Genomic DNA, 141,221 nt, shown 5'->3' on the forward strand with positions numbered 1-141,221 from the left:
AGCAGAAGACAAATGGGGCCAAATCACTTAAATTCCTCTCTTGTTCTGGTTTTCCCCTTACTAATGGCAGCTTCTTCAAGCCCCTCCTGCCCTCATTTTCAAGTTCTGGGACAGTGCAGACTGTAGTTCCAATTATGTATCTCTTAAAAGTGTTGGTTTTAGTTTGAAATTAGGAAGATTTTCTGGCCATTACAGCTAACTCTAACTGAAAATGGGCTGCTTTGAGGGGTAGTGAGTTCCCCATCTATGGAGATTTTTTTAGTCAAGGCTGATTGATCACATATCTAAAATAGGGTAGAGTGGATTTCTCATTCAGGTAAGGGATAACCTGCAGCCTCAAGATGCAGTGATCACATTATTATGTGAAGTGGAATGAAAAGTGGTATCTCTTGGGAAATACATTTCAAGCAATAGTAAATAAGTGGGAAAATTTTTTAAAAATTTATCCAGAAAATGCACTAACTCAGGTTTTGCAGGTTAAGTCTCACTCAGTCTTTCCAAGGTCTGATGAGGCAGAATATCTGAGTGAAGTGCTTCACTTTCCCTATTCTTCGAATTTCTTTCATCCTAATTCACAAATTCTAAGATTTAGGCCATTTAGGTCTTAGAGATCACTCATTATAACTCCAGGAAACTGAGGGATAGGGTAACTGCTTTGCTGAGGAACACACACAGAAGTTTCTGAGATGACATTTGAACCCAGAGGCTTCCTGACTCCTTGTCCACTACCCTATCCATCAAGCCTGGCTGCCTCTTAAATTATCTCATATTATCTCATAACTTCAGTAGGAAATATTCCAGACTTGTCCATTTTTCTGAAGTAGGATGGGAGATATTGAGAGGGGGTAGCTTCCACTATTCAGTGTTTTCAGAGCAACAACAAACAATTTTGCATGTTTGGGTCACTCTCCAAGACCTCTTTGGTACTGAATCAGCAAAGGGGAAGGAAAGGAGGAAGAGGATGTAATTGGCTTTCATTATTTTTCCTTGCCACTTGGGTGGCAAGGCAGAAGGAGAGAAGCTTCTAAAGAGCTCAAGAGATTTGATTTGGCAAATGCAGAATGGAACCAATTAGTAAAGTTGGGAAGTTCTTCATCCTAACCCTGGCTCCCAACAGGTTAAAATGTATTTATTATTCTGACTCCCATTCCTTTGGCAATTCCAGTGCTCTCAGGAGCTGTTCTCCTGTCCCATATCCTCAAAACAGCAATTGAGTAGCTTTAAGGAAATCACCATGGAAATCCATTTCTAGTTATTTCTTCAGAGAAGACAATGATTTGAGGTCTGCCTGGGATTTAAGTAATGTAAAATGAGATCAGTTTATTTCAGAAATATGTTTACTACAAAAACTTGGTCATGTGAATATATCTGAAGCAGATAAAGTTAAAACACCTTTTTATTTCCAGAAATATTGCTTCTAGACTTTCCTGAAGCCAGAATTGTTCTATAAAAGTATCACATAATATTATACAAGTTTTAAAAACACAGTAGGTTTCCTAATAACGGGAGATCTATTTACAAATAGCATCATTCATGACCATAAATACGTTTGTTCTGTCATTCAGCCAATGACACATACATCAGATATGCAACAGCTAGTTAGTTTTGGACATATTTACAAAGTCTATGATAACAACAGCTTCTTAAAATTAAAGATTTGACTAAAAGAAACTGAATCTTTAAAAGGGGAACCTTAAAAACAAAGCAGATTTTTTTGCTTTAATTCTTGAGTTGTGTAAAACAAAACAGGAGACCGTTATACTAAACAAAATAACAGATAGGAAACTTTTCAAAAGGTTAGGTATGGTGGTGAAGAAAATGAATGAGGTAATTCTTTTGTTGGCAAGTGAAAAATCTACAATGGGAGAATAATAGGAATTGAAGAGCATAGAGTTTCAAAGGCAATTAAATGAGTATTGTACTTTTAGAAAATTCTGTTATTTGGTGAAGTCCAGAAAAATGAAAATATAACACAATGCGATAAAATTAAACTCATGGAGTATGTGTGCATGTCATTGCAAGTGTATGTGTGTGTGTGTGTATTTTCAAGTTAGGAAATACTTTTTTTTATAGACCAGATTTTCTGTTATATGATCCAGCTCTTACATCCTTTATTTACATCAATAAAAAAAAACCCTTCCAAATGAAGAAAAGTCTTTTTTTAAGATGTTTTCAAGAATTTATCTAAATTTAGACATTTCAAAGATATAAGTACTTTGACACCTTCCCTTATATGGAGGGAATGGTAAGTTTTCCATTATTTCTTTGTTTTGTCAAATCTCTGATCATTATTAGCCACTATATCCTTTTGCTAATCAGTTTTAGTGAGTCAAAGTAAAAATATGCAATATTTTTCTAGCAAAAGGGCATTAAAATAATATGCTTTTCATTTGAGATCCATCCAACATCTCTTTCATGTAACCCTACAGTGTGACATCACAATGTATGAACAAAGAGGCAAGGACAAAGCATATAAAATAATGAACAAATGACAAAGAAATAAGGATCTCAAAGTGCAATATGATTTTACTCTAACCTGTGACATTATGAAATTCCAGTGGTTAAAGATCATTGATCAGAAACACATTATGTAGGCAGTGCAAGTATGCAAAGACATTCATTGATGGTGACAATTTTTGGAAGCTATGCAACTCAAATTCTTGGCATCTTGATTGAATAACTTTTCATGGTGTGTTTTCATGACCTTCAAAAGGTAATACTGTTAACACTAGATATGCCTCTTTCCCTACTTGTGAGAAGTTAATTAAAAAATGTATATGCTTTAGTAGGCCTGTGACACAAACATACATACATGTACTAATTACAACCACAAACATGTGGCTCAAATAAACTTGGAATGTGTGTTGGCATGATAGCCTTTATTAGTTTGCTAATAAAAAAATGTAAAAATACTGTGTATAAGGTTTATAATTTCAACTAATTAGAGGTCAGTGGGGAGGAACCACTGCCTTCTATGTTTTGAAAATTCTCCCTTGTATGATTATCTTTTGTGGTGTTCAAAATTGTCTCCATTTTGCTGGATCTGACAGTCTGATCTGCATTGGATATATTTGCCACCTGATGGATTGATGATCCATCAGAGCTCACGGGAAGATACATCTGATCTTCAAATATATTCTCTCCCTGGTCACTGCCTTGGTATGGTTCTTTCTGATGACTGCTAATGGGCTGTAGAATGAAGCTATTAGTTGACTGCAGCTCTGTTAAACCATTGCCACTGAAATCCATTTCAAAATGATTTAATTCTTTATCCCCCATCCATTTTTCAGTATGATGATATTTCCAGTGTTCGGGATTCAAATGATTCATCTCGGGAATATCATTATTCCATTCAAGTTTCCTCTCTTGATTAAATGGTGTTGGATTCAAATCTAGGGTTCCCATGTCTGGTGGTGCAATCGGCAGCCACTCTTCTGCCTCCATGCTGCTTATGTCTTCCTCTGACTCAGTGGAGGTCATTTCCTCTAGCACAGATGATGTGGATGACGTGTTCAAGAACCCATGTTTTAGAACAGTTTTAGTGTCATTTGTGTTATTTTGCTCATAGTGACTGTTCAGCAGTGCAAACACTCTATCTACATCCTTCAAGTAATTAGTCCAGTCAACCAGACTCAGTTTATAGTTGTATCTGTATTCATAGGAACTTTCATTTATATTGTATAAATCTTCCAGTCCTTGCCAGTTGATGTCTTCGGTGAATTGTGGCAGTTTAACCTTCCCATCCATCCCATAACTGTCCTCTGTGGAAATACAAGCAAGCTAGTGAAGATTCACAATGAAGACAACAGTTTCACCTCATTAGTACCTGCAATTTATTCTATTTCCAATTACACTGGAAAAGCATTACATTAAAAATAGATCATTAGCAAGTCTCTCCCCAACAAATATGGGAAGGAAGCAACAGTTTAGTCTTTAAAAGTGATTGGGCAAAAGACCTAACCTGGAAAATGAAGGGGTAGGGAGAAATCTCTGTTATTTGGAAGCACTGTTTAATGAATGGAAAGAACACTAGATTAGAAATGAGAATACACAGAATGAGAATAAAGCTCTTCCACTAACTCTATTGTGAACTTGGGCAAGTCACTGAAATGTTTAATGGTATGGTTCCCTAACCTTTCAAATGCACAAAATAATACCTTTCCTACCTAATAAACAGGGTTATTGGTAAGATCAAATGAGATGACTTTGAAAAATGATAAAAGTAGTCAATACAGGTTATTATAATTATACCTTGAAGCTTTATGAGAACCAAAACCAAACCAGAATTCAAGTGAACAGTTTTTGAACCACCTATTTGAATAAACATATCACATTTTAACCCCCCAAATCCATCCCTTTTTGAATGGTTATAATGGTTTATTTTTTCAAAAAATTGTATCAATATTTTTCTCCTAATCATTTGTTATCTCCCTTCTCCTTGCTATTGGTGTGTCACCACAGAAGATTATTTTAGTCCTGTAGATAAGAACAAATAGAAAAGAAAAAACCTTCCACAAAAGCCACTTAGAAAAACAGCATCAAGGTTCTTTCTGCTTAGTCATCCAGAGAGTCTATTCACTGAGTGATGTTCATCTCATTACACCGGTCAGGTTAGCAAGAGAGGAAAAATAAAGCTGGGGAGTCTTCTCAATTTCCCAGGTGTCATGGGTCAATTATGGCCCAGCCGCAAACACAAGTGTTATCTATTCTCTTGTCATTAATCTCCAATGTCAACTTAGCTGAGAAAACAAGGGAAAGGCAGCTGGGGCTCCTTGCAAGAATGTAAGAATGACAATAAATGATGATATAATTAAGTACTGATTGATTTTTAACCATGATGCTGTTTATTTGGTCTTTGCTTCTTCCTTTTTTCTTTCTTCCTTTGTTTAAGAGTCTGATGAATATAAGAAACTGAGAAGCCAATGGGTGCTTTTTGGTTTGGGTCAGTTTATGCTGACTGACCAACATTGGTCAGCATGATGCTCTTTCTGCTAGAGCAGGTTGTCTTTCTTACTCAGGAAAAATACCATTAGGGTTGGGGGACTGTTGTTTCTCTTCCTGTGGCCAATGTCAACTAAAAGAAACATTAGGTTGTGATACATGAAACAAATAAATTGTGGTTCTGAAAAGTGAAATTTATAGGATGAAGACTTTTTTTTTTGCAAGGAATTAAAAAAAAACCCAAGGTAAGTCCCATAATATTATACATTTCTAAGGAAGGTTTTTTTCCCTTTGCTGGAAATTTTGCATTATCAGGCCATATTTATTTAGCCTCTACTTCTTTTCAATTTCTCTTCCTACTTTTGAACTTCCTGTATTTTTGTTTTCTTTGATTTTTCCCTCCCTTTCTGTCCTTTTCTCTGTCTTTCTGTCTGATCCTTTCTCCCATTATTCTAAATCTTATTGGCAAGTAGCTTGTCACAATAAAACCTTGTTGAGTCTTGAGAATTTAACCATGTTTACTCAAGCTTCTGAAGCTACTTCCCCTCTCAGATTATAATTCACAATAGCCAAGAGCTCCACAAGAGACTCTAATTACAGCTTCTTCAAGAAGGTTTATACCTTGCACTGAACAGAATTGATATGGTTATGTTGTAGTTATCTGTCACAACTGAGGAATGAAGTTTTGCACAAATGAATTTTTCTAAATCAAAGCTCGTCTTTTTTTAACTGTTTGAGATGACAATCTTCCCAAGTGCTGCTTATATATGTCTGTGCACTCTTGCACATATGTCGCTGCAAATCAATTTCTTTGTTATAAGCTCCAGGAATTTCATTCTTCTGCACTGAGTACAGAGAGGCCCATAGGTGCTCCTAATATGCCTCCAGGGCCATTGGCCCTGTCTTTATAGAGCTGACCTATGGTTGCTATGCCTTTGTGGAGCTATGATTCGTCATACTACAGAACTCATCTAGCCATCTCATCATTGGATCGCCTGTTCTCCACTATCAAGAGCTGCCAATTTATCATCTCCCCTGGAGTTTCTAGCAGCTATTCACTCCTCGAAATAGCTCTTACTAGTGTTAATCTTTGCCACCCTTCTCTCCATTTTTTCTTTTTCTTCTTTCTCATCTTGTCAGTCTCATTATCCTGCTTTTTTTCCCTTTCATGTTTCTGGAGTTTTGTGATATGTGGCTTGACTTTTATAGCCATTGCTGGCCAACAAGAACTTTCCTTCTGTTTGACAAATCAAGCAATCATATTGGGCTGAATTTCTGGATCTTTTTCAGAGATTTTTGTCATTGCTAACTGCTTAAAAGAGTTGCTTCTTTATTGTCTGACCTGCCTCAAATGAAAAACAACAACATTTCTTTGGAATTTAGTGCTGGCTGGCTGGCTGGTTGGTACTGTGCCACCCTTGCCCTGCCCAAGAATGACTTCCAAATACCTGACACATTGCCATATTAGAACGTTCTCACATCTCAAAGTTCTTAACATGTAGAAATTTAACTTTTATGGAGGGGCTGTCATATTTAAAAGACTCTCTCTCTCTCTCCATATGATGACTTTTAACTTTGATTAGAGGTGTAGACAGTAGGCAATAGGCCAACAGGGAATCAGTAAAGTCTTGTAACAGGTTCTATTTCCTTTATCTAGTTCTAATTCAAATGATACCATTAGATTTAAAATAGGAATGTGCAATAGTTTACAGATTAAAAGTAATGAAGTGCAAATGCAACCAAAAATGAGCAAACAACTAAATGTTAAAAATAAGACATCTCCATATGATCAGTAAACATGGAGAATAAAACCTTACGCAGGACTTGCCCACTACGCTTAATGACCAGTTAACAAACTATTTACTTAAAAAAAGAACAAAAAAAACCAAAAAACCTTACTTTCTCTCAAAATAGATAATATCAGTTGCAAGGCAGAAGAGCAGTAAGGGTTAGGCAATTGGGGTTAAGTGACTTGCCCAGGGTCACACAGCTAGCATCCATAGCATAAAAAGACAAAAAAATGTCTGGACATTCTGTGACATTGGTGACCATGAAATAAATACAGGGAATGAATTGGCTCCATAATTTAGACATGAAATGTGGTTGTATCACATCATATTTAGAGATTTGATGACATTAAGAAAGTGCAAAGAATATTAACAAATTGCAAAAAAAAAAAAAAAAAAAGACCAAGAATAAAACACTGAGCAGTCAGTGAGGTATTGAGGAAAAGAAAAGGGCCTAGAGAAAACCAAAACAATATAACCACAATGTTCAATAGATTCCATCCTTAAAAAACTACTTTTCCTGTCTCAGGAAGAATATAAACACAATTCAGAAAATGAATTTAATAACTTATGATAGATAGCGATCAAATGGAAATTTTCTTTAATGCATGGTCAGATGGTGGTACAATTATCTGGGGTTAGATGATCAGTTAAAATTTGACCTTACCTTTTAAGGACAATGTTAGTTAAAATTTATTATTCATCTATAGCAGTGGTTCTTAAACTGGGGTCCATGAATTTGTCTTAAAATATATGTTGATAACTATATTTTAATATAATTGGTTTCCTTTGTAATTCCATGTATTTCGTTTTATGCCTTTAAAAACATTATTTTTAGAAGGGGGTCCAGAGGTTTCATTGGACTGCCAAAGGGGTCCATGACATCAAAAATGTTAAAATACCCTGATCTAAGGCTTTGAAATGCATCTTACCACCAGAAATTTAAAAAATAGCAATATGGCAATTTGATTTTGAATATTTAATAACACTTTAAGGTTTGCAATACATTTTAAATAAAGGGGGCAAATATAAGCAAAGGCATAAAAGCATAGTTTCTGAGGCTGTGACTTGCTGAGAAACACCATCCTAGAAGATAGCATGACATGTTTTGCTGCAAATTAGGAGTTGAAGAGGTGACAGAAAGCTCAAGAGGGTGGCCCTGGCTATAAGACAAAGGGCAATGTAGAAATAAAATACTGGTAATTTCAGAGATACTCATCAACATGACCATCTCTGATGGAAGCTCTGACTTTAAAGATGGAGGATATCATTGTTAATATTCTTATATAACATGGAAAAGGACAAAACAGAAATAAAACAAAACCAACTAACTGAATACATGTCAATTTCCCCTTAACACAGGGTGGTGGGAAAGCTACCAATTTTAGTCAAATTTATTTGCTAAAGCACCATCTGATCTGAATCAATTTTTCTGATTTTTCTCCTAATCTAAGAATTCCCAGCTTGAGCTCATCTGTCTTTTATCTGGATGGATCCAAATAGATACAAGAACCAAAGTGACTTTGTGGAACTAAAGGACCATTTTGCTTTGCTTGGGGCTTCTGGGTCATTTTTGAGGATTAAAAAAAAAAAACAAAAAAGATTCCCCCAAATAAGGAAGTCATACTTAGAAGGCTATGGGCCTAGCAGGCATACATAGGCCAATTATGTTTTTTTTTCCCCTCAAGGACTTAAAATATCCTCTCCTTGGTTCCTGTCACTTCTCTGAAAGTCTTTCATAATTTAATAATTTTCATTATAAGAAATATACTCTGAGATGTTTTAAAGATTAAAGTCTGAAAGAATCACAGTTACTTAATATCTTTTGTCCCATATTTACCTATCCAATGGGAAGACCATTTACTTCCATAGTGATGGAGGAAGAGAGAAATTAAGTCATGGGAGTGCTTTTGAGTATTTTAAAACACAAAATAATTCTTAAATCTGTTTGGTTTCATTTCAAATGCAGACAAGTTATTAAACATCAAATATCTTTTGGTGTCTAACAAATTATCCTAGGCAATTAGTCAGATGTTCTACCTGTCTCCTTAATGACTCCATACCTCCTAGAAACCAGTCATTTGGTATCCTTATCAAGGAAACTTTGTTAACCTTAACAAGAGACTTGGGCTCTGGGCCAAAGGAGGCAGTATGGCATAATGGAAAGCCTTGGACTTGGAGGCCAGAAACCTGGGCCATTTCAATTCTGCCATTTTTTCTACAAATCCTGAGTCTCCTCATCTGTGTTAATTAAATGGTTATCATAAAGATAGCATAAGGAACAGCAAACTCTTGAAATGTGAGCGATTATTATGATTCCTTTGAATTCCAAAAAAACCATGTGATCCTATAGTTTGTACAATGCCCTTGAGGTGTAGCATTAAGGCCATTTTTGCTTGGACACTGAACCCACTGCATATACTTCACCTTGTGTCATCCTTGTATACTATCCTCACGTGCCAATGAATGAAAATTTTGATGAAAAATCATAGATGTTATATAGGATGGATCATTTTGGAGTTCTGATATAGCTGTTTTCTTTTTTGGCTTCTCTATGGATAAGTATGTTGAAAACCCAATGGCTAGTGTGATTTCAGACACTAATGTCATAATGAAATCATTGAAGCTACCACAGTATATATGAGATTATTTCATTTAGCACATCATCACTGAAAGGCAGTATCTATGTGCAACCCCATAAAATGATTAATTGGATCAATTCAGTAAAAAAAATGTAGTTAAGCATTAAAAATGTATCAGCTGAAGGGGGCAGCTGGGTAGCTCAGTGGAGTGAGAGTCAGGCCTAGAGACAGGAGGTCCTAGGTTCAAACCTGGCCTCAGACACTTCCCAGCTGTGTGACCCTGGGCAAGTCACTTGACCCCCATTGCCCACCCTTACCAATCTTCCACCTATGAGACAATACACCGAAGTACAAGGGTTAAAAAAAATGTGTCAGCTGATTTAAAGCTTGGTATTTGAAGAAGCTACAACTTTGTGTCTGCTAATATGTCAAATAACTATTTCTCATTCCTTCCACAACAGAAGAATCACAAGTAATGAAAAAGAATGCAGAATAAAAATTCTAGAACTACTATTAATAAAGTCTGTTAGAAAATAACTATAGTGTAGAGAATAGAGGGCTAACTTGGAGTCAGGAAAACCTGGGTCTAAATCCCACCTCAAACATTTCCTAGTTATATATGATCATGGAAGAGTTGTAACTTCTCTGGGCATCACTTCCTCCATTTTTAAAATGAGAGAATGGACTAGATGGCTCAAACTATAGCCAGTCACCTGGTGGACTCAATAGAAGTGAAAGTTTAGTGTTAATGATGATGTAAAACATTATGTCTTATTGAGAAAAACTTTGTAAATGGTGGGGGACAGAATTTTTATAGGGGATTTTTCATGGTCTTTACTTTCACATCCTAAAAGGCAACATGCTATACAAGACAAGTTCAAAAGGAGTTCTGTTTTGTCTTTTGTGCAACCAAAGAGATGCAAGTGGGAAATAGAAGGAAAGGACTGAGAAATGGAGAGGTAGGAGATGGCAAAGAGGGAGAAACTATCCATCTATGTATCTATATATCTCTCTATCTCTATAATTCCATCTTTCTATTCCTATCTTTATCTATTCCTATATCTGTCACCTAGCACCTATCTATATCTATTTCTACATTTATCACCAATTATTGATCTATGTTTCTATTTCTATATCAGGCTATCATCTAACTCTATCTACCTCTGTAGGACCCATCTATTTTCTCTATTTATCATCTCTGTCCCTACCACATATTAACTATCTTTCTATCTCTAGCTATCATCTGTCCCTATATTTATTACCTAGTATTTATCTCTCTATTTTTATATCAGCTATCAACCTTTATATATAATCTCTGTATCTAGGGAATGCTTACAAAAGCACACTAAGAAATGGCTTCCTCTTAATTTTCTTTCTCTTAACCTCGTCCAGTTGCTATTTACCTTTTCCATTTGGAATCTTGGTCCTCTGATTTCGGTATCATAAAAGATAGATAATTTTTATCAGGTGACTCCTCTAACAACACAGTTTGCAACCTCTCCATGCAATAATAGACAGTCTTCATGATGCATTATGGCCAAAGGAAAAAAAAAATCTCCCCCACTATCCAGTTTTACAGAGTTGAGCATCTGATAACTCACATAGTCTGTCACTAGGCCTCCCTTTGAAGTTCTTTAGTCTTAGTAGGCTTGATTCAGCTGAGCTTGTTCACTGAAGACATAGCCAAGGTCACTGACATGCCACAACATGGCAGTGGTCTTTGATTCTAGTGGAAGGACTGGTTCTTAAGAGGCCAAAATAGCAAGAAGGAGCTGAAAAGCAAAGCTAAAGGGAATATGGCAAGTCATGGGAAGAAAAGAAAGAAAAGAAGTAGAAGAAACTTATTTTTCTTTAAAGGCATCGCCATGTAGGGCACTCATTAAGTCTGTGACACCAGATTTCCCTGCATGTCAATGTGCTATGATGGGATTCTCATGTCATTTGGTCCTATTTTTCCCTAGAATGGTTATATCATACAGTTCTCATTAGCTAACATAGGTGTCATGGGGGGTGACCGTCTGTGATGAATTGAGGCTGTAAAGTGGAAAATTAGGCAAGACCAATTTCCTGGGTGGCATGTGACATTATGAGTATTTTCTGGTTGCTTTCTATAGGTACAATGTAAAAATAATATCGTATAGTGGAAACAATAATAGATTTGGACATCAGACTTGCATACTGAATTCTAGCTCTGCTACTTACAAGCCAGGAGACTTTGGGCAAGTCACCTAACCTTGATAGATTTTATTTTTCTCATTTGTCAAAATGAGGTTTGACTAGACAGATGATCTTTAAAGTATTTTTTCGTTTTTAGATGCTATCAGTCTATGTAAATTAATTTTATCTGACTATGCTAATACTCACTTTGCCTTCTTTGGCCATCTTTGTCTTTTTTTGTTACTGTTCAGTCATATCTGACTCCTTGTGACTGCATTTGGAGTTTTCTTGGCAAAGATACTAGAATGATTTGCCATTTACTTTTCCATCTCATTTTTACAGATGAGGAAACTGAGGCAAACAGGGTTTATGTAATTTGCTCAGGGTCTTGTAGCCAGTAAATGTCTGAGGACAGATTTGAATTCAGGTCTTCCTGACTCCATGACTATTCACAGGGCCACCTCAGGAGTAGGCACCAATATTTCTCATCAGCAGCCTTCTGAGCTCTTTACTTTCTAGCATTTACTGCTAAGTGCTAACATCTAGGATCTTCTTGTTTTAGTCCTCAGGCTTCTCTTCAAAATTCTCTTAAAATTCTAGTTACTCCCTATGCCTAGAGATATCTTTTAACTTATATTCACTGAAATCTTCCCAGAAAACTAGTTGCTATGAAACCTCCAACTAGAGATGCCCCCCCAAAGAAACTCATTTTTCAGTTCCCTCTAAGAGTATTGTCCTCCATAACAATGCATATTTTAAGTAATTCAAAGTTTTAAAAAAAGTTCCCAAAAATCAACATGGAATAAATGTTAAGTGTGTTGGTTGATGCTTTACTGTGAGTGAAGGGAGTTAAATGCATAATGACTTATCTGAAACCAGTGACAAAATGCAGTGTAGGATGCGGTTAGAACTTGCATGCACCACAAGCTAGCGCTTCTCTGTATAACATGGCAAGGAATAGTCATTAGTTGAAATGGACTGGATCATGCAATTATTGGGAAAGCAGCTGCTAGGGAGAATAAAAAAGTCTGAATACCTGTGTGGGTCATAGCTTCCGCCATCTTTATTTCCTGATATAGGAAAATACAAGAGTAACTTATGTTAGTGTTTAAAATCTGTAAAAACCATTTGCAATGTAGTTTTCCATGCATATCATCTAACTCCTAGAAAGAAATATAATGGGTTAAATACAGATAGGCCTGAGGTCCAAGAGAAGTTTCCAATAGGCTGGGTTTAAACCAGGGACTGAAAACAATACTTAAAAAAGTTTCAAGTTAGAAAACACAGAGAATTTCCAAGAAAGCAGAAAAGTGAAAAGGTAAGGAAACTACATTCAAACACAAGAAGAAAATTCCTTCACAAGTCCACATTACTTCTCTTGTGGAGTTCTTTGATGGGTTGTTGAGGGGAGTTGGAAGAGTCCAGAGGAAGTACAGAGATCACCAGTTCCTCCAAGATGGATGCCTCCAATTCCCCTCAGGACCCAGAGAGAAACTATTCCTTTCTCTCTCTTTATCCCTCTTTTATCATTCAACCAATGATTTAGCCAAAGGTTTGATTAAAGGACAACAGGGTTTATTGAGTTTCAGGGTTGACTGTAAAGGACAGAGAGATACAAGGTATCTCTAACAACCTCCTAGGGAGAAGCTTCAGGAGGGGGGAGGGACACAGGAATGTGAAACTGAGACAGGACCTGCCTTACTCAGTCTCGGAGGTTTTGTTGCCTTTAAGGTTAGGAAAGTTGCATACAATGATTCAGGAGATAATTTGTATCAGGGGTAAGCCCTACTTGACTAAGGGGAAACTAAGTCTACAAAGTTTGAATGCTACCACCCAGATCCACCCTTCTTCCAAAACCCACAGGAAATTCAGGAAGGGAAATGATGATTGGGATAGGGAAGGTCAGGGAGATCCAGAGGAATTAGCTAAGCTACAAATCTTAAGAGAAAAGCTGCAGAATCAAGGCCAGGTTTTTCTGCCCAAAGACTGAGCTCAGTTGACCCTCCTACTCTGACTGAGACTCCACGATCAACTGCCTCTAGTCAGGGTTATAAACCCTTTTCAACTGTCAGAAATTCTGCAGTAAGGCTTTCCAGGGTTGATTTGCACCTTTTGCACCACATGGTTCAATTTCTTTTTCTGAGATGGGATTATTTAAGTATTCTATTTCTTCTGCTGTTGATCTAGGCAATTTATATTTTTGTAAATGTTCATCCATTTCATGTATATTGCTATATTTATTGTCATATAATTGATTGAAATAGCTCTTAATAATTGCCTTAATTTCCTCTTCATTAGAGGTGAGATCACCCTTTTCCTTCATGATATTATTATTCACATTACTTCTGACCAAAGTTAGACCTCGGCTGTTAGCACTCAGCATATTTGCAACAGACTCATCAATAATGCTTTCCCTTAGAACTGGTATAGTCAGCAGATGGCATCATTTGGAGCTATCTGATAATAAACTTTCAAAATTCTCTCCATGCTGCCTCATCACTGAGAAAACTATGAAGATCACTAGATTTTATGTTTATGCTATCCTTGTGTTCTTAAGGGAGATGAATACCTGAAGGTAGAGGACCTGGAATTAGGTCCTGTTTATGCCAATAAGTTTATTAAGTTACCTTGGGCAAGCCATTTGCCTTCCTAAGCCACTTGTTTTTTTTTAGTCTATAAAATGGGGTTAATAAGACCTATAGTACTTACCTCCCAGAGTCATGAGGATCAAATGAAATAACATAAAGTAAAATACTTTGTAAATCTTAATATCCTCTACAAACGTCAGCTATTATTATTAGCTATATTCAGAGTTTAGCTGGAGGGGCAGTATCTTTCTAATGGAAGCTCTAAACAGGTATAGAAAGGAAAGACATTAGTTTTACTATATCCCTTTTTTTTACAAAGGCTGAGGCAAAAAGGTGACCCTACACAAAAATTTTCAAGGTCACCACACTCTTAAAAAGAATATAGAAAACCAAATGGTCAATTCCAATTTCCTTGCAGTGGTTCATCAATTAATCTCATTCAAGTATTGTTATTGTTATTCAGTTGTTTTCAGTCATGTCCAACTCTTTGTGATCCCATTTGGGGTTTTCTTGGCAAAGATGTTGGAGTGGTTTGCCATTTTCTTCTCCAGTTAATTTTAGAGATGAGGAAACTGAGGCAAAGGGGCTTAAGTGATTTGTCTAGTATCACACAGCTAGTAAGTGTCTGAAGCCAGATCTGAACATGCAAAGATGAGTCTTCCTGACTTCAGGCCTGGCACTTTATCCACAACATCACCCAGCTGCTCTCATTCAAGTATTAGCTGATAATTAAGGCATGACTCTTCCTGTGAGGCTTTTGCATTTTAGTGGGGGCTCCAGATAAGACCTTTGGGACCTGAATAAAGTTATAATGGTGAAATGATTTTGAGAGGAGTGACCAGCCATGTAGTAGTTAGTATACCTTTATGTCCTACATAGGAATTGATCAGTGGACAACTCAGAAGCAAAAGTAATCTTGCTGAGAACAGGTTACCCCCAAATGGTTCCACTATCTGCAAAAATGGCTCTATCTGTATCCCTGGCATCCTTGACAGCACTCTTCATTGGTAGTTTTCTTGGTCTTTACCCATACAGTTGGTAAGACTGATTACTTTCTTTAGCTTTCTACTCTTCCGTCTTTCCTTAACAGCTATCAAAACATTCGGAAGTGGAATCTCTATATTAAAATTTCTGGGTAATAGAGGAAGAGAAACCAGGCATGCTCATTAGCCATGAAGGATGGGGGTAGAGAGAGAGAGAGAAGGGGGCAACTTGTTAGTTGTACCCTGGGAGAAAATGAGTTGATTAGCACAGTACTACACCCTAGGGAGGAAATAATCTGACTGATTCTACACAGACCCATTTACCCTGTCTAGATCCCAAGTTAATGAGCTGCTCAAGAAGCTCTAATTTCAGATACTATTCCAACTGATTGTTTGAAATTTTCATTAAGGGGCATGGGAGACACTTGCAAATGAGTCTAATTCACTTTGTCAGATGAACTGGAACTCTGCTGGGGCAATTCCAACTGCAAATAGGCAGACACTGGCTATTGTCTGAGCCAGCCCAGTGCCCTTAAGGAAAGAGGATACCCTCATTTACTTAAAGTGGTGCTCATGTCTGTTGACAAGAATAACAAACAAACCCCCAAAGCTTTCATCCCCTTCATCCTATCCTCCCGAAGATACCTCTGTTGGGAATCAGAGTTTGTTAACAAAATTGGACCTGTTGGAAAGAGCAGAGTGAAACTCTTACTGACTCTGAAAGGTCAACTGCGTTACATTTCATTAATGCCTTCCTCCCGACTGGGATATTGAATCTGACTGTGAACTCCCTCAAGAACTTTCCAAAATTTTTTCCATAAATATTAAAGTTTCAGATGAAGAAAACTTGGTAATCAAAGAACCAAAATAACATCTTCAAAATATAGAAAAACCGAGTATATAAATATATATTTAATTAAATTTATACATATATCTATACATATACGTTGTGTATATACATGGCATATAGATATATATCTACTTATAATACACATCTAGATATTAATAGATTTCCCACAGTAAGCACTTAATAAATCTCATTATATGATATCTGTTTGTCTATCTATCTGTCTATCTGTCTGTCTATCCATCTATCTGTCTGTCTGATAGAAATGGGAAAGGCAGTGTCACATACTAGATAACAACCTGGCCTCAAAACCAAGAAGAGCTGAGTTCATGTCCTGCTTCTTCCACATACTAATTGTGCATAAAAACACACAGCTAATCCTTGGGCAAATATTGCCCTGGACAACTCACTTAAGCACTCTTCATGCTCTTGCTCTGTGGTGTCAAACTCAATAGAAATTTGTACAGAAGGTTTTCTGCAGGCCACATATTGCCTTAGTTCTAAAATGTAATATTATCTTTGTTTTATTGTATTCTTATTTTAAATTTTTTTCTTTTTTTTTTTGAACCCTTACCTTCTGTCTAAGAATCAATACATTGTGTTGGTTCCAAGGCAAAAGAATGATAAGGGCTAGGCAATGGGGGTTAATTGACTTGCCCAGGGTCACACAGTTAGAAAGTATCTGAGGTCAGGTTATTTGAACCCAGGACCTCCCATCTCTAGTCCTGGCTTTTAATCCACTGAGCCACCCAGCTGCCCCTGCTTTATTGTATTTTTTTCAAAAACTATTTCTTAATTATATTTTAATCTTCAGGCAACATTGGGAAGTACTGCTCATAGGCCCCATGTTTAACATTTCTGCTCTAGGGGATTCTCTAAGAATAAGTTGCTGAACCTGTAGTACTCAGCATAGGAAGGAACAAGTTTCCTAACTCAGGAATTTAGGAATTCCTTATACCAGTGAATTGGCACAGGCCCTTAGGTGCTCAATGGATAGAACCAGGCCTGGAGGCCAGAGGTCCTGGGTTCAAATCTGACCTCAGATACATCCTCACTGTGTGACCCTGGGCAAGTCACTTAACCACTTTGCCTAGTTCTTAGGGCTTTTCTGCCTTGGAAACAATAGTTGGTATTAATTCTAAGATAGAAGGAAAGAATTAAAAAAAATAAAATGAAATGATACAGGCCCCATCCTTTACACACACACACACACACACATACACACACACACACAAATCTTCCCCCTTACCTGCTTCAAGTCCTTTAGGCCTCGGATTGCACTGTTTATAACCCTGACAGCTTCTCAATTCCATTAGCTGTACATGCAACTGATTCAAGATGCCTCTTTCTACTGTGTGGACGGTATTTGTAAGCTGGAGGTGCAGAAAGGGAAGGGTCAGGCAGAGGAACTGACTCAAATTTTCTCTTTAATATTCAGTTGCTTATAATCTCCAGAAAAAGGAAAGGGCTTTGTTTACCTGATAGGGATCTGTATTCATATCAAAGAATTCCAAGAAGCCCGTAGCAAACTCACAGAAAAGAAAGTTGTGCGTCTCATTGACTGTTCGCAAACACCAGTAGGTATTGTTGTTAGAGCTTGTGCAGGCACAGAAAGATCCCACTGTTGGGCAGAGAAAAAATAAAATGGATGAAGCTTAGGTGGAGCATTATCTCAGAATTACCTTAAAGCCAGTGTGTTATCAGGTTTAAAGCCATGCTGTTTATTTCCTTTCTTGCAGAGCTGGTGTTATAACTTTTGACTACATCTTGGTAGTTAAACATGGAGATTAGAAGCATGCTAATTAATTAACCAGTCTACAAAAATTTATGAAGTACCTGATGTGTGCCAAGGCACTATGCTAGGTGCTAGAGATACAAATATAATATAATCTGCTCTCAAGTTGCTGACATTGTTCCAGTGGGACACCGCACATTTTATGAAGCATTTCCTGGGTATGTGACCTGGGCAAGTTACATAACCTCTGTTTGCCTCAGTTTCCTCAACTTTTAAACTGGGGACAATAATAGCACCTATCTTGTGGTTGTTGTGGTGATCAAAAGGTATGATTTTTGTAAAAAAACACAACAGCAAATAAATATATCTTCCTTTCTCCTTCTGAAGGAAGAAAATTTGCAGTAAAAAAATAGCAAAAAGGTCCTTTGACTATGAAAGATGAAATAAAAATGGTGAACTGAAATATCACCTATGCACTAATCTAAGGTGATGGGTCACACATAATCCAAAACTCCCAACCTAAAAAGCTTTTCATTAAAGAGCCTGTAAGAAGTGGCCTTGATTCTCTTGGGTCTCTTGGGTAAAAAATTTAGAACTGAAAGGCACCTTCAAGGTTCTCTAGTTCTTATTGTACACAAACATGAATCAAGTACCTTCTCCATATGAGGGTACTGAGCTAGGGCTACAAATAAGCATAAGAAATGGATCCCATCCACAAAGAGATCACCTAATGATCTTCCCAACCTGGCTTCTTCCCCTGCTTCTTTGGCTGCTGCTTCTCAGTTTGGGAATTCACCACCTGGGGTTGTGCTGTCCTTACTGGTGAGTGTGGAGAAACAAGACCATAGAGATGGCCCAAGAATCCTCATGATGCTTTGTCATTCCTGTGCCTCCTTAGACCAAAGCATGCTCCCCTATACACCTAGACCTCTAGATATACAGTCTCTCTTTAGAGGTTCTTTCTTCCTTGAGGGCAGGGACTATATATTGTAGCTGTATTCCCTAGCACATAGGACAGTGCTTGGCACATAGTAAAAACCTGATGAACAATTTCTCATTGATTGATGTATAAAGGGCAAATCTGGTCTTCCTGGGCTGGACCACGAGCTTTCTCTTGGACATTTCTTATTTTTCTGGTGCTAATGAATGTGAATGTAGTGCCACCTGGGAAAAAGCTGGCCTCTACATGAAAGTATAACCTGTTACACTTGTATCACAGTGATCACTGGCTACAAAAGCTTATGGCATTCAAATTAAAAAACTTATAGCAGAGCTTCTTAATTTTTTCCTGTGAGTCATGAACTACTTTGCCAGTCTGGTAAAGCCCATCAACCAATTCTCAGAATGTTTTTAAATGCATGAAATTAAATATACAGGATTTTGAAGGAAATCAGTTATATTGAAATTGTTATCAAAATACTTATAACAACAACAAAACAAGTTCACAGACTCCAGGATATGAAACCCTAACCCAGAGGAACACAGACCTGGTGAATGTGTCATGGAGAAGTGCCAGGAAAGCTTCCTCTTTTAGCTGTACCCAATGCATGCTCTAGCTAGTGATATACTAGCAGGGCAGCAATAGGGACAGTATCAGTAAGAAACACAAGGAGGGATTATAATAACATCCATGTCTCCTCTGAGAGCCGGCTGTGTAAGGATATAAGGGAAAGGAAAATTTGCTAAAATCTAGAGTTAGTTTTGAGAAATTTGCTCTCAATCTGTTCTAATGATTAAAGTATCTATTTGTTATATTCCCTGTTCATTGGTTTGCTTATCATTCTTTAGCGTCTACAAAAATCGATACAGACAATAAATGCATTTATAGAATCATAAGATCATTGAACTCAGTTAGAGGAAATCTCACAGAGCATCTAATCTGACTGGCACGTTAATAGAAATCCTCTGTAACATCCCTGATAAATAGCCATCCAGTTTCTGCTCAAAGACCACTAGTAAAGAAGAATGTACTATTTGTCACTGTGGTCCAATTACTCTTTTAGACATACTTTTAAGTGTTAGGAAATTTTTCCCTGAATGGAAAAAAATTTTCATGCAAGCTAATGAAAATATAAGCATTCACTTAAGAAGTGCACATTTTGTGTTACATCTTATCTGCATCAAATATTTTCTATTTGGCATGTGATTTAAATTAAATGGAAACATTTGTGGGGAAAGAATACATACTATTGTGAGAAAGGAATCTGGGAGAACATTGACCTTGTCACATATATGAAACAAGGGCTACTTAAGAAAAATTAAAACCTTCTAAGCTGCCTTTGTAAAAAACAATTAAATATATCTTTTTTTTTTAATATACACCAATTCTTATGTCATGTTATACATGAAGAAGAGAGATTCTCACAATTCCAAAATGGTGCTGTTTGCCAGTGGTTGTTGTCATGCGTGAAACAGGTAAGTCCAGGTAGGCTGCACTCATCCCCTTTCTTTTGTCTCTTCTTCTCTTTCCTCTCCTTCTTCCTTCTACGATTCTCTTTGAAAAGCTGTAGTTTACTATCCACTTCTTGAGCGGCCTCTCTATTAAAAGAGAAGGAATTCTTGAATTATTTAAAAGTACTTTTGTTAAAAAAAATAAAGATTTTCACTACGATTTCTTCTATTTAGAGACGTCTAGTAAGAAGATGGCTCTTTCTCAAGAATGCCCAATTTCATTATTAGCAAAACAAGGTTCCAAGATAACCACAAGGGGCTCCTGATAAAAACAAACAAACAAAAAAACCCAACCAAACAAAAAACAATTGCTATCCAGAGACAAAGAAGGAACTGTTGGAATCTGAAGTACATTATTCTTCACTTTGTTTCCTATATAAGTTTTTTATTGTATTGTATTTTATTGTATTTTTTTATTTTTTTTATTTTATTTTATTTATTGTATTTTTATTTTATTGTATTCTGACATGACATGAGGAATATGAAAATATGTTGCTGCATGAAAGCACTGATATAACTGATAGAAAATTATTTACAGCTTTGGAGAGGGGTGGAAAGAGGGAAACTGAATCACAAATGTCAGAAAAAAATTGTCAGAATTTGTTTCTATGTGTAATTAAAAAAGTGAAATTCATTAAAAAGAAATAAATGCCCAACTTTCAATAACAGTAAAAGGAAACTTTGTTAAGCAGCAATCTTCTTAGAGTTTCATGGGTTATGCAATCATTTGTGAAATGTCATTTTTCTACATGTTTTTTTTTTATATTGGCCTAGATTTGAGATTTCATTAATACAGAGATTTCCTTGTCTGAAAATTCTTTCTGTTGATGCAGATCAGTAACTCATATGTTAAATTTAAAGAATTTAAAGATTTAAAGAATGTCCTGGACACATGAAGAGGTTAAATGACCTCTGTAATATATACAGGTCTCACTTGAACCCAGGTCTTCATGACTCCAAAGCTGATGCTTTACACACTGCCATATATCATATACATATAAGACATAATGACACTATATTTTGTTTATTTAACTCTGTAGAGTCAACATGGAAGTCATTTTGTCTTTTACTTCTCTTGAACTAGACCTTTCCTCATTAAGTCTTAGTCTTTTTTAAACAAGTTTCAAATAGTCCTTCTCTACCCTCCCTCCTTCCATTCTCTTCCTCATAGTTTACAATCATGGTCCCTCTTTTCTAGCTTTCTTTCCTTTTTCTGCTTCGGATAACGTTGTTGGTATAGCTGAAAACCTTGGAATTAGTTGAGGGGGGTCTTCACCATCTCTCCAAGTCTTTTTTTTTCACATGGCAACATAATGAAGAGAGCGGGCTCTGTGCATCACATATATTAGCTAGATGCTCCAGGCTGTAGAGGATTGTATTAGACTCTGAAAATGTGCCTCAGCTGAATGATCTTGAATGCATTCCCGAGGCCCTTGGAGGTGAAGTCTCGATTGATTGATTTTCATGTTCCTATGGGAAGTCCTTCCTATAGGTGCTTTCTCTGCTGATGAGAGCTCTGAGAGCTGGGAAGCTGCCACTTTACACACTGTTTCTTTGCTATCCTTCCCTCTTCCCCCCCACCCCCACCCCCCAACACCAACTACAATCAAAGGGAACCACTTACTTGAATGGGTGAAGGTGGCTCTTCAATTTCTCTTGGGCTTTCACACCTTTTTCTTTATTATAATAGCTACAGGCAACAGGATTAAAAAGTGAGTTTTCATACATTTCCATTTGATTACATTTAATTCATTTTCTGTAAATAAAGCAAAAAATAGAAGGATAACGTGGCTACTACTGGCAAATGCTTTTGTTTAAAGGGACTGTGCTTCACACCTACTGCCTAGATTTATAGTGTATTTAATTTTATTTAAATAGCCTTAGTCATTACTATGTGCAATAGTACATTAAACATAATAAGCTTAGTAATAGAGAGATATAAGCCCCGCTATAATAACCTCAGCCAGGACCAATAGCTAATGAGTTTCCAGAGCAGACGTTACCAGCAGGCTGCAGCAAAGAAGCCATTACCTCTGCTTGTTACAATCACATTCATCAGGCTTTCTTCTCTTTAGGTGTCCTCTCACTTCTCTTAAATTCTTAATTTTATCTTGGAGAGCTTCAATCTGGGGAATACATTGGGGATTAATTATATTTTAAGGCCAATAGCCCTTGAGGATTTTTTTTTATGAGCAAAAGGCTTTTTCATTTTAGTTTTATTTTTTTTCTATCTTCATAAGAGTGCATTAAATCATTTCACAATTTTTTTTACAAATAAATTTGTTTTTAAACAAATAAAAGTTAACCTAAGTAGGGAAAAGGTCATAGTACTCTTTACATTCTACCAATGGTGGAGCACCTTTGACATTTAATGCATGTTTATTTTCTAAAAGATGTATAGTATTTTCGGCCTGGAGGGAATCACAAAAGGAGGGAACCACGGGAGGGAAACACAAAAGGCCAGCAAGCCTTTTGTCAATTCCCTTGACTCCCCAAAGGGCTTGTGGCATGGCAGAAAAAGCTGGAGATCCCAAGGCCTGACTTTAGATCCTGGCTCCATTCACACTTCTTTGTGTTTTATCCTTACCCAAATCATTTTATCTGTTCTGAACCTTGCTTGTTGTGTGACCTCAAGCCATGCATTTAATTTCTTGGGGCATCTGTTTCTTTATCTGTAAAATGGGGATATTAATAATAATAAAAACACCTACTTCACAGGTTTGACGTGAGGATCAGATGAAATAATATGTGTAAAATGCTTTGCATACTTTAATATCCTATATAAAGACTAGCTATTATTAAGAGGTTACTATGGGCAAGGTCTTATGCTAGATGCTGATAATAATACTTACACTGCCTAGCTCACAGAGTTGTTAATGGGAAGAGAATGGAATTGTTATTATTATATGTAGCATTTTGCATGTAATTATAATACATACTGGGTATTATACCCATCAAGTGAACCAGAAAAATAGCTTCTCAGCCATCCAGTTGGATTTGGAATAGATATTTAAATCCCAGCTAACCTCCTTATCGATGTACGCCTTGTGGTCTTTCCAGGCTCTGGCTGATTGATATAATTCTCTCTCACAATGGATTGTATCATTTGGAAGAATAAAGCACCTATAGAAAAGACAAAATATCAGGAGTGAAGAGGATTTTGTTCTTTTCTCCAGAACTAATTAATTTAGATACAGACAACAAATCAATGAATACAAGCTGATCAATCGGTAATAGTAATGGCTATAAATGTGGTGGGTCCAGAATGAGCTCAGTGCTAAGGGCCATATAGGCACTGGAGAGACTTAATTGTATTTCCCGAATCAACAAAATCCACAAAAATAAAATTTAGTTTAGAAAATACCAATATACTGGAAGAAGTGATTGGGATACATGAGTTGATAAAGAAAATTAATTATTAGGAGATTTCAGAATGCTACAAGAGAAAAGTCGTGGTGTAAAGAATTGTTTCATTAAAAGGACCATATCCATTTCTAAACCTTCTCTATTAAGATAATATTTTAACCATTCTATCCATCTTTGCCCATCTTAATTTAGCCACAAAGAAAGAGATCCAGGGAGAAAAGGAAGTTGGACTGATCAATAAAGAGCAAGGAGAGAATAATTTAGGATTTAAAAGTATGGTTGCTTTTTAGTACTAGAAAGATTATAGGATGCAATAATTAAATCTTTTTAACTAAACTGTGTTCTTTCTAATAACAATAAGAAAATAAAGCAAGATAAAGAAATTATAAAGCATTTCTACAGAGGTCCTTTTTAAAAAAGTAAGGCTGGCTAGATATAGGCAAAGATAGCTATCTAAGTATTATTCAAAGATATTTTATTTTCCAAAATTACATGTAGTAACAATTTTAAACATGTTTTCTGAAATTATAAGATTGAGATTGTTTCCTTCCCTCTATTCCCTACCTCCTCTCAGAGACGGTAAGTAATTTGAAAGATGTTGGAGTATATGAGTAGGAGAAATAGATCAGAAGAGCAAACTGAGAGCACTAGCATTTTGCTGAAACCCTTCATTCCCCAGCTTTTTCCTGTGGGCCCAGCCTCCAAAAAGGCAAGACATTCTAGACTAGCTGGGTGCCAAACTAATTAACTCAAGTATTTCTCCTCCCCAATTCCATTCCCCCCTCTACTGTATTTCCCTGGAAACCCGTCCAGGAGACCCCACTTTTTTTTTTTTTTACTATGCCCTAGCTACCACTGGAAGAAGAGTAATACAACAGACTGTGAATAATAGCAACCATGTACCCAGGAAAAAGTGTTGGCTTAGTAGTGCAAATAATTATCTCCATCTGTTTTCTCTCCTCTCAGCACCTCCCCCATGGTAATAGCAGTTCAAGGGCATATGCTCCATCCCTGCCACATTAAGATGTAGTAATATTATTGTGGCTTCTTGGGTTCCCAGTAGAATAAGCCTGAATATGAAACCAAATCAAAATCAGACCTGGAAAACTTCTGTTCCCCGGATCCCTACTGCTTACTGAGCCACTCACTAGTTGCTAACCAGTGCCAGTTGTTCTCACAGTAAAGCTAAATTGTATTATTTTCTTGTAATGCTATGAAGAAGGCAATAATAATAATATTTGGCAGGTTAACTTTAAAATAAACTCCTCTGAATATTTAAGCATCCATACTTATGTGTCACTCGAACGGTATCGGATTGTCCCACTGCATTAGGGCCATCAGCCAGCATCACTTCCCCATGGCCGCCACCACCATCAGCAGCAGCACTGTGGCCTCCTGGAGACTTCAAGCCTTCCTCGTGGCGCTTAGAAATACTTCTTGGGCGTAACAATTGCAGCTCTTCTTCCTCTAAGTTTATATTATATATTTCTCCTTCAAACTCCACAGATAGGGAGCGGGTTTGGCGAGTATGGACAAACCGTGGCTTGTATTCTGCAAAGGGGGAAAGATAAGGTAATGCTGATACTAGGCTATAATTGAATACATTAAGAAAATGGAAGGGTTGAAATGGCAACTCAGGGTGGTTGGGTCCCTTTGAATGTGGAAAATACTCATACTCTGTATAGATTTCCCAGCAAATTTAAAGATAACTGAGCTAATTGAAATTAATTTCCACGTATATAATTAAAAAAATAGTTTCCAATGGGATAGGATTATATTATTAGTCAAGTTGATAGGAATATAGATACACTTTGAAAACATGTACATATATGTATGTACACATGGGTGAGAGGCAGTTAGGTGGTGGTGCAGTGGATAATAGGGTCTGGAGTCAGGAAGAGACATCTTTATGAGTTCAACTCTGGACTCAGAGATTTGCAATCTGTGTGACACTGGACAAATCACTTTGACTCTGTCTGCCTCAGTTTCCTTGTCTGTAAAATGAGCTGGAAAAGGAAATGACAAACCATTCTATTATTTTTGCAGAACCCCACCCCCCAAAATGGGGTCAGAAAAATTTGGACACGACTAAACAATAACAAAAGTATTACATGAGCAAATTCACTGTTATAGAAACCACTTATTTGTCTTAATGATAGAGAATTATCCAGTGAAGAAAATGTCAACTTTATAAGGCATCTGCCAACCAGTCTATTATTACCATCTTGCATTTAACTGAAGGATACTGATGCCAGTGTTGGGGTAAATTGTGAGAGCTCAATATATTTCTTTGATAACCATCATTTACCAGTTTTTGAGACAAAATAGTATACTGGAAAGAGAACTCCTTTAAGTCATGAAGAAGTCAGGTCTAAGTCCTCTCCCTGATATAATCTCAATGAGCAGAGACAGGACACTTACTCTCTTAGGCAAATCTAAAAGATTTTTAAGTTATAGAGGAGCTGGTAAAAGGAATTTCCTACACCAACAAAATCATAAGCTTGGACCAAATCACAAACTTCTCTGCCCTGAATATTATTTACTGTTTTTCTTATTGTTATTTTGCCATAACAATGTGCAATTAGCCATGAGAGTCCTAGACACCATTTGAGTGAGAGCCCTGAAAGACTTGTGCCTGGATGGTTTAATAGATTTCTGATTGGTCTTCCTGCCTCAAGTTTTTCTATATTCTAATCTTCTTCATCTCAGCTGCCAAAGTCATTTTCTTAAGGGATAGGTCTGGCTATGTCATCCTGTCACCCAATAAATTTCAGTGGCTCCTTATATAATATATTATACAATTAATTAAAACAAATTAATTTTGTTATATGATAAACAATATTTATAATTAATGATAAAGTAATAGAATTAATATCATTATATAAATAATTGTAATAAACATTCTATTAAATATAAAAATCCTCTCTTTTAAAGCCCTTCATAATGTGACCCTTTTCTGCCTTTCTAGTCTTATTCTTTATTTCACTCAAAATATTCAGTGATCCAGAAACCTTGGCCTACATGCCTTCTTTCTGTTCCTCAAATGCCACATCCCATCTCCTGTCTTCTTGCCTTTACATCAGCTGTTCCCCCATTCCTAGAATGCTCTCCCTCCTCATCTTCTGGCTTCCTTCAAGAGTCAGCTCAGATCTCACCTTTCCTCACTTTCTCTCATTGCTAGGACCTCCTCTCTGAGATTATCTTCCATTTACACTGCATATATCTTGTTTGCATGAGGTTGTTTGAGTCCTTAGGAGATGACCTCCGTGGGGGGAAGAGGCATATTTTTTGTCTTTCTTTGTATCCATAGTCTTTAACATAGTGCTTGGTACACAGTAAATGTTCAATAATGCTTGTTAACTGCTTGAGATGCATGAACATCTTCTGAGGAACACTAAGATGGCATTATTTCCCTAAATTTATATAAGCACAGATATTAGGGACGCACAATGGTTGCAATGTATAGCATCTACAAATGTCTCTGTCCCTTCAAGGGGAAGCCCATCACATTCTAAATATGAACTCATAGGATCACTAGAGAATTTCATCCATTAGAAAATGGGACATCCAAATCATTCCATTCTATGGTCTTTGGAAAATTTAATTCCATTAAAAAAAACTAGGTTAAACTTTGCTATCCATATGACTCAGTCTGAAAAATGAAAAGGTCCAGAAATGCGATGCAGCATTATTTATTGCCAAGGCCTCGGAAGATAATCTTTAAACCACCCTAACCAACCACCTCTATCTCTAAACTGATCTTAGGAAGTAGAACTGTGCCAAGGGGGCTATAGAGTTTTAGCTGGCTAGCTTTGTGGGATAATATATTAAACCTGATGCACCCAGTAATAGAAGAAAACGTCTACAAATTGACTGTCTTGCTGAACTGTGTAGTCTCTAATTCTGGACCCAAAGGAATAATTACTATACAGTGTTGAATTTCCAAGCCAATATGGAAATGGAAATCATCACAGAAATGAGTTACTCCCTATATTCTGCCACTAGATGGAAGCAGAAACTCATTCATGCACGGGCCATATTTGATTTGCACTTGGTTTGGCCTTTACTCCGGTCTCACTGCTTTGGCTCTCATTTTTCCTTGAGAAGACAGGGTTTATCTAATACAATTAAGGGGTATGCTGGCCAGAGACAATGTGATCCTTAAAGTATTCAACAGGGTTCTTCTTGAATTGTACTCATTTGAACCATATCCACCAACATAACACTAATTTGTCCTTATTCAAACAACAGAAAAATGGACCAAATCAGATATTACATTTGAAGTAAATGTATCTTGTACTGCTATAGCCTCTCACACACTGTTCCCTGCTATTCCTATAACTCAGGTCCATTATGAAGAATCTGGGATTTTCATGGCCCATTTTTTAAAGTCTATTATGGGAGCTTGTCTGTGAGTAAGTATAGAAAGAGTAGAAAATTTCCTGAGGCATTCCAACGTGAAGCCACAGAGCTCATAAGTGTCTGAAGCAAATCTGAACTCAGGACTCAATACAATTCCATTCCTTTCTATGACTCCACACTTTATCAATGGACCATAGGGTTTAGAATTAGAAGAGACTCTTGGAGTCATCATCTGACATCCTCAAAAACTGAGCCCTAACGTGCTTCAGTGAGTTACTAGAGGTCACACAGGTAGTTAGTTCATGACAGAACCGGCAGCTCGAGCTCCTGCCTCCAATTCCATTGCACCATGCTAGTTATTCACTGAAGGCAAGAGCCTGCTGTCTAACAACTTGCTAAAGCAAATGCTTTGGCTCTGTGGCTAAGTAAAATCAGCCTTGGCAGTGTTCCTTTAAAGTCAGTGGGTAGCAATTTTCTATCTCTGTAGGTACAGGAATGGGGCAGCTAGGTGGTACATTGTATAGTGCTGAGGCTTGACTTTGGAAGATTCCTCTTCCAGTGTTCAAACATGGCCTCAGACACATACATATGTGATTCTGGTCAAGTCACTTAACCTTGTTTGCCTCAGTTTCCTCATCTGTAAAATGAGCTGGAGAAGGAAATGACAAACCACTCTGGTATCTTTACCAAAAAAATCTCAAATGAGATCATGAAGAATCAGACATGATAAAAACAACCAAACAACAACAATGGAAATAGTAATGGGACACACAAAAACACAAGCAACTGGGAAAAGAAAGTTTTCAGATGGAGCCCAGGCATCCCATAAAGTAATTTTTCTCTCAATGATTATAGAATGGCTATGGCCCTACTTTCTTTCAATGGCCACTCAAGTGGGGGTAGGTAAGGAAATAAGTGAGATAGAGTAAAAGAGTTCTGAACTTAGAGTCACAGGTACTGAATTTAAATCTTATATTTGCCACAGTACTGTGACTTTGAGAAAATTACTTAATTTTTCCGGGTCTAAGTTTCTTTGACCATAAAATGAGAATATTGGACTTGATGACTGCTAAGTTTCCTTGCAACTCTAGATCCTAGGATGGTTGTATGCATATATGTATATGTACACATACATATATATGTATGTATGTTATATGTATATGTATTCAAGTCCCTTTGAATTTCCTGATAGATATGATTCTGAGAATTATTTCCTTCATTAAGTGAATATATATTCATTTGATTTTTGCAGAGAAATCTTTATAGCAAGAAAATTTTGTTGAGAATTCCAATTTTAAATGCCAGTTTGCCATTTAGGTTTGTATGAAAGAGCAAAGACACCAAAGACACATAGGTATGTCGATTTGCCGTTTAGTTGTTTCAATCCTGTACTATTCTTTGTGACCCCATTTGGGGTTTTCCTGGCAAAGACACTGAAGCAGCATTCCATTTCCTTCTCCAGCTCACTTTACAGATGAGGAAACAGAATTAAATGACTTGCCTAGAGTCACACAGCTAGTAAGTGTCTGAGGCCAGATTTGAAATTGGGAAGATGAGTCTTCTGACTCCAGGTCTGGCACTCTCTCCACTGCCTCTTTTAGCTGCCATGTAGGTACACATTTATATACAAAAATTCTGCTTCTTTTATGCCTCCCATTTCCAAAGACTTCAACCTGCCACTTGGTGGTCATTAGTACATCACTTACTTTGAGTGCCATGGTTTCTCAGGAACTGTCTCTGGTTTTTCCTCTGGCTTCTGCTCCCACGATAATCAGTCTCCCCACAGTTACATTCTTTGTCTTTGTTGTTGAAGCCCCGGGAGTGGATACTTCGTGTTCTCTTCCGAACTGTGAGCAGGTCACTGGATCCTTTACATTTGTGAATTCGAAGTTTGCCAGACGTATCCTCAATGCACTGCCACTTCTGGATCAGGAAGAGTGAACACTGTTTACTTAGCTCCAGATGTTATTCATTAGGACTGTTGTTTTTGTTTTGGTAAAAGCTGGCAGTATCATTCATTCTTGAGTGAGGGAATGGCAAATGACTACAACAATTCAATTCCTTTCTGATCTTTCTTAATTGGTTTCTCCCATCAAGGGCAAATAGAGATGACAACCTAAGTGACACCAAACCCAAAAAAGGATCTATAAATCTGGCGATCTAGACAAAAACATGCCTTGAATGGGGGAGGTGTAAGCCCCCAATTCACTAAGCTATGGAGTGAAGCTGTCAGGGCTGTTTCAATAAATCATTTTCCTTTACAAAAATAAACCCTATTCCTAGGAGGCCCTGGATAGAGTTTAGGGTGCCTGGAGTCAGGAAGACTCATGTTCTTGAGTTCAAATCTGGCCTCTTGACACAAGCTTTGTGACTCTAGGTAGCTTACTTAACCCTATTTTTCTCAGTTTCCTTCTTTGTAAAATGAGTAGGAGAAGGAAAGGGCAAACCATTCCAGTATCATTGCCAAGAAAACCCCAAAAGAGGTCAGGAAGAGTCAGATGTAATTAGAAAATAACTTTTAAAAAAGTTCCTTTGTTTTTTACTGAAGAATTAAGAGTTCAAATCTGGTCTCAGACACTTACTAGCTGTGTGACCCTGGGTAAGTTAGTTAATGCTGTTTGCCTTGGTTTCCTCATCTGTAAAATGAGCTGGAGAAGGAAATGGCAAATCACTCCAATTTCTTTGCCAAGAAAACCCAAAAGAGGTAAAAAGAGTCATACATGACTGAAAAAAATAACTAGAAAACAAAGCTCCTTTGTTCTCTATTTCAGAATTAATAATGTTAGTCAGGAAAGGAAGTAGAGATGAATGCTATCAGAGTACATCACAGGAAGAGCTAACCTTCATTTATCCTGGCTCTTAGAAAACAGATCAAGTTTTCTTTTGCTATTTCTTGTACCCACTCCTCAACTTTGCATAACCAGGCCCTTCAATATCTTAAGAGAGGTATGTTCCATCTTCTTGAGAGACTTAAATGGGGAGCTATAATTGTGTCCTCTTGTTTCTAACTCTTAATCATGCTTTGCTACAGATACTTTCCTAAGTCTTAGATGATGAATATACTATGTCAGCTTTAAATATTTCCCACTGTTTCTTGAGTCTTGTGTATTCAATCAAGTCTTCACCATTGGAGTTATTTCATGGGATCTTCCAAATTGTCCTCTATCGAACTTATTCTACTTCTCCATCTGTGGAATGTGAATCTGGGAAGAATGGACTACCTGGACTAGTCAAACTTTTAAATTGGCTATGGCTGTTATAGCCCAATTACAGAAAAGGGACAGTTTTGCAATTTCTAAAGCTAAACTAATTTGATCTGGAACAAGGCTTTCTGGGATTTGGCAGATGGCTTTGCTCTCATGACAAAAGGCAATGCGCACCATATGGCAAGCAATGACTCAGGAAGCCCTAGGAAATAGGAGGCAATGGCTTAGCACTCCTGGGGACAACATCATGAAGTATTAGACTGTCAGGGAAACTTTTAGAGACTAGACTCAAACTCTAGATCACTGGGAAAATAGATATGGTTCTATGATGTTCTGGAGGGCTTAATGGACCCAAGAATTATGGAATGATTCTATGATTTTAAACAGAATTGGACTCAAAGTGAAAGATAATACCTGAGGAGGTTCAGGAAGTATTTTGCCTCTTAAAGACTTATTGTTTATATAACTCCAAGTCTTATTCTTGAGAAGGATTGATATGGAGAAAGAAAAGGCTAGTTGTTAGTGCTAATGGTAATGATTCCAAGACAATATTGCTGCTTTCTCTTTGCTGGTGGTAACGTTCTCTATCCTGGTCACACAATTTTTCAAATAATGGAAAAAGTTAGCAGTACTCTCCTAGATGCAAATGTTGCAAAAATCAGTAAAACAGTCTTGGACCTCAAGGAACTTATATTGTTTTGAACATTCTTGATGCCAAAAATTCTCCATCTTATAAAGAAGGGAATGAGTAAGATAATTAACTTTGGACCTCTGAAAACTGAGCAGAGTCTTCAAATTAAGTCTTATTCCAAAGCAGCATTTTTTGGGGTTTATTCCTAACCTATGATTTCATTGGTAAAGGCAACTCCTGATGAGAAAACTTTTATTAATTCAGGTCTATGCCTGCTTTGCAGTTTATAGTCTTAGAAAGTTGCTAAGGTAACAGACAAAGAACTTTAAGAGGCATCCTGCTAAGATGGGGAGAAAAATCTTGGTTCAAGTCATTCCTCTCACACATCCTGATTGACTGACCCTTGGCAAGTCACTCAACCTCTCAATGACCCTGGGCTATCCTCTAAAGATCTGCTCAAAGTATGTGTTGCACATCGTAAATGTCGTTACATGAATTCATGAAAACAGTGAGTACACTATTCATAGTCTCGAGAAATCTGAAGGTAGATTCATATATGTAGAAGACAAAGAAATCTGCCCACTCTTGTTGCTTTAAAATCAGGAGCCTGGTTCCTTTGGAAGACAGGTACACATCTTGATTTTGTCTTGTACACAGTAGGCATGTGTTAAATGTTTGTTGAATTGAAGTGAAATCAAATATAAAGAAGACTCCAACTACTATGCACTTGAAAATTCTCCCTGGCCTTTGACTTGAAAGGACTAAGGATACAAGTAGATTCCTGTTCAACACAAAGGTGTAGGCAGAACTTTTAGACTTGGCCCATTTGAAATCAAGTCTGCATTTTACTCTTAGCCAAAATGCCTCACTGATTTCTTACTGGATACAGATGAAGGAAAAGGGTGTTTCCTTTCTGAATAGTTGGTTTTTAACCACACCTTATGTCTGGCACTGTCCTTGGCATTGGCAAACATACCAAACAAAAGCGAAGTCTGAGTTTGGGGCAGGCTATATTTTAGATTCTGAATTAAAATGAATAGTGATGTTGATGATTTATATGTGTGTTTAGTTAAAATGGAAAAAAGGAAAGGAAAGGAAGAATCAGTGAAGTCTGATGCATGTCTGAAGTTCTAGGATGCTTTAGCAATTCCTATTATTACCTCAATATTCTATATAAAAACTTTGAGAGAATCACCAGAGATTAAACAAAACAATTTTTAGAGGCTGTGAAAATCTCATTTGTAATTGACTAAGAGTTCTTACATTTGTATCAATAGCTTTACTAGCCTTTCCCACAGAAACTTTGGAAAAGACTATTGTACTTGAGAGAATAAAATCTTAGGGAAGCTATAGTTTAGTTGTCTGTCATTTTAGTGAGAAGATTTTCTTCTAGAACCTGTTTTAACTTGGATGACTTCAGAGAAACTGAGGTACAGGGGGAAATGGTTAAGAAAACTTTTCTTTCTTGATTGATTGAATATAACTTTTCTCTAGGGAAGAAATGTTTTCTCGAGAGACTTCAGCTGCTATAACAAGAGATCTGAATGGCGAAATTAAGCTTCTAGAATTGAAAAGTCTAACAATAGCAATAATGGTTTGAAGTTACTCGGGCTTTGATCTTTCTCTTAGATGACATTGTAAATTATTATTTTTCTTTGTTTTGTCACTTGTTACACTGTTTGAGAAGTTATATAGCCAGGACCACTGATGTTTCTTTAAGCCTAGGAGAATGCTTTGCTGGAGAGAAAGTAAAGCAAAAGCTTATGGGAAAAGACATCCTCCCCAGTTATTTTAATAAGTGATTTTTAAGGGGCAGCTATGTGGCTCAGTGGCTAGAGAGCCAGGTCTGAAAACAGAAGGTGCTGGTTTCAAATATGGCCTCAGACACTTTCTATGACTCTGGGAAACTCACTTAACCTTAACTGTCTTGCCCTTACCATTCTTCTTCCTTGGAACATATACAGATTCTAAGACAGAAAGTAAGGGTTATGAAAAAAATAATGTTTTAAAAAATTAGGCATTAAGATGTTAATTGATGCTAATTGGTTAGATGTCGCAATTTTTATAATTTATGAAGAAATAGCAGCATTTAACCTTAGTTTTAGAACCCAGAATGAGAGATGGCAAAATAATGAGCCAGTGGCAATGAGATGGATTTTATCCTCTAAAAACCTGTAATATAGAAGGATATTAGATGAGCCAGTAGTATTCAAGTATATGTAATATGTGTAGAATGATGGGCCCTTTGGGTTGGACTGAATGAATGATTCTGTAGGTTGCCTTTTTGTATGATACAGTAGAAAGACCATGGGGCTTAAAGCCAGGTTCTGATCCTGACTGTGGGTGACTTTGGACAAATGACTTTCTCCAAGTATTATTTAACCCATTTGTATATCTATTTATTGATTTTTTAATTTTCAAGTGAGTGGATTGCATGAAACAATTTTTAATGTCGTTTTTGGCTCTTAAATCTTGTTACATATTTCCTCCCTTCCTTCATGCATGCACCAAGTATTTATGTGCCTAATATGTGCGAAGCATTGAGCTAGGTGCTAGAGACAAAGGCAAAATAATCTCTATTCTTGAGGAATTGACATTCTATTAGGGGAAAACCTCCCGTCCACCTCCCATTCATACTCACTTCCACACTCAGAGAAGTAAACTAGAGATTTGAAGAGACAGAGATGGAGAAGAGAGTTCATGTCAGGCTCCTTCAGTAGGACAGTAATGGCTCCTCTATTCTTCATTAAAATATCACATGAACACAATTTCACTCTACTGTATATACTTTAAAAACTCATATTGCTTCATTTAAGTTTTATATTCCCAACATAGACTGGAACTTATACACAATGGGAGTGTGTGCCTTTTTTTCTTACAATTATCTTATTGTTTTCAACTTTTAGATAGAGGTCATCTAGAAATTGCACTGGTACAAGACACTATCCTACTATTATTCTTTTGTAATTAATGTTCTGCAGACAACTACACAGGTGGACAAAATACTGCTTTCTATAACTAGAAAAAGTATTAGTAAATAAGATCATTTTCTGGGTGCTCAGTTATTATCATTAAATATGTTAACTCACACTTACAAAGTACTTTAAGGTTAAGACTTTTGACACCCTTTTGCCCCTCCACCAAAGGGATAGAACATACAAAATATGCAGAGCATACAAAAGGTACTCAACATTTGTATTTTGGTTGATTTATCACAATCAATTATTGAGGAAGAGAGGAATGAGGAATAGAGGGACAGACATTATCCAATAGACAGTTTTTATGGTCCCATAATAATACTTTGTGCAAGATACATTCCCGTATTCTGGTGAGTCCCAAACCAAAATGAAACAAAAAGTCCCTACCTAGAAGGAACTTAATTAGGAAGTGCAAATGTAAACACACACACCACATATACACACACATAAAAATTCATTATCATTTGAGAAGGGAGAAAACATGAAAAAATAGAGGGAAGGGAACATCAGGAAAAGTTTTCCATGAAAAGTAACACATGATCTATACCTTGAAGGAAGATAGAGATTCTAAATGGAGATGAGGAAAGAAAAATTCCATTAATGCGGGCTGGAGGACTTGGAGGTGGGCGCAGGAGGCAATCTTTCTCAAGGTGCAGTGGAAGGAGAGAGAATACTGAATTCAGGGAGCAACAATAAACCTTCTTTGGCTAAAGAGCAGATTACATAAAGTAGAGTAAAATGAAATAAGCCTTCAAAGTTAGGCTGGAGTCAGGATAGAGAAAAACTTTAATTTCTGAGCTGAAGAATTTGTGAGAGGTGAAGAGGGCCTAACTTAGTGATGGTGAACCTTTTAGAGACTGAGTGCCCAAACTGCATCTCACACTGCATGCGAGTTAAAATTTACCCCAGACAGAGGGAGGAAGCTCTCCCTTTGGGTTGCTGGGCAGAGGGAAAGGTGAAGGGAAAAAATGTCCTTAAGTGAGATGGAAAGGGGGAGGGGAACAGCCCCACTCCGGCACACATGCCATAGGTTTGCTAACACAGGCCTAAATCCAAGTGGTTGGACTGCAGTTAGAGAGAAAGGATGGATACAAGATATATTTGAAAGCATATAAAGTCTATATCAGGTTGTTTATTATCTCAGGGAGGAGGGAGAAGAGGAAGGGAGACAATTTGGAAATAATTTTTTTTGAAAAACAAATATTAAAAATTGTTTTTACATGTAATTGGGGAAAAAATAAAATATTAAAAAAAGATAGTGTAAAGGCAGAATCTACAACACTTTGCAGATGATGGAGTATGTAGAGCTATGGAGAGGAAAGAATAGAATATCAAAGTTATAACCTAAGGGACTACTGAAGGATGCCTTGTCTAGCCCTCAACAAAAATAGGGAACTCCAGAATTCCATGCTTAAGACTTGGGGATGGTTTATTGTCAAATGAAGCAAAAATACTTACAAATCTTTTTACAAATATCTCAAAGAATCACAGAACTTCAAAACAAAAATGATCTCAGAGGCTAGCTAGTTCAACTTGTCCCCAGGTACGAATGCCTTCCATAACAGCTCTAATAAGTTGCCATCTGATTTCTGGCCAAAAACCTCCAGTGATAGGAAATCTATTACCTTCTCAAACGTATTTTACTACGAACAGCTCAAATTATGATGTTTTTAGTCATGTTAAGCTAAACATTCTTTGGTAACTTCACTTCACAATTTCTGGTTTTGACCTTGTTGAACAAGCAGAAAAAGTCTAATTACTGTTCTACATGAGAATCTTTCAAATGCTTAAACTTTCTAATAAAACAGCTGTAATCTTTCTCTTCTCCAGGCCAGCCTTAAATGGTCTAGTCTATAATTCTTTCACCATCTTGGCTTCCCTTTTCTGGGAATATTCCAAATTAACAATATCTTTTCTAAACTACAGCAAACATAACTGAACAAAGTATTCCGAATGTGGGCTGACTGTTGATAGCCATGTCTCCCCCACACTGGACTGCTGGAGTTAAAGAACATAGCCTCAACTCCTTCAGATAAACAAACAAACAAATATATATATACACACACACACACCCTGGGTAAGTCACTAAACTTCCCCAGACCTAAATATTCTCCTTTATAAAATGGGAAGTTAGATTAGCTGGCCTCTGGAGACTTTTTCAGTTCTATATTAATGACCTTATAACCCCTATTCTTTTTTTCGGTTTCATCTTATCAGAGTTGAGTTATCATTCAAATATTTTGAGATCTTGATTTTTCATAGAACTCAAAGGGTTGCCATAATTCTCTGGCTATGCTGGAGTTTTGTTAAATAAAGTATTGCTTAAATTCAACTGGAAATGAAATGATACTTTGTTCATAGATATGGACATGTATTTTATCAATGCAATCATATTTATTATTACACAACTTGACTAACTTGATGCAAATTATAGAATGATCAATAAGTGGACAGTTAGAAGAACCAGATTCTTGCCTTTGCCCAGTTATTGACTGTATAGGTTCAGGTAAATAATTTGACTTCTCTGTTTTCTTTGTTTCTTTAAAGCTTGTAATAATAATAGTTCATTTTTTTACTAACAGGGATGCCATGAGAATGAAATGGAATAAAATATGTCTAATAAGCACTAGTGGATTTTAATTTAGTGAGCAGTGATTTATCAAGAAGAAAAGTTACTAAAATATTAAATTCCTAAAGCCCTTTGCAAACTTTAGGAGGTATATAATTGTCTGTTACTCACTTACTACCACTATGACTACTGCAATGGCAATGACAACCACTACTGTTGTTAATGTTACTATTGTCAATGGATCAGTCAACAAGCATTTATTAAGCACTTGCTTTGTGCCAAGCACTATGATAAGCAGTGAGCATGCAAAGAGAGACAAAGAACAGACTATGTTCTTAAGGAGCTTATAGTCTAAAGGAGAAGACAATAGCAAATTGGGGGTGGTCTCGGAAAGAAAGCAGAAGCTTAAGGGTTATTCTTCCAGAAAGGCTTCTTGCAGAAGGTAGGTCTTTAGCTGAGACTTGGATGAAGCCCAGGAAGACAGGAAGTAGAGATAAGGAGGGAAAGAGTTCAAGGTATGAGATAATCAGTGAAGTTGGAAGAGAGTATTGGTTTCTCAGCCTTGGAATCTGGATCAAGTAAGGAAAAAAAAAAGAGATGGTCAGCAGTAGATCAGTAAAGAGATTTTCCTTTAAAGGTTCAAAAAATGTAAATTGTTATATAATACTAGCAGGAGATCCTTATATTTATAGGTATTATATCAGGAAAATATGACTAAAATGCAAAAATAAAAATCTAGACTATTTTTTAAAAGATCATGTGTTAGAATGGATTTGGAGAGAACACTGGATTTTGAGCCCAAAGAACTGGGCTCAACTCTGGTATATGTACTTATCACCTGTAGGACCTTGGATAAGTCCTATTCTCCTTTTGACTTCAATTTCCTTATATATGAAACGAAGGAATTGGATTTGGTCTTTAAGATTCCTTTAGACTCTAAATATTATGGTTATAAGATTAGGACAAGTATTTCTTTGAGTGCCTCTCCATAATATCTTTGATCAGGAAGGAATGTTAAAAGTAATTTTGTATGATCATCGGGATAATTTAATCTTGACAAGCCTAATGATTAATAAATAAGAATAATATATTGAGCTAGATAATGTAGGGAATCTAGATGCATAGGATATGCACACTTTGTGTCCCCAAGGACAAAAAATATGCAGAAAATCATAGTATTATAGACTGCATGTTGGAAGGGACCTTAGGTGAAAATTAAGGGAATGTCCATAAAATAGGGAATGGCTAAATAAGTTGTGTCATATGATTATGGTGGAATACTACTATGCCATAAGAAATGAGGAGCAGGTTAATTAAAAAAACAGGGAAAGAACTACATGAAATTATGAAGAAATAAGCAGAATCAAGAGAACATTATATGTAGCAACAGAAATGTTCTTGATAACTTGTATGTCCAAAGAAAGAACTGACAAATAAATATAAGAAAGACATAGTTTATATATGTGAGAACGGAGGCAAGGAAAGATTCTTGGGGACACAGAACATTGGAAGAAGAGCAGGAGACCAAACAGCAGTTTGGGAGAAGTCCCTCTGCTCTTTCAACTGACTTTTGGTCTCCTGTCCTGAAGAACAAGAATTTGACCTAGGTCTTTAAAGAGGAGACATTCATTAGAATATGGAATGGGAAGGGATGCAGGAGAAAATGTAGGTAGTGTGAAAACAAAAGGCATTAATAAACATTTGTTTTAAAATGTGAAGCCACAGAAGATAGAGGAGAGGATATCAGGCAGGGGAACCAATGTGAATGCATGGATGAAAAAGTGAGCAGTGGACACTTTTGACAGTAAGGAGACTGAGGGTGTGGATATGGAGGAGGCTGAGTTCCTTCTGTGAAATGAGAGCAGCCAGAGCCCACAGAAATGTCTATATGTCACACTGTAGTTTTAACTAGAGCTCAGTGAGGGTCTGGAATCAGGCTGTAGACTTCTGGCCAACAGTTTCCTGGTTTCAGGCAGCTTTTATGGGTATACGTGTTTTTATTCATGCTCTGCAGCTGGTCATAAAACTGACCTTTACAAACGTACAGTCATTGTTTCATGAGAACATAGATCTGCAAGCCAAACCAGACAACACCTAACAAGCTACATTCTAACTTCCTTTACATTATTATATGCAGCTGGATCAATGGTTGAACTTCTTTTAACTTTTTAAATAGAAAAATTGTTGCTATATCGATAATAATCATGACACAAAGTCAAACAAAAAGCATCTTGAGGGCTCAGTGAAAATATATGGCATTTATTAACATAAATATGAAATAAAGGATGCAGCTAAGTGGTTCAGTGTATTGAAAACCAGGAATGGAGTTGGGAGGACATGGGTTCAAATTTGACCTCAGACAATCTAAAAATTAGACTTGAAAAATAACAAGAAGAGGTCATGGAACAACAACAACACAACGTACAACAACAACTCTGTGCAAGTCACTTAACTCCATTTGCTTAGTCTTTGCCAGTCTATTTTAGAATTGTTACTAAGACTGAAAAGTAAGGTTTTTTTTTTTAAAAATATGAAACAAAAGAAGGTATAAATAGTAGGCACTTAATAAATGTTTGCTGATTTATACAAAAATGAATATGCCATACGCAGGAATGCTCCCTTTTTAGTAACTTCCACTTAAATGTGTTCAGACCACAACAGGGGTATTGGGTTCCATTCTGGACACCATGTTTTCAGAAGGGCAACCAGAATTGGAGGGGGTCTTGAGTTCATTCCAAAAAAGGACACATCAAATGAAATGAAGATGCCTAGCTTGAGATCTGAGGAAATAATGCTTTTTTAAAAAATCACATCTCAAGGGTTAGGGGAAGGGATTTTACATACAATTTTTAAAAAGCTTAATACTACTTACAGGGTTAACAATACTCCAAAACACCAAGAAATATCCCAGCGAAGATATTCCAAAGGAGCATTCAATGCAATGTTCTGGGGAACTGTTTTTATTTTTTAAACCACAAATTCTATAAAAACAATACCATTTTTGACTTAAAGGAAAAGATTTTTTAAAAAATAAAGTCATGGATAAGAGTTGTCTTTACCTATATGTGAAGGGTCATTATGTGGGATAGGGATTCAATTTAGAATTGTTGGATCACAGGTTCATAAAGCTGGAAAAGACTTCAGATATCATCTAATCCAAACTCCTCATTTTACAGATGAGGAAATATGGTGCCAAAGTGGTGCTTCCATGGTCACCCATGTAGAAAGAGATGAGGATTATATGTGCTGAGGTTCTCTAAATACAAACCAAGTGCTCTTTTCTCTATGGCATGTTCTATTTGTTCCCGAAAGGCAGAATTCATAGAAATGTTCAAAAGTTGAAGAGAGGTAAATTGATATATGACTTAAAAAAAATCATAAGAGTTTAAGCTATCTAAATGTACAAAGAGCTGGCTGTCTTTGGAGGTTGTTATTTTTCCCACAGTGGGAATCTTTAACATAAGGTTGGATGACCACTTGTCAGATATGTTGTAGAAAAGGCCTTTGGTCACCTTTGGGATGAGCCAAAAGGTATCTAAAGTTTCTTCCAGAATATTAGAATCAAAGAATTTCAGTGCTGGAAGGGATCCAAGTTATCAATCTAGTTCAAATGACATCTCAAAAAGGATCCTTTCGACAACATACCTGACAAATGGTTATCCAACCTTTGCTGAAAGACAATCTAATTCTGAGACCCTAGATTCTGGAAGGAAAATGTAGCCTTAATCATATAATCAAGTCCTGGAATATCTATTTGTTACCCATGGGACCCTGTGGGAGCCCTAGCCTCCTTTGGACTTCAGTTTCCTCATTTATGAAATGAAGAAATTGGATTTGGTTTTCAAGGTTCCTTTAAGTTGTTGGGCATCAGATTCTCTAGCCAGTGTTTTAGATCCTGATCCACAAGAAAAACTCCATTGTATACTAGAATCTAAAAAACAGAGCTTATCTCACCTTTGCAGAGATGGGATAGGACAGTGTAGAAAGTGCTGACTTTTCCTATCCTGCTGCTAATACTCAATAGCCTTGTGACCACAGGCAACTTACTTAGTCTATATGAGCCACAATTTTCTTATCTATAAAATGAGAAGATTTGAATAGATAATTTTGATGGGTTTTTTTTCCAACTCTAAAGCTGTACTATCATCATTGGGAACCTAGATTTAACTCTGATTTTGTCATTAACTATCTATTAACAAATCATCTCTCCTCCTCATATATAAGGTAAAGATAAAATGATTTTAAAGGTCTCTTCCAGCTTTGATATTCTATTACATTGGAAGGAATTTTGTTACAAAACGGAATTTTCTATGTATATGTAAGTGCTGAAAAAGTTCACTGTTCTATTGTGACTGATTGATGGGATTTCAAACCCAGAAGCCTCCAAGGTAGATTCAGGATTATGGAGGTGATGCAAACATATGTGTACATATTGTCTGAACTGCTTTTCCTGGCCCATTGCTTCTATGTTGTGGAAGCAATCTGGGATCGGTGCCAAGTACCTCAGGATTCTAGCACATTTTAATTCCCTATTGGTTTTTCAAGAATGGAAATGACAGGTAGGGTGGTGTAGATAACATGATATGGCTTCCTGTCTACTAAACAGCCCCCAGGTGGCCAGGCATGAGGGGACCTATATTAATGAGTCATGGGATTATCCCTTATGGGATTAGCAGGAAAAAAGAATGAGGCTATGCTGTCAATTTCTCTTCCATACGAGAGCAAGTAACAACACGGAGAAGAGAGGTGGCTGAGTTCCTCCAATAACATGTTCTCTGCATGAAGGCAGCATGTTAGGAGTAGGAGAAGAAAGAAGATGTAAACCAGCTATAATCAGAGCAGTCAAGAGAATAAATCCCTGAAAGTCTCCAGTCAAAGCTTTTTCCTTGAGACAGAACAATACATGGAGGTTCCTTTTTTTGGGAGTGATCTAATTCTGGAAAAAAAAATTCCAGGAAAGATGTTCTCTCAAAATTCAGGTAGGAGGATTATTAACATCAGAAAGCACGAATGAAAATCTTCTGAAAAATTGGATGATGGATTAGGGGTTGTATCTTAAGAACTTTAATGTAATCTCAGCTAAGGCTTGAGTATTGCTAGGAAATTTATTGAAGTTCTGGTTAGGTTCTGACCCTACAATGACTTGGTAGAGGCAGAGGTTAAATAAACAATAGTCAACTCCACACAGAGATTTCTGCAGCTTTGATGTAGAATTAAGAATTATTGGCGCCAGGCAATTTGGGTGTATTCTTCAGGTTCTCATTCTAGCAGGAGATGGCACAATCTTGACACATTTCAGAAGCCCTGCAAGGACAATCTACATGCAGTCCCATATGCCACCTCTTTACTGCACAGTTAGGGACTTCTACAAAGGAAACATCAATAATCCTTCACTACTTCCACTGAAATTGAATTTGGACTAATCTGTGATGAAATAATGCAAGCAGAAGGAAATTTTTATCAAGAGATAAATTAAAGCAGTTTATAGGATAAAAACAAGAGTAGAAAGAAATTATAAAAGAGCAAAATGAATTTTACAATATAGTTAACATTCAGCTGGCTAGTGGGAAGGTAATGGCAGAGCACCACTGTTTGGTTTTAAAAGCACAGCTGGCCTTTAAGGTATGTATTAAAATTTCAGCACCAGGCATATGAAGACATTTGCAGAATTATATGCTGGAATATACGTACTGTACCTTATTTCCAAATGATGATAATGCTTACCACTTAGTGTGCTAAAATAGTAATGAGAACATGAATTTGCATGAGATGTATTTAACACAGTACATTACAAACTCCTGAATAACAGTAAATTACCATTCTTGCAGAAGTTGGCTCATAAAAGAAAAATTCTAATGTCTGATATTGAAGAGAGCACTTAAAGTCAAGTGTTAAGTGTTTTTTTTTAAGAGCAGCCTTACTAGAGAACTATAGAAGCAAAATAAAATAGGGTCTTATTATACACAATAGGATAATAATAGGAGTACCCCTCCTCAAATAAAAGGCTCTGGATACCTAATAAAGGAACATGGGTTCTAATCTTGGTTCAGTCACCATATAGCTGTGTGATGTTTGGCAGAGTTTTAACATTCAGAATAGCTTCTTTCCTTTGTGAAATGAAGGTTGGGATGGGATAATACCTGCAATTCTTTTCAACTTAAAAATTGTATAAATCTATTAATTACCAAGGGGAATATTTGAAGACCTCAAACTCAAAGCCTTGATTAGGTTAAAGCATCCTTCTAACTTACCTGAAAATTAAGACCTATGAATGGTTTACTAGCACTCTATGTGGTCTGAGTTTCCCTCCGCTTTGTCTGAGGGGATCTATTTCAGTGGCAGTACTCTAAATGACTTCAAAGAGAGCCAGCCTTATATGCAAGAGGCAAGTAGTCATAGAAAGCAGGGTGAGAATGCAGTTCATTATTTATGTATATGTAGGATGAGAAATGACTCATCACACGTATGCAATGGCATCCATGTCCCTCGTATTCTTAGCCAATACAAGCACGCACGCGCGCCTGCCCTCGTGTGTGTGTGTGTGTGTGTGTGTGTGGTTGGGGTGGGGTTGGCTGAAAAAACACAATGATCTTTTTTTTTTTTTTAAACTCAATATAATGCAGTGTGACTCTTGTGAAAACAGATATTTCTGACACTTGCAGTGTGTTAGCTTCTCAGTACTTAGAATCTGGATGGGCCTTGGCAAAAATAGAGACTAAGTCTAATTACAACATAGATAGCCTTTTTGGCTGATGAAACAATGACCGTGACTTCTCATTTTGCTGTGAGTATTATGTAGAATGGAAGCTTCTTGATGGTAGAGACTATATCACTTTTATAATTGTAAAACCAACACCTAGTTAAGTGCAAGAAGCAGGGTGGACACTAACAAATACTCGTTGATGAAAATGATACTTGATTAAGAGTACCTCCATGCCAATCCATCACAGGAGTACCTAATTATCCATAGTTCTTCCTGTCACTTTATTTTTTAAACTCTTACCTTCTGTCTAAGAATCAATACTGTATACTGGTTGTAAGGCAGAAGAACAATAAGGGCTAGGCAATGGGGTCAAGTGACTTTCCTAGGGTCACACAGCTAGGAAGTGTCTGAGGTCAGAGTTGAACCTGGGGCCTCCCGTCTCTAGCCCTGGCTCTAAATCTACTGAGCCACCCAGCTGTCCCCTCTACCTGTCACTTTAACAGTAGGTGTTAAGGTTAAGTGGATCTGGGCACTCCCAATTCAACAACAAAATGTATTTTAACAATTATTGTTCTTTTCATCAGGACAGCATGGCAAAGGGATAGAGTGCTGGGTTTGGAATTTATAGGATCTATGTTCAAATCCTATCTCTGACACTTACTTTGATAAACTCTTAGCACTCTAGGAAACTCTGCAAGACTAAAAGTTGCAGAGAATTTGCTCATCTGCTTTGTTAAGAAAGGTTTTTTTTTTCACCAGCTCTTCTCTATATCCCCAATGAAATGACAGTTGTTTCAAACCACACACAAAAATAACAATTTTGGAAATTTATGATGTCTAATCACTAATGACCTAAGCGCTAATGATCACTTTCAGTCTTTCCTCCTGTATGTAATTGACAGCTACTTTTGCCAACCCTATCCAACAGGAAAATCTGATGTTGCTTTTGTAATATGATGTCACTTGCCTTGTATGATTATATGATTGTGCATTGTGGTCCTCTGAAATCTTCTAAGTAAAAAAGGACACATGAGGTTTGCTGAAGACACCACTACATATACACACAAATTAGAACAGGAATTCTTAACCTTAACCATATGCTTGCTTAAAAAATCTTGATAACTAGATTTCAATATAACTGATTTCTTTTATAATTCTACACATTTTATTTAATCAATTTAAAACCATTACTCTAGTTATTTAGACAAGCCTAAATAATTGGGGAAGGTATATTTGCTAATGAGTAGGAAGAGTCAATAGAAATGCTAATAAAAGCTAAATTAATTCTAACTACCAAGAGATTATCCTATATAAAAATAATGATGATATTCATTTTTAGGCACAAAAATGGGGAGAAAAGAGGTCTAGCTATGCTAGAACTCAAGATACAAAATAAAGAAATAATTACCAAAACAATTTGGTAGTAGTATAAAAAAGAGATCAATCAGTGGTAGAGATTATGTACACAACACACAGAAACAAATGAACCTAGTAGACTAGTGTTTGATAAACACACAAACCCCAGGTACCAGGTCATGATTTTACAAAAACTGCTTAGAAAACTGGAGAGAAGCATAGCTGAAATTAGAATTAGATCAACATCTCAAATCTTTTAATAAGATAAACTCTAAATGGATTATGTTAGATATAAAAGGTCATATAAATAAATCAGAGGAACAACAAGGAAATTAATTTTCAAATCAACGTACAGGCTGAAGAGTTCATGATTTAACAAAGGATAGAGAAGATCACAGAAGATAAAATGGATAATTTTAATTACATAGATTTAAACAGTTTTGCATAAGCAAATCCAACACAGTTAGGATTAGATGGGAATCAAATGATTGGGAAAAAATCATTTCAGCACATTTCTCTGAGGAAAGTCTCATTTCCAAGATATAAGGAATTGATTAAAATATAAGAATGAGAACCATTGTCCAATTGATAAACAGCCAAAGGATATGACCATGGGGACAAGTAGGTGACACATTGGATAGGGAGCCCAGCTTGGAGTTAAGAAGACCTGAGTTCAAATATGGCCTCAGACACATTAGCTGTGTGACTTTGGACAAGTCATTTAATCCCGTTTGCTTCAATTTCCTCAACTGTAATATGAGCCGGAGAAGAAAATGGCAACCCATTCTAGTATCTTTGCCAAGAAAATCCCAAATGGGGTCAAGAAGAATTGGACAAGACTGAAAAATGACTGAACAACAACAACAAAGGATATGAACAGGTAATTCTTTAGGGAAGACATCCAAACTAGCTATTGTATTATGAAAAATGCTACAAATTACTAATTAGGGAAATAAAACAGAAAACAACTGTAATGTTATGCCTCATACTCAACAGACTGGTAAAGATGACAAAACAGAATATGATACATGATAGTGGGGTTGCAGTGAAACAGATTCACTGTTATTGGGGCTGTGAATTGGCTCAGTAATTATGGAAAGTAATTTGGAATTATGCTTCAAATGTTATGAAACTCTGCATGTCCTTTTAAACAGTGATATAACTTTTAGGCTTATACCCCAAAGATATTTTTAAAAGCAAAAAAGGCCTTGTATATATAAAAATATTTATAGCATTTCTTTTTTTTTTTTTGTGGTGGCAAAGAAGTAGAAACTACGGGTAGAAACTAGAAGCTACCCATAATTGGTATATGACTGTAATGGAATATTAATGTCTTATAAGAAATGGAGAAAGCCATTTTGAGAGAATCTCATAGGATTATTATGTAATAATGGATTGAAGTGAAGAGAATCAAGTATACTAGAACTTCAATATTGTGAAAACCAACAATTCTGAAAGACTTGAGAACTCTAATTCATATAATGACCAACTAAGATTCCGGAGGACTGTTGAAGAATGTTGCCTGTCTCCTGACAGAAAGATGACAGAATAATATGCAGAATGCAAAGCACATTTTTAGATGTGACTGACGTGGGAATCCATTTTGCTTAACTAAATAATCTGTTATAAGATTTTGAATTTTTCTTTTTTTTTTCTCCAGCAAATGGACAGTGGATGGAAAAGAGAGAGAGAGAAAAAACCATAAATGCTTGACAATTGGAAAAAAATTTAAAATGTATAGAGCTTCTTTATTTTTAAGGTTTTTTTTTTCTGGGTGGAGGCCAGAAGAGGGTGAGATTTTAATTTTCTTTACCATGAAGCACTGGTGAATATAAATTTCATTCCTTTACACTCACCTGTCCCGGCTGTTCACAGGCTGTTTGGTACCGTGCTTGTTGGCAAAGTTCTTTAACCCTCTCATATTTGGGTAAGTGATTTGACTGTTGGGCATTTTTGCTGGGTTCTTCCTTCTTGCGCAGGAATTTGCTTTGACATAAAAGGACAAGCATTAGAAAAGTGGTCTTTCCCACCTCCTATGATTCCTGCCCACCCTACCACCTCACTTCTCATCAAAAGGAAGGAACTTCAGAGAAAGCTATTTGAAAGAGGTAGTATTGCCAAGTTCAGCATTTGGTGAGCTGCTCAGATGAAAAATATACCTCAACGCACCAAGAAAACTTCTGGGATGGCAAAGCTGCTCACTAGAGTCACCTTTGTCAAATGGTAACAGTTTTAAAAAGCTTTATTCAGATTGCTTAATTTTTTAGTCTATTAAGCTAGTGTGGTGCTAATAAAGGTAATTATTTGAATGCTTTGATCTGTGAGAACTGATGTCATAATAGAGCAAAGCATGGAATCAAATGGATGGAAAGCAGAGGTTTTATAAAGGAATATCTATTGCATTTGGGAATCTATTTTAGTTATTAAAAGTGTAATTCAAAGAAACAGAATCTGGAAGAATGGAGATGTGGCTTTGAGTGCAAGCAGGAGGCAAACATGGATTTAATTTTGCCATAAAAGTGATTTGAGAGTCATGACCAGAAAGACTAATTCATTTTTTGCAACAAAGAACTACAGGCAAAAAATAATCCAAATCAACACATGGGTTGAGACCCCATATTAAGAGAATTTATTGTTGAATATTCAGCTACAGGAAAGCTGTCATGAGGGACCCAACTTGCTTTGCTGGTCAGCAGAAAAGGATTAGAAATGGTTCAACCTTGTGACTAGGAATACAAAATCTGCAGCCTTGCTGAATGAAAATGAAAAAAAAAGCACCCAAGAGGTAGATCTGACCGCTAAGAATGTTTTCCATCAGCACCCCAAAGCCAATAATTACCCTCTTTCCACTAGGAATGTATCACGCCAAATTTTGGTCTTTTTGTTTGTTCGAAACCTGAAAGCAAAACAATAATATTTACTGTTGGCATCTGGAAGTCATTTCCAATGTATTGTTTTAACAGTTTATTTAAAGAAGCACCTCTCACTTCATATGGACCATAACTGTAACTTTATAAATGTACTATTCACATACAACTTAGAAATTCTGAGTTTGTGGTGATACTGATGGAAAGACCTTATTTTGCTAGATTTTTTCTCCATGCCACAGTGGATTGGCTTGTGTACACCGAGACTATTTGTAGGAAAGGATAATGACCCACCTGTTACCTGGTTTTTCTAGGTCCAGTAGTTTGAGGACTGACTTGCCATCCACATCGGGAGGAGTATCAAGTCCAGCAATATCCAGGATGGTGGGAGCCAGGTCAATGTTCAGCACAATCTGAGGCACTCTGTAAGGGAACAGCTAGATGATAAAGCCATTCACCCACCATCAAGAGTTCAAACAACTTAGGTTGCTTTTCTAGTAACATAGTAGTAGCAGTATTAGTAGTTGAAGATTTATAAAGTGCTTTACATCAGAGGTTTACAACTCCTGGTTGACTGAGGCCAGAACCAGATTAGTTGGGAAATTTTTTAGAAAATAAATGAAAATGCAATACAACATAAATAATAGTAATTTTTAGTTTCCAAAATCACCATGCAGATTGTAGAGATTAATTTCTACTTGAGTTTGACACTACTACTTTACATATATTCTCTTATTTGATTCTTACAAAACCATGTGAAGGCATGAAGAATTGGCTTTAGTCTATCCATATGCTCTTTTTTTGACCCCATTGTGAGAAGTGGATGTATTTATGAAGCATTTGGCAAGAGTGAGGATTGAACTCTGTGGTTTGTGGAATGAGCAAAGTTAACTGACCCATAAAGGGATCAAAACAGGAGATCATGGCCTCATTAACATCATTCTCTAATGGAGCTAGCAGCCTAGACAAGGTCAAGCATATGGCCTTTCCAGGATGTGTGCTGGCTTCTCAAAATTCTTGGAGTCAAAGACTTTTCTTGAAGAACTAGGGTTTCAAAATGGAGCTGCCAGATTCTGTGAAAGGGTAACTAGATGCTTTCAAAGTTGCATATGGTCCTCTCCTACCTTATCTCTCAATCAAAGATTCTGAAACTCACTTTTAAGGCAGTCTAGAGTGCTTACAATTACTTTAGGATATAACCCCCATGAATTCTCAAAACATAAATCATTTAAATCTATAACCCCTAAAGGAAGCAACATAATATAGTAGAATGGGAATTGGGTTTATCATGAGATCTTTCTATGTTTTCATTTACTCATCCCACTTGTGCTTACTGTTGATTGGACAAGTTGTCTATTCTCCTCGGGCTTCAATTTCTTTCATCTCTAAAATGGGATGATTAGATTAGCTGATTTGTGAGGCCTCTGGGGTTCCTTCTTCATCAAGCTAGTGATTTGAAAAATTAGGGGACTATATGGATTACCCTTAATCATCCCTTTCAGTTCATTTTATAGAAGAGGAGATTGAGACAGAGACACTGTGGCTTACCCAAGGTTACATAGTTAATGGTAGAAATAGAATTTAAGTACATAGTAGATGCTTAATACTTACTGATAACTTAAGTCACCATCTTCTGATGTCTACCCAGTGCTTTTTTCCCCACTAGACTGTCCTATTGCTCAAATAATTCACACACATTTCAAAAATAAGTATATGGGGTCTAAACTTCAAGGAATTACAAAGTGGCTATTGTGAAATCAAACAAATGAAGATTGTTGCTACTTAAACACAGTCATGAATCCATTTTCTGAAGAATCTTTTCCCTTCTAACTTCTTTTTTAATCACCAGAGTGAGAAGTGTGAGTTCTTCTCAGTATGCAAAGATTGACTATTAATAATGTTCCTTTTTCTCTGTTATTTTGAAATGTGATAGGAAAATATATTTATCCCTATCTTTTAACTTAAACAATCTGAACATACTAATTTTATTGATGAAAGGAAATTGGAACTGAGACTTTTATTAGTCAAAGTCATAATAACTTTTGTCATTAACAAAAGAATACTTACATTGATCCTGGTTCTACACTTGGTCCACGAATAAAGAAAGGAACACGGATATCAAAATCATATGGCATAGATTTCCCCTTGACTAGTCCAAACTGCCCAATATGGTAGCCATGGTCTGCAGTGTAAATGATGTAGGTGTTATCCAGTTCTCCGGTTTCCACAAGCATATTATATAGCTGAAATACATCACAAGGAAAAGTAGAAGTGAAATGCAATGACATAACATAACATCCAAAGGATTTTGCCACAATTTTTCCTTTTTAACCCAATTCTTTTTTGGAAAAAAAATATTCATTTTCATTATGGATTTCATGATCTTAGCCAATACAAACATGTTAAAAATACAAAGAGCACAAAAGAGAGTAATAAACAAAACCATCAACTTCTGTCATATACACTTCAATCATTTTCTAAAAGCTATGTTAAAAATATTATTTCAAGGTGGAGAAGGGAGAGAACCATAATTTTATCAATACTGGAAGTTCCCAGTGAGGAAACATTCTCCATTAATGCATGATACCTGCTTTTTGACTTGCAGTCTTAGAGAATTGTCTAGATCAGTGGTTTCCAAACTTTTTTTGGCCTACCGCCCCCTTTCCAGAAAAAAAATATTACTTAGCCCCCTGGAAATTAAATTTTTAAAAATTTTAATAGCAATTAACAGGAAAGATAAATGCACCTGTGGCCATCACTGCCCTCCCTGGATTGCTGTAGCACCCACCAGGGGGCAGTGGGGCCCACTTTGGGAATCACTGGTCTAGAGGCATGAAGTGATTCTTATAGTTAACATAGTGTTAGAGGTAGGATTTGATTCTAAGTCTTTCTGACTGAGGCTAGCTCTTCAAAAAGTTGATTAAAAAACCTCCAAATCCTTACTTTCTGTCTTAAAATCAATACTATGTATTGGTTCCAAGGCAGAAGAGCAGTAAGGGGTAGGCAACAGGGGTTAAGTGATTTGCCAAGGTCATACTGTTAGGTAGTGCATTAGTCCAGATTTGAACCCAGGATCTCCTGATTGGTCTGGCTCTCAAACCACAGAGCCACCTAACTGCCCCCAGGCTGATATTTTAATAAAACAGTCTCAGCTTTTTTTAACCATTCCTTTTTTTCTACTAAGTCGTCCATACCAGTTGAGTTCTCTGTCTTCCAGGAACAAACCCGCCATCTAGCTGAGTTTAGGGAATGGGAAAAAGGTGGGGGGTGAGTGACAATATGGAGGGCATTCACAAATCAGTATCCTGAAATGCAAGGAAAATATGAAAAAGCAGACAATTTTGATGGAAAGGGCAGCTGACGCAGGAGAGAAAACAGGAGAAAGCATCCTTGGGGATTCTGTGTGCTTACCCTTTCCACAGAGTCATCCACTGACATCAGAGTCTGAAGCCTTTTCCGCTGGAGAACATTTGTAAATTCCATGTGGATGGGCAGCATGGGTCCTGTGTATTGCATAATCCAATGCTTATCCATATTTGGTGCATAGTTGTAACTGGGAGTACTGAAAATAGCCAGGAAGGAGTCAGTGTACTTTTATATTTAGTCACTTATAAAAACTCAGTAATAAGGGTCATGAAATAATCTTTCATGGGAAGCAATTAAAGCATCACTAACACATCATTTTTTTCCTCCAGACTATGTCTTTGCCTAGAGGAGTTGACAAGTTATACTGAAAACTGCACTGGGAAGTTTACTCGGATCCCTCTGGCCTGAAGAATTCTTTCCCTTCTTGGATCTCATGCTTTGTTTTTCAGTCATTTTAGTTGTGCCTGTCTCTTTGTTACTCCATTTGGGGTTTTCTTGGCAAAGATACTAGAGTGGTTGGTCATTTCCTTCTCCAGCTCATTTTATGGATGAAGAAACTGAGGCAAGTTGGGTTAAGTATGTTGTCCAGGGTCACAAAGCTAATAAGTGTCTGAGGACAGATTTGAACTCAAGAAGAAGAATTTTTCCTGATTCCAGGCTTGGTGCTCTATCTACTGGGTAGCCTAGCTGCCTCTTACATTCTACTTTTATATACATATCTTATCTTTCCTCCTAAACCAGTGATGGGCAAACTTTTTAGAGGGGGCCAAAGGAAAGGAAATGCTCATCTGTCAGTCTGTTTCTAAGGAAACTCTTTTCAAAGTTTCATTGTATTGTATCCTACTCATTGTATTCCTCAGATTAAGAATAACGTCAGGCTGCAGCATCTGGCCCACAGGCCATAGTTTGCCCATCACTGTCCTAAACCATCCACTCCTTAAGGACTGGGAGCTTATGTTATTTATCTTTTTTTTTCATTACCCCAGGACCTTACATACAGTTGGAGCTTAATTTATGATAAATCAGCATCAGCTGAAAACATCATTGAAACCTCTGGAATCATTTCAACTTCAACTTTTAAATAAGAACTTGTAATTGACATGCACTCATTTTAAAATGCAATTCTCTTAATATTCATTATGCACAATCTGGATAGAACTTACCTTTTTGGCCTTATTTTTTTAGGACTACATTTCATAATCTGCATTGTTTGGCTGGAAAGCCAAACTGACTATCAGCCATTTCCTAATGTCATCCTACTGCCATTGTCTCCTGGCTGCACGTAGGCTAATCTCTGCCTAGAATAGATTCCCTTCCCATCCCTGTTGAAAGATTCTTTTCCTTGAAAGCTTAGCTCAGGAGACACCCCTTCCATGTTAGTTTCTGTAGGTCTATCTCCCTAACACTTCTCCCATCTCTTTTTGACTTCTTTTTTTTCTTATCACAAACATTACTTGGATAAATGTCTTTGCCTTTCCCATTATGCTCTAATCTCCACAAGAACAAGGGGGCTGTGTTGTTTTTATTTCTGCATTTCCAGTAGCCTAGCAAGTGAATGAAAACTTGATAAATATTGTTGACTCAAACATTTGTTTGGGTTTGTTGGATAAAAGCTGCATCATATGCTGTAATATGACTACAATCACATTTTTTTACAATCACATTTATATTCAACATCTATAATGAAGTCAATAATGTTTTATAACAATATGAAATCATATGACATTCATTTCTTATTAGCTATTAAATATCACGACTTCTATGGGAAGTCTTTTTCCAACCCCTTTTAATTCTAGTGCCTTCTATCTTGTAGTTATTTCTTATTTATCCAGTGTGTGTATAAATATATATATATATGAGACACTTTATGGGACATTAGTTCTAAGATAGATTTTAATTATTTTATACAATCTGATGATAGCAACACATATATACATACAGAATATATGCATATAAATCTTTAAATATATATCATATTTTATATATATATGTATATATGCCATCTCACTTATTAGATTGTAGGCTTCTTAAGGGCAGTGCCTAGCTTTTGGCCTTCCTTTGAATCCTCAGTGATTAGGACAGTGCCTGTCATATAGTAGACACTTAAATGTTTATTGATTGATGGATTTATTTTTATTGATTGATTAATTGAAATATGTTCTTATAAATACTTGCTGTAAGTAATGTTGATCATTCATTACTTTAATATATGCTTCTTTTGAAACTTACTCCATTTCTTTGGTCTCTTTAACAATTTAGCATTTATGAACTAGAGTCCTGTAATTCCTTTTTCAATTTAATTAATTTGCTTGTTACATTAAAATTGCCAGATATCTCTTACTTTCCCTTCTCTCCTCACTACAGGGTAGACATCACTTAACAGAAAGATATATGTATCTATAAAACTATGTCTTGCTTGTTTCTATTTATCAGTTCTTTCTTGGAGGTGTGCATACATAAGTTATTCTTCAAACAATATTTCTGATGCTGTATATAATGTTCCCTTGGTTCTGCTCATCTCATTCTTCATAATTTCATGTAGGTATTTCCATATTTTTTCTAAAATTAACCTGCTTGTCATTTCTTATAGCACTGTAGTAGTCAATCAAAATCATTTGCTTGTTTAATCATTCTCCAATTGATGGACAACCTCTTAATTTCCAGTTCTTTTGCCACACAAAGAGAATTCTATAAATATCTTTGAACATACAGGTTCTTTCCATTTTTTCCCTGATCACCTAAGGAAATAAACCTAAGAGTGGTATTGCTGGAACAAAAAGTATACGCAGTTTTGGAACACTTTGGGCATAACTTCAGTTGGAGTTCTATATTTCTGCTGTACAAGGAGATAGCTTCCTTGCTCAAGTAGAAGCCATAGTGTCATAATGTTAACTAAAAGAATATGCCTCCTAAAAAGGCAGCATCATGGTAAAAAGGGCAAACTTCAGAGCCAAAAAGAGCCAACCACAAGTTCTGCCTGCATTACATATTGACTGCATGACTAGACAAATTAAACTCTCAGTACTCCCACATATTCTAACGCTATAGATCAGCATGGAAGAAAGGGTTCTGGATTTGTAACAGAGGCCTGGAAACATCGCAGCTCTGCTTTTACTAGTGGTGTGACTTTAGGCAAGTCACTTAACATATCTGGAGCTCAATTTCTTCATCATTATAAGAGGGCATTGGGCCTCCAGGATTCCTTCCAACACTCCATTCATGACCCTAGGAAATGTTTGCTAAATTTAAATTTGAATGATTTGTATGTATGTTGCATTATGTTTCTGGTAGTTTTTGGTATGTCAGACCTGAATTTCCCTATTAATTTTAAATTGTGTAAAGATTGGGACTCTCCATTTTTTTCCTAAGAGTGCCCAGGTGTTAGAGACACATTGTGGTGCACCATGGAAGTAAAGGGAGCCTTTCCAGGTCTCAGTATATTATTAAGCCAAAATACAGCATTACAAATTGTCAGGATTAATATCAACATTTTGGGTGATAAGAAGGAATATTGGTCTCTAATTGCTGCCAACCCTTCAAAGACCATAGTTAGTATAGATTAGGGAATTTTAGGAGGTAGAGGTAGAGGGAAGATAGGGAAAGAAAGGTAGAAAAGCTGGAGGAAGGGAAGGAAAGTAGCTGGTCCCCAGTTCTGGTAGGGGTAATTGACCTGAGCCCTTCAGAGCTCAATAAAGATCAGCAAACAACTTAAGGGTATAGAATAGCTGCGTTTATTTAATTTAGGCAAAGAAGAGGTCTAGGGAGGCTGGGAGGTAGATCTCCGACAGCTATGTCAGGACCAAGGCTCTTCCTCTAGAAAGGCACACCTGGGAGGAAAAAGGCTTCTCCAAAAAAGGCACTAAAACTCTCACTCTCTCTTTCTCTTATACCTTCCTCAGACACCTCCCACAAAAGAAGTGGGAGGTATTTGAGGAAGTTAGGGTAGAGGATCCTGGGAGAGGTAGTCTCCCAGGGTTAGTGCATTTCAAAATACACACTAGGAAAATGTTAAGGACTTATTTGTAAACCTATTTAAATGCAATTCTGTAGTGTTATTCAAGACATTATAATTACAATGAATGAAATATTCATTTTAAGCAAAATAAGTATATTCAGAAATCTCAAAACTAATTACTGACCTCACATATAAAATTCATCCATAATGGCCCAATTCCAATGTTATTTTCCCTTAGGGAAACCTAAGCCTGAGAGATGATTATAGCAATGAAGAATCTTAAAAGGAAATTTGCCATATAAGAGCAACATTTTCACCTCTTCCACCTCCTTCCTTTTGTGCAACATTTTATCTTCTCCATTCCTTCTTTATAAGAGATCTGGAAGGAAAGCTTTTGGCCTGTTTCAGTAGCAGACCCTACTACTAACAGCAGAAAAGATTAGCCCTGTATTATCCATATCCTACTATCTCCATATCCAGGTTTTCATTAGTGAGTAAACATCATTTTAGAGTGCGGATGAAAATATCAGCAGGAAAGTTCATAAACGGGTACAAATTTACAACATGGTATTTACCATAAATAGCAGCAGCATCAAACAGCTTAGACCTATTGCCCCAAAGTCCTAAAACATAGTCTCCTTTATCTAGAAATTCCATGAGCACTCTGTGTTGTGGCAAAAATCACTAGCGGAAACTTTTAGACAATATTTGCCTGTATTTCCAAGGGGGAGTTCCAAAACACATTTTCTTCTATTGTCCGGTGAGTAGATGACTCATATGCTCAATGGTTCCAATAACAAAGCATGAAGGAATCTGACCAGCTACAAAAAGTGAACCACTGACTTTTTTTCCACTGGCAGGATCAGGGCAACTGCATTTCAACAGATGGCAGCAAAAGCTGTAATACCCTGTGAAAAATTCTCACTTTTTTTTTTGTACATTAAAAACTAGAATTAAGATGAGATGTAGTACAGGGAGAAAGAGAGCTGGATTTGGAATATAAAGGCTTGATTCCTTATTTTAGGCCTATCCATTGCTACTTATATGATCTACAGCAATGAAGGTAAACCTTTTATAGACCAAGTGTCCTAACTGCAACTCTCATGCCACATGTGAGCCCCCTGCTTTACTCCAGATAGGGAAGAGAGGAAGTGCTTCCATTGGGCTGCTTTGCAGAGGGGTCAGTGATAGCAGAAATGTCTTCAGGTACACATGGAGAGGGGGAAGGGGGCAGTTCCCTACAGCACGTGTGCCATAGGTTCACCAACATGGACCTAGAGTAAGATACTTGACTTCTCTTTATCTATAAAATGAATAGGTTCGACCTCTTTGGTCCCTATCTGAGGTGAAATAATTTCTATGATCCTTTATTCCTCAGATTCAGTATGTAAGGGCATAAAATGTTCTTTCTCCTGGAAAGATGATTGAACCTATCTAGTGGATACTTTGGAATTTAAAAAAAAAATGAGACATATCTGGCTGCAATGGTTTCCAAATTGTTTAGTGATTTATGGTTTAAAAAAGGATATTGCTATAGCAGAATAACTTTACCATGTTTATAATACTTAAATATCATCTCGTTTCTTTTAATGGCAAAAAACTTCAAATTAAAAATGAGTTTCAGGTGGTGTAAATAGGTGGCTCAGTGGATTGAGAGTCAGGCCTAGAGACTCAAGTTCCTGGGTTCAAAGCAAACCTCAGATACTTCCTAGCTATTTGAACCTAGGTAAGTCACTTACCACACCGGTTCCTCACCCTTACCTCTCCTCTGCCATGGAACTAATACATGGAACAATTCTAAACTGGAATGTAAGGGTTTTTAAAAAATCTGTTAGTTGATTTAAAAAAATAAAACCAACCTCGTAGAAATAAAAATTTTGTAGCAGGAATGGAACTGTGTACTACTCATAATGAGTTAATGATATTGATTCCAATTACCTTGATGTGCTTGACATCATTCAGCCTTTTTTGGTGAAATAGGAAAGGACAGTGTGAACTTCTTTGTAATTTGGGTTTTCATATTTGGGGAAAAAGTTGTGCTATATTGTATTTTAAATGTGGGAACTCATGAGGTTATAAGGCATATTGTCAAAATCATAGCTTTTCTTTTCTTTTTTACCCTCCTCTATAATACAACCACATGCTCCAAGGAAGAATTCCCAGAAAAAGGCCTGGAATATAGGATAGGGAAGGCACTAAAAGAATATAGCTTTCTCCTTCAGAAGTCGGGTGAATTCTAAATCATATCTATCTTTAGGGATCCAAGACTAGTCACTTAAAAAATTACAAACCCTCATCCACAACTATTGGAGATGTAGCCTTTAAGATACTCCTTTAAGATGTGGCCTCTAGCTTTAACAGATTTTTTTTTACACTGAACAAAATCCTTTCCTGCAATTTCCAAGGCATGTAAATCTCAGATAAATACCTGTGATATTAGGGGTTAATGGTGGTGGTGGGGGAAGCACATTAAAAAAAACCAATATAATTGGTATTGACCATGAATATAATTCTGTTCACACTATGTGAAAATAAAAGAAATCAGGAGTCTATCTGTTTACCCTTCCTCCCTAACACCTAAGGATGGAGTTTTGGACCTATCCTCACTGCAACCGTGTTCGCGAATTCTGGGATAGCTTTCTGTATGAGTCACATTATTAACACTTCATATGGTTACATTTATCACTTCCTTGTTATTACTTCTCTGAAGTGAAGAGAGAAGAAAATTGTTTTCACTCCTTAAGTTGTATGGGGTTGAGGTGGTACCTTTCCTAGGATGATCACTACTATATTGTTCTTACTTTTTTATGTTATCTGAACGTGCCTAGTACAATTCCCATGTGGAAATATATGCTTTAGAATATCACACAGTTCAGTCAAAAGAGCAGAGACTCTAGAGGCAGAGCTCTGGATTCAATCTGATCTCTGAAGCTCTTTTTACCTGTGTGACCTTAGGCAAGTCACTCAACTTCTGTCAGTTATCTTATTACAAAAAGAGGAATTTAAGCTAGATGGTCTCTGGGATTGTTTTAAACATATAGAATCATAGATTTAAAGTTACATGGGACACTCTGTCTTCCTGTTCGATGTCCTTATTTAATAGATGAGGGAAACTGAAGTCTTAAAATATTGTGACATGCCCCAGGTGACACAACTAGTAAGCAGCAGAGCTTTAAACTCAGGTCCTTTGATGGCTATATAGCAGTCTTTCTACTATATCGCATGCATCCTCTAAATAGATAATTTTGTTATACTATTAAATTTGTAAGTATATCATTGTTGTTATTCAGTAGTTTCAGTCATGCCTGACATTTGTGACCCCATTTGGGGTTTTCTTAGCAAAGATAATAGAATGGATTGCTATTTCTTTCTCCAGCTCATTTTACTAATGAGAAAACTGAAGCAAATGGGGTTAAGTGACTTGCCCAAGTTTATACAGCAAAGCACCATCTGAGGTCAGATTGAATTGAAGAAGATGAAGTCATGCTCTACCCAATATGTGATCAAGCTGCCAAGTATATCATTAGCATTTGTGAAAAGCCTAATCATGGGGGAAAAACCCAGCTTGTGCATACATTTTTTTCTGGACCAAAAAAAAATCAACTTTGACATATCAAGATTCTATGAAGGATCTGTCCCCAGCACCAATGCAGATCACACCCTGTCTATACTTTAATAGATGTCTCAGAAAGTTGTTGCTTAAAGTTCAGAGTGCCTTGCTTATGATCACCAGCTAGTGACAGAGGCTCGATTCGAATTCATGATTCTAGGGTTTTATCTACTATGCAATCTTGCCTCTCAGAAAAATTCTAAAATTCACTCTGATCTACACTAACCTTGCATATAGGTGGTTTGGGTTCCATTAGAAGATTTCCCACTATCTGCTAAATAAATATCTGCTCTAAGTACCAAAGCAAACCAGATTGTCAGAGACAGTGGTGTCAGACTCAAATAGACACGGACCATTCATCTATAGCCAGTGATTTCCAAAGTGGGCGCTACCGCCCCCTTGTGGGTGCTGCAGTAATCCAGGGAAGTGGTGATGGCCACAGGTGCATTTATCTTTCCTATTAATTGCTATTAAAATTTAAAAAAATTAATTTCCAGGGGGCTAAGTAATATTTTTTTCTGGAAAGGGGGTGGTAGGCCAAAAAAGTTTGGGAACCATTGATACCCAGGGATCCCTGTGGGCTAAATATTGACTTAGTTTCAAAATGTAATGTTATGTGCTTTATTGTATCTTCATTTCCTTAAGTATTCTTCAATTACATTTTATTCAAATTGAGGCCACACTTGGGAATGTTGCACGCCCACAGGATGTTTGACATGTCTGTTCAGTCATTTTGGCTCTTGTAGGATTCACTAGAGATAAGGCAGATAGACACACAATTGATTTTTGGCTTCTTAAAAAAACCCCGTAACAACAGCTTAAGGGTAGAATGGGGCCCAATTCTGATTTTTGAAATTTCACTGAATTTAGTTTTAAAAATATCCTTGTAACACATAGAGTAATGGTAATAATTTCTGTTATCTCTCCAGATAAGGTATTTTAGCAAGTATGAGGTGGCTGAATTACAATTCTTCTAAGAGGAAGCATAACCTAATCACACTGATGGAGTTTTCCACAGATATTCTATTTTTTTAGGACTAAATTTCTGGATTTATTGCACTGTTTTTTTACATCATCAGACTGTGTGCTCCTTGAGGACAGACACTGATATTTGCCTCTTTTTGTAATCCCAGTGCTTTAGCACAATTCCTGATACACAGTGGCCCCTTAATAAATGCTTATGATTGGGGCCAGCTGGGATAGCTCAGTGGATTGAGAGTCAGGCCTAGAGATGGGAGGTCTTAGGTTCAAATCTGGCCTCAGGCACTTCCCAGCTATGTGACCCTGGGCAAGTCACTTGACCCCCATTGCCTACCCTTACCACTCTTCTGCCTTGGAGCATTGGCTCCAAGACAGAAGGTAAGGGTTAAAAAAATAATAAATGCTTATGATTGATTGAGTAATCAGAGAAATCTGAAGTAGCAAAAGTCTCTTGGATTTTTCAGTCTATCTTTTTACTACATGCCAGTTTTATTTTGATAATAATATTTTCTTTCTAATATGTTGCTTGCTTTGCTGTCAAAACTTGAAATATTTTTAAAAATCACAGAATCAATCACTGGGGTCTCTTTGCTGACACAGGTTAGCAGCCTAGTCCGACATATAACAGAACAAGAATCTCCTACAACATCCCTGGCCATCTAATCTCAAAAGATCTCTAACAGGGGCAATAATACCCCCTCATGAGGAGCCCACTGCACTATGGATAGACCTCACAGTGTCTGACCTTTCATCTTGATAGGCAGAGACCCCTGGAGAGTTATTATTAAAAAAAGAGATAATTTCAAAACAATCTCAGGATATACTATATATGTTGTACATTAAAACCATACTGAGGAGGGGGCAGCTGGGTAGCTCAGTGGATTGAGAGCCAGGCCTAGAGACAGGAGGTCCTAGGTTCAAATCCGGTCTCAGACACTTCCCAGCTGTGTGACCCTGGGCAAGTCACTTGACCCCCATTGCCTACCCTTACCAATCTTCCACCTATAAGTCAATACACAGAAGTTAAGGGTTTAAAATAAAAAACAAAAAACAAACAAAAAAACAAACAAAAAAAACCATACTGAGGAGCAGCTAGGTGGCTCAATGGAAAGAATACCAGGCAGTGAGCCAGGAGGTCCTAGGTTCAAATCTGGCCTCAGATACTTCCTGAGCTGTGACCCTGGACAAGTCACTCAACCCCCATTGCCTAGCCCTTATCACTTTTCTGCCTTGGAACCAATATAGTTTCTAAGAGAAGGAAAAGGTTTTAAGGAAAAAAAGAACATACTGAGAGGGCTGCTAGAAACTTAACAGTTTGATTTTTACCAACAAATGAACTATGGTGTCACCGTATGAATATTCAATGTTTTTCTAGCTTTTTATATTTGGAAATGACTTTTAAACATTTTTAGCCTCAAGGAACAATAAGCAGCAACAGTTTCAGGATTATGGTAATAGCATCAGCCTTATTTGAAAAAGCTGTGTCCCAGGTCACAGACTGAGACAGTGATACTCACTGGGGATAAAATCTAAAAGCCCTAAGCTTGTCTCCAATGTGACACCATCTCAATTTTCACTAGCACTGGATTCATTTCATTGAAAATAGTTTTTCCTTCCCTAATGAAAACATATTTACATAACATTCATCAAAATTTAAATGGAAGCATGACCACACATGTATAATCTAGATCAAGTTGCTTACCATCTTGGGGAAGGGGAGGGAAAAAGGGAGGGAGAGAATCTGGAATTCAAAAGTTTAGAAAACACATTTGAAAAATTGTTTTTACATGTAATTGGGAAAAATAAAATACTATATTAAAAAAGAAATCTTAAAAATGTTTTGATATAGATGGAAATATGTTTTGCATGATTACACATATATAACCTAAATTGAATCGCTTACTATCTCAGGGAGGGAGAGAATTTGAAGCTTAAAATTTTAGAAAACAAATATAAAAATTATTTTTATATGTAAATAAGAAAAAATAAAATACATTAGAAAAGAAATCATAAAAATGCTTTAGGTGTAGATAAAAAAGCATAGTTTTCAACTGAGTGTAACCAAAGTTAGTTTAGGATCATTAGCTAAAAATTAGCTAAAAGATCTTTGGTATGTAAAAGTACAAACCATTTGGTCATATTATAATATTTACTAATAACTGTGATTGAAATTGAAGTACCCTGCAAAGAACTGTGAGGATTTAGTTGTAGATCTTTTGTTTTACCTGTGTTGTTTTTGAATAGACCCTTAAACTTTTACAGGACTCAGTTTCTTCATCTGGATTAAGACAGACTAGAATTAGATGATCTCCAATGCTCCTGCCACCTCTAATTCTATGATTCTAATAATTATAAGATGTGTTATTCTTTTAAAAATTATAATCATAAAATAATATTTGTTGAAGTTACATTAATGCATATTACATATGTGGAAAATTTAAATTTTGCCAATTAATCAATCAATTAATATTTATTATCCTCAAAAGCATTTCCATTCTTGTGTGCATGTGTGTGTGGGAATGATGTAGTGTCAAAAGACAAAAATAGGATAGTTATTAGTTTTAGAAAATTTCTAACTGAGGAAATTCCCTGTATCAATGCAGAATGGTATCTGCAACTGATAGTCTGAGAGAGATGTCCAGAGCTGAGATTTTGTGACTTGCCCAAGATCATATAGCAATTATGTGTCAGAGGTAGAAATGGAACCCTGGGCCTTCCTGACATGACAACCAGCTTTTTATTCCCCATTCCCCATTACCACTATATCTATTAAAAATTCTTATGAAAAAAGAAAACATTGCTCACTATTAGTTCTGGGGGGAGGGGAAGAAGATTAAAAAAAAACACCTTTATTCTCTACCTTATCTTTGCTATTTGTATTTTTGGATGAACTTTCTCTTAAAACTTTCACTTTTGGGGGCAGCTGGGTAGCTCAGTGGATTGAGAATCAGGCCTAGAGACGGGAGGTCCTAGGTTCAAATCTGGCCTCAGACACTTCCCAGCTGTGTGACCCTGGGCAAGTCACTTGACCCCCATTGCCTACCCTTACCACTCTTCTGCCTAGGAGCCAATACACAGAAGTTAAGGGTTTAAAAAAAATTAAAAAAAAAACCTTTCACTTTTTGTCCTTTAAGACAGAATAGTGGCAAGGGCTAATTGGGAGACACAGCTAGGAAGTGTCTGAGCCCAGATTTGAACCCAGGTCCTCCACACTCCAGGTCTGGAATTCTGTCCCACTGTGCATCCCTTTAAAACAATACCAACTTTAAGATGATCTTGGCATTTTAGAGAACATGTACTGCTATTTATTATGAAGTCTTATGTTTTCTTTGTATTAAAATTTGTGTATATGCAAAAACATGGGAGGATAGGAAAGAAAAAAGGAAACAACTTAACTTCCTAAATAAAAAGATATGAGTTAAAACAATTTTGAAGTACTACCTTATACTTGGTAAAAATACCTATAGCTACCTATAGGTTTGGTAAAAATAGCTAACTTCGATTAAGATATATAAAATGAGATACCAGCTGTATAGTGGAGAAATAGCTACAGATTCTTTCTGGTGGAATTACAAACTAGTAGAATCTTTTTTTTTGAGAGCAAAAATTACATATTAAAATAATAAAAATAAATCCATTCTTCACTTTATTTTCTCCCTTAATTTTTCTCTAGTGGAAGAAATATATGCCTTGTTCCACAATATGACAAACAAGGAAATATATATTATATGATAATATGTGTACAACCTATATCATATTACTTGGCTTCTCAGGAAGTGGAGGGATAGGAAGGAGGTGGGGGGAAAAGATAGACATAAATTTTTGGACATAACTAATGGAGAATTTGTTTACCTTGGAAAATCATATTTATTATATCTTATTATGTATCTATAACTAATTATATGTATCATATTATTGTTATGTTACATATCATTTTATATAAAAATAATAATACATTTTGATCTTATAATCCCATTGATGGGAATATACCCTTGGAAGTGCTGTAGAAAACCAAAAAAAGAATCTTTTCCAAGATCTGATGGCGGTATTATTTGTCACTACAAAAGACATGAAACAACTTACATGTCCTCCAGTAAAGAAATTCTTAAGTAAACTCTGGTTCATTAACATATTACAATACAATTATGATGGACAAATATGGGAGAAAAAAAGAAATCTGGAATAATCTTTATGAAATGCTGTAAAGCGAGAGAGAGTGACACAGAGACAGAGACTGAACTAGAAAAACTACTTGTTATGATCTTAAAGAGGAAAAGTGAAAGGCAATGAATAGATAAAAAGACCTCATTGAGTCTTAGGGGAATATCTGAAAATTTGCTATCATATTTTATGCCTTGAGAAATCATTTATATAATGTAAATAGTTCATATGCAAATTTAATTACTTGTATCGCTTTTTCATTTTAAACTTATAATGAATGATTTTAAAAGGAAGGAATGACAAATCAAAATAAAATTTGAGAGAAATTCATTTCTCATGAGGGGCATTTGCAGAATGGTCTGGAAATTAAACTATTTTCCATTTTCTTATTCCATTTAACAGCAGGTGCTTTGCACATAACAAATGTGTCCTCAATAAGTGTTCGTTGATTTGAACTGAAGTAAACAAGTAGAACCCAATTATAAAGTTGGTGTCAAGGGACAGAGACGGAAACCCCTATTAGAGTGAGAGAATGACTGTGGAGGTGGAACAATTTCCCATCAATTCAGTTGTCCTGGTTTATTTTAACTTAGTCTAGGACTTACAAGGGACTTTATGACAAAATTTTCTTTAAGAACCATCAGTAACTGTCTAAGGCTTTCTAGTATTGCTGAAATGCCACAGTATACAGGAAGCCATGTGTGCTCCTGAACTCCTGCCTTATTAAAAGTTCCTCCTTGTCATATGTGACTGATAATCTGCTTTAATTCTTCATCTGTAGGCATAACCTCTAGTCTCAGTTTGTAAAGCCAACAAGCTGATATTGAACTGGTTTCCTTCCTTTGTTGGGAGTAAACACTAGAGAAACCTGATATAATGGCTACTTTGCCAGAAGGTCAGATGGCTATAACCCAAGGCCAGATAAAAAGGATCCAAATGGTGCTTGGCCACCAAGGAAGAAAACTTGAGGGGAAAATGTTCACATTATATCTCCCCAATCCCCAATAGGTGGAGTCAATAGCTTCTTGCTCTGTTTTCCTAGGGCCTGCCAGATATTTCTGTGAGACACTTAACTTCTTCCATCCCTTTGCCTGACTGTGCTACTTGGGTTTTTTCCTACAGAATCCAGCTATTCAGTAGCTTCACACACCACCATTGGCAGTTTGTCTTCAATTTGTCTCACTCCTTTTGTGTGCGGACTGAACTCTGAACCTGAGCAGTCACTCACTGGAACAACAAACTCACTCTGACCCTCTCTAGCTCTTTCCTTTGGGGGGAGGCAAGGGAAACTTCCATGACATAGATGCCAGGAATTCAAGACTGCTGAGACAGACAGGGAGACAGAGCTGCCAGCCAAGGGCTAGTTCCTTAAAAAGCCCAAGGCTGAGTGACAAATGGAAACTGGATCAAACATTTATACTGATTCAAATTTTCTGCACATCCTGAAGTTCTCTGTATTTATGCAAATTCATGACTGTCAAATTCTGCACCTGGGATTCTAGCATAACCTGGACTGATGCTTATCCTGTCTAAGCTTCTGTGTGACTGGAATGCGAGATAGGATATTCTGCATTTCTATCTCCTTGACTTTCATTTGCAACAGTGTTCCATTTTGCTACCTCATTTTCTTTCCATAGTAAATTAAATTACATAGTTGACTCTATAGAATCTATAGAACCGTAGAACATTTAATAGTACCAACAATGAACAAAGGTGGGAAAAAACCAAAATCCTCTAGCTTCAATAATGTGCAGATGCTGGTGTTGTAAAGATGCCTTTCTCCAGAGAGCTCAGAAGTCATCTTGTCCAGCCCTCACATTTTACAGATGAAGAAACTGAGGCCACAGGTGTTAATGTGATTTAACCAAGGTGATATGGCAAGCTTCAGAGGCAGAACTGAACACTGGCCTCTGACTGAAGAGTAGTACCATACTGTACATAACTGCTATGAGTAGATGTAAAGTTTGATGGGGCATTTGACTTATATCTTCACAGTAGTCTCTTGAATTAATAGAATCAATGTGATGACTGACTTTCTTTTGGATAAACACTGCTTAATTGACTTCTCCCACTGGGTTCAGATCCTTTCCCTTGTACATTCAAGTACATAACAAAAAGAATGTCAGGTTTGAAGTCGATGGCCCTGAGTTTCAATACTTGCTCTTTCATTTATTACCTCTATCCAAGGCATGCAACTTTACTTCTCTAGGCTTCAGTTTAATTTTTAAATGAGGGGTTTTAGATTCAATGACTTCTGACATCACGTCTACCTCTAAAACTATGAGACATGACAATTCCTTTTTTCCCTAACCTCTTTAGCTTTCAGAGAATCTTCCTAATTTATTGGGTCTGAACATGTCATTTCACTGCTCAAAAACCCACCAGTGACACAATGTGTCCTATAGAGTAAAATATAAACTTCTTAATTCAACATTTAATAATTTATAATCAGGATCCAAATTCTTCCTTCATATATTTTATATGAAAGCTAAGCTGGATTGCTAGGTGTTTGCTGCCCCATCCTTCCTCTGCGCATTCATGTTGGTGATGTTAAGGATATGCTCAACTTTGCCTCCTTAACTCTGCCAGTGGAATTACTTTTCCTTCGAGATCTATTAGCCTTCCTGATTTCCTTACCTGCAACTCATCTTTTCCTCCTCAAATTTTTCTATAATACCTTGGACCCCTGCTTTCCTCTGTTGTATTCTATGATATAACATTATTTGTCATACATATGATACACAAGGTACTTTTCTCACAATAACTTGTGAGGTATGAAATCTAATTGTTATTATCTTTCTTTTCCAAAGGAGGACCTGAGGTTCAGAGAAATTGTGCCATGTGCAGACAGATAACAGGAAGTGTAAGAACTGGTATCTGAACTCAGGACCTCTAAATCCAGGGCCAGGCATCTTTGTACTATTCTGTGCTACTCTATATACTCATTCATTCAACAAGAACTTATGAAGCATCTACTTTGGGCTAGGCACTGTCCTAGGTTCTGGGAATCCAGATACAAAGGTGAAACACTCCTGTCCTCAGGAAACTTATATTCCATCTATACTTGAACCCTCTGGTAGATTGTAAGCTCCTTGTACACAATGGATGGGATATTTGTCACTCTTGTATTTCCCGTGCCCACCACAGTGCCTTGCACACAGCAGGAACATAATAAGTGTTTTTTTCAAATTGTGACTTTCCAAATCTTTAGTCAAGATACTGCATCTAAATAGTTTGGGCCTTCCTTTGGAATTCAGAAGAGGCATGTGGATTAAGATACAGTTTTTATGTACTTAAAGTAAAAGGGGAAAGAAGGTCAGAAAGTCTCTTGAGTCAACAAGAGATAACACACAAGCAGAGCAGATTCAGTCCAATTTGGACAAATTCAAGATATTTCACAGAACAAGAGACTTACTTTTCTTTTATTTCATTTAAAACCCTTACCTTCTGTCTTAGAACCAATACTGTGCGCTGGTTCTAAGGCAAAAGAATGGTAATGGCTAGGCAGCGGGGGTTAAGTGACTTGTCCTGGGCACACTGCTAGGAAGTATCTGATGCCAAATTGGAACCCAGACTCCCCACCTAGAGGTCTGGCTCTTTAACCTCTGAACCACCTAGATGCCCCCTACTTTTATTTTTATCTCAAGTGATTAATTGAAAACAAAAAGTTACATGTTGATATATCTAATTATACTTAATAACTATTTACATTCAAATTACTTTCAATCCATTAAGCATCAGGACAATTTTTCACTCAATCTTCAGTCTCCATCTCGATCCTAATTCTAATCATCCTCTTTTACTTCTCTTATATGGTCATAATGTGGAGGATCAGAGGTAAAAGGAATGTTAGAGATTACATTGTCCAGTCTCTTCATTTGACAATTAAGGAAACTGAGACAAATTCAGTGATTAGTAACAAAGGCAGTAAGTACATTCTTCCAAGGCAGTAGTAGTGGTGAAAGCTGAGGTTCATAGAAAGATTTCAGCATAGTTAGGAAAAAACAGGACATGCTGAAGAGCCTATTATGAGGTCCTATAGCAAAATCAGTGGCCGGATGTGTCAGAATCTTTCAGCATCTGTTGGATAATGATGCTCTGATGGATGGTTTAATGTATGACCTGTAGGAGTTTATAGAGTAGCCTGGAAACTCAACTTATATATGACCTCCCCCCTCAAAATTATTAATAAAAATAGTAACATGGCTATGTCTCACTCAGCTAATTAATGAAACAGAGCCACTATTCTCTTTGGATTCCCAAGAATCTTCCCAATATAATCTGACCATGTCATTTCCCTACTCAAAACCATCAGTGACTTGCTTAGGTTGAATGGAATAAACTTAAGGCAATACTTAACAATTTACAATCTGAATTCAAATTCTCTCTTCATGCTCTTCATGTTATAGCTAAATTGGAATACTAGAAGTTTTCTGTCCCATCATCCCTTTGAGCATTCTTGCAATTAATGAATAGGATTATTCTGAGTAGCTTTGTAATGTAGCTCTCTCTCATAGTGGATTTCACTTGCTGTAATCACTTTGATATTTGATTAAGTGACAAGTTAAAATAAAAAGAATGAATTACACATAGAGAAATTTCAGCAATATTATCTTTGTGATCCCTAGGCTCACATTATCTAAAAAGCCCCATAAATGTTCTTGCTAAAGATTTAAGAATATCTTCAATGAGCAAGAAAAAATGATGATACTCTTTAACCACATAAGTGAACCTGACAATGTCTGAATGACTCATTTCATTAGTAATTAAAAATTTATTTAAAATTCTAGTTTCTTAGCAGCCCAAGAAATTTTCAATAATCTCAGAGGATTCTCAAAATTATTTGTTTCACTTTAATGAAAACAGTTATTTGCCATCTCACACTTTGCCACAGTGGGTGTTTGTTTCCTGAAATTAAACAAATATCGATAAGAGAATGGCAAGTCTCTTTGGGTTCACTGAATTTGTGAACTCTTATTGTGTACTTGCAAAACAGGGTAATGAGTATAAAAGCAGGAGCTTGAAAAATATTTTCTTGACAAAATATTAAAGAAAGGGCTTGAAATTCATTATTTTTTTTTATCATTTGAGACCATAGAACCATAAATTTAGATTAGAAAGGTACCACAGAAGTGATCTAGCTGAAGTTCATTTAACAGATGAGAAAACAGATACAGAGATCTGAAGCAGCTTGCTCACAGTTATTTATGCAGGCCAAGCATGGTTTCAAAACCAGTTCTCTTCAACCTCAAAGCTCATTCCACTGTACTTTTTTTTTTTAACATTTATTAATATACATTTTTAATAAGGTTGCCTGATTCATACTCCTCTTATCCCCTTCACCCCCCACCCCCGCACTCCCCCCACCCATGGCCGATGCGCATTTCCACTAGTTTTGTCATGTGTCCACTGTACTTTTTAATAGAAGATTATATATGAGTTGGGAAAACTGAACAGCTAGAAAAGAATGTGAATCCTTAGTGAAAGAATCCTTATGTCTTTTTACTAGTAACATTTCTAAGAATTACCATTACAAAGATATGCCACTTTTAAAATATATAACTTAAAAAATAAAAAATTAAATATATCACTTCAAAATTGCTATTTTTCAACTAAGGTCTGTGAATCGATTTCACTCTCTCCAATACATACATGCAAATACACACATATAATTACATACATACAAAGGTATCACTTCTATATCTCAGGGGTTAGGGGCATGGCATCCCTACGATCTGGAAATCCATATAAAAATTTTAGTTCTCCTTTCAGAGCAGAGATGTCTGATTTTTTTCTTTTTGTTTTATGGGATATTTATATTACTTTAGAGCAGTGATTCCCATAGTGGGCGCTATCGTCCCCTGGTGGGCGCTACAGCGATCCAGGAAAGCGTTGGTGGCCACAGGTGCATTTATCTTTCCTATTAATTGCTATTAAAATGAAAAAAATTTAATTTCCAGGGGGCTAAGTAATATTTTTTTCTGGAAAGGGGGTGGTAGGCCAAAAAAGTTTGGGAATCACTGCTTTAGTGTAAATTTTGGGTTAAATATGCATTTCTGAGTTTCTAAACTTTTTCTATGTTGTCTGTTAGCCTTCATGTATTGTTTGCGGCTTCCACAAAATTATCAAAAAAGTTCCCATTTAATAATGTCTTATGCTGACCCCTGATATATAGAATCCATGATGAGGAAAGTTACAATGTGAAAGGGATACTAGTATTATATACATACACATATTTGCCAGTCTGGGAAAAGACTATATAACTGTTACCTAATGGCCAGGCTAGCTTACTTCAGTGGGGGTTCATTACCAGAAAATTAGTTGCCAAATAATGAGTTTTTGTTTAGCACAACAAATCATGAAGGCCATCCATCTAAGCCACAGAGAGCCTCAGATCTACATCAGTGGAGTAAGTATCTGAAGTCAAAAAGCATTTATTAAACATGTACTACGAGTCTGGCACTATGATAAGTGTGAGGGAGACAAGGAAAGGAAAAAACAAAGTCAAGGGGCTCACCGCTGAATGAGGGAGACAACAGGTAAATAGTTATGTATAAGGAAGATACGTGTGCATATATATGTACATACATGTATAGCCCATGTACACACAAAGATATATAATATAATGTGATATAAGTATAATGTGATATAATGCTATAAACATAGCCATACATAAATATATCTATCGGTACTATACAAATAAGCTACATATACATATATTTGTATATCTGTGTATAAATACAAATGGATATGCATACATATGTTTATGTATGTATATAGACACATGAATATATATCTTAGTTGTACATAATTGGTTGCGAGTTGTCTCCCTATATACAGCTATAGATAAATGTTTATACCCACATATTTGTGTATATATACACTACACCACATACCTATAAACACATTATTTATATATATATATCTATATCTATGTACGTATAGTATAACCTTATGTATATGGTTGCACATTGTCTCTCTCATTAGACTGTGAGCTCTATAAGAGAAGAGATCACTTTCTGGCTTTCTTTTGTATTCCTAGTACTTAGCATAAAGTCAAAAACCTAATAAGTGCTTAAATGATTATTGATTTTAGGTATTCTCTACACTAATGTAGATCTTAACTCCCCCCTGACCTAGTTGATTGTCTTTACCATTTTCTGTGGCTAAAAAAAACTCAGCACCTGGCAACTGACTTTGTGGGGATGAACCCTACTGAAGTGAGCTAGCCAGGTCATCAGGCAACAGATACACCCTTTGTCAGTCTAGCCTATACCTAAAGACTTTTCCAACTACATAGGACCTGTCAGAACTTGTACGCTGCTGCTCACAACCCTCTGAGAACCCAGGGTCAGTCATCTCCTCACTACAATGGAGCAGTAGGGAAGAACTTTAGCAGAGACATGGCTATTGTTATGTTAATCTTTACTTAGTGTCAACGAGATATTAAAAAAATATAACATTTGAATTAATAGCTCTATCAGTAAAGCAGTAATATATTAACCTCTGAGAACAGTGTTAAACAGAACTAGGTCCCACTTTAGGAAACCAGGATATGTAAAAATCTAAAATGAATGAGCAGCTCCTCACATTCCAAAAGAATTGCTTGCTTTACAAAAGGCTTCTCCATAGGGTTTCTTTGACTAGGGAGCTCCTGTGGCGAATGTAATGCATCATTCAATTAAAAGGAAAAAATGTTATTTAAACAATTTCAGAGGGAAATTCCTAATACATAATGTGACACGTTAGCAATCAGTAGAGGAATGCAACGTCTTCAAATTAGAAATGAAGTCATAAAACCCTAAAACTTAGCCTTAATGCAGGTTATACAAGTTAGATAATAATGTGCAAAAAGATGGGGAAAAGGTAGCCCCCTGAGGAAAGACAGTATTACTCTCTAAACTTCAATCTGAAGAGTCTAGCTATACCCCAACTGTGGTAACTTAAAGCACTGACTAATTACCTAACAATGATTAATTAATAACAATAGTCTGCAAAATAAAAACAAAAAATAACAAAGAGTCAATGACTGACATAGCTGAGAGTCAATAGGAATTCCTCAGTTTTCTCTGAGATATTTCACTCTGGGATATTAAATAGAAATAAAGGCAGGCATATAGGAGCTTATTCATTAGTCAAAACATTGTGGACATTTAGGAAGGTCAGAATAATGGTGAGAATTTATTTATTTATTTACTTTCGATGGGGTGAGATAGTTGGTGGGTAAGTAATAACTTGGGGAGGAAGCATAAGCTGTGTCACATGGTAGAATGGGCCAGCAGACAGCTATGCAATGAGAAACTGAAATTGCATTGTAGGAAGAAATGATGTTTCTCCACTCTTACCTATCATCGCTTCAGGACAAAACCATGTGCTAGTTGTAACTCTAAGGAAAACAACATTCATCCTCCAAGTACCTTAAACTGAATATATACTAAATGCAACCTGTTTTCAGTCTGTAGACGTACCCCAAACTATAGGAACTGCTGGTAAAAAAAAAAGACTAGATTGAAGATTATATATTACTAACAAATGGAAGAAAGAAAATGTGCCAAATAGTTTAAGAAGTATAGAAATGTCTATGCCCTCAAGAAGGCCACACCTTTCCATCAATTAGTCAGCAAAATTAGATTTGGTTTAAAAAGAAAAAAAAACCCTTCACCTAAGGGCAGAGGAGAGAAGTTTGATTAGTACAACTCTTTGGTATGTTTTGCCCAACCACTCCCACCTCCTATAAAAAAAGGGAGGCACCATGTTAGAATGCAAAGAGTGCTGGATGCATAGTATACAGTTCTGGGTTCATTTCCCCTGGTTAATCAACCAATCAATCAGCAAGAGTCTATTAATCAGAAACTATGTGGCAGGTGCTATGCTAGTTGCTAGGGATGAAAACAATGAAACAATCCCTACTCTCAGCTCACTGGGTAACATCTTTTCTGAGACTCAGTTTCCTCAGCTACAAAATAGAAACATAATAATGAGATGGAAAATACACTAGCTCTGGGTCAGAGGACAGAAGCTCTGATGCATAATACCTCTATCACCTTGGGTGAGTCACTTAACAACCTCAGTTTCTTCATATGAAAAATGAGGACATTGGACTAGATGACCTTTAAATCCCCCTCAAGCTATGATCCCATAATCTTTACATTATCTACCTCAAAGGGTTATTGTGAGGAAAGTATTTTGCCAAATCTTAAAATTCCAAGTGGATATTATCATTACCATAATTTTAAAAAAGGAATATCTTATTATTTTAAAAATATATCCAGCTGGGTGGCTCAGTGGATTGAGAGTCAGATGCAGAGACGGGAGGTCCTGGGTTCAAATCTGATCTCAGACACTTCCTAGTTGTGTGACCCTGGACAAGTTAATTAACCCCTATTGCCTAGCCCTTACCACTCTTCTGCCTTGGAGCCAATACACAGTACTGATTCCAAGACAGAAGGTAAGGGTATAATATAACATAACATAACATAACATAACATAACATAACATAACATAACATAACATAACATAACATAATATAATATAATGTAATATAATATATAAATCTCCCTGTTACTGATCTTCCCCACCAAGAGTTCTAAGAGAAACAAAGTCAAGTTGAACAGCAGTAACAAAACTGCCAAAGTATTTACCTAAAACAAATACACATTCATGTAATCAAATTAAAGTAAAGTTTGCTGTTATGAAGAACAAAGCTTCCTCAATTTTGGTTAATGCCTCTTTGAACAAGAATATAGAAATGAATTCTTAATGGCCCGTGAAATATTTTACAAACGATGTGAACTTCTCATCCTTAGCATGTAACTAGCTTGAGACATTAGAACTACTTCTCGTAATCCCAGTTCTACATGCGATCCTTTAATTCTGCTCCAGGTTGCTAGGGGTTATTTATTTGGGGCCAGTTCAATCTTCTTCCCATGGTTAAGCCCCACATTCCCATTCTGTTAACCTGCAGTGCAGAAAGGAACTCAGAGGGAGTGGGGGCTGGGAAGAGGTAAAACAATGCAAAGTGGACAGTTCTGTCAGAAACCAGATTTTATTTTACTTACATGTGCTGGGAAGCATTTGGATAGAGGTCTGAAAACTGTGGTGCTGAATCCTCTGGGCCATGGGGTGCAGCATGGCTGATAACCATCATTATGGGCCTATGGGGATACATTCTCTTAGACATTTTGAAGTAATTAATGCTCTCGTTAGTGATTAAGTCTGTGAAGTAGTCCTGAAACATACATTTGATACAAAACAAAAATTACAAAAAAGGTGACACATCAAGCAGATCACATTCTATTCCTGATTTCTTCAGAAGAAATTCCATTAATAAATTACAGTCTAAAGGGAGAAACAGAAACACTCATCCTAGGGAAGTAGCTACTTTTCCATTAGAGACACTTGGCCAAATTATGTGGAAAATTGCTAGATAAGAATATACATGTGTGAATGAGTACATAACACGCCCTTACTTAAGCACACATACATAATACAGATACAATCATTTTTTATCCCCTACGGAGACATACAACTTAGATATCAGAAAAGGAAAAAAAAAGGTTGTATTTACCCAAGATAGTTATCAGAGTTGGCACCACAAATGTTTCTAACTATGAAATACAGGATACATATTTCATTCTTGGGTTTTGTTGATGTAATTATTTGACAAATAATTGCCCCAAGTGCAGGAAACCACCCACATACACTACTAACTCACTTTTACACACCCTCCCCACCTTCCCAAAGAAACTGCTCTCTTTCTTTCAAATTAATCTTACATCTCTGGGAGTAAAACCATTGCTATTCCAAAATGGCTGCCAAAATACAGGTGTCCAGGGAAAAAGATGGATTTATACTGAGACCACTACGTGTATTTGAATGCTGCTGATTCCTGCTGATCTTGCCCTTTTAATTGTCCAGTTAAAGCAGGACAGCTGTGAGGAGCAGAGCTGCAACTTGTTAATAAAGTGGCTCAACCCAGAACCAGGGTGGCTAATGAAATTCTATAAGGAAGAAAGAGGAAATGAAATTAAAAAAAAAAAGAGAAAGAAGAAAAGATGGAAACTTAAATTAAACCACCTGCCTCTCCCAGGTCAACACAACTGGCCTGGAGGGCTCTAATGTCAGCTTCATTGAGAAAGTGCCTGGGACAGTATTCATAATTTCAAACACTTCCAGGCATGACTAATCACATGTTGTGGATTCAAGGTTCTGGACAGCTGCAAAAGCAGTGCCCGAGGGGGCAGCATCTGAGTCACATGTCACTGCTGGGACAGGCCAACCAGCTGTGGTCTTCTTCACTCTCTGCCATCTCATTCCTTCCCTCACCATGGAGCTGTCTTATCTGACACAGTAGTCTTTGACATTTAATCTGCTTCAATAATGAGAAAAAGATGCTAATTTAATATTTTTGGGAAATGGTGATTACCTCGTACCCCTCAGAACAATAGGGAGGTAAAGGTTAATAACTTGAGCAATGAACATGAAAAACACTCCCTTGGATAATATATACAAGGATATAAATTAATGTACTTAGTTCCAGTACTACCCGAGTCCTAATTGTGTCAGTAGTTAGACGTGTCATCTTGGGAAGTCACTTTCCCCTTTCTGGGTCTCAGTTTCCTCAATTGTAAAATGAGGGGCTTGAACTAAGGAATCTCTAAGGTCTTTTCTAGCTCTAAAATTCTCTAACTATAAAAAGAACTGAGTATTCACTTCACATTGTTTTTTTGAGGCTCAAGAAATAGAAAAAGATGCAATGTAACATAAATTCATTTCCATTCAAATAGGTCACTTTTAAAATATGGCAATGAGGAGCAAATGAATTTAAGTGGACCAGACTTTCCCATTTGAGTGTATTTTGATTTTTTTCTTGAGAGTTAGACTCATTTGGGAGATTGAGATTATTGTTGCTAGTGCTGGAATTGGTAAGAACATGGATATAAATCTCTGCTCTGATACTCTTTGTGATTTTGGGGAAGTCATTTAAACCTTTTATGCTCATTTATAAAAGAGGTTATATTAGATAACCTATAAGGCCCCTCCTAGCTCTAAATCTTTTGTGTGCTAGATATGATAAATATTTGACAAAACAAAACAAAACAAAAAACTAGTGAGTAAGAAAATAGTCATAACTACGAGAAAGGGTCTTGATGGCAAATGTGGTTGAATCCAATTAAGTGTGACCAACAAGGAACCACCACTGCCAAACTGCAGGTCAGTTCTCACACTGAAATGTCTGAGTTCAAACATATTTACACTATCCTCAGGGAGTAATGTGATACATCCCTATCTGGCACCTTAGAAATCTCAGAATTGGGACCTAGTAATGATAACTAGGATATTCGCAAAGTATGTTGTTCTGTTTGGTCCAGCTCTTTGTGGTTCCATTTGGGATTTTCTTGGCAAAAGATATTGCAGTGGTTTATCATTTCTTTCTCCATCTCATTTTACAGATGAAGAAACTGAGGTAAACAGGGTTAGGTGACTTTCCCAGAGTCACACAGCTAGTAAGTGTGCAAACAAAGCATAGATTTGCTTGTATAACATGCCAATTATGAAGAATGAAAATAGGGAGGGCAGATTTCTAGCCCTTGATTGTTCTACCTCTCTATCCCCATTCTGCCACTAGCCAGCTATAAGACCACAGACAAGTTAACTAACCTCTAGGAGCCTCAGTTCACTTCTCTTTGGAATGGGGATAATAATACTTCAATTATCTAGAGTTTCTGTGAGGCTCAAATAGGACAAAGAATGCAAGGGGCTTTGTTGACCTTAAAATGCTCTACATGTAAAGGGTTATTTTCTTTTATTAATCTCCTTTTCAATTCAGACCTCATAGAGAAAATTCCTTTGTAATGAAAAACAGCTCAAGTAAGCTGCTATTTAGGCAGAAAAAGTCCTCTACAAAATAAAATGAATAACTATGGAAAAATTAAGCATCAGTACTTTTCCTTATGATCCTTTTTATCAAAGTCTTATTTCTCCTAATCACAAAAAGAACTAATAATAAAAAAGAACCAATGTTCTTTGGAGCTTTCCCCTGCCAATTATTTCGAATAATCTTAAAATTACTAATTTTCAATGTAAAGAAAAAAATGTAATATAGGTGGGGTAAATGCCTTGAAAATGTTTCTCCCTCCCATTAAGAATGAGATAATTGATGTTGTGTCAAAGGGTCTGGAAATTACCTTGGCATAATCAAATCCATGCTTCTCTTTGATGCCATTGCGACAAACAGTATAATTATAGAAACGAGAATTCTTGATTAATCCAAGCCACTCTCGCCACCCAGGAGGGATGTAGCTGCCATTATATTCATTGAGGTATTTTCCAAAGAAAGCTGTAATGTAGGGGTGGGGGGAATGTTAATTTTCTCACATAGAATTACCATTCACACAAAGGCAAACTAATATGAAATCATGATTTTATTAAAAAAGTGGCAAGAAGTAGCTGAATTTAGGTTAACATGACATAGCAAAGTAACATTACAACTGCAAAACTTTATTACTTTGAAAAACTGAGAGAAAAACAGCCATTTTTCTATTAGAAAAAAGGAGAAAGTACCTAAAGTAGGCAACCTATTGGTAAAATTAAGCTCATAAAGAAGCTATTTGATGCTGCAAAACTTTACTAACTAATTTAAGAGTTGTCCCACTTAAGCTAAAGTAATATAAACTCTCAGAGAAACTATGATTTTTATGATATATTTCATGACAAAGACCTTAAAGTTTCATTCATCCTTTTCTTCCCTATCTCATCCATTCAATAAATATTTATTAAGCTCCCATCACGTCTAAGGTGTTGTAGGATTTACAAGGATGAATAAGTTATAGTGTCTTGATAGAAGATTGAGACAGAAGAGATCTATAAAATGTTATTTATTGGGCCTCAAAGGAAGAATTGATGACATTTGGTTTGGGGGAGTGGATCAGAAAAGATTTCATGAAAAAGATATTTGACATAATCTTGTAGGACAGGTAGAATTTTTGATAAATGGAAATTGGCAGGGCAGGAAATAGTAGGAACCTGGAGATAATGACAAGAAACAAAAGTAGAACCTGTCTTACAAGAAAGTAAGATAAATAGGTTAATGAAAGATAAGTGTGTGATGAGAGATAGCATCATATAAAGGAGAGACTCCTAGAGTTAGGAAGAAACGGGCTCAAGTCTTGCCTCTGGCACATACTGGCCTTGTGAACCAAGATAACTTCTTAGTGGCAGTGAGGCACCTAGGATAGAATTCTAAGTCTGGAATCAGGAAATTGTTATTGTTCAGTCATTTTCAGTCATGCCTGATTCTTTATCTTGGCAACACTGGAATGGTTGGCCATTTCCTTTTCCAGCTCATTTTACAGATGAGGAAATTGAAGTAAACAGGTTATGTGACTTGCCCAGAGCCATATGGCCAGTAAGTGACTGAGGCTATAGTTGAATTCAGGAAGATGAGTTTTCCAGACTTCACTCTATCCACTGTACCACCTAGATACCCCTGAGATCTGGCCTCAGACACTTACTAGCTAGGTGACCCTGGGCAAGTTACTTAATCTGTTTGTCTTAATTTCCTCAACTATAAAATGCAGCTGGGTGGCTCAGTGAACTGAGAGCCAGACCTAGAGATGGGAGGTGCTAGGTTCAAATCTGGCCTCAGACACTTATTAGCTGTGTGACCCTCGGCAAGTCACTTAACCCCCAATGCCCAGCCCTTACCACTCTTCTGCCTTGGAACCAATACACAGTATTGACTCCAAGACAGAAAGCAGGGTTTTTTTTAAAAAAATGAAGAGTAATTAAACCCCTGTCAGAGTTTTTTGTTATAAAGATTTTTTCCCAATTTGTTGTTTCCCTTCTGATTTTGACTACATTGCTTTTGTTTGTACAAAAGCTTTTTAGTTTAATATAATCAAAACCATTTAATTTACATTTTGTAATTTTCTCTAACTCTTGCTTGGTTTTAAAATCTTTCCTTTCCCAGAGATCTGACAAGTATACTATTCTGTGTTCACTTAACTTATTTATAGTTTCCCTCTTTATATTCAAGTCATTCACCCATACTGAATTTATCTTGGTGTAGGGTGTGAGATGTTGATCTAAACCTAATCTCTCCCATATTGTTTTCCAAATTTTCCAGCAGTTTTTGTCAAATAATGGATTCATGTCCCAAAAGTTGGGCTCTTTGGGTTTATCATACACTGTCTTGCTGATGTCACAGACAGACTTCCTCCTCCTTCATTCCAACCTGGAATTCCCAGCTCCAGCTCCTTCCTGCTAGGTACTTCCTAATCAATATATAATCAATACCTAATAACCAGCTAATCTAATTTTACTCACAACAGGTATCACCTCACACCTAACAGATTGGCTAAAATGAAAGAAGGGGAGAGTAATGAATGCTGGAGGAGATGTGGCAAAATTGGGACATTCATGCATTGCTGGTGGAGTTGTAAACTGATCCAACCATTCTGGCTGGCAATTTGGAATCATGCTCAAAGGGCTATAAAAAATTCCTGCCCTTTCATCCAGCCATACCATTGTTGGGTTTGTACCCCAAAGAGATCATAAATAAAGACTTGTACGAAAATATTTATAGCTGCGCTTTTTGTGGTGGCAAAAAACTGGAAAAGGAGAGTATGTCCTTCAATTGGGGAATGGCTGAACAAATTGTGGTATATGCTGGTGATGGAATACTATTGCGCTCAAAGGAATAATAAACTGGAGAAGTTCCAGGTGAACTGGAAAGACCTCCAGGAATTGATGCAGAGTGAAAGGAGCAGAGCCAGAAGAACATTGTACACAGAGACTGATATACTATGGTAAAATCGAATGCAATGGACTTCTGTACCAGCAGCAATGCAATGACACAGGACAGCTCTGAGGGATTTATCGAAAAGAATGCTACCCACATTCAGAGGAAGGACTGCAGGAGAGGAAACACAGAAGAAAAATAGCTGCTTGAACGCATGGGCTGGGGTGGACATGATTGAGGATGTAGACTCGAAACTACCACACCAATGCAACTATCAACAATTTGGAAATAAGTCTTGATCAATGACACGTGATAAAACCAGTGGAAATGTGCGTCAGCATGGGTGGGGGGAATGTAGGGGGTGAAGGGGAAAGTAGGAGCATGAATCATGTAACCATGTTAAAATGAATATTAATAAATGTTAAAAAAATTAAGATAAGAACAGCATCTAACTTTGAGAGTTGTTGTGAGGATTAAGTGAGATATTTGTAGTTGCTTGGTATAGTACGTAGCCTATTAGATGCTATATAAATGCTTATTACTTTTCTCTCTTCCCTTACTATCCTAGGCAAATTTTTTAAAGAAGAAACCTAGGTGCTGGTTTCCACTGATAGAAGGGGTATTCTCATCAGTATTTTTTTGTGCCAATGAACTTATAGTAGAGTCCAAAAAGTATATGTTAGGTTGGAAATCATCGTTCTACTGTGAAAATATCAAGAAAGCATTCAGAGGGGCCTCTGAATGTCAGGATTATGTCTACTTAATTTGGTAGACAATGAGAAAATGCTGAAACGTTTTCAAAAATAATAATAATATTTATATAATGCTTTAATATTTTCAAAATTCTTTCCCCTAGTACAGTAAGTTTGGCAGTATAAACTTTCTTTATAGGTGAAAAAGATTAACGATGAGAGATTAAATTACTTTTAAATAATCATTCAGCTAGTGAGAATCTAAGGATCTGAGTAACTATTTCTCAAATTTACAAATCCAGGACCCATAACGATGTGCAAATGATATGATCAAAGATGTGAATAAGTATTCAGATTTTGGCAGTTTGGTCAAATGTGAGATCAAAAGCAGGAACAGCCATGGTATGGCAGAGAATTGTTGAATGAAGCCACAGGTCTTGGTTTGAGTTCAAATTCTGCCACTACTCCTGATTTTTCATGTGACCTTGGGCAAATTACTTAATTCATCAGTTTCCTCAAGTGTAAAATGAGAGAGTTGTATTCAATAATATCTATGATCATTTCCAGTTCTAGATTCTAAAGGAAAGCAAAATGAGCAAACAAAAGACCATAATCAATTAAGCACACCATGTAGGTGGTTCTAGGAGGTTAGTCTTGTCAGTCCATAATCATAAACCTTCAGTTCATGAGAAGTCAGAAGACATAAGCCCTTCAGGGGAATATCTTCTCTTACCCACACAACTAGCACAAGATACCAAGCAATCACGGACCAGAGGTAGAAGGTGGGTATCTGGGTTTCAGAAAAATAAGATGTTAATAGGGTCTATGGGGCAAGATGGAAAACAACTATCAAGGTGAGGCAAAATTTCAAGAAATATGGTCTCTAAAAAGTTTGTGCTTATACAGAGAGGGCATTTATTCTACAAGCATTTATTAAGTACCTACTATATATAATACATAAATAACTATGTATATGCAAATACATAAATATAATAATTTAACTATATATGTAATGTATAAATACAGAATAAATTATATATTTAATATATAATAATAAATTAAACATTCCCTGTCCTCAAAGAGCTTACATTCTTTTTTTTTTAAACCTTTACCTTCTGTCTTGGAATCTATACTGTGTATTGGTTCCAAGGCAGAATAGTGGTAAGGGCTAGCTAGGCAATGGGGGTCAAGTGACTTGCCCAGGGTCACATAGTTAGGCAGTGTCTGAGGTTAGATTTGAACCCAGGACCTCTGTCTCTGGCTTTCAATCCATTGAGCCACCCAGGTGCCCTGAAAGTTCTTACATTATAATGGAGAGTGAGGGAGGAAGGAAGCAACATGGGCCCAGAAAGTTAATATGAAGTATTTGGTTGGGAAAGAGCATAAAAAACTAGAGAAGCTTCTTATAGGAGGTGACAATTGAACTAAATTTTGAAGGAAGGTGCAGATTCTATGAGGTAGAGATGGGTGTTGAGGTATATATCAAGTACGGACAATAGTCTAAGGAAAAGTACAGAGATAGAAAAGTAGGCTCAATGAACAGTAAAAAGGCCAATTTAGCTGGAGTATAGAGTGCAAAAAGGGCAGTAATGCATATAAGTTGGGAACAACTGGAATCAAATTATAAAGGGCTTTCAAACTCACACAGAAGAGTTGGTATTTTGTCCTAGAAACAATAGACATCCACTGGGATTTTTTAAATTTTATTTATTTTAATTACTTTAAAATTTTAAAATTAAATTAAATTAAATTTAAGCTTTACCTTCTGTCTTGGAGTCAATACTGTGTATTGGTTCCAAGGCAGAAGAGTGGTAAGGGCTAGGCAATGAGGGTCAAGTGACTTGCCCAGGGTCACACAGCTGGGAAAATTCTGAGGCTAGATTTGAACCTAGGACCTTCCATCTCTAGGCCTGGTTCTCAGTCCATTGAGCTACCCAACTGCCCACTGGTTTTTTTAAACCCTTACCTTTTGCATTAGAATCTATATTAAGTACCAATTCCAAGACAGTGACTTGCTCAGGATCATACAGATAGGAAGTGTCTGAGGCTAGACTTGAATCCAGGATCTCCTGTCTCCAGGCATGGTCCTATATCTATTGAGGCACCTAGCTGCTCTCTACCCTGAAGCTTCTTGAGAAACATTACGGGGGTACATGGTTAGACTTTGACTTCTGGAATATCAACTTGGCAGTAGTGTGGAAAATTACTTAGGAAAGATACTGGAGTGAGAGAGAGCTACTATTATAATTCAAATGAGCAATGACGAGACCATGAATGTGATTGGTGAATAGGTGAGTGGAATGGGATAGATGTGAGATATCATAGAGTTACAATTCTCCAGGTGACTGATGCAATACGAAGGATGAAGAAGAGGGAAAAAAGCAAGGCAAAATCTGTTAGGATGGTAAACGTGAAGCATGGTAGTGCCCTTAACAGAAATCAACAAGCTGCAAAGAGTGGAGAGAAAGAGAGATTCTTCCATGGATATATTTAGATTTGGCGATGTGGACCTGAAGTTCAGGGAAGAAATGGCAGTGGTCTGCATGGAGACAATAGTAAAGCTAATGAGGGCATAAGGGGTCCCTAAGAGAAAGAGAAGAGATGTACAAGATACATGGGCCGAGGTAGAACCCTGGCCTGGATTACAATCATAAATAGGAGGTAGGTATATTGGGATTTAGTTAGCTAGGTAGGTAGGTAGGATGTGATGAACCAGATGAGAGAAGTATCTTGAAAACCCAGGAGAACTGTGTGTCTTAGGAGAAGGTGCTGCGAAGCTATCGAAAGGATAAAGGTATTCAGAGATCCAATTTTACTCATTCAAAAAAATGAATACTGATTTTTTTAAAGATGTTAGTGTATGGTGCTAGCTACCCTCCTTGTTCTGAAGAAGTTTCAGCTGTGGACAGCTCCCAGCTTTTGTTAGGGTCCTCTATGTGTAAAACATCTCTGTCTGAGAAATGGAATATTAATCTGGTAATCACCTCCATTTTAAAGAATCTCAAGCTTGCAAGACTTTGCCTGACCTCCCTAGTTAAATTATTAATATTTTATTCTTCAAGAAATTACTTTGCCTAAATTTGTACATACTTTGTATCTATTTAAATAAAAGCTGTATTCCCTGAATAGAATGTAAGGCAAGAGGACTGTTTCATTTTTACCCTTATATCACTAATGCCTAGTGAGTAGTAGAGATTTAATATAGGATTTTCAAATTAATTCATTAATTTGCTTTATATATATATGTATATATATTATATTGTGGGTTGAATTTGATAATCTTGATGACTTGGGGAGGTCTGATTAATTAAGTATTTTGGTTAATAGATGGTTGCTGCAAATATGATGTGGTCTGGGATCTGTATGATACAAGAAGTTCTCAAACTGATGAAATTGCATTTTTCTGACCAGTTAATCTAATCTACCATAATCCAGGTTTCCATGTATTGCTGGCGTCAAAACTTTAATTTTGAGATAAATGGTGTCAAATGTGGGAGATGAAAAAGTTTAGATAAAGCATTTGATGCATGACTGCTTCTGCTTAGTAAGGAAGGCTCTTGAACCTGATATTACTCAGGACTTAATTCTGAAATTGCTGAAGGCAACCATTTTTTATAAAGAGTTAAGAGTTGGAGCAAAGCAGCTCTCTTCATTTTCTCGCCCAATCCCAATACACATTCACTTTCTTTTCACATGGAGCTGCCCAAGATTTTTTTATGTTTCACACCAAAGTCAGTTTACCTCTGAGACACAGGCAGAAATTTCAAGCCAGGTAGAGCGGCAGCTATCAAAGACCTATTCTGTTATATCGCCTAAGCTACAGTGCCATTCACACTAAAAGGGACTTCAGGACAATTTTTTGTGGTGTCTTCTATTCTATTATACACCAATTCATTTAAACATATCTCCAGGGAAGAAACTTCATTCTCTTGAAATGATGATTAAACCATCTAACAGATCTTAATGCAAGAGATTCTTTTACATTTGCTGACATTTTCCTTTGGTTAATACCATCCCATTAGTCTTAGCTATATCCTTGGTGTAGCATTTTATTAATTTTTTTGTTTGTTTTTTGCGTGTACCATTTAAGAGCTTTTTAGGTTTTTACTTTTATTTTTTAATTTTTATATCTTTATTTTATTAATTAATTTGGAACATTTTTCCATGGTTATAGGATTCATGTTCTATCCCTCTACTCCTCCCACCCCCTCCCATAGCTGATGCACAATTCCACTGGGTTTTACATGTGTCCATTTAAGAGATTTTTAATCAACTCTACTTTAATATCTTTAATTATAAAAACTTAAGCCTTTTTAGCTCATCCCCAAAAATTATTCCTTAAGTCCCTTAGTGATCCCTGAACTTTGCCTCTAAATTCCCTCTAATTTTTCTATATATTTCTGCTAATGAAGAATTTTTAGATAATAAACCGTATTCTGGATGTGGTCTCGCCAAATGTCTATGGAGAGACTTGATACACTGTTACATTGTATCAGGATATTTTTAGCCTAAAATTATGTTGGCCTTTCATATCATAGGACACAGTGGGCTAATTCATTATTATCACTTCATTATTTTTAACATAATTATGGTTTCCCTGGCAAGTCTCTGAAATTTATCACTTGGGTTTCTACTTACTTTTCTACAGATGTAATGGGTGTGTAGGTTTCCCACAATGATGAATTTCATTATCCCATCTATACTGCCATGCTTTCTAGATGTATTTTGCATGTGTTGGAAATCCACCCTAATTTTCTATCTGAAAATTTCACTATTATTTTGTACTCTTCCATATCATTGCTTTCTTTGGCATACTTATTACATGGTTCTCTTCAAAAAGAAGATGCAAGATGATGGGATGGGTGGGATGCTATAACTGCAGAAGAGAGATGATTATAATTGTTACTGTATTGGAACAGTTTCTTATGAACTAGCTCTGAGACTATAGTCAAGTCACCTGACCCCAATGAACATCTCATTCTTCATGTTAAATGAGGGGCTTGGAATAGATTGGTTCTAAGATGCCTTTATATCTATAATTCTACCTATCCCTGCTAGTGGCACTTGTTAAATTCACTTACTGATACATCTAAGTCTCTTGTATAAAAGAATCCGAAACTATTCTCTCATAAAGGTAGAAACAATATATTTTTCCTTTCATTGAAAAATGCAAGCACTTTAGAAGTTTTATTATCCAGGAATAATTTGGAAACAATCATGGTATAACTAAACCAACCATAGCTTTTGGCTCAATAAATCATCTTATATAGTGATGGATAAGACATTATACTAATTCAATTAATTTTTTCTAATTTCTTTGGATATTTCCCTAATGAGCCTATTTAATAATTTGTCCATTGATCTTTATTCTGATATAATTTTAGTGTTTCATCATGCCTTCTGTGAGATGTTCATTGATATATATTATACTGCTCTACTCAGTACTTAAGATTTTAGCTCCAATTTGTCAAATAACACATTCATCTTTTTAAAAAAATAATAAATCTATGCAATAATGCCTTTCTCTAAACTCAGTATTCTCATGAATAAAGAACTATTGCTGGTTCAATCCATGGTCATTAAATCTTTTAATTTCTGAAGATGATTGTTATTCAGATCTGCTGATCTGTGTACTTTCAAATGGGTTTCTGGTGCTATTATTTTGTCAAATACTTCACTACTTCCTAATTGTCCAGGACACTTTAATATTTTTTCCATAAAGATAGATTTTGACAAAGAGTATCTAAATTGCTGCAATTTTATTGTCTTTAAATTTTAATTCCATTCTTATTTATTAATATACTTTCTTCCAACTCCATATCATACCTTTCTTTCTTTATGGCCGCTTTTCCAACTATTTGGCTTTATTTTGGAAGAAAGGTTCTATTTGTTGTTGTTAACTGGCACAGTATCACGATCATTTCAGGGAACTTTATAGCTCCCCTCATTTAAACAGATTACTAACTGGGACCAAAGGCACAAATCTCAAGGAGGTGCTTTTAAATAGAGTAGGCTCTTTCAGGTTTACTGAAGGACAGGTCTCTCTGAATCTTAAATCTCTGTTTTTGGGCAAGAACAATGAATTCTTCTAATTGTCATCGACAAAACCCAGCCAGTCAAACTACTCTCTAATTCAGGCCATTGTTCATTTGCTAAATATTTACTTTGCAAGCAGTGCCAAATGTTTTCAAGACAACAGAATTACAAAGATGGAAAATGCCACAATCTCTGACCTCAAGAGGTTTGTAATCTCTCTGGGCATGCATATGTGTATAAGTAAGCATAATACAGGGTAGTATGTGTTAGGAGTCTTCAACTTTCTCCTAAGATCAAATATAAATCCTATTCTATTTTATTTAAAGCTCTTAACAATCTGATTTATTATCACCTTTTCCTTACACTGCCCATTTGGCAGATAAGGCAACAGAGGCTAAGAGAGGCTGTTAAGTGACTTGCCCAGAACGCCCAACTGTTTGAGGTAGGATCCTAACTCATCTCCTTTAGTACAGTTCTAGCATTCTATCTGCTATGCTACTCTATCCAGTTGACCAAGCTGCATCTGTTGGACACCTCTCCATAATCCCTATAGCTGTTAATGTTTTTCGTCCCCAAACTACCTTGAGTTTGTAAATATTTTATGTATACACATAGAGGTGTGCGCATGTGTGCCTGTAATCTCTCCTGTTAGAATGTAAGCTCTTTCAGGGCAGGAACAATTTCAGTTTTGTCTTTATATCTTCATTGCCTGGTACAGAGCCGAAGCACCCAGAAAGAATTCAGTAAATACTATAGATTGGTAGGTTGTCTGTTGCATAAATGAAAGGTTAACAAAGTGTTCAAGCAAAATTTGAGGAAGAGCTCACTTTATGTGGAGAGAAATTACGAATACTTATATATAATACATCTCTCATTTAAAACTTGTTTACTCCTCATCTTCATCTCCTGGCTATTTTAAAATGGATTTTTCCTTGGGTTTCTTTTTTTTTAAACCCTTAACTTCTGTGTATTGGCTCCTTGGTGGAAGAGTGGTAAGGGTGGGCAATGGGGGTCAAGTGACTTGCCCAGGGTCACACAGCTAGGACATATCTGAGGCCAGATTTGAACCTTGGACCTCCCATCTCTAGGCCTGACTCTCAATCCACTGAGCTACCCAGCTGCCCCCATTTCCTTGGGTTTCTTAAAATTTCAGCTAAAGTCTTACTTCTGAAAAAAATCTTTCCCAATCCTTCTTAATCTTAATTCTGTTCCTTTAAGATTATTTCTAATATATCTGATATATAGTATATCTGTAGATAGTTGCTTGCATATTTTCTCCTCCATTAGGTTTTGAAGTTTTTGAAAAGAGGAACTGGTTTTGGTTTTTCTTTGAAACCTTAGCATTTAGACTAATGCCTTGAAAATATTAAGTATTTAATAACTGTTTATTGGCTGGACTTAACTATAAATTAAATATGCAGTTTTAAAAATGTAATTTTATAAGGAAAGTTTTGCTGAGATAGTTCCTAGGTTAATCTTGGAAGGATATGGATAGGTGAATATAATGAGTGTGTGTTCTAGGAACAGGGATTACAGTTTTATAACTTGCCCTAAATGAATTTTCAAAGCTTTTTAAAGGAGTCCTATCTTATTTAATCTTCAGGTCAAAAGGCCCAATTAGCAGGACCAACTTTTTCACTCAGGTGTTAGTGAAGATATGGGTGGGAAGGGTCTATGTACATCAGAAATATCATCCAAAAAGGAGGAGGAGTGGTGATGGATATCCAGCTGGAGAAGAAAGCTGGCATAAAGTTACTTTTCAAAAGGACAGGCTGATATATGAAATGTGGATGTACGTATTATTACTGGCTGAAAATATATTCCTTACTTTTGAATCTCCCCTAATCTATTACTCCTATTGGGATGTTCTTAAGTCATCATGTACCAGGTTAGGTCCTTTTTTGGTTCATCTGCTTGACTCTTCTAATCCTAAGGTTTTCATGAAAGTTAATGTATAAATTTCCCTTAGTGGTGCCAACATTCAAGGCAGAAACCACCTGTCTGGTTCCAGATGCCTAAAGGCAGTCATAAGAGGGTAGGGACTCAACTCAAAGACAAGGAATCTGGATTGGATAAGAGGTGTCAGAACCATCAGGGTCTTACCTGTGGCCATGTCCATACTACCAAAGGCTACATTATAATCTTATTACACAGTTTAAAGGTACCGATTTAACTGTATGCTTTCCATCAAGAGACATAAATTTTTGTGCCTGGAGGTAGAGCTAGGTTGTTAAGGATATGATTTTGACTCTGCCATGTGAGTAGGTCATCATTTTTTAAAGTTTCCCCTATAGCTATAAACTGTGAAAAGAAAGGGTGCTACCTTCTAATCCCTTAGGGATGTTTGATGGATTTGCAAATTGCATTTAAGCCCTTGGCTAACAGGGGCCATAAATTTAAATCATTAATATGAGCAAACACACTCAGGATAAGACCCTAGGCGTAACCTTCTCTCTCTCCTTTTATGTAAATGATCACTCTATTAAGGTTCTTGGGATTATTTCCATTTTGAACATATATCTAATAATAACTGTCAATGACAACTCTAGCACCATTATAATCAACATCATTACCCACAAATAAAACATATTAAGTGCTGACAACTGTATGTCTAGGATCCCACGGGGAAAAGTGTACAAAAGATAGCTTCCTTGCATACTCTTTTACACTGATCTGAGAGTAAGGGGGAAGGTAATGTAAGAAGGGAGATGATTATATAATAATCATCATTAGAAATGTTCCCAAATTCAATTATATTCAATTCAGCACTTTATTTTATGACCAATAAAAACAAAGTACCCTGTTAGGTTCTGGGAATATGAGCAAAGATTTAAATGGTCTCATCTCGCAAGAAGCTTAAATTTGAGGGGCAGGGAGATACATCACATACATGAGTGAAGAAATACAAACTTCAGACAAAATAATGCCATTTCAAGGAGGGAGAAATAATGACTAAAGGGTTTAGGAAAAAATAAAACATCTAATGAAAAACCAAATAATTTCCATTATACACCGAGTTCCAAAGACATTGCCTCAGCTTTATGGACCATAGCCATTGCTGCTTACCTGTTCTGTAACCGGTATTGTTGAGATACACAGCAAATGTGCGTGGTTCATGCATTGCCTGCCAGGAAGGGGAGGAACAGTTTTCATTGTTGGTGTATACATTGTGGTTGTGGACATACTTCCCTGTGAGCATAGAGGACCGAGAAGGGCAACACATCGGGGTGGTGACAAAGGCATTAATAAAGGTGGCTCCCCCACGCTCCATGATTTTTCTTGTTTTATTCATCACTTGCAAGGATCCTAAAAGACACAAAAGATTCCAGAGTTGGTGAGCCAAACACTGACACCTCAAAATCCATTTGTGGGTTAATGGTTCTTCCCTCCTGATTCATTAATTCTTGAATGAGCCTATAATTTGATCAGCTCTCATTTCTAGCACAAAATTAAACATTTCATATCCTGCCATCTGAGATATTTTGCAGAGTAATAAGCACATTTCAGCTTTCCTCCTCCTTAGTCACAAAGGAAAAATGCAGGCTAATCTGATAATTAAAGCTAGAATTTTTGATATGGAGCAGATTTCAAAGGCCAGTGGGCCTTTGAAGATTACCTTCCAACAATAGAATAGCCAAGGCCCCTCTCCCAAAACATAAACAAAAATGTTGTTGTTCTCAGAAATACTAGTCATAGGCCATATTAGCTTTTTGAGAAAATTAAAATGTTTTCATTCATTAAAAAATGAATCTCCTCACCAAAATCCCCTCCACTGTAATGACAAAACTATTTTTTAATCAAATTGAAGCTTTCTTCCAAGTTGTGTACCAGGAAAACTCTACCAATTTAAATTTTAAAAAATCCAGATGTGGTTCTCTGTGTGAGACAATGACCCTACAATATATAGATCATTCTAATGGAGAATTGAGAAAGAATTTTTTAAAGTACATTTGTATATGTTGGAGGTGGGGAGAGGCAGTAAATGAGAAAGGCAGGGATCTGTATCTTTGTTACTATACTCAGTCAAATGCTATACCTGACCCTCAGTCAAACACTGCATAAGAGCCCAGGCCAGAATTCAATATATCTTTATATATATCTTCACAGAACTCTAGTTGTTCTTTTCAGTACTTGTCAAGAAATACCATGTAGAACTGATGCCAGAAGAAGCCTATGTAGCTTTTTGGCAGTTAGGAAATTTCTATGCAAACCAGTGCCAACTCAAGAAATATGAAAGGTCATTTCTCTGAAAAATCAGAAGTCAAACGAATCAAGGTCAATCAATAATGTCACTATATATATATATGTGTGTGTGTGTGTGTGTATGTATATATTTCATGTAGAAGCTTTTACTGCCTTATATAAACACAAAAACAGGAGATAAGCTTTATTCCCCAAACAACTAGAGTTCTGTGAAGATATAAATTCCTTGCTTTATTCAAGAAAATATTAGCTGCTTCTCCTACTTCTGATCTGTAGTCAGGGGAACATGAATGAAACCAGTTTTGGAGTCAATGAATAGCATCTAATTAGCACCTACTGTGGGCTGTGTATTTAATAGTTGCTATTTGATAGGATATTATCTGTATGTGTGTTGGCATGAAGAGAGGTGCTTAGAAATGAAATAAGTAAACTACTTCTTTGTTAAGGAGCCTCTACTGTAGAGTCCTAATGATCTGTTCTCGGTCCTGTAATGGTCAAAGATTTCCTGGATGACAGAATCAGGATCCTAAAGGATTTAAATAATCTAGAATCTATGGCATGAGTGTTGTAGTGTGCTGGAGGGTGCCTCTCCCTTCTACCTCTCCATGGGCACCTGAAGAAATTTCTCACATGACCCACCCCTCTGCCCAGCAGCCTAATGGAATCACTTCTCTCCCCTGTCTGGGGTAAGGCAATGGGGTAGAGAGTTTCACTTGTGGCATCAGAGTTGCAGTCTAAAAGTTTCACCATCACTGGTCTAGAGTGATGAGTTGAACCTAACAAGCTGAAATTTATTGAGTAAAATTGAAGTTTATACCTTTGGGGTTAAAATATTAACTGCATTGTTGAGTGTTGTGACTAGATTCCATTCATTAAAAAAAACTTTTAGGGTTTAATGGACAAGATCACTGTGAGTCAAAAGAGTAACAAGTCAACCAAAATAGAGAAGTGAATTAAGAAAACCATAGTGTATTCTCTTAATATCTTAAGACCTACTGTATTCTGCTCTTATCAGACTCTATCTGGAACATGATGGGTTTAGATATAGGCACCATTTTGGGGAAGAAATTGGCAAATTGGCATGATACAGTGAAGAGTCGTCATCATCATATTTAGGAAAACATGAAACACAAGGATCAGTTGAATGAATTGAGAATATTTGACCAACAGAAGAGATGATGTAGGTGGAATATGACAATTGCCTTATTTGAGGGGTGTAGTAATATCAATAACATTTATATTGTACTTAGAATGTTCACAAGTTTTTTTTAAATATTTAAGATATATTTACAGTATTCACAAAAAAAGTTATATATGTGATTATAACATCTTGGCAAGATAAGTAGTATTATCTCCATTTTATGGAAGCAGAAGCCAAGGTTCACAGAAGTTAAGTGATCTGCCTAAAGGCATATATCTAGTGAATTTCAGAAATGCAATTGGAATTATATTTCATTCATGCCTTTTTTCATTACATCAAGTTGTTCATTTTGTTTGGCCTCAAGACAAAAAACTAAAGGCAACTGGTAGAGAATACAAAGATTCAGATTTTTGTTCATTAATATAGAAAAATGTCCAAACAATTGCCCCAAGGTGAACAAGATGTCTGAATAGGCACAGGATTCTTTATCACTTGAGGTCATTAAGTAGGACTGAAGGAACATTTGCTAGAGATGTTGAAAAGGAGATTCAGTTAAGGTATGAATTAGACTTCTTGACTTCTATCTCCTCCAACTTTGAGATTCTATGACCCATGATTGCTTCTGCCAATTCCAAGCATTCTTGAATTCCCCATGACTGTGATATAGGTTGTTTATCTTCTTTCATCTCTCAGCCAATTTGTTACCTCCTCCAAGAAATTCTCCCTTATGCTTCTATTTCAGCAATTCCTGCTCAAATTTTTCTCTTCTTTTCTTTAAACCTCTTACTTTGCAATACAGAAGAGCAGCAAGGGCTAGGCATTTGGGGTCAAGTGATTTGCCTAATGTCACAAAGCTAGGAAGTATCTGAGGCCAGATTGAACTCAGTTGGGGTCCTTCAGAAACTAGCCTTAGAGTTCCATACATTGTGTTACCTAGTTGCCCTTTTGTTCAATTTTTTCATAGACATTTCATACAACATTGCATCTCTTCTTTGTCCATTCCACATTTTACCTTATATAAACACTTAACAATGTTTTTAGAATGCTATATTTCCCAGTAGACTAAAAGCTCAAGGATAATAGGTTGCAGATTTCTACAAAGACAGAGTGAGTTTTTTTCCAGTAGGGAATCCCTATGCCAAAGAACTCACAGATCTGGTTTCTATACCTATCCTTGTATCTGCAGTGTAAAGGATAATTCAAGGCATATAATCAATGTTTAATGGAGGCTTGTTAAATTAAATGATAGCCTTAAAAGTTATGCAGCAGAGTACCAGTTCTGGTAAATCTCCAAAAGCTTGAAAACACTCAAAGCTGTCATCTGAAGATCCACAGCTGAAGACTAAGGTCAGGAAACTCATCACCAAGAAGCCACCTGGCAGGTGACTTACTTTGGTCATCCAAATCTATCCAGTCCATGAAACTAACTGCAAAGGCAAGGAGTAGCTTTGCTATGTACCCCTGAAGGTATGCCCATGCTGACAAAATATAAATCTCTGGAAAATACCGACATGTCCCATATTTGCAAAATGTTTTCTCACAACTCCTTGAAACTGGTATTCAAGTTATTCCTGTTTTGCAGATGATAAAATTTAGAATGGTTACTAAACATCTGTTGATTATTTCCCTCTCTAGTTAAGAGGTTGTTATGATAATAATAGCTTACCTTCTACAAAACTCTCTCATGTATTCATTTTATTTGATATCCACAATTTAGCATTATAAGAACAAGATAATAGATTTATTATAGGAAAAGATTTTAAATGTCATCTAGTGCAAACTTCTCATTTTATAGATGAGGAAACTAAGATTTACAGAAGTCAAGGGACTTGCTCAGTGATACACAGGTGACTGACTATCTATGGGACACCGATCTCTATGGTACTCAAATTACAGCAATCTTTCCATGTCATTCTTCTGTGAAACACCATTTTTTTTTGTGGTAAGTAACATCCTGTCGATGGTTCAGGGAACTTCCAATGAAGAAACTCTCTATACCAAATTCAGATTCAGTAACTGTATCATCTTAGAAAATTGTCTTTAGCATTGAGAGATTAAGTCACCTGCCTACGGTCCCATAGCAAAGATACATCAAAGGCAGATTCTCTCTTCGTTACCCTGTACTACAATGTTATTGTTCTGCCATATCAGTCATATCTGATTCATATCTGATCCCATTTGGAGTTTTCTGTAGTGATCTGCCATTTTCTTTTCCAACTCATTTTAACACAGGAGTAACTGAGGCAAACAGGATTTGAAGTCGCCAGATGAGTCTTTCTGATTCCAGGCCCAGCACTCTAAGTGCTACACCACCTAGTTGTCCTGTGCTAAATAGCACAAACCAAGTAACATCTATTCAGCCTATCATCACTATTCTTTCTACTTCCTGGCACTTCTACCCTCCTCGTTTATTGTGTGTTCTTTTAGTAAAGGAGTCTACGAGGAGAAAAATGCTACAGTTAATGCATCATTTATCTAGCAGTCACTTATCCTGGCAACTGGAATTATCTGAGAGACAGCCCAGAACCAGAGAAAAAAGAGAAGTGAATTCTCAGCAGCCTAAATCAAGTTAGAAAGTTCATTTCCTTAAATTATGTACTTTACTCATGGTGAGAACCTAAAGGCTTCTCTTAAGCCTGTTTATTTATTTTTGAGGCATTTCTCAAATAGAAGTTGAAATTCTATACCTAACAACTTGACAGTGGTCATACTGACAGTTGTGTGGAAAATATGAATATCTCTTCTGAAGAGAAAGGATGGCTATAGTCTTGGATTTCTGTTTCCTCTTACCATGAGGAAGTTGCTTTGAGTGATATCTGAGATTTTCACCATTCTGATACTGAATTATTCTCTCTTTAAGGGAATGGAATAGGTATTTTGGACTAAAGGTTATTTTTGCTTATAATTTATAGGTGTCCCTAGTACCATTTCAATAATGGAGGCAGATAGTCAAGCAGATTTAGATAATTTAAAGCCATACGACCCTTTCATAACCCATTCATGACTGCCCCTCCTGTTTTATTGATTTTTGTTTATCTCCTTTCTTTAGTATGCCATGTAGGGACCCACCAAATGTTCTGGTGTCTTTCTTTACCTTCTCTTGACATAATAAGTGCAGCAATAGAGAAAATGGCTTATAGTTAGGTAGATATTACTCTGACCATGTTGTAAGTTGATCTTTTTCAATCCCATGTTTCTTATGATGTCCATTACACCACTTCTGTTGATAATATGCTACAATTTACTCATTCTTAATATATTATTGCTGTTTGAATGAGCCTCAAGTTTGGTTCTTAGAGGCTATTTGACTCATAGACATATAACGTCCCTGGATGCATGTAATGATAATGATGATTGCAAGCTTTTATGTAGTATCTATGATGTGCCAAGTATGATGGCAAGTTCTTCACAATTATCATCTCATACAACTGTGGGAGGTTAGGTGTCATTATTATCCCTATTTTATAGGTGAGGAATCCAAAGCAATCACAAGTGGTTAAGTGACTTGCCTAGGATCACACAATTAGGAAACAGGTAAAACTGTATTTGAATTCAGGTCTTCTTATATCTAGGCTCAGCACTATATCCACTATAGTATCAATGGTATTAAAATAGTGGGCTTTTGTTTTAGGGAAGAACTTGGGGATATTAAAAAAAAGTTGTAATTCTCCAAAGGCAATCTAGCCTGTTCTCTTCCTACTGTTCAATTCTCAGTCCAACTATTGTCCATTTGCTGTATCTTTATTATATGGAAACATTAATTAGGCTGGATGTTTTGCTAGCCTTACTTTTGTGTTAACATTGTCTTTAATTATATTATTAATTCTCATGTCATTAAATTTCTAATGAGCAAATATTAGGTATAGAGGGGGTCTTCTCTATATAAAAAAAACATAGGCAAGAATCTCATGAGATGAAAGGGTGTGGATGCACTGTTGAAGGAAAACCCCACAATGATAACTAGATTTTAAGCTTCTTGGACAGAAACTATATTGACACTTCTTTGTATTACTCATAATTTCTGGCACAATGCTATAGAGGTGGTTTTCAATAAATATTTGCTATACATATAGGAAGAATTCAATAATTGTTTGTTGGATGAATTAATGAATTAGTGAAGTTTTATTTCTCTTTGGTTTTATCATTTACTCCATGTATAGAGTAGTGTATCTCATAGAAAACCTATAATTCCTCTGTTTCCTTATTTGCAGAATGAGGGAAATCACATGCTTCTTTGATCTTATGAAAGTTTAAACATTACTCTTGATACCATTGTAAATTTTTTCTTTTGTATATATCCATAAAGGTATCAAAATATAACAAAAAGGAAAATATAAGATATGGAAGGACAAATCTATAGTCTGCCTTTCCAAATGCATATCACAATGTGGACACCAGGTTCACCCTGGGTTAAGCAGATAACTTTTTAGTAGGCTCTGTAATTTTCTGAGGATCAATGCAACCAGTAAAATGTCAACTAAACAAAGGAACATCTAGACAATCTCACTTTTGAGAATTATTGTTCAGATTTACATTGGATCTCCTACACAAAAATAGCAAAGACTTCTGGCAAGCTGTCATCTCTCTTTTTGATGCTTCTATTGCTATTAATGATCATAGGGCCATTGAACAAGATTTTTCTCTACTGATATATCTTTCAAAGAATTTAGTATAATTCCGATATATATGTGGGAGCCAGCCTGTCAGTGGATAGTCTTTAAAGTGCTGTCTTAGTTTACCAAATTAAGCACTTTTGCTCAGGCATCCTTACAACAAGTATGGTATTCTTTCCACTACTGCATGCAGTCTTTCTTTTGAAATGAACTTGACATAACAACTATAAATATTTTAGAGTTACCCTCTAAAATAAAGGATTCTTTAAGAAATTAATGGCTAGCTTCTACCAAGTCATTTTATCCTGAATCAAGAAAAATACACAAAATCAGCAATTCTAAAAGAAATATTGGCATTCTCACTATCAACTGATACATTCTGTAGCTATCAGACAAGTCTGATCCTCTCTAAAGGAAATCCAAAAAGTATATGCTGAGATTCACCTACCTGTACAAATTTGACTCTTTACATGAAAGTAAATAACTCATTTTTCATGAGGAATTTTGATAAGCCATACATTCAACTCCTTTTATTTTAAGATCTCTTTTGAGAATTTAATCTTCTGAGATAAAAATCTATGTTTAATATGTAATGTTATATGTTCATATGTAATCAATCATATCAGATCTAATCAATGCATCTCTATATTCATATATACTATATTTATAATGTTTATAATTTATATTATAATTTCTGCTATTATACTATATATTCTCTTTCCTCTTACCCTGATACTATATAAACTGACAAAATGTGACAAAGTATGAAAGCCAAAAAGGAGGATAATTTTTGGGTTTAAAATGCCTCATATTGCTTCTTAGCTGTATTTAAACTTGGGCAGTAAGCAAACTGTACTATTTTACCAAAACTGTGAACTTCGGTCCATAGGAATGCTTTCTGCTAAAACCAGAAGAGAATAACAATTTGGCCTGGAGAGGAGGAGAGTTAGAAAAAAATCCATCTGGAACAAGACTGAATATTTCTTCCATAAAGGCATAGGGCCATGAAAGTCAAGAATAGTCACTCTTAGAAGACAGCATGGTATCTCTAAGCTCATAAAGCTCTTTAGCTCTGCACATGAGTTAATTTGTCCTAGGTCCAACAGAAACAGAAGGCTTATACTGCCATTTTGAGAGTAACTCCAGTTTCATAGAAGAAAGCATGATGCTTAAACAAAATGCCACAAAAGAAGCAGAGCAATGGTCCAATGAGTCAAGAATTTTGTTTCTGAAAATGACAACAAGCAATACTTTTAAAGAATGTTTGGCAGTGATTGCCATCATGTTGACTTTGGAAGTAAGAGATACCCAACTAAGAGCAGGAAAGAGTGCTAGACTGGAAACTAAAGGACGTGGGTTTGAATCTTAGCTCTGCTACTTATTTATGATTCTGTGAACCCAAACAACTTATATCCTCCCTAGGCCTCAGCTTTTGGGAATCACTAGTTTAGACCTTATGTAATGGAGAAAATGTTACTGGTGCAGATTAAATTTAGATGTCATGGGTACATTTTTTGTGGGGAGAGCTGAATGTTAAATGTATTTGAATGTATTCCTATGGATAATCTAAGACTCTGGAGAAGCCTGGGGCTCTGGAAGATCCTGCTTTTCTGATTGGTGACTACCTCTCCCTGGCCACTACTTCAGGAAGGGATGCAGTAATGTTTCATTTCACTCCAGTGATGTACTTTTTTTTTTAATCCTTACTTTCTATCTTAGAAGCAATATTGTGTATTGATTTCAAGGCAGAAGAGCAGCAAGGGCTAGCAATGAGTGTTAACTGACTTGTCCAGGATGACACAGCTGGGAAATATCTAAGGCTACATTTGAACCCAGGACCTCCTGTCTCTAGGCCTGGCTCTCAGTCCACGGAAATACCAAGCTGCTCCCACAGAAATGTAGTCTTTAGACTTTTCTACTTTGCCATCAGTCATCCTCTGTTACTGGAAAAATCGCTGCCCTTAGGTCATGCTTTCCTACTCCTCTGCTTGGACTACCATTTTAGGAGTGATTACTGCCATGAGCACTTTAATTTTGCCCAATTTACTCTCTGGCCTTCTTCTCTACCTTCTAGTTAACCTCTTTTCCTCATGTAGGCATTCTTTCTACTTTTCAAGATGTCAACATGAGTTTCATCCCCCATTAGAATGTAAGGTCAATGAGGGTTAGGGCCATCTTGTGATTGTATTTGTGTCCCACAGGGCTTAGAACAATGCTAGGCACATAGTAGGTATTTAATAATGTTCTCTTACTGCACCCCACATTCCGCATCCCTTGAACTGATATAGTACCTAGGGAAATGATATAACACAGAAGGAGCAAATAGAAAATCATGGTACAATTATAGTATAGATACTAAATGGAAAACAGTGAATCCTATTTGGATCCGAAACTCTGAAACTGAAATGTATTCTAAATTACCCTAGCTACATATTTTCTTCTTAGAAATACCTAAAGCTGATAGGGGATCCTGGGCCAATTTTAACAATGCATGATTCCTTTTTGCTGGCAAACATGATGCTATCTTTTCAGTGAGTCCCATTATAACATCTATCTTGGAAAGTTCCCTATTACATATCTCTATCCATATACTTTGTACATTCTGATAGTATATAGTCAGCTTGAACTTCACAATTTTAGAAATGTGTTTGCCTAAATAGTATTTAATCTGTTTACCAATAGTTTCCAACTTACAAGGTCAAATTTTTGGCTTCCACAAATAAATTTTCTCTTAAAATAGATTATGTCAAGCCTCAGACAGGAAGTGGTGAAATGCAAAATATAATACTTGATATCCCTTAAAATCTCATTTCTAAAACTAGGTCAGCTGATGGGTATACAAGCGTTGCAGAAAAGACACCCACTTGTCTTTTGGAGGCTAGAAAGTAGTGGAATTAATTAGGCAAAGAAGGTAAAACAGTTTTCTTTTCAAAGTCTCTCACCCAGCTCCACATCTTGATCATCTGTGAGTACAAGAATAATATTGGGTCTGATGTTTTTTCTTTCCGGTTGTACACGCCCTCTGAACCTTGGGGATTTGACAGTGGTGCAGAAGCTTCCCAGCAATTCTGTACCCAGGACAGCCAAAACCAGAGTCCAGCAATAGGACTTCATTGTAGATGTTTCCGTGTTGCAAAAGAGACCAAATGCTTATTTCTTGGTTGTCTGGAATCTGTGGAGTCAGAGAGAAAAGGGGAGGAGGGAGAGGGAAAGAGAGAAAAAGAGAATAAAACAGAAACCTGAATATCAAAATAAACTTACAGAAAAGTAGTTGAGATAAGTTAAAAACGAGTTAAAGCGCACAAAAGGCAACAAACTTACACTGGTGTTTCTGTAAGCTTGAATATTTTCTGTATATAATATAATCTGTAAGCTTACTCTCTTCTTGTGTGTTCCAAATTGCTCCTTGATAATTTCAATTTCATTGCCAGCATATAATCTCCAGCCTATGCTTCATATATGTTGGGACAGCAGATAGTGCCTTGAATTAAGTATTTGGGTTGAGTAATCAACTTCTATGCTGCAGAGATGACGGAACATCTGTCGATGGAGTCCTAGCAGAGAAGAGAAAAAAATACAAAGGAAATATCAGTTACAGAACTTGAGACAAGTTGTTCTGATCTGGAATAACCCTTCTGAATAGTCCACACCACGTCTTTTTCCCCCCTTCCAAACACGAAAAGAGGAGAACAGAAGGAAATAAAATGAAGGGCTGCTACCAATTAGTTCAAATTGTATCTTCCTATCCACACTCAGGCTTTGATTTGGTCATTAAAATGAAAAATAAAAGGGTCATTATCTGTGCTCACATTTTTTAAAATCCTTAACAAATGTAACATGCCCGTGAATTTGGGGAGAGGGGATCTGAAGAGCCAGGGAGGTAGGCGATTGAGGGGGCGGGGCAGGTCGGGAGAGAAGTGATGTGAAGTTGGAAGAGAGTTAACTCACCTGCACAAAGTATCGAACCTTTCTAAAGTTTTATGGAAGGCATAGCTGTTATTTGTAATCTGCATACTATTACTACTCTGGAGCTTCCTCGCTCCTGATTGAGAGTTCATCTTAAGCGACTGTGTGGGAAGCCCTCCCCCAGCCCTGACTGTGAGAGCTCCTAGGTGCCCCCCATGCATGAGAGGGAGAACTGAGGCCACTGATCCTCGGGTTCTTCTCCCCCTCCCGCACCCCTCAAACCTCGGCACTCGAGTGCCTATCAGAACTCCTCTCCTGATTTTTTGGTCCAACAGCCTCACTATTGTGAAGCCCCATGCGCTGTGAACACCCAGCTTCGTTCGGCTTTGCCACAGCTCATCTAAACCTGCAACTGAAAATGATTGATTGGACGGGGACTAAAGGTTAGCCACTCCACTCTCGCGTTTTCTTTTCTTTTCTTTTTCACATTTCAAGTTAAAGTCCTGCAAAACCACTGAAAGTCTCCAGGGGAAAAGGAAAAGAAAGGACAGAGAAATAAATGCTCTTGCTCTTTAGAGAACCGATCCTCTAAAATCGTCTCATTTTTCTCGTAGGTTCCTAAAAAATGGCAAAAGATCTCTCTCATCTCCCTATTGCCCCATTTTGAAGGCCTATGAGAAAGTCTTTATGGCGATTACTTAGCCCTAAAATTAATTAGAAAGGAGCAGACTTCATCAGACACTCGACACTACACACCTGAGGCTTTGTAACTAGGCAAGGCAGTGTTAGAAGAGAGCATGATACAAATAAGCGTGACTAATTAAAAGAAGCACTGCATTTTGGGAGGAAAATACTCTCTCACACATTTCAGAGTACTACAGAAAGTTCCAGTTTTTTAGACAGGTGAAGGGAGGGGAAAAGGTGGTGGGGAAAAAAATACAGTGCCCTGTTTAGTTCTGGCCATAAACATGATTTTGGCTTGCACAATACATATCCCTATTATTTTAAGCTTTAAGAGATGTTTTATAAACAGCATTAATGCTGCTCACTCTACAGCTTCCAATTATTCTGTGCATGTGTACATGAGAGAAAAACTAAACAAAAATCCTAGTGTCTCTAGCACGCATATCCTGACCGTATTGCTTATGGACCAGCATTCCATTTCAGACTGACCCTATGCCCAGCAGAGGTCAATATACAAGATTCAGCTTGCCAACTCTGAGGCTTTTGTGGTAGTTACAGGGCATTCTGTATATATAAGTCTGCAATTAGTTCACTCTAATCGCTTATATTACATCTTCTGTGCATTTATTTAAAATTCTAGACTTGAAAGAACAGGAAAACAGGAGGAATAAGGAAAACATAGGGATGAGATGGCATTTACATTTCTCTCTATGTCTAAATCGATGATCCTATAATCTTATGAGCGGATCAGCTTAAATAGGCCAAAAATTTAGTTTCTTTTAATGATCACTGCATGCATCACCAATAATGACAATGGACAACTTAAAGTTTCAAATTAAAGTATCAAAAATGCTTTCTCTGTGAGCAATATGGACTCCGTAAGCATTAGTATCTCCATTTAACAGAGGAGGAAACCTAGAGTAAAGGAGTCTTAAGTAGCTCGCCCAGGGTCACAGGCAAGAATTTGAACTCAGATTTCCTTGATCAATACCTTACTCTGTCAACCATGCTGCCTCTTAACAAAATCTGATTACCCACAAAATTTGAAAGAATATGGGAGAAGTGAGGCTGGATATGTTTCCCAGACTGGTCACACACACACACAGAATACCAAACTTTGCACATCTTCGCAATCCAGAAATTCTAGTCATTCTTACTGTACTGAACAATGACATAAGGAGCAGTTCAATAATATTTCTTCTCTATACTGGGAAATTGAAATTTCCTGATAATTGTGTTTTCACAAGAAAAAATTTGCATTAATTCTAAACAAGAAATGTACACTTTCTTTCCTTATTTCTTCCTCATTCCTCATTTTATCTTATTTTCTTTAGTCTTTTAGGAAAAAAATTAACTTTGTTTTCTTAGTGTATAGAATGCCTCAATAAGTATTTCTTTTAAAAAGGAAAGGGAGAATGCATTGCCTTCAATAAGATGTATTACATTGCTTTTTTTTTTTTGACAATTTAGTCCCTTTCCTTTGATAAAAAAAAAGGGATTTAAATTATTCTGCCTTAATTTGTTAATTATTCCAGTAGTACATTAAAAAAAACATACTGATGGGAATCCCACCCCCCAAAGATTAATCATCCATACTGGTTGAATTGAACTTAAAAAAAAACTCCACCAAACACACACAAAACCTCTTACACAGACAATTCTTTCTTTAAAAATGACCTTTTAAAACCTGTCATCCTCTCACAGCCTGGTTTCCAGAACTTAAAGGAAATGAAGTAAAAAAGAAAACAGGCAAAATGCAAGACTTGACAGAAGAGACAAGGATGCAATGTTTGCATTGGATACTTTGTGGTGGACTACAAATGTCCTTAGAGACATCACAATTTGTCTAGAGAAATAGTAGAAAACGAGAGAAATTAAAAGAAACTTTTCTCACACATGGAAATCAAGCTTAGGCAATTGTGTTCTATCCAAGAATCAGGACTTGAATACAAGTAGCTTTTATCCAAGCCATTAAACAAAAAACCCCAAATGCAGTCATCCACTATATGGAAAGTTTAATTGTCTCTTTGTATAGGGCAGCAAAAGAGAAATGTAAATGTGTCATTCAATGTATCAAAACATAGAAAAAAGAATGGAGGATAGCTACCTAGCCAATGGGGGGTATAATTCATATATGATCTTCTTGTACCACAGAACTCAAGTCTAACACCTAATAACTGCCATCAGAATGGATGGGGATAATAGTCTGAATAATCTAGGATGTGTTGCTTGTTGAGTAATCGAGTTTGAGGGATGCAGGATAGTGTCTCAGGTTGACTGGATATTGACTGTTCTCTGATCTTGTCTGTGGTCACACTGAGGACTTCATTCCCTAGAATTCTGAGCATGGACTGGTTCACAAGCTTAACATTCATGTAAAACTCTTTCTTTTTCAGATAGAATACCTGAATAAAAACAATAATGTATGATGATCAACTGTGAATGAAAACTATTATCAATAAGACAAGAATCCAAAACAACTCCGAGGGACTCAAGATGAAAAGAGACATCCACAAGCATAGAAGGAACAGATGGAGTCTGAGTGTAAATCAAAACATACTATTCTTTGCTTTCATTTTTTCTAGTCTGTGATTTTTAAATATATGAATATTTTCTAGGGTCAGAAATATTGTCTTGTTTCACAACATGATGAACAAGGAAATGTGTATTACAGATGATATGTGTGCAATCAATATCATATGACCTGCCTTCTTGGGTAGAAGGAAAGAGGAGAAGGAAAGGGAAAAGGAAAAAGACAGATTTTTTGATATAGATAATATAAGAATTTCTCTTGGATAAGCATATTTGTTATAATTTATTACATATTAATAATACATCATATGCATTACATAATTCTTGTTACATTTTCTATTATATTTTAAAAAATAAAATGTATGTCTAAAAACCAAATGCTGTCCCTCTCCCAGCTTCCCTATTGTTTTGGAGGGCAATATTCTCCTCCCATCCCTCTATCTCACAACCTAAATTCCTTACTATCTCTCATTCCTATAGACCTTTCCATATCACCTTTGTAATGTCTCTCTACTATGCCCCCTTTTCTCCACTGCCACTGCCACCACTCCAGTGCAAGCCCTCATCACTTCAAACTATTTCTATAGACTACTGATGGATCTGCTTGTCTCCTGTCTCCCTCCCCTTCAGTCTATTCATCATTCAGCCACCAAAACGATTTCTTAAAAAGACTAGCTTCAATCATGCCACTGTCCTACTTCACTGGTTCCCTGTTGCCCCCAGGATCAAATATAAAATATTCTGGCATTCAAAGCCCTTTATAACCTAGCTTGCTTCTACCTATCCAGTCCTCATATACCTTACTCCTCGACACTTGCTCTTCAATCCAGTGACACTGGTCTCCTGGCTGTTCCATGACGTATACATATTTGCCATTTTGTGTTTTTATTCTAAGTGTAACAAAAACTACAAACTAAACCCAAATGTACAAAATCTCAAGTATGAGAAAGACAAGGTTAATGTCAATTTAATGATCATTGAGATATTTCCAGACAACATAGAAACTCCCACATGGGGCAGGGCAAAAGCAAAGCTACACAATGAGCAGAAGATGAAGAAGAACCAAAGAGATAATTGAAACTGCAGAGAAAGTTGGGTCAGTAAAGTGCAATTATTGCCTGGTGAATTTAGACAGCAGTCTACAAATTTGATCTTAAAACTATGCAAAAGAGAATACAAGCACCAAGAAGTGGTTTTAACCCTTCTCTTCCCTGTAATCCATTCCCTTTCTTGGTGTCTGTTTGCATACCTCCTTTCCTTAGGCTTAAACCTAAAGGTTCTCATTCACAATTTATTTTTTGTGGAGGTGGTCCTGATGATGAAACCGGATATTCTCTCTGTCTCTCTGTCTCTCTCTGTCTCTGTCTCTGTCTCTCTCTCTGTCCCCTTTTAAAAAGCCTTTTTTCCTTTCTTTGGAATCTTATATCCGGCAAAAAAAAAGAAGACAACATATACTCAATCCAAGTAATGTCTAATCTCTAAGTTAATTCAACAAAATTCTAAGCAAAGACAATTGACTTCATCTGTTTCCTTCTGGGACAATAATATTTTCATACCATTCTTAATATGTTCACACATCTTCCACCTCCTAGGTTTCCACTTTGTGCTAATTTCCTGAATGGATACTCAGAATAAACACCAGTTGAAGGAGACCCTTCCATTCCAAACCTCTGGTGATTTTTTTAAGGAAACATTTACTAAGCACCTGCTAACACAAAATTGTGTTAATAAATATTTTATGAAATGAATAAAATCATTGCATTTTTAGATGCTAGGGACATAAAGGAAAAAGAAACCAGTTCTTGGCCTCAAAGGGCTGACAACCAACCTAATTGTTTCCTAAGTCTGAACTGCAGGTCCTTCAGTGTATTGCTTTTTCCTTAAAAATTCTAGAATGAAGCTGCATTGGACCTTGAGAAATTCTCCTCCATGCTTTCACAAAGAGAAGAGAGCAAAAGAGGATAGCTGAAGAGAACCATGGTTAAGAATAACAGTGAACTGAAAGACTTTGTAGTAGTGACTGGACAGTTAGGTTTTGATTCTTTAGATTCCTGCTACGAAAATGACTTGATGTTGGCTAACTTATCTGACATCTATATACTTCTGTTTCCTTGCCTATAAAATGAAATAATCTCATTTCTATGGCACACAGGAGTTGGGAGAATAGAATGAGTTAATGGGTTTGAAAAGTATTTAAAAAGTAATATATGCAATTATTTAAAAATTATGCTATTATTTAAAAAAATTCTGATGAAGTTGGAATAAACCAATGATATCGTAAATGCCCCATCAGTCAAGTATATTATAATAAGCCAAGTTTAGAGTAAAAGTATGTGGTGATATGACCCTTAGTGTTGAGAAGTTTAGATTTCTGACATGTGTATCATTGAAACTTTGACACCTCATCATTTCTAAGATACTATTGAATACTACTGATGCTATTGAAACAGGCTTTACTTCTCAGGAGGTTTTAAATATTTTGGATATGGAATCCCTTAGTCACTTAATATTTTCTCAGCCATCTCAAATGCTTTAGGTTCTCTGCCATTACATTATTTTTCAGCTTAAATAGATTTCACTAAAATGTTATACCTAGACGCTGCTATTAAAGGGAAGGAAGAAACTGACACATGGGGAAAATGAAGAGAAGATAATAACAGAGGCCAATTTTGTCTATTTTCAAGACATCCAAAAGTAAGTATCTACAGATTACAAGAAAGAGGCCTAGAGGGAGAATTAAAAGTTAGTGAAAGAGATAGAGATTTGGGAGCCATCTATTTATTAGTGATAATTGAAATTGAAAGAATATATGAGCTTATGAAAGGACTGGATAATTAGAGACAATGCAAATAGCTCTGGGCAATGTCTAGATGGAGTAAGCAGAGGAAGGATGAGAATCTAGCAAAGGTGGATGGATGGTGAGGCTTAACAGAAAGAATAGTAGCCTGCAGTCCCTAAGACCTAGATTCCAAGTGTGGTTCTCCAGTAAATGGCAAACTCAATTCATTTCCCTGAAATTTTGTTTCCTTATCTTTTGCCTGAGGGTAATACAACCTATTTCAAAGGGTGGTTGTAGCAAAGGTCCTGTCTAAATGCTAAAACACACAGGGCTAAGAATGTTCTACCAGCTAAATTCCTAAACATCTTTTAATACCTGTTCAACTATATTATGATGATAATAACAGATAATTTGGAGAAGCAGATAAATGTGTCAGGGCCAATAGATCTTCAAGTCACAAACACTGATTGACAGGCTTCAGTGAGAAAGGAGGGGGTTAGACACTCCTGGATCTCAAACCCCTCCCCCTCTAGCAGTTGCTGCTTCAGTTGGAAATGGAGACTGGATAAGATTCTTCTGGTAAGTTTCTGTTATGGCTTAACCCCAATAATGTTCCCTTTCTTTAATTTATATTCCTCACAGGTGTGATAGAGGAATAAGTAGAAGCTAGCTATATAACTGTTGAGGACAGAGATAAAACTGATTTTCTTAAACTGGCAGCTGACAGGATTCAAACTAGATAACCAGACGAGTTGTGAGTATTCCCCCAAATAATTTCCAGGCACAGATATTGAAGGTAAAGGTTATATTAAGAAGTAAAAAGAAAAACTAAAGGAGTTAATGAAGGTTTTTGGATAAGGAAAGGTGACCCTGAGCTGCTAGATTGAAGCTGCTCTTCCCCGCCACAGGTGGGGTTGAAGGGCACTTAACTAAAACTGGCTCTCTTGCTATTAATGAATATCTTTACTCTCTAAATCACTTAATATTTGTTGTATTGAAGTTGATAAAGATCAACCCTATTAAACAGGCTAACCCTTGTGTAGAAACCACACTGGCTTATGCCACAATGGCCACTCAGGTGAACCCCCAAGACTGGAGTAGTAAGCAGAGTGTCTGCTCACTTCAACCCCCAGAAAGCAACTGCCAACTCTTCTCAACTGCCCACTCACCCAAAGTTCTCCAGGGGGGTCCCCTGGAATTCTGGGTGAGGCTGTCCCTGTATCTTTGCAGGGATTCCTTGCATCCATTTCTATATAACAACTATCACTTCCTCCATAAAAATATCCTTGATACTCCAATCAGAAATGATCCTTCTTTGCTAAATAATTATGAAACCAATAATCTTGGCTTTAAGGAGATGAGAAAATCTTCTTTCCCACATTTGCTGAGATAGTACCACATTTGCTTTGGGTACCATGGCCAACCATATGGATTACTAGGCATATATAGCCCAATTCATTTTATGTTTTTGGTTAGTTTTGCTTTTTTCTTTCTTTATTATTCTTTGGTGTAAGAGATAGCTTGCTGCATAGGGGAAGGAGGAGTGATTTATTTGGGAATGAAATTTATTTGTAAAATGAAAAGATTGCTAATTATTTTATGATGATCCTTCTGCTGGTCTCACATGTAACCTAATTTTAAAAACCACTTATATGCATTCATTTTGTTGTATTTTGTTTTTATTTGAGAGGCAGCATTGGTATAATGATAAAGACACTGCCCTTAAAATTAGGAGGAAGTAGGTTCAAATCCTCTCCTTGGGCACTTATGAGCTGTAAGACCCTGGGCAAGTTACTAACTTTTCTGTGACTCAGCTTCCTCATCTATAAAATGAGGAGGCTTCAGTTGATTGCCCCTAATTTCCTGGATTGCTCCTTTAGCTATGATCCTTTCCCCTTTTAGAATGAAAACTCCATAAAGCCAGCTACCACATCATTCTTGTTCTTTATAGCTTAGATTTAACATGAAACTAAGCTGTACATTGTAGTTTATTAAACTAAATTCAACAGACACAGTGGTTAGAAAGGTATGAGGAGAGCCAAGAAGACATAGTCACACTGGAGAAGCTGTTACAGGATGATATATAGCAGATTATGGTCATTATTGTCAAAAGCACCAAGCAAAGAGACCCAGATGAATGAGGGTAAAGGAGTAGTTAGCTAGAAAAAAACCACATAGTTAACTTCAGTAAAAGACATCTGTACCAAGAGGTGAGATTTCTAGCTTAAAAAAACAAACAAACAAGCCTAACTATGATAGTGGGTTTGGACATTATTAAATATGACATTGGTTTCAAATCAATTTGATTTTCTTAAGTAGGAAGGGGTAAGGGTGGAATGGTTGGTTTGATAATAATAAAAATAATAGCTAACATTTATAAAGCATTTACTCTTTGCCAGGCACTTTACAAATATTCTCTCATTTGATCCTCAATAACTCTAAGAGTAGGTGCTATTATTATTCTCATTTATCAGATGAGGAAAATGAGGTAAACAGCAGTTAAAGTGACTTGCCTATGGTTATATGGCTAGTAAATATCTGAGACCAGATCTAAATTTACGTCTTCCTGACTCGAGGTCCAGGCTTTTTCTACTGTGTCATTTGGGAGCCCCTAATTTTGAACCAAATTATGGATACTACAACATACTCCAGTGGAAAGAGTTCTCATCTCAACATCTAATGCTCGAAACCTGCTGAGCCAATTATTTCATCTCTCTGGGCCTCAGATTCCTTTTAATCTATAAAACAAGGGGGTAGGATTAACTAGCCTCTGAGGGACCCATGAGTTCTAAATCTCTGATCCAGTGACTTGGCTAAGGAATTTGTGTTTTAATTGATAAGACAACACTAAATATCTTTGGATGGTGGAGTGGCTTTATAAAAGCAGTATTTCTAATCAGTAACATTATAGATAGATTAGCATGAGGAGAAAACTAGAAGCAAATAGACCATTAGAGGTCTATTTCAACAGACTAGGTAAGAAAAATCTAAACGAGCAAAGTAAAAATTTAAGTGAAACCAAGAAGAAATTATAGCAGCTCTCTTTGTGGTGGCAAAAAAGCTGGAAATTGAGTGGATCCCCCCTCAATTGGGGAATGACAAAACAAATTGCACCATATGACTGAGATGGAATAATATTGCCTCATAAGAAATGAAAAACAGGTGAATTTTTAAAAAAAACCATGAAAATATCTACATGGAAGTATGAATAGCGAAATGAGCAGAAACAAGAGAAAATTATACACAACAGAAATATTGTTTGAAGAATACTTGTGTCTACCTACCTCTAGAGAAAGAACTGATAAACAGAAACAAGCAAGACACAGTTTGATATATACATATATCTTTTTGTCAAATGATGCCTTCTCTAATGGGGAGGGGGAGGAGAGGGAAAGAGTTGCCTGAGTATTTTAATGTAACAAACAAAAAAAAAGTAAATAAACTTAATTTTTAAAAAAGAAGCTAGAGATATTTATAAGAATATGGTAGTTCCTGGCATTTGGATGGCAAATTCATTTTCAACAGGTGTTTTGTAAGTAACTAAAATCCATTCTATCTTTGCATTAGAATACTTCCTGTTGCTGAGCTCTTAGCTATTCCTTAAAAAGCAAAACGGGGCAATTGCAGACACCATTATCAGGCAAAAAAATATATAGAGCCTCTAATTCAATTTCCTCTGTGCTATCAAAACTGCAGCCACTTAAAAAAGTAAATTTACCATGCACCATGGTAGTAAATAGCAGGATCTGCTGCCTCTTCTGGAAGGCTAATCCATTAAACTCAGCTGTAAAGCAAAGGATTTCTAAGGAATACACAGAATGTAATTGGTTATCTGCATTTAGTCTATAGACTATGTGATTTATAGAATTCTTTACCAGTCCATCAAATTTATCCACCAGTCTTCAATTTATAATCTGGCCATTATCAGGATATTTGTCAGTGGCTTTAGATGGATTTATATACCTGTCAACTAGAATTTCTGCACAAGGCCTAAAGCCATGACTTCATAACATCCTTATAGAAAAAAACTAATTGTGGTTCATATGAAAATAACAATGTCTGCACTGAATTTAAATAAGTGCACACATTCTCACTTCAGAATTTAAAGTGCTTTTAGCATGACTTAAGTAAAAAGAAAATTTCTATGCAAGGAAGAATTTTCAAACAATGAGAGCCACTGAATTTGGGAAGGGCTATCCTTCTTAGTAGCAAATGCCTCATCACTAGAAGTCTTTACGTGAATGAAGGTTGGATGACAGTTAAGGATGCCATATTACACGTTCCTGGTTACATTTCCCCTGAGGTCTCTCTTATATCTCTGAAAGTCGGAGAGTTACAAATTAGAATGCAATATTTTAGATTTCTAGAAATATGCCAGTCATTTCCTCCCATCCAGAAACCATCATAATGTTTTTTTCCATTTAATAATTTTTATTTTTTAGAAAAGTTAACATGGTTACATGATTCATGCTCTTACTTTCCCCTTCACCCCCGACTATCCCCTCATAATGTTTTTAATATATAGAGAAGTGAGAAAATAAACTTGCAGAATGCAACTTTTAAACAAATTAAGGGGCAGCGTCATGATTTCTCATTCAATCTGACATGCAAAGAATTAATTTCATTAATGAGGGTAAGCCCGTAGTCCAACCTGTGTACATGGACATTGTAGAGACAATTATCTCTTATTACCAAAATGTCAACATTTTAATAATTATTCCCACTTTAAACTTATCTTCTCACCAATGAATTTGCTCTTTTTAAAAACTTCCTATTTTAGTGCATGCAAGAAATGCACTTGCTATACAAAGAAGGTGGAGATGATTAAACCAGATGATGTGCCCCCACAAACAAAATCAGCCATTCATGAAAGCTGGTCACCAGAGGCCATTTCAAACAAAGCATATTTCAAAGGACTCTAAAGTAATCCCTTCTCTCTACCGATTTGGTTTCATAAAGTTTCAGCACACGTGCATTACAAAAAGAAGTCTTATTAAAACCTGATGTGATATTGGAGGAAATAATGCAATGCCCCTCCAACTGCATTTGGGATCTGAAAGCCACCAAAAAGGAAACCAACTTTCAATTATATGTATAAGCTTTCCAGAACCTGTGCATCAAAGGTAGAGAATGTTCACTTGCTAATGAAGATAACCAATTAATGATATATGGTGTTCTTAAGTGATTTTTAAACATAAAATTTGAATCATTGACAAATTGATAGGGAAAATTGAATATTTTTCAAACAGGGTTCCCTTTGCAAATAGAAAATGTAGAATTTGAAAATCTTTTTATAACTAACATCTATATTGTGCTTTAAGGTTTGCAAAAATACTTATATATTCATATACATAATGCAGGTGTGTATATAATATATGTATATATTTTCAAAATATATTCTCAGAACAATTATATGTTCCTTGAGGGCAAAGATGATGCCATTCTGTCACTTCTGTAATTCTGTCTCTAGCACCTAGTAGTCTTCCAGGGGATATAGAGGGCTCTTAATACATGCTTGTTGATGATCGAAGTAATTCCTACCTCTGCTGGCTGTATAGTAGATAGAATCTGGAATATGGAAGACATCTGTTCAAATTCAGCCTGAAATTCACACTTTGTAGCTCTGTGAAATTGGGAAAGTCATTTATTTAACTTTTGTCTGCCTCAGATCCCTCTTCTGCAAAATGGAATAATAAAAACATGTACCTGTCAAGATTATTGTGAAGTTAAAATATAATAATCTTTAAAGCATTTGGCAATTGTTAAAGTTTTCATATATAAATGCTTTCAGAAAAACCTGGAAAGATTTGCATCAACTGATGCAAACTGAAGTAAACAGAACCAACAGAACATTGTACACAGTAACAGCAATGTTATGCAATAATCAGGTGTGAGCTACTTAGCAAAACAGTTCCAAGGGACTCATGATGAAAACTGTTATCCACCTCCAGAGAAGACTGATGTAGCCTCAATGCAGATTGAAACATACTATTTTTCACTTTTTAAATTTTTTCATGCTTTTTTGGATCTGTTTTTTTCTCTCACAACATGACTAATATGGAAATCTCTTTTAGATGATTGCACATGTGTAACCTATATTAAATTATTTAATATCTCAGGGATAGGAGAAAGGAGGGAAAAGGGGAGGAAGGGAGAGAATCTGGAATGCAAAATTTTAAAAATGAAAATTGAAAATTGATTTTACATGCAATTGGAAAAAAAATGATAAAAAATAAATGTTATCATCATCATCATCATCACCACCATTCTGATTTTCCAGATGAAGAATCTGAATAACTAAAGTAACTTACCCATTGTCATAGTTGGTAAATGTCAGATATTTTATTGGAACCTCTTTCTTTCCTGACTAGCTCCCACATGCTTTCACTAGATCACATTGCTTCCTAAAAACTACAGTGTATCTCAACTATATGTGCCCTTGACTTGGTTCAATAGTGAGACATTGTTTAAGAATACTGCCCAACAGTCTATCAATCTTAAAAGGAGCTCAAGGATCTGCTAAGCCATTTTGGCCATGCAAAGAACTTTACCAAGATTCTAGGGCAACACCATGCTTTACAGTTAGTTATTTTAAACTTTCTGATGACTAGGAACAGCTAGGTGGTCAGTGGACATAAAGCCAGACCTGGAGATGAGAAATCAAATTTGACCTCCGAAACTTCCTAGCTGTTTGATCTTGGGCAAGTCACTTAATCTCAATCACCTAATGGCATTTCTACCTTAGAACTTAATATCAGTTCTAAGACAGAAGGCAAAGATTAAAAAAAAACAAACAGAATTGATGGTGACTAGTAAGACGGTTTGCCTAACAGTAGTAGAACAAAGCAGGAGGTGGCTTCAGATCGTGCCATATTTGAGAACCCAAGGAACCTGTAAGAAATGCATTTCTTATTCTTTATCCAATAACAGTTGCACATTGCTGTCTGGCCTCTTGAAGTACACACAAAAGAAAGCATGTTAATGATTGTGAGCCATTTTACACTATCAGTGACAGGCAATCATGTCTGGTCCTGGCCAATTTGCTTTTGCTCTTAGCTATATAATTCTTTTGAGCAAGATAGGTATGAAGCAAGGGTTGCAGTGAGACAGCCAAGTAATTACTCTGATATGTTAACCTCAGGGCAAAAGAGCTCTTTAAAAAAACACTGGAACAGAACTTCAAATAATGCAACCTAACTATGGAGCTTTCCCATCCTGCCCTGCCACCAAAAATAAGTCAAAAACAAATCCAGCAAGGGGTGAAGTGTAGAGTGGGGGCTTACAATAAAAGCTTAGCCACTCACAAGTTAGCTAAATGCAACATTGTTGGCTCTACAGAAATTCATTGTTATATAGAAGAGTTCAATGTGTTATAAATAGTACTACATATAATGTGTAATAAATGTGTATATGTAATCATTTTTATATACGCTTTATACTGTAGCAAGTCATATATCTGAGCACTGTTACCGGGCTTTTCATGCGTGCCAGGAAAAACTCACCAATTTACTGCCTCTTTTAAGTTGGTGGGATTAGATTCAACTCAGAGTGCAGCCAATATTTCCACATTCAAACTTATAAATTCATTAGTTTTATTGGAAAATAAAGTCAGGCAAGGAGAAATGGGCTTTTGGTGTTCCAAACTATATTGAGCACAAAATAAGTACTACATTTTTTAATTCCTTCAAGACTTCTCCTTTGACTTTCTTCAAGCTAGCAGGTTTGGAGAGCATTTTGTTTGCAAACAGGCAGTTTCCTGACCAGGCATCTTTCCCAATTCTAACATACTGGATACCTGCAAGTAAGTTGTAACACTTAAACACACTCGAAAGAGGCAAGCCCTCACGTCATTAAATAAAGCCCCAAACCCCTAGTGTCTAAGCAGCCCATAGTGTGCAGCAGTAGATGCACTCCCATTAGCAAACACAGAAGAGGACGGGACCAAACATGCTTGTACAGAGAACAGGCAGATGCTTTGTGTCATTTTACATGAAGGCTAATCTGCAAGGTAGTTATGTTAACTGGAGTCAGCAAGCTGACAGAGAACACCAGTCAAAGGAAAGACAATGGGTAACATGAGCTTTCTCAGTGGTATAGACCAAACATTTAAAAATCACTGAAGATCAAGCATTTTGGCACTGAGTGCCATTATTTCCTAAAATCTCCTTAGAGCACAAACAAAGGTCTAGAAGTTTTCTGATAAGGGTTCAGTTATATCTGAGTCTTTGTGACCCCATTTGAAGTTTTCTGGGCAAAAATACAGAAATGATTTGCCATTTCCTTCCCCAGCTCATTTTAAAGATGAGGAAATAAAGGCAAACAGGGTTGAGTGATTTGTCCAGGATCATATAGCTAGTAAGTGTCTGAGGATGGCTTTGAACTCAGGTCTTCCTGACCTCGGGCCCCCAGCTGTATATACTGCACCACCTCACTGCCCTTTCTGATAAGTAGTTTTTAGCTGAAGATAATATCACCTCCCCAGGTGCAGGGATAAAGGAAGTAGGGTGGCTTAGTAGGGAAAGAAAAAAAAAAGATATTGTCTCTAGACTCAGGCTCAATTTCATCTCTAATGCTTATAATCTGTGTGACTTTAGGCAAGTTATCTAAATTTGATGGGCCTATATCTTCTCAACTCTGAAATGAAAGAGATGGATCAGATAGTCCCCAAAGTCCCATCCTGCTCTAGAACTAGGATCCTAGGAACAAATAGTCTGTATGGGCCCACCTTGGTTTTTTTTTTTTTTCTTTAAGCATTGGCTGACTCACCGTCTGCTTCTTTGTCTTTTTCACCTCATTTTGACTCGGAAACATGGCTTTAACCATTAGTTCACTGAAACAGTGTATGACCTCCCCAAAAAATCATCCCTGATTTGCCTTACTCTAGGGATGGGTTCAAGTCTGGCTTATCTGCGGCAACATGAAAATCACATTTCAAAATAGACTTCAATTGAAAATGGTATTTTTATTTTCCAATTCATGGGGATTAAATTCCAAAGGTCTTTTGAAATGGAACATCCCCTAATTCTCTTCTAGACTAGAGTAATACAGAAGGAAAGAGAGGCAGGGAGAAATGGTTTTAGTGGACTTCAATCTTAATATTTATTGAATGGGATATTGTAGCCAAGAAAGCTGCTGTCATCTTAGAAGAGATACAGTATATAAGATCAGAGTTGACAGTCCCATTGTACTCTGTCCTAATCAAAGTACATCTGGGATTTTGGGGTCATTTATTTTTGTGATTGTTGTTTAGTCATTTGAGTTGTGTCCAATTTTTTGTGACCCCTTTTGGGGTTTTCTTGGCAGAGACACTCGAGAAGCCTGCCATTTCATTCTCCATGGATTCATTTCTAGGTGTTCTATTTTAGGAAAGACATTGATAAGCTTGATGGTATCTCAAAGAAAGTTATGTGAGTAATCAATGGCCTCAAGTTCAGAAGTCAGGAGCTGAGAATGTTTCACCTAAAGAAGAGAAAAGAGGGAAGGGCATAGGATAGCTACCTTCAAGTATTTGAAGGGCCAAGAGGGGGAAGTGGGATTAGAATTGTACAGCTTAAAGCTAGAAGGTAGAACTAAGAATTGTATGTGGAAGCTACAAAGTGGCATGATAAGGAAAAAATTCCTAATTCAAAGTGCAAAGGGCTTTCTCAGGAGGGAAGTGGGCATCCCCTGTAAAGGTTTTTAATTCAACACTGCTTACTAGGTTGGCATTGTTTTAGCACGGATTCTTGTTCAGATATAGGTTCAATTAAATGGAGTCTAAACCTTCCAACCCTAAGATTCTGATTTTGAGCAATGGCTCTACTATATCTCCTCCACTTATTCAGAAGAATCAGGATAGCATAGGGTGATGCTAGGTTAACCAGGTAAGTTTAGGGAACCATCTCTGTCCTGAAAGAAGTAAGATTCTGCAGTCTCCTAAAGTAGAGTTAATATCTTAATTAAAGCGCTTCTTGCCACTAAGATCCTAAACAAAATTGCAAAGTAAGCAAATATTCATTTTCTTGTACTCCTCCCTTGCTCTCTCTGTCACCTATACCTTCTTCTTCCTCCCTATAGAAAGTTTCTCTTATCATTCTCTGGTTCAAACAATCAAAAAATTAAGAACTGACCAAAAGTCTATTATGGCTCATAAGGAGTTGGGTACACAAAATCAAGAAAACTGTTCCTGCCTTCAAAGAACTTCATGGTATCTCGAAAGATGTGAGTGCAAAAGTCTAGCTCCTGCTAGGTAGCTTTCTGTGCTTTGTACACAGTAGGTACTTAATAAGTGCTTGATGAATGTATGAATAATGAATTCAGGTGACTAAACCAAAAACCTTTAATCATATAGTTGTTTAAAAGGTATTTCAGGTGTTTTCTGAGTAATCTTATGCTCTCCTTCCCTACCCAATTCCACTTTTATGGAGAATGCTAAGGTACAAGATACATAGACTCAGCATTATATCCACATACTATCTATGCTTTTCTTCAGCACCTTTGCCTGAGCCCTGAACCTTTGGGGACATAGTAGAAAAAAAGCCTAGATTGGCACAGTGAACCATGGATATTCAAAACAATGCAGAGGGTGCCTATATCTGTTTCCTATTGTGTAGCTTGCAAGACATCTTGCAAGGATTCATTAATCCTTATAGCACTGAGGCAGAGCTGAAAACATTTATGCAGTCAAAACCATTCATGGACTCAGAATTAGTTTTTGGGTTCTTAGCTTTCTAGAGACAACACCATTGACTCAGTTATGGCCGCTGTGCCTGTTGAGTTTTCTGGGCCTCAGTTTCCCTATCTGCAAAATGAGAGGTCTGGGCACAATGATCTCTTTAGTTCTTTCTGTCTTAAATGGTGTATGTAATCTAGAAGAGAGGCAACCTAAACTTTTCAGAAGGAAAAGTAGGAAATACTTTTGGCTCCCAGCTATCTTTGACCTCACAGAAATGTATAGGGCATGTATGTATGTGTTCATGGAGTAAATTGGATTTAATCTCCCTTCCTAACTTCTCATCCATCATAAGCCAAAGAAGGGAAGGGAAAAGGAATTGTCATGAGGACAAAGCATTCACTGAGATATTTGCTGAGAAGAAAGTGATAGAAATATGATGATGGTATGGAGAAGGATAATAGGAGATGGTAGAAATATATTATCCAGCCTTGGGTTATTCCCTTTCCTGTAGTCTCACTCATCTTCTGAATCCAACTATAGCTAGAGAGCTTCCTTGGCAGAAGCTATCTTTATATATTCAGAATAGTAGGTGAGCACTATTGTGATCGAAAGATTGATGTGATGTGCAGATCTCAAGGATTCTTACTCAACTCCTAGAATATACCAGCATTTAGCAGAAGTGCAATTAAAGAATTTAGGACATATCTAGGTGAAATCCGTGAGCATGGGGGAATTCTTAGAGCCTTTCTGACCAGCTACTGGCTGGCATGAAAGTTGGATTTAGAATCAGGGGCTTGAGGGAAGAAGAAACTAAGTTTTAGTGGTTTCACAAACCTAGTAGAGTACCCAAGCTGAGCAAATTCCCTTGCAATTACATTAGTTAAGCCACAAGTGGCATGATTTTACCTGACTGCTGCCATTACCTACAATGATGAGTTACAACTGAGTGTGAGGGAAAGGGGGTAGGGGGGAAGGAGGAAAAAAAGGAGTTATTTGACTTACTGATCAACTTATGAAGACCCTTTGGATGAGGCTCCTGAGGATCTTTGAGCCAGATTAAGCTATGAGGACACTATTCTACTTTGGTAAATTCTGCCTTTCTTCATTGCTAATTGTTTGCTGTTTAATCATTTCCTATATATTGACTAATGATAATAATGATATTTATATTTACTGGCATTTCTAAAGTGGTTTAGTGTTTAATGTCCATTGTCTCATTTAATCTTCATAATAACACTGGTTTTACAGCTATTATTACTCATTTTACAAATAAGACAACTGAGATTCAGAGATGTTAAGTGAATTGCTCTGTATAGCTTGTAAGTGTCTGATTTGGAAAATTAACTCAGCTATCTGCTGACTCGGAGCCCAGTGCCAGTTTCGCTTTTCCCTCTGCCTTATAATTGCTACCCTTGATCTTCATCCCATAAACTCCAATGCCTCCACCCTTCAGTTCTTTTACAGGTTGTCACTACTTCACTGGCTACATTCTCCTCCCTTCCCCATCTTAAACCAGTTGATCTCATTCAAGATTGTGAACCAGTTCAACCCTACATTGTTCTCTTGAGTCCTTTGCCCCCTTGCCTTCTTGTCAATCTTGCCCAGTCAAGCTTCAGCCTTCTTCTCTCCCCACCATTTGCTGCCTTCATGCCTATTCATGTGTTAAAGGAAGGTGGAGAAAATCATGTAAGGTGGAGAAAGCCATGTTGACTGGGTCCAGTATAAATTTATTTTGCATAACGACAATTTGGCCCTTGCTGAATTAAGATAACACTTTTAGAATTCTCTAATTAATTCACTATCCCCCTCACCACAGTGACTTTTCTAACATTTCTAATCCCTTTTCAGACCTCCCATGGTTCTCTTTCTCCCACTCCCTCAGTTGAAAACCTTGCTCCACATTTCACTGAAAAACTTGAGGTTATTCACTGGAAGCTTTTTCTTTTCCTTCCCCAATCATTCTCTCTTCATCTAAATATCACATAAGAAGTAGTCTTTCTCCTTGGCCAAGGCAAATTCTTTTACATTTAAAAGTGATCCTATTCCATCTGACGTTAACTAGTAGCATGTCTCTTCTATCATCTCTATTCTTCCACTAATCTTGAATTTTTCTCCTTGTCTACTGTCTGCTTCAGCAGTACCTACAAATATTCCCGTGTCTCCCCTATCTTCTGCTCATTTATAGCTATTATCTTGAACCTCTACTTCTTTATGTGGCTAAATTCCTTGAGAAAGTCATCTACATTGTGTCTCCACTTCTTTCCTCTTACAATCTTTTTAACTTTCCTATCTAGTTTCTCACTCCGTCATTCAATAGAAACTACTCTCTGCAAAGTTAATAAATGTCTTTAATCACCAAATCCAAAGGCCTTTTCTCAGTCCCCATTCTTCTTAGCTACTTAGTAGCCTTTGAAATTCTTGCCTTCTCTTCGCATTCAGATATTTTTTCTAGATTTTCCTGACACTTCTCTCTTCAGATTCTTTTCCAATTTGTCTGACACTTCCTTCTCAGTCTCCTTTGCTGGATCTTCATCCAGGACTTGTTTACTTACTATGAGTATTATCCAAGGCTTAGTCCTAGGCTTTTTTTCTTCTCAATCTAAACTATTACTCTTGCCAGTTTTGTAAGCATGGGCTTACATGGGCTATTGCAAGAGCATTTGGGTTGGTATTCCTGCCACAAGTCTTTCCCCATTCTAGTCCTTCTTCCACTTAGCTTTCAAAGTGATCTTTCTAAAGTTTTGGTCTGACCATGTCACACTTTTGCCCTCAAATTCAGTAAGTGGCTCTCTATTGCTTCCAAGAGTGCTTGTGAAGTGGGTAGTATTAGTATTTTCAAATAATTTTATAAATGAGGCACCTTCCCAGGACTGTCCAACTAATAGCAACCAGACGTAATAAAGTGATATAGTGATTAGAATTCTGGGCCTGGAGTCAGGAAGACCTGGAATCAAATCCTACCTCAAGACCCTTATTAGCTGTGTGATCCTATTGTGATACTTGATTTCTTTCATCTGTAAAATGAAGATAATAATACCTACTTCACAGAGTTGTGAAGCTCAAGGGAGATAATATATACAGAGCTTTGCAAGCCTTAAAGGACGACATAAATATGTGCTAATTATTATTATTAAGTGCCTGAGATGGGATTGAACTCAGGTTTTCTACTTATCATCGTATTTGTTATGTCATTCAGAAGAGCTTTTTTCCCTGGGGAAACAGAAGGATCCTCAGGCAACTGCCCCTTAGCCCATTATGTTAATCTGTTCTAGATATTCAGTGAACCATAACTTTTTTTAGTAAACCCTTATGTCCACCAAAGAAAAGTTTTTTGTCCAATATCCTAGAATTAAACTTAAGTCCTCCACACCCACACAAATACACATATGCTTATATTCATTGGTCAAAAACTTGTTGCTGTAAAGTATGAACATTTAAAACACTTTTCCTAATTCAAACAACTGATTTTCTGTAAAATATCAATTAAAGACTCTTCAACTGCAGTTCTTAGTGATTAAACATCATTTTGAAAGTGATCTCTGAATTCCATAGCTTCTACTTTCCTATTCACATTTGAGAAAGTTTTGCACTCCATGTTATTCTTGAGAAAGGAAACAACCCAAGCAACATACTTGCATAGAAAGTAATTCTCTTTCAATATCCACATGAATGAATATTTAGCAGTTAGGTCTCAAAAATATAAGCAGGAAAAGGTGTGCCAACAGAAGTAAGAACTCATTATCCTTACCTGTCTTATTTCAATGCTTCTTGAACAAAGAGAGACTATAAAAGAAAGAAGAGGCCATTTTGCCTGAGAGGACATGGTTCTCATGCTTATTACAGTTAATACCTCCATTGCCTTAGGGTTAGCCAATTTTAGGACCAGTGATCTCTGGTCTCCTAGAAATTGGTGTCTTTGTCAAGTTATTGTGTTTTACAAATATTTCTGTGGAATGTAAAAGTAACTTCTTTTTGTTTAATGAAAGTTTTTTTAATGGAATATTGAAATATGACCTGAGTTTATCCCTCATTCCCTTTAAACTTTCTTATCTTTTTTTTCTCTTCAATTTAACTCATTCCTCTTTATGTCCCACCTTCATGAGCTTTTTTGAGAGGAGATAAACTAGACAAACGTATATATATATGTATATATATATATATGTATATATATATATATACTTTTTGACTCAAGGATCAGATAATGGGATGACAACAAAGAAGGACCCTGTATTTTGAGATCTGTAAAAGTCATGGTATTGCAAGTCCATTTATGGTGATCCTTTTTGGTAGCAAAGATCCCATTGATTTAACTCAGCCAAAAGTATTAAATGTCATCCTACTCTGAGGTCTGTACTGTGAGGAATATAAAAGTCTCTACCTTACAAATTCTTACATTAAAAAATGCTGTTTTTGTATTCAGATGACCTGAGATCAACTCCTTCCTCTGCCACTTACTAGCTCTGTCACATTAGACAAACTCTCTAGGCCTCAGTTTCTTTATTTTAAAAATGTGGATGTTGGATTAAATAACCTCTGCAGTCTCTTCTAGCTAGCACTAAATCTTTGATCTAATAATCAATGACCAGGAATAACAAACCACAGCATTCAAGTGGGAAAAAGATGACAAAGTAGGTGTGTACATTTCCTTTAATGGTAGAAACTACATCTTTTGGCCAAAGTCTAGACTCCTAACCCCATTTAGCAATAAATATTATTGATCTCAGAAAGACTGGGTAAAACCGTCTGGATAACCTACCACCAAGACTGAAAACATTATACCATGACGATATATTTTCATTCAAAAAGATCTACAGGAAAAATAGCTCAGCATTTGTTCTTTAGTAATTGAAGAAGTAAAAGTGCTATTTTGCTGCACTAAAGGAGCCCTGTTTGATGAGTATGCTGATTGTCCTAATTGGGAAAATGTTTAGAAAATAATAGTCATTAGTTACTTCATTGTAGGTCTTTTCAATACTATTGTCTCCTCCAGTTCAAATGTGATCTCCTTGAGATCAGATGCTATCTTGCTTTACTATTTGTATTCCTACCACTTAACATGGTACCTGGCATACAATAAATGTTTTAAAAAAATTCCTTTTCATTCATTCATTCATTCATTCATTCATTCATTCATTCATTCATTCATTCTACCACACCAGCACACTAAGATTATTGTTGGTAGGAACTTTGTACCTATGGATATCAATTCAGTATATCAGAAAGATCAAAACACTGGCCAATTCTTCTTTATAACACATAGCATATTTTACTTTAAAATTCTTATTTTTTTTTAGCAAACTGAAACGTCTTTAAAAATATCCTTCTTCTTCATAAAATGTTTAGAAAGAAAGATATTTTTACAAATTTCTGGCTCTGTGCCAAAAAAAGAGTGAATGCCTCCCTCAGCTTTTAAGGTGTTCTTCCCATGAACAATTGCCTTGGTATTTAGATTCTAAAAGCAGCAAATGCCTTTAGTCTAAGTGAACAGAGCTCTGGATGACAGAGATAAAGGTGAATGAATGGGCAAGAGAAAAAAGTCATTGACAGATATGTTCCTGTTCTTTGAAAGACAGCAATATGGACATACAGAGAAGGTACCCAGCTGCAGGGCAAAATCCAGGGCTTATCTTGTTTTATTTTGGAAACTAAAGCATCCAAAAAGGAAGACGACAAGGAGGTATTTTTTGGGTAAACACACTCATGTTTAGACATCATAGGATTCTGTTTTCTCTCATTGTCTCTTATCTCCTCTTTAGTCTTTCTTCCTAAGCTTTTGTTTATCATTTGTACTTCTTACCATGGAGACCATTGCTGAGGCCCCTGTGCTTCACCTTCCCAAACATGAATCTTTTAGCATTTATACTTTTGTAAGCTTTCCAGAGGGATGAGGGCAGACTCATATATAAGGCCAAGGGTCCTGACCTCTGTCGATAACAGTGAACGCTGTTAAGTCTGTCAACCCCACACAAAATGTATCCACCGTGGCACAATAAAGCAAATGGGCTCAAATGCTGCAGGTTTAAGCTTATTAGTCATTGGAACCAGAGGAATCAGCCCTGGGAAATAGTGGTGTCAAGGAGAGAGTAGTTAGTGTCAGAGGTTAATGGCTTTTTATTTTCTTTCAGAATGAAATGATAAATGTCAGTCATGACTTTTTCCTGCAGAAGCTGTGATGGTGGTATAACAACTCAAATGGACAATGAAAAGATGCTGCCTTAGAAAAGCAAGGCAGACAGGTGTGGTGAAAGAGTGTTGAACTCTTTATCTATAGGACCTCTATTTGAATCCAGATCCATTCTCTTATTTCCTGTGTAATAAAAAGACACCGGACCTCTCAACAAGGTGTCTTCCTCATTTGTAAAATGAAGGGGTTGAATGAGATAAATGACTGGATGAATGAATAATAAATAATTTTTTATGTACTAAGTACATGCCAGGCACTATGCTAAGTACTAGGGATACAAATACAGGAAAGGAAGATAGCCCCTACCCACAGAAGCTTACATTGTAAAGTGGAAAGACAATGTAAATGTAGAATGTTTGTTGTGAATAAAAAGGAATAGAACAGAAGGGAAACAAACTCAAACTGACTTGATTGTTTGGAAATGGCAAGTGGGAAGGGAAATTTATGCTAGAACATTTCCACTAACCCATTTTCCTGAGAAGCTGTCATGTTTCCACTGAAAATGAGCAGTACAGAGGAGTGTTAAAAGTAAAGCACATAGGGGCAGCCATGTAGCACAGTAAATAGAGTGAAAGGCTTGGAGTTCAGAGGACCTGGGTTCAAATTTAACCTCATATACTTCCTAGCTGGATGACACTGGGCAAGTCACCTAACTCTGATCACTTACCCCTTGCTCTTCTGTTTTAGAATTGATAATAAGACAAAAGGAAGAGTTGACAAAAAAAGAGTGAAGAGAGAATAATTGGAGGACCCGGAATGGAATCTTGGTTTTGCTACTTATTGCAGTTACAACTTTGGTCTAGAGTTAACCTCTCTGGTTTCTCATCATAAAATGAAAGGGTTAAACTAAATGACATCCATAGTCTTTTCAAGTTGTCTGACTATGATCATAAGGTATAATGAGACACCCTTACCTCCAGCACCCCACGATTGTCCAATATTTGAGTAGCAGACCTAAGAACTCTTATGCTTGCTTTCTATTTTCACTCTTTGGACTGGGGACTACATCATTTAACTTAGTAATATGGGACATTTGAGCTTATCCTTTTTTAGAACATCCATTGAGATTTATGAGGTCAAAGTTATAGAAATATCAAAGGACAGCTTTTCAGCCGAGGAAACAGCATGTGGTTTTTTCTTTATTATTTTTTAACATTGCAGCTGATTTTCCATCCAATCACTATAAATCCACAAAAATGAATGAAAACCCTTAAAGTCCCTGTCTTTGATCCTTTATCTCTGGGAGTAGAGCAGCTTTTAGAGAAGAAACTAAAAGGGTTAGACATAGTGGTCCCACATGATGCTCATGGGAGTACTTAAATCTATAATCTTATTGGTATAAATAATGAAGATCACAACTATTCTAGTCCTCATCATTTATCATCTTCATAAACATCTTCCTATAAAATCTACATGGAAGTCCACTCAAATGTGTTGGAGTCCTTCCTCTTTCTTTTCATATCTTGAGAGTTCACATGTTAATGTTTGGATTATAATCTATGCTTCCTTCTGCCATATAACTGGAGCCTCTCCTTTTCAGTTCATCTATGACCTTAATGCCACATCTTTTACACATATTATGATAGGGAGTATGACATAGTCTATAAGTCTCTATTATGTGTCTTTCCAAATATCATTTAGATGAACCAAAATTTTGAGTCTTTCAAGATAATTGTGTTTCATTACTTACGGTCATGATATCATACCAAATATCTGGTGTTAAAGATGCAAGTTAGGGTCATTGAGAATGCTGTTCAATTTCTCAATTGTATCTCAATCTGAACTACTTTTTAATTCTTTATCCAGCTTGTTTCTGGAGCAACTCTGATGTGTATGTGTATGTATGTCTAAATCGATATCATCTATCTATAGATTTATGTATACTTTAACATTTATACAACTTATCTATATCGATGTATTCTATACATAATATAATATATACTCATATGAATGTATAGGGAGCAGTTGGGTAGCTCAATGGATTAAGAACCGGGCCTAGAGATGGGAGGTTCTAGGTTCAAAAATGGCCTCAGACACTTCTAAATGTGTGACCTTGTGCAAGTCACTTAACCACCATTGCCTAGCCCTTACCACTCTTCTGCCTTAGAACTAATACATTGTATTTATTCTAAGGTAGAAGGTAAGGGTTTAAAAAATATATATACTCACATATATGTATATCTCAATGGATGGTCCATTGAGTTTAATTTCATAATTTGGACACTAAGTTTTTCATTAAGTGTATAGCATTAAACCAATCCCTATGTAGTAATTATTTATTTCACTACAAAAGCATGGTTGTAGGGTAGGCTTTGATATTAGTACAAGGTCATCTGGAATAGGTGAACAATACCATTGAAAAATGGTCCTTTGGATACAATGCAGTACTTCCTCTATGACTATGATGGCAAACCTATGGCATGTGTGCCAAAAAGGGTACACAGAGCCCTCTCTGTGGGCATGCCTGCCATCTTTTTTTCTTTTTTTTTTTTCTAACTAGAAAGTCAGAGAGATTCGGGGAGGAGCTGTTCCTTTCCCCCTCTCCATGTGCCTAAAGACATTCCTCAATTCACCCACCCTTCTGCCCAGCAGCCAGTGGGAGCACTTCCTCCCTCCCCTGTCTAGGGTTAGGGGGTGGTGGTGCAGGGGGCATGCTGTGGCATGACACTTGGTCACTGGGGGGTGGCGGGCACAGAGCTTGGTCTGAGGGGTGGGAACAAGGCCTGGCACTCCTTGTCTAAAAGGTTCACCATCACTGCTCTTTGATATTGATGAATCCCTTAGGTGAGCATAAGATCCCTTTTTATGTTGTATTCGATATTAATAATCAGTGGATCAAAACGATTTTTCTGTGCAAGGATGGGAGAAAATTGGCTCACATTCATCTATCCCCATTTTAAGTAACTAAAAATACTATAGCCTTGATGTCTTCTTCATATGGGAACTGTATTAATCAATCAATTAAAGGCATTTAATGTTATACCTTATTACTCCAAAGCATCTTCTACAAATTAGCCAGCCTGCTTGGAAACTAGCATTTGAATGCCTAGCAGCTTAGAGAAGAGAATAGGTCAAATCAAGGAGGGAATAGCTTGGAGGTCAAAGTGGGGGTGGGGAGAGTACAGTCTTTGTCTCTTCCACCCTCTTAGAGGACCAGAGGATTTGGACTTGGTGTCTCCATCAGAAGTGGAAAAAAAACTAGACACATTGAATGGGGGAAAACCATCTTTTGGACTCTAATAGAAGCCAAGCAGAAAGCTATGCCATACCTAATGAAACATTTTGGAGACTCCCAAAACTGACTTCTAGGTACTGTGAGTTACTCCTTTGCTCTCTTAATGAGTTCTGGGCTAAATTCAATGTCCATTTATTGTCACAGTCTAAATGGTAACCATCCTTCATTGAGTTGTTTTTCCTGTATTGATTATAAAAATCTGTGATTCTTATGTTTAGGTAATATTAATAGTGTCTTAGTATGTAAACTTAAAAAAATTTGATTAATACAAAGTTAGGAATGATTTAAATGAGTATTTACCTGAAAAGAGAAGTAGGAATACAATGAACATATAGGATATCTGATAGGAAATTCCTTTTCTGATCTAAAACTCCTTTGATAAAAGATGAACTGATTAGCTCATATGAGTAAAATATTGTGTAAGTATTTATGCCTGCATGTATGTGTGTTTAAATACTTTCTAAAGGGATGAATGTCAGGGAAGGTAGGAATATAAGAAATGCTAGCTTTCAAGGTAAGGAAAGAAATAATGTGAAAATGTTTATAAAATGCAAATCGTCATGGCAAATTATCCACCAAAGATGGATTCATGCTGTCATGAAGAGTGATATGTTGCAGATACAATAGGATTAATAAAGAGATTTTGTAGTTGTCAGCCAACCCCTTGGATGATCTGCCTTCCTCTCTCTCTCTTGAAAAATACATGTATTTCTTAATAACATATATAATTTCTTATTGAATATACTCAGTAAAAGGGTTTATCTTCCTTGGTCCCATCTGATATGTTTTCTATCAGTGTACTAATGTGTAAAGCTAGGATCTCTTGACTATACATTTTAAAAATATAGCACAAGACTCCATAAAATTTTCCTTAAACTAACATTTTATTTGCATTTGTAATAATCCCTAAATGTCTGTAGGGTTATACTAGAAAATGGACAAATCTGACTTTTTTCTCTAAATACTTGAATGACTGTAGAAGAAATATTATACCTAACTTGTCAAGCTCCAGAAGAGAGAATCAGGCTTAATAGGTAGAATTTATTGGAAAGAGCTTGCCTTTATATAAGGAGGAACCTTGTAACTATTAATGCTACTAAAAAATGGGAATGTATTGCCTTGACCTCTTTTTAGGATGTCATAGAAAGTTTTATTAATTAGGTAGAGCAAAGCTAAAGTCCTTTATAATTCTAGGATTTTAGGATTTTTCCATTCCTCAAAAGCATTCTTTTAACTATCAAGGCTAATTCATTTCTGCCATTTATAGTATGAATAATAACTTTTACAATGGGGACAGTACTACGGTACATTAATTGTTAATTGTGCATTATATCAATTATGTCAAGTGCAACAATTTTCTGAATGTTGAATTTATGAATGAATGAATGTATGTATGTATGTATGTATGTATGTTGAAATTTATGTCACAGAACTGTGAAATCAGCATACTCTTTCCATCTTCCCCAACTTTTTGACCTGCCTTTGAGGCCTTAGGATTTGGACAACTGCTGAAGAAATGCACTCAGCAACACATGCAAGATAAAGTTGCTTTTCTCCCATCTGGTGAAGCTTGAGTCAATACTAATACAGATGTCCATGAAAAACATAATATAACTCTATATTCCTCAGGGAATTAGTTCTCAAATGCTACACTATAAAACTTCAAATGCTTAATGATGCCACTGAAAAGATTTCATTTTACTCCAAAGCTGGCTTTTAAAGTCCATTTGGTCCTTAACCATCATGGAACAAACTTTCTTTGAGATTGAGTGGGTGTTAAAATAAACATTTAGTAAAAAAAATGGCTCTCCCATACAACTTCATTAAATATTGTCTAGAAGGTCTATTTTACTCTAATGGTTCAATATTATATTAAGAGCTTATTTTTTGTCATTTGGGAATACTTCCTGAATCCTTCAATTGTTATCTGATCCTTAATGACCCTTTGGCAAATTAATAGCTACTTCCTTCCTGAAAGAAACTGCAAGCAAGTCAGCTCCAGGTTCCCATAATGAGTGATGAACATTAGCAACTCCACTTGATATTCCAGATTTTCTCTCATCTGTATACTTCTAAGAAAGTCAAAAAGGGAAGAATTTTCTAAAACCGTGATTGCTTCCTTTCCATTCCAATAGCCTGTGTCATCATCACAACTACTTTAGACAAAAAAAAATTATTTAAGCCAGAGAACATATTTGAATTTCCAGTAGAAATTTAGATTTTTACATTATAGGAGGAACAAGGACCATGCTAAATATAATTTTAATTTCTTTCATGATGGTTAAATTTTTTTCAAGTCCTATGGATTTCAAAATTAAGAACTAAATACTTTTTTTCATAAATCAAAGAAGTTATCTATTTTTATTCCCCTACCAACATCCTTAGAATTCAAGTGTCTCATAAATTAACATGTAAAAGCCTAAATATAAAAATCAGAGCCAGAACGAGTACATTAAGTCAGGTAGTCTAGCTTACACCAGGAAAGATTTGTTCCCCTTTGTTATATGTGGTCAAGGTTGTTTTGAAACCCCAGAACAGGGACAAGCTAGGTAGTTTCTGAGTAGAAAGCCAGGTGTGGAGACCTCCAGGGAGTCCTGGGTTCAAATTCAGCCTCAGATACTTCCTAGCTATCTGACCCTGATCAAGTTACTTGACACCATTTGCCTAGCCCTTACTGCTCTTCTGCCTTAGAACTGATACTTGGTATTAATTTTAAGGCAGAAGGTAAGTATAAAAAAAATCACAAAATAATAGGGAAATGACTGTTAAATCATATAATCATTTTGAAAACCCTCAATTTTACTTAATTTAAGAATATCATATTAATATCAAACGAGCTAATGTGAGCACTTCTTTTGTTTGACTGTATACATTTGTAATTGGTACTTTTCTTACTTTCTCAATGGACAGGAAGGGAAAGGTAGAAGGGAGAGAATTTAAAATTGAAACAAATACAATTGAATTAAAAATAATAAAACCATGAGAAGTATGTGTTGAAAGGTAATCACAGTTTTCAGAATTTCACTGATTCAGCATATCTAGGTATAGATGCCATGATAACAATAATACAATAACAAACACATTAGTAGACAATAAGAATGATAAGAATAAAGGTCTCAGAAAGTACTTTCTGATTTCATGGAGCAATTAAGGCTTTAAATATTTTCTTATCAGGATCTGCATTTTCTTTTAAAACAATTACTAAAATCAAGAAAGTGTTTTGTTGAGGGAAAAATAGATCTGTAACCCTTTCATAAAACCATGATATCTATAGTGTTAATGAAAACATTGCATTCATTTTTCTGCTAAATTTTGGGAATTGAAGTTTTTCTAAATATTGAAAATTATTTTCATTTTCAGTAAAGCATAAAGTCTTGTGGTGAATCTGTCTGTGAAGATGCAAATAAGTCCACAAATAAAACCGCTCTTTTTGCTCTTCCCCACACCCTAATATGAGAAGCTACCGTTTGGAAATGGTAGAGTTTGAGGTCTTGGAGTGATTGAGGATATTTCCATCTGAATGGGTACTGTGCTTATCTAATGAAAAACAGTATTTGATGTCTTGCTATTGGAGTGTTCGTGAATGTATAGGCAATGATTTCTTTAATATTTAGCCTTGTTTCTTAACCGCTAATATACCCTTTTCAGAATTTCAGGAAAGCTAGCAATTATCACACCACAGGTTATATGCTAGTAACTGAAACCGCAACTTTCAGTTGAGAAGCTGTAACTGGTATTAAGGATTTGAACTATAACATCAGGAAAGCTTCCCAGACCCCCACTTTTCTTTCCACATTCACCCAATCCCCATTTTTGATAGTATTATTTTACTATCATAAGGGTAATGCCTAGATTTCCTGGCAGAATTGCTGTACAAAAAGATCAAGGAAAACAAATAGTCTCATTGCTATACAGAGGAACTTCAAGAACCTTATTGATTATAAGGTGATGCAGCTATGTTTCAAAAGTTATTTTGTGGGGAAAAATCCTCTCGAATTATAAGAATTATAATTCTCTTAACTGTAGTCATTTACCCTATGGTTTTTGACCACTGCTCTACTGAATGAAGTGAACTTTTAACAATATGTTCACCAAAGTACATTCTGCGCATAATCTCAGTTCATGCTCACAAAAGCTCTGAAAGTTGGGAACTATGGGGATTATTTTTCCACTTCTACTGATAAGGAACCTAATATTTATGGAGAATGAAAGATATGGTACCATGGTTAGAAAGTGGCGGATGTGGGACTTCAAACCAAGTCCTCTGGATGCACAAACTAGTGTTCTTTGAACATCATGAGTAGGATTTTGAAGAATGAGGAGAATTTGGCTCAGAGGAGGAGAGTTCTAGGCTAGCATAATGACACATGGAAAGACGGATTATATTTTAAGCCTATTTTCACACCTTGTGCATAAAGTAAACATAACTTAGATAAGTCCCACCAAATGTAATGCTTCTTAGTTTGGCTCTTTATACGAATTCTACTGGACACAAACTGAAAGAGACTTTTTCATTTCTCCCTACATGCCAGGACATGTCTTCTTAGTTTAGAGACTAGTAAATGGGGAGAGGGCTTGATCTTAATATTCTTCTTTCCTTACTTTGAAAAAGGGACCTCATTATTTGTAACTTTTGGAGAGTTTGGCATAGCAGATAGAGGACTGACTTTAGGGTCATGAAAACCCATCTCAAGACCTGCCTCTGACCTTAGGCAAGTGACTTCCTTTTTAATGTTCCTGGCAAGTCTCTAAAGCTATAAATAGCTGAAAAGGTGTTAAGTAACATTGATAGAGGGAAATCTCTCCAAAGATAAATCATATGCCTGGTCCAAAAACCCAAGACAAAAATCCAATAACTTTTAACTGATTCTAAGTGTAAAAAGTAAGGGATAACACAATTAAAATGGTATCTTAATTTAATTCGACAAATATTCATCTTGCTCTCATGTGCAACATGGTGTGCTAGGTTCTGAGGAAACAGAGATGAAAAAGAATAGTCCCTAAACTCAAAGAGTTTGTATTCTGATATATGTTATATACACATATAAATTAGAATGATTGAATGTGATAAGTAACAAATAGATAGATAAACTGAGACCCAGAGAATCTAAAATGATTTCCCCAAGATCTTAAAGACAATATATAGAAGAGCTGCAATTTGACCTCAGGTCCCATGAACCAAAACTAAGAGGTAAAGTTCAGCATTTTGTTCGTTGCACCATGCTGACATAAAAGTTAAGTACAATATAGAGATTATTCTTACTCCCTCTTTTTGACAAAGATCCTAAAATACAGGTAAGGTAACATTTTTATGCAACACTCTGACCTAAATCTTATACGTTTGCTAGCAAGAAGTGGAGATAATAAGCAGTTGGATTCCCTCATCTCTATCTCTCACGGCCTACTGGAAATCCTACCCATCCTTCCTAGCACAGCTCTAATGGCAGTTCCTCCTAGAAATCATGACAGATCCCTCCAGCAGGAAGTTCTCTCTCCCTTTTATGACTTAGCATAGCAACTATTAAGTTCCTACCACACATTTTCACATTTTATTTTCTATTTTGAAAAATATATCCTTTACCCAAATACATTTTTGCCTTCTCCTGAATTTTCTTTCACTTGCACTAAGAATTTGAAGTCCAATTCAACAAAGATTTATTAAAGCACCTACTATGTTTCAGACTATGCCAGGCAATAGAGATACAAACACAAAGTGAAAATCCCTGCTTTCAGGAACTCACGTTCTCTTACTGGGGAAACAGCATATATACATATGAATAACCTCAAAGTATATAAAAGAATTAGGGTGCCACAGAATTAACATGAAGAGAAGTTTGAGAATATAATAGGGATTTCAGAGGGCACTAGGGAAGAGATGAAGAGGAATGCTGGAAAGATTTGATACAAATGGACAAGAGAGTATTCCATATGGCTATTCACTGAATTGACTATCCAGTTTACTGACCTGAAAGAAATATTCTAAATATGAAACAAATCATGAAGTGTTATCTAGGAGAACAGCTGTCATCTGTTTGAGATGTTGATTTTTCCAGCTGCAAATAAGTAATCGGTACTCCTGTGATTCAAATAGCCCTGTCCTTCTCATCAGCCACCGTAACATTCAGAAGTCTAAACCACGTATCTGATGGTGATGGAATACTATTGTGCTGAAAGGAATAATGAACTGGAGGAATTCCATGTGAACTGGAGAAAACTCCAAGAATTGATGCAAAGTGAAAGGAGCAGAACCAGGAGAACATTGTACACAGAGACTGATACACTGTGATACAATCGAATGTAACGGACTTCTCTAGCAGCAATGCAATGATCCAGGACAACTCTGAGAGACTTATGGAAAAGAACGCTGTCCACACCCAGAGAAAGAACTTTGGGAGTAGAAATGCAGAAGAAAAACATATGATCGATCACATCGTTTGAAGGGGACATGACTAGGATATCAACTTTAAATGATCACTCCGTTGCAAATATTAATAATATGGAAATAGGTTTTGAACAATGATATATGTAAAACCCAGTGGAATTGCTAGTTGCCTCCAGGAGAGGGTAGGGAGGAGGAGAGGGAAAGCACATGAATCATGCAACTATGGAAAAATATTCTAAATTAATTAAGTAAAATAAAATAATAAAGAAGTCTAAACTGTACCCTGTCTCATTTAATATGGTTACCAGGCAAAATTATTTTAATCATTTTACTAGCATGTTCCTAAAATTCTAAGTTTTGAGGTAAGGTGGTCTAAGAGTAGTTTATCAGTTTATCTATAAAGAACTAGCAAAGCATACTACCCATCCCACCCATTTAAAAAAAACAAAACAAGATTTGGTCTTAAGAATTTGACAGAAGGTTGGGCTAACTGACCTTTGGGGCTTTTGAATTGGTATGTATTCAGACCCATTTCTACACTTATAATCTCATAGCAACTGAAGACTTCTGGGATTTCCAGTCACTCCAGTCATTAGCATATTATAGACTATTGTTGGCCTATTTGAATTCAAGGAGGAGGAAGGAACCAGAAGGGAAGCAGGTGGCTGAGCAAAGACTCTGGACTTCTCATTTTTTAAGGTCAAAAGGCAATGTGCCAGAGGTCAAAGAGGGCAAAGAGCACAGGGGCTGGGATAGCTTTTTGACTAGAGAAAGGCTGGAGGGAATTGGGAAGGAAAGAAAGCTGCAAAGAAGCAGGCCATTTAAATGATTTGAATAGGAAAAATATTCTCTTCTTTAAGCACAGATTTTTTAACAATTTGCATTGTGTAAATGTATGTATGATGGTGTTGTTGGTGATAGGGTGTTTTATCCAGACCATATATAAATCCAAGAGAAAAAAAAAATTACTTTCCTCCTGAGGAAACCAATCTGTCCTCTCTCCCATTTCCTCTCCCACCCCCAACACAAAGTGATGAACAGATTTGTATTCTTCAAACATTACTACTCTTCTATTTCTCTCCAGATGGTAGATTTCTTACAAGTATAAAAGAATAAAAGTATAATAAATATGTGTATGTGCACACACACATGTATTTTAAGAAATTAAACTGCTTTAGGTGTTTGATTGAAAGAAATAAAAATGAATGGATTTCAAATACATTGAGAACTTTATTCAGTATAAAAATGTGTAAGGATATTTAACATTTTTTGTTTTTATCAGTTTCATGGGAGTGGGTTGAGGCTAGTGAAATACTTCAGAATATTATAGCTTACTGCATCATTCTATAGCAAGTTGTTACTTTGTACTCAATTAAAACTATGGACTTTATTCTATGATACCAAAATTTTCTAAGCATCTCCTGTTAATATCAGTAGGATTCCAACTTTGACAATCAGAAGGGGACTCCTTGGTTTTCTCTAAAGATACTGACTTCTCATTTCCCCCCATTACTTTGATGATAATTTCTATCAGCCTCTGATGATATACCTACTGTAAAATTTTCATTTTTTTTACTTCTATCATAAAACTTATAGAGCATTTTGCTAGCTTGATCTTTTTGTTTTCCCCTCCATGATTTCAATTTTCTTTTCATCACAGATACATACATTGCCTATAAATGGGTAGTAAATAGTTATGAAATACAAAATACAGGTGCAAATGTAAAAATATTGCATATTTTCACTGCCAAATCTGTGTTTTTTAAAATCATTTTGACAGAGTAATTGCATTTCCTAAAATACTCCATCTTCAGGTTTAGTCAATGTCATCTTAACTGGATTTTATTCAAGAATGTTTAAGTGACTGTACAAGTATGTTACTCCTATTAACTGACAGCAAACATATGTAATTAGAATGGAAAGATTAGCCATCCTTTATTATAGATCAGGGCAAAGTGTTGAAATATTTTTGAATTTTCCCTCTTATTTAGACTCACGATAAGAAATTGTTCTTTTATAATTTTGTTGTCTTTCTCTTGAGGTGAAAATCAATATTCCTTAGTTCATAACAGAAGGGTCATTAAAGGTGGAATTTTTCAATCAATTCATGGAAAAGACAGCTAACACTAATATATTTTTTGTAGATCTGTGAATGGCTTAATAATTCTGGAAATAAATTTGAATTTATTATTTAAAAAGTTACTAAAATGTTCTTTTTCTTTGACCTAAGGAGGTTTAAAAAACCCTTAAAATGAATTAATCAATCAACAAGAATTTATTGATTGCTTACTTTGTGCCAGGCACTGTGAAATAAGTGCTTTGTGTTTGGGGATAAAGACAAATGTGAAACAGTTCCTGCCCTCAAGAAGTTTATAATCTAGTACATAAAGGTATCTACAAGAAAGAATGCAGATACAAGGTAACTGGATGGGAAGGTATTATGGAAAGTGACATTTTAGTTGAATCTTAAAAGATCCTGGGATTGTAAGAGGTAGAGATGAGAAGAGAGAAGGAGACATCTCATAAATATCAAAATAATAAAAATAGTAAATTTGGGTGAATGGGGTGGTAGAAAAGACCTGAACACAACTAGATGTTCATTAATGAAAGGATAACTGATTGTGATACATGAATATAATGAAATTATTACTGTGCTGGTAGAAGACATCTATATTAAGAATTCAGAGCAGTTAAAAATTTATATGAGCTGATACAAAGTAATTAGAACCAAGAAATTAATAAACACAATTAATATAACCGTGTAAACAAAAAGAACAAAAAAAAAGAAATTGAATGTCATGTGTTTAAGTTGTCTAAGAATTAAGAAAATGTACCATCTCTCTTCTTTGTAAAAGATAAGAGTAGCATGGGGAAAATAATCTGTAGGTGTAGGTTGCATATAATTTCAGACACATTTGATGCATTGTTTTTTTCTTTCTAAAGTACTTTCCCCTCCTTTTAAACTATTTTTATAAGTGTTGGAACATGGTTAAGAAAGAGGAAGTTTATATATTTGGAAATTAACATGTAATAAAAACAAAAACTAGCAATAAAGATGATTGAAAAAGAAAAAAATTGCTGTGAATTTCCTAAATATCATCACATAAAACAGAAATATCTTCTTTTAAGCAACTTTGATACTCTCTAGGAAAATTGTTTTTACTCCATTTTTTTAATTTTCCCCCAACCCAACAAATGATGGAAAATATCACTGAAAGCAATTTTTAAGAAACTGGCCAGAAATGAGTTTGCTTTTGCGTCCTTAACACTTACTTCAGTGGCTTGAACATTGTAGATGCTTAATAATTTTTTTAGTTGAATTTCCTAGTTGAATTTAGTTGAATCAAGCAAGGGGCTAATAGTTGGTATAGTTGAAACTGCAAAACAAGCTATGTTTCTGACCAATTCCTTGAAAAAATTGTTTCTACTTGTTTTTTGTTCTCTCTCTTGGAGTTTGGGATAATTTATGTAGATGGTATTGCAGTAAAAAAAAATCTTTTATTTCTATGCAAATCATTTTCAGTATTCCTACTTCTTCTTTCTCCAAAATTATCTATCCTGGGGCAGCTGGGTGGCTCATTGGATTAAGAGCAGGACTAGAGACAGGAGGTCCTAGGTTCAGATCTGGCCAGAGATACTTTCTAAATGTGTGACCCTGGACAAGTCACTTAAATCCCATTGTCTAGTCATTATTAGTCTTCTGCCTTGGAACCAATACACAGTATTGATTAAATATAATTCTATAAATTGTTATATATGTACATATTATTATAGATTATATCTGTATATATAAATATTGTTTTAAAATGTGAATTATCCTCAGTGATGACATGAAAAGTAGAGACAATGGGGAGAAATACAGAGAAGCAAACTTGCTTGATATTAAAAAAACACTTCTTAAAAATCAAAGGTATTCAAAAGTACAATGACCAACAGAGCATGAGTTCCTCATTGGAGATCTTCAAGGAGATTCTAGATATCCCTTTGTAGAAGATATTTTAGGATTTTGAGGTTCATCTAGTGATGGACTTTGAAGTCTTTTTGAGCCCCAAGATTCTAAAATTGTTTTTAACTTTACCCCTTTTCATGTTTTTTTAGTGTTTCTTATACTCTTTCTTGGTTTTTCATAGTAACTGATTTGCAGTCAGTCTTGAAGTTCTTTCTTATATGTACTGCTAATGAGTATAATTGGGATCCATTTTAAGGATGCATAGTTATCCTTTAAGGAATCTTGAAAAGTTTTGGTGAGTGGTTAGGAAATGGCTTGTTGGAAGAGATCTTTTAAAGCAGCATTCCAAATTACCAAATAAAATGCATTTGCATAATTAACAAACAAAAATCACAATATCATCTCATATTATCTACAACTTTTAGTCAATTATGATAAAAAAATGTCCACAGTAGATTATCACTGGAGAAAGCATAGCTCTTTTTAATTTAATACACTCACTGAGGATATCCTTGATGTACATGTAGATGATTCTCAAAAGCATTTTATAAAAATTTATAAGTTGGCATACAGTTAGTAGTTGTTTATAGGGGTTTTTTTTAGTATGAAAAAGTCCAATATTTAATTTCACTATTTATTTGTTTTTTTTGAATCCTTTACCTTCCATCTTGGAATCAATACTGTGTATTGGTTCCAAGGCAGAAGAGTGGTAAGGGTAGGCAATGGGGGTTAAGTGACTTGCCCAGGATCACACACAGTTGGGAAGTGTCTGAGATCAGATTTGAACCTAGGACCTCTCATCTCTAGGCCTGGCTCTCAATCCACTGAGCTACCCAGCTGCCCCCTCCAATATTTTAAATATCTTGTGACTTAATCTCTCAAAGCCTTCACATTTGTGTTATCACTAGCATTGAAATTTGGACTAATTCAACCTCCCTTCCTCCCCACCCATCTTTTTAATCTTTTTATTCCATTTATACCCTTTTAATTGTGATGTTGAGAGTTCTCCTGGTGCCTCTCCTAGATGGTGCAAAACATTTGGTTTTATAGATTTTTTCCATTGTTTTCTTTGCTTTTTTTTTTTTTTTACATTTTCATACTTATATAGTTGGATAATGACTTTGCTCAGTCAGATCACTTACCATCCTATTTTGAAGCTGATTTTACTTCCATTGCTTCTATTTTATCAAGTGATCCTACCCATGATTTTCCACTATCTCCATTCTATATCACTATTACCTTTCCATTATCTTAAGATTTTTACAAATTATTAATATGGCAATTCTGTGTTGCCCTTGCTAACCATTTCTTTTTATTTAGAAAATAAGTCAAATGTTTACTGACTTATTTTCAGTCATTCAATTGTATCTGATTCTTTGTGAATCAGTTAGGAGTTTTCTTAGCAAACTTAGACTGGATTGCTATTTCCTTCTTCAATGGATTAAGCGAACAGAGGTTAAGTGATTTGCCCAAGGTCACACAACTACTAAGTGTGTCTGAAACCATATAACTCAACTTCTGAACTCTAGACAAAGCACTCTACTGAATCATTTGGCTGCTTCAGTCAGTTTACTGATTGTTGTTTTTTAGGTTCTTTCGTTGTTGTTATGGCAATCAGTTAAATCTCTCTATATAAACAACAACAACAACAACAAAAAACACAATCAAACAAGCAAATCCAATGAATTTACTATACTTATTGTCTATTAATTGTGTTCGATTCATCATCCCTTTTTCATTATTAATAACTTGATAGAATAGGTCAGGACTCAGTTGCTGCAGTTCTGTGCAATATCCTTTTCTCATTTTGTTCATTTTCTCTTTTTGGTTTGTACTCAATTTGGTCTTTGTTTTAATAAGTCTGTCTAATATATTTGTTTATTAAGTCAATATTCTGACTGTTCACAGACAGCAAAACTGTCAGGAATGACTTCCACATCAGCAAAGAGTCTTTTTTCCTTCTCTCAAAATATAAACAATTTCAGAGTATGTGTGTATGTGTGTGTGTGTGTGTGTGTGTGTGTGTGTGTGTGTGTGTGGTCTTATTCAGCATTCACTGTGTCAAGTACCTACTGATTGTTTTAAAGAAGAAAGTATTCATGATGTATAGATATAATGCTTCTATGTAAGACACGAACCTTTTTTCTCTTATTCATTTTTCCTAATTCACCTTTGAAATTTTTCATACTCATCTATTGTCATTTTTACACTGAAGTCCCCAAGTATATTTTGATTTAGCATGGAAAATATTATCACATTCATCATAGGCTTTCTTTTTATTCTCTATTGGAGCTATTGTTGCATAAGCTGCAATTATTTTTATGATTGTCTTTTTGTAACTAACTTATCAAGAGAATTCCACAAAAGATGATCAAATCTCTTTTGAAATGATGATTTTTTCAGCCTTTGGATGGATGTGTATTAAAACTAGCTCTGCCAGGATCTGGGCTTTTGCTGGATCATCTCCAGAGAGAATTTATGAGTCATCTTTCCATTTAAGTTGTATCACTTTTTTTCTGCTTCTCTTTATAGAGAGACTGTGAAGAAAAATCCTATTCAGAAGTTCTTCCAATAGCATGTTTACTCTTTGGCTACTGGATGAGAATCTCACATTTACAATGACAAGAGCCAAGTTAAAAGTTGTAGACTGAATTAAAAATAACGTAATATGAATTGAGAGCCAGGCCTAGAGTTGAGGTTCTGGGTTCAAATTTGGTCTCAGACACCTCCTAGATATGTGACTCTGGGCAAGTCACTTAACTCCCATTGCCAAGCCCTTACTGCGCTCTTCTGCCTTAGAACCAATTCACAGTATTGATTCTAAGATGAAAGATAAGGGTTATAAAAAATAATATAATGTTTAGAATGCCCAATTCTCTTTCCCACCACTTTAAAATTACATCAGGTTATTTTTTTAAAATCATGGAAAGATCTATATGAAATTCTAACAATGAAATAAATAGAACCAAGAGAACAGCATATATAGAAACAGAAATATTGTTTAAAGAATAACTTTTTTGTCCATCTTCAAAGAAAGAACTGATAAAAAGAAACAAGCAAGAATTTGTGTTTTATATATATGTATGTATGTATGTATCTTTGAATCAAATGATGCCTTCTCTTGTGCAGGGAGGGAGATTCTGGGGGATTTAATGTAACAAACAAACAGATTAATTAATTAATTTTAAAAAGATGATTTAAAAAAAGGAAATGGTGATTTAAGATATTGTCAATATTTGATTTTCCTCTGTTTTACCAAGTGGCCAACCTTGTGTTTTACCAAGTGGCAAAGGAGCCTTGCCATACATACTAGGGAGTAGGCCATTGGAACAAGACTTGGTTACTTGTGGGAATTATACAGAAAGGCTCTCCAGTATGGTAGTAGCAGATAGTATCAGGTGGTATCAGATCATGTGCTCCATTGGTAGTCATTGAGATTCTAGGATCTCAGGTCACCTACATAGTACAAGGAGACACTGGAATTAGACTGTGGGGGAAGGGACTTCCTATATGTAGGTATAATTAATTAAACTTCATAAGAAATGTAACTGAGTAGAAGCTAGCTAGTTTTGGATCCATGGAGACCTGTATTCAAATCCAATCTATGACATACATTGCATGAGTTATTTTAGGTAAATTGCTTCACTTCTCAGTCAGTCAGTCAGTCAACAGACATTTATTATGTTACAGGCACTTTACTAAATTCTGGTAGTATAGAGAAGGCAAAAATAATTACTATACCCAAAGAACTCATAGTCTAATTAAAGAGATAACATGCAAACAATGATATACACACATACATGTATTCCTGCAGATGACTGGATTTTAGCTGAGACTTGAAGAAAACTAGGGAAGCTAGGAGGTAGGGAAGAACAGGGAAAGAATTCCAGGAATGGGTTGTAGCCAGTTAAAATGCACAGAGCTGAGAGATTTAACGTCTGATAAGATCATTAAGAAGGACAGTGTGACTAAATCTTAGAATATACAATTCCTATGCTCTGGGTAACTTTCTTAAGATTATATATTACCTACAGGATATTGACCTGTATTGGTAAAGGGAATTTCCTCATCCTCAAGTTTCCTATCATACTACAATTAATATTTCTATCCCAAAGAAAACTGATTGAAATCAGAAAAAAACAGGAAATATGTGTACATACATATATACACACACAGGTATTTATATATATATGTTTTCTTTTTCTCAACTTTTTTCCTTCCTTCCTTCCTTCCTTCCTTCCTTCCTTCCTTCCTTCCTTCCTTCCTTCCTTCCTTCCTTCCTTCTTTCCTTCCTTCCTTCCTTCCTT

At 36.2% G+C, this 141,221-nt stretch overlaps 1 protein-coding gene across 1 annotated transcript; it reads right to left on the minus strand.

Annotated features, from left to right (window-relative positions):
* Window positions 1-3,655: 3,655 nt before the first annotated feature.
* Window positions 3,656-99,723, minus strand: SULF1 (sulfatase 1). Its single transcript, XM_044657973.1, has 19 exons — window positions 99,552-99,723; window positions 89,719-89,958; window positions 77,370-77,521; window positions 74,241-74,410; window positions 51,521-51,671; window positions 50,177-50,352; window positions 48,404-48,532; window positions 48,082-48,138; window positions 47,099-47,228; window positions 29,506-29,722; window positions 24,727-24,988; window positions 23,098-23,194; window positions 22,103-22,197; window positions 21,696-21,761; window positions 19,986-20,158; window positions 17,364-17,506; window positions 17,135-17,258; window positions 12,504-12,537; window positions 3,656-3,761 (listed from the first exon to the last, which is right to left on the minus strand). The coding sequence occupies exons 1-19, from the start codon at window positions 99,721-99,723 to the stop codon at window positions 3,731-3,733; spliced, it is 2,619 nt and encodes an 872-aa protein (XP_044513908.1). The 3' UTR covers window positions 3,656-3,730.
* Between the last annotated feature and the right edge of the window lie 41,498 nt (window positions 99,724-141,221).

The sequence above is a fragment of the Gracilinanus agilis genome, chromosome 1 (assembly GCF_016433145.1).
Source record: "Gracilinanus agilis isolate LMUSP501 chromosome 1, AgileGrace, whole genome shotgun sequence".
NCBI lineage: Eukaryota > Metazoa > Chordata > Mammalia > Didelphimorphia > Didelphidae > Gracilinanus > Gracilinanus agilis.

Bases quoted from the DNA above. Each gene is read 5' to 3' on its own strand.
- SULF1 (XM_044657973.1), bottom strand. From the start codon at position 99,723: ATGAAGTCCTATTGCTGGACTCTGGTTTTGGCTGTCCTGGGTACAGAA. The intron at 74,411-77,369 runs GTAATTTCCAGA...TGTATGTTTCAG, and splicing joins ATGGATTTGATTATGCCAAG to GACTACTTCACAGACTTAAT. The intron at 17,507-19,985 runs GTGAGAATCTCT...TCTGCCCAACAG, and splicing joins AACAGCACCATTTTGGAATT to TGGGATCTTTCTGTGCCTGC.